At 37.5% G+C, this 113,347-nt stretch overlaps 3 protein-coding genes, 1 non-coding gene and 1 pseudogene across 14 annotated transcripts; 2 read left to right on the top strand and 3 right to left on the bottom strand.

Moving 5' to 3' along the window:
- Positions 1 to 5,895: 5,895 nt before the first annotated feature.
- GOLPH3L (golgi phosphoprotein 3 like) lies at positions 5,896 to 46,704 on the bottom strand. Of its 2 annotated transcripts, XM_032302195.1 has the most exons (6): positions 46,489 to 46,656; positions 45,906 to 46,042; positions 44,468 to 44,662; positions 21,417 to 21,548; positions 20,173 to 20,287; positions 5,896 to 6,560 (listed from the first exon to the last, which is right to left on the bottom strand). In XM_032302195.1, the coding sequence occupies exons 3-6, from the start codon at positions 44,648 to 44,650 to the stop codon at positions 6,133 to 6,135; spliced, it is 858 nt and encodes a 285-aa protein (XP_032158086.1). In that variant the 5' UTR covers positions 44,651 to 44,662; positions 45,906 to 46,042; positions 46,489 to 46,656; the 3' UTR covers positions 5,896 to 6,132. The 2 variants fall into 2 exon arrangements, with proteins under 2 accessions (XP_032158086.1, XP_032158085.1); XM_032302194.1 differs by lacking the exon at positions 45,906 to 46,042 and having other exon boundaries at positions 46,489 to 46,704.
- Positions 46,705 to 47,240: 536 nt separating this feature from the next.
- Positions 47,241 to 80,699, bottom strand: HORMAD1 (HORMA domain containing 1). Of its 10 annotated transcripts, XM_032302184.1 has the most exons (18): positions 80,679 to 80,699; positions 78,049 to 78,137; positions 65,714 to 65,776; positions 64,887 to 65,031; positions 61,922 to 61,985; positions 61,321 to 61,357; positions 60,650 to 60,728; positions 59,408 to 59,428; positions 59,123 to 59,149; positions 58,952 to 58,962; positions 57,738 to 57,805; positions 57,076 to 57,227; positions 55,167 to 55,426; positions 53,729 to 53,795; positions 53,569 to 53,645; positions 52,575 to 52,658; positions 50,436 to 50,507; positions 47,245 to 48,189 (listed from the first exon to the last, which is right to left on the bottom strand). In XM_032302184.1, the coding sequence occupies exons 3-18, from the start codon at positions 65,744 to 65,746 to the stop codon at positions 48,109 to 48,111; spliced, it is 1,278 nt and encodes a 425-aa protein (XP_032158075.1). In that variant the 5' UTR covers positions 65,747 to 65,776; positions 78,049 to 78,137; positions 80,679 to 80,699; the 3' UTR covers positions 47,245 to 48,108. The 10 variants fall into 10 exon arrangements, with proteins under 10 accessions (XP_032158079.1, XP_032158083.1, XP_032158075.1 ...); XM_032302186.1 differs by lacking the exons at positions 78,049 to 78,137; positions 80,679 to 80,699 and adding an exon at positions 67,111 to 67,610; XM_032302185.1 differs by lacking the exons at positions 78,049 to 78,137; positions 80,679 to 80,699 and adding an exon at positions 67,182 to 67,610 and having other exon boundaries at positions 47,246 to 48,189.
- Positions 65,445 to 65,630, top strand: LOC116568439. Its single transcript, XR_004276634.1, has one exon. It is a non-coding gene; the product is annotated as a U2 spliceosomal RNA (small nuclear RNA).
- A 1,532-nt stretch (positions 80,700 to 82,231) lies between the features above and the next one.
- CTSS (cathepsin S) lies at positions 82,232 to 103,313 on the bottom strand. The gene is made up of 8 exons (XM_032302040.1): positions 103,182 to 103,313; positions 102,132 to 102,255; positions 99,739 to 99,861; positions 98,525 to 98,674; positions 95,997 to 96,224; positions 94,808 to 94,973; positions 93,423 to 93,525; positions 82,232 to 82,495 (listed from the first exon to the last, which is right to left on the bottom strand). Exons 1-8 carry the CDS (start codon positions 103,214 to 103,216, stop codon positions 82,396 to 82,398), a joined length of 1,029 nt encoding a protein of 342 aa, XP_032157931.1. The 5' UTR covers positions 103,217 to 103,313; the 3' UTR covers positions 82,232 to 82,395.
- A 3,844-nt stretch (positions 103,314 to 107,157) lies between these two features.
- On the top strand, positions 107,158 to 108,303 carry LOC116567121 (annotated as a pseudogene).
- Positions 108,304 to 113,347: the final 5,044 nt, after the last annotated feature.

The raw sequence follows: 113,347 nt of genomic DNA on the forward strand, positions 1-113,347 counted from the left end.
TCTTGGCCTCCATCTGGAGTTTAAGAAAAGCTGAGGTGACAGAGCTGGGGAGAAATTTTTGTTTTTAATTTTAGACTAACTCAGAAATATTTTGAGGTATTATGACTAAATATCCAGAAATCTTTGAAGAAGTACTCAACATGTGAGTGGGAGGAATTTCAACATCTTTGAAATGCAAGAAAAATTTTGGCTTTGAATTTTTTCCCTCAAATCAGGAAAATGACGCACATCTACTGGGCCTACTTATGTGGCAAAAACATGTAGATTTGGTCAAGAAGTCCTTCTGAAGGGTAAAAAGCCCCTAGATTCCTGATTTCTAAAGTAAGTTCAGATAAAATATTTTATCTGAACTTACCTCTCTGACAGAGAGGTTCAAGTAGGTTGAAAAAACCCAAAGTAGTGGACAGATTATTGATATTCAGGGAAAAAAATCTACACAAAACATGTCTATTTGAAGAGCTCTTAGGGAATAGTTGATACCCCCCTTCCCAGTTGAATCTACTTTTTTTTTTTTTTTTAAGATTTTATTTATTTATTTGACAGAGAGAGACATGGAGAGAGAGGGAACAAGCAGGGGGAGTGGGAGAGGGAGAAGCAGGTTTCCTGCAGAGCAGGAAGCCCAATGTGGGGCTCGATCCCAGGACCCTTAGATCATGACCTGAGCCAAAGGCAGAGGTAAACCTGCGTCATCCAGGTGCCCCTACTTTTTAATAATTTGGAATGTAAAGGGAACTAATGACAGTAAGTTGGATTGCTAGAAATGGGAGATTTCTTTTTTTTTTTAAAGATTTTATTTATTTATTTGACAGAGAGAGATCACAAGTAGGCAGAGAGGCAGGCAGAGAGAGAGAGAGGGAAGCAGGCTCTCTGCTGAGCAGGGAGCCTGATGCGGGACTCGATCCCAGGACCCTGAGATCATGACCTGAGCCGAAGGCAGCGGCTTAACCCACTGAGCCACCCAGGCGCCCGAAATGGGAGATTTCTGCCAGGAGGTGATCTTGCTTTGTCTGACTTACATTCTGAGATAATTAATCTGCTTGCTGGGAGAGATGGCTCCCTTTCTCGCTTAATACACAGTTATGTCCATCTGTCTCTTTTTACTGGAACTCAATGAAGAGAAAAGGAAGACAAACCAAAGCCTGGGGAAAACTGGGCACAAAGGAACAGAGATTCATGTATACATGTAATAGATAACAGGAAAAAAAGTTCTACCTAATTTATTTCAGCATTAAAACAATTATTTTTATTATTGAGGGAGTAAAACATTTTTAGAAATCATATGAATATGTGTCTACAGGCATTTTAGTTATGTGGAAAAGCAGAAGAACAAATTTTTAATCTTTTTTTTTTTAAGATTTTATTTATTTATTTGACAGAGAGAGAGATCACAAGTAGGTGGAGAGGCAGGCAGAAAGAGAGAGAGGAGGAAGCAGGCTCCCTGCCAAGCAGAGAGCCCGATGCGGGGCTGGATCCCAGGACCCTGAGATTATGACCTGAGCTGAAGGTAGCGGCTTTAACCCACTGAGCCACCCAGGTGCCCCAAATTTTTAATCTTTTAATTAGCATCCTCTTCATAGTTTTTTTAAAAATTTGATGTCAGAAAAAAGGAGAAAGTAAAATATTTACCGTTATAAAAAACCACCCTTTAACCTAGAATTCTATATCCAGTGAAATTATCCTTCAAAACGGAAGGATAAATACCTTCTCAGACAAAAACTGAGAGAATTCATGTGCAGCAGATATGCCTTGTAGGAAATATATATATATATTTTTAAAGATTTTATTTATTTGACAGAGATCACAAGTAGGCAGAGAAGCAGGCAGAGAGAGAGGAGGAAGCAGGGTCCCTGCCAAGCAGAGAGCCCAATGCAGGGCTTGATCCCAGGACCCTGGGATCATGACCCAAGCCGAAGGCAGAAGCTTTAACCCACTGAGCCACCCAGGTGCCCCGCCTTGTAGGAAATATTAAAAGCAGTTAGAAGCAAAATGATAGGTCAGAAAGTCGGTTTTATAGAAAGAAAAGCACCAGGGAAGGAATAAATGAAGATAAACAAAAATATGTAATTTTCTAGTTTCAAAAAACTTTTAGTTTACAACTTAAATATATTCCCTTAGAATGGTATCTTTTAGAAATTTAAAGACATGTGAAAAGCACACATATCCACACATAAATTCCAGCACATGACAAATTATTTTGGACATACTGTTGTCCTGCCTCAAATAGTTCAGCTCTTCCTCCTCAACCTGAAAAGATTCAAGACCGAGTTTAAATGGAGGCAGGAGAGAGTAATGGTTAAAAGCATGTATTTGAATTTACACTCTGCATTGTGTCCTTAGGCAAGACTTATTACCTGAGTTTTCTTTAAAACAACCTTACAGGATTTTAGTGTTGTGAGGAATAAATAACATATAAAGTAGCACAGTACCTCACAAATGTGCAGTACATGAAAGCTACTATAAATTAATACAACTCCTCTAAGTCTATCCTAATGGTCCCAGGAAGAAGGTCACTTCTTTCTTTGTGCATCCAAATACTAAGATTTGGGGTGCCTGGGTGGCTCAGTTGGTTGGGTGTCTGCCTTTGGCTCCAGTTGTGATACCAGCGTCCTGGGATCAAGCCCCACACCGAACTTCTTCTCCCTCTACCTCTGCCTTCCTCTCCCCTTTCTTGTGCTCTCTGTCAAATAAAAAAGTCTTAAAAAACACAACAAGTATTAAGTTTCTATTTCTATTAGAGTGCTAATCAAAAAGTATTCTATTTGTCCACTTTAATGTGAGTTCTTGGAGATGAAATTGTGTCCTATACAACTTTTTATTGTCAACACCTAGCAAGTGCCAGTTATTGGCAATTTTAAAATCCAAATTTTAAGTACTCAGTATTTTGGGGATGAATGAATTACAGCAATAAAATATCAAGCAGTGGTCTCAGAATTTAACATGCAGCTTTTGGAGACTGTGTTTAAAATGCAGCTTCCTAAGCCCGTAACCTACCAGAGATGGATTTACTACAAACCTGCTAAATTTTAGCAAGGTAACCCTCACCCCAAGGTGATTGGTATAGTACTCTTTGCACCACATTTTGAAAAACATTACATAAAGGTAACAATGCTTTGCTTGAAATAAAATAAACAAGTATAAACAATTCTAGTAAATATATTTCTTATTGTCCCCTGTGCTGTAGACATTATATAGAAGGGAAGAACAATAAGCCAATTACAAGCACAATTATTATTATTATTTTAGGATTTTATTTATTTATTTGACAGAGAGAGATCACAAGTAGGCAGAGAGGCAGGCAGAGAGAGAGTGAGAGGAGAAAGCAGGCTCCCTGCCGAGCAGAGAGCCTGATGCAGGACTTGATTCCAGGACCCTGAGATCATGACCTGAGCTGAAGGTAGAAGCTTAACTCACTGAGCCACCCAGGCACCCCACAAGCACAATTAGCTTTTTGTAGATGCCACTTTTAGGCAACAGGCTTGAGCAATGGAAATTTGAGCAAGGCAGAATGGCCCACCATAACCCCCTGAATACAGACAGGCCCATCTCAGGTGAGCTACCTCAAAATATCCAAAGGCCCTAGCTAACCAATGGGCTACTTACAACCAGGCACAATTACCTAAAAAGGGAAAATTTCCTATATTCCCATATCCCCTCACCACCTCCCTTTAAATAGAGTACCCACAGTCTCTGCTTTGCTGTCCTGCCCACCACTCCCTTGCAGAGTATTCAGTAAGCTTCTATCTCCTTTGTTCTGCTTCAGGTGAAATCTTTTCACCACATGCACCCCCAGATTCCACCCTATCAGGCTGCCTCACATTTGGGGGCTCCATCTAATTGGGAGAGACACCATACTCTTAACTCTGTCACAGTGAGGTATGTTAGCTGTGTTGCCAATTTAAGACTTCCAGCTCTTAGGTTAGCTTAGGTGTCACTTGCAAGTAAAACATAATTCTTTTCTTCATGATAATAATGTTATAATTGGGTAAATTATTTTGATTGAGAAAAAGACACTATTCAGACTACAACATTAGCTGCTCTTCAGATTAGTCTTGATGTGCCCTGCCCCCCAGCTTATATGTTACAACTCTATTTGTGTATTCCTAATTTTCTACACAGGATGAAACAGGATGGTCTCCTGGTGTAAAGGGATAGTGTTATTGGCCTTGTGTGGAATGTTCTTATTTCCAATTAAAATGACTGAAGTAAAAAAAAAAAAATGAAGTAGTAAAACCAGAGAACCAATAATTGATATTTATTATACAGAAATGTGAAGGCCATATGCATTAAAGGAGAAGGTGTTTTGCAGTGAATACAGATTCAAACTGAAGACATCCTCATTGAGATACAATATAAAAATAAACACTGACCAAGAGTTGCAAGAAAGAACTCAATTCAACGTCTACTCCCCATCCCCCCAATCAAGCTGATACTTTCCACAGGAAAACCTGGTTTCAATTCGTGCTGAATTGTTCAAATGGAAAGGAAAACTAAGTCAGGTAGATACAATACATGGACTGCTTTTTGTATTTTCAGAGAACCACATGGAAACTCTACTCAGGCTCACATTTAGAATTCATTTCACACTAAAATTTGTATCTCTACTCACATAAGCAATACCTGAAGTGACAAACTTAATTGAGTTAATTGAGTTGGAGAATTCTGTGGGGCTAAACAAGTTTAGGGGAGATGAAAGTTACAATCATTCATTTAATAACTGAAGATCTGATATCAGGTCTGGGTTGGCTATATTAGCCCTCTGACAATGTTTCTATGTAATGGTCAAGAGGCATGATCCATTAAAAAATTTAGCTTAATAAATGCTTTCCAAACACTAGGACTTTGCATCCGCAAGCTTTTGACACCAAATTACACTTCCAATAGGATCTGTCTTCATCTTCTCTTTGCACTCACCACTGAATTGAAAAAACTGAAACTTTTTAGAGATTTGGGTAGATAGATGGTTGTGTTGAAACAAGACTAACAACTAGGAGGATAACTGTGGATTATATATGGACAAAAAATACTCCTAAAACGCTTAAATACAGACAGAATCTATCAATTTACAAAGTAAGTTGAAAATAGGGAACAAGAACATCTTGAATTTAGATGGAGTTTCTGGACTCAGGATGCTGCTATTCAGCAACTGAAATTAATAACTTCCTCAATTCAATCAGAGACTTGTAATCTGGAGGAATCAGGACAGTCATGTGCTAATGGGTGGAAATTCTCATGCTGCCTCCCTCCCTTGTAAATCATACTGCTGACTGAAGGACATGAGATACATGGACATGAGAGATACATTTTTTTTTTTTTATTCAGACTTTGTCCTAATGAATGAGGTGGTAGGGTAATGCTAAGAGAGAATATAGAATATATTTCTGATTCTAGGCTGTGAGAACAGGCAATCAAATTTGCAATATTCTCATTAGGTTAGAAAAGGAAAAATGAAAAAATCATTAGTGGGACATACAATCCCAGAGACCAGCTACCCCAAATATTAGCATTATTTCCACTGCCCCTTATTCAAAGAGACAGTTATTACAATAACTACATTACTTAATAGAGCCTGAGAGACAAAGGCTGTGAAAACATGTACTTAAGGTAGAAAACAGGGGAGTCTGGCTCAGTTGGTAGAGTATGTGACGCTTAATCTCAGGGTCATGAGTAAGCCCCACATTGGGCATGGAGTCTACTTTAAAAGAAAAAAAAAAGGACAGAAAACAAATTTTTTTTTTTTTTTTTAACAAACTTTAAAAGATTTAATAAATGGTTTGCTTTAGATCTCATTCACATTTTCTGACCGGAGAACTCCAAATCCCACTTAGATATTCCTGCTTATCCAAAAGCATACTGATGAAAGTAAACCAAGAAATGAGAGAAAATGATTATTGGATATATGTGGATTGACCTAGTTTATTCACCTCTGTAGTGGAAAAATAAGGAGAAATAAAGTATGTTTACAATAGCTAAAGTTTATGGAGAAGCACTGAAGCTGCTATCCCCAAATCACAAGTCTGATTCAAGAGAAGGAAAAAAGAAATGATGAAAAACATCTCATCACACAAAACTCAGTGTGGTGTCTCTGACAGTCACCAGCCAGCAGGGGAAAAAGAAGAAACCCATCCACTGGCTTTAGGATTTATTAAAGGCTGCCAGCACAGCCCATATCATCTCTGTGGCGCTGTGCTTTGTCCCCTCCACTTCAGGGTCCAGTTCTACTAGGTCCTTGGCTCGATTCATTGCCACATCATACTTGTCATCTGTCAGAGAGGAGAAGACATTCTCTAGCACATCAGAGGAGTGGGCTAGCACCAGGAGTGCTAGTGTTCGCTTGTCCATACGCTGAGGGTCATTTACCCACCGCTCTAGGACACTATCTTGAAGTTTTTTCACTAGTCGCTGTTTCTCTGTTGTATTGGTCACTGGATGAGTAGTCATGTCAAATAGGAGGAAATTCTGCTTCTCAGTGGTTAGAATACCCTTTTCTACTAGGTTCTTTGCAATTCGCTCTCTTACATTTCTCAGCTGGTACTGTAATTTGAAGGGGTTCCATGTCTCACCTTTGGGGAAAAAAAACAGAAGACTTGAACAACCCTATAAGCCAACTAGACCTATCAAGACATCTACAGAACATTCCATCCTAACAGCAGAATACATACCCTTCTCAAGTGCACATGGAACATCCTCCAAGATAGACCATATGTCAGGCCATAAAATCAACCTCAATAAACTTAAAAGAACTGAAAGCATCCAAAGAATACTATCCAACCAAAACAGATTAAATTAGAAATTAACAGACAAAAATTTGGGAAATTCAAAAATATGGTAATTAAACAACATATTCCTAAATAACCAATTGGTCAAAAAAGAAATCACAGGGAAATTTAAAAAATACTTTGATTTGCATGAAAATGAAAACACAACAGATCAAAATTATGGGCTGCAACTTAAAGCAGTGCCAATAGAGAAATTTATGACCCCAAATGATAAATTAGGGAGATGTCAGGGCACCTGGGTGGCTCAGTCGTTAAGCTTCTACTTTCGACGAGGGTCCTGAGATCAAGCCCTACATCGGGCTCCCTGCTCAGAGGGAAGCCTGCTTCTCTCTCCCCCTCCCCCTGCTGTGTTCCCTCTCTCACTGTGTTTCGTGTTTCTGTCAAATGAATAAATAAAATCTAAAAAAAAAAAAAAAAAAAAGACAGAAAGAAGAGGAGATGTCAAATCAATAACCTAACTTTCTACCTTAAAAAAGTAGAAAAAGAAGAGCATATTAAACATGAAAGAAGCAAAAGAAAGGAAATAATAAAGATTAGATAGGAGATAGAAACAATGAAAACAACAGAGGAAACCAATAAAATCAAAGTTCTTCATTGAAAAGATCAACAAATTGACAAACCTCGATGGACCAAGAAAAAAAGAGAGAAGACTCAAATTACTAAAATTAGGAATGAAAGAGGTAGCACCACCACTGACCTTAAAGAAATAAAAAAGGCAGTAAGAGGATACTATAAACAATAGTATGCCACAAATTAGATAACCTAGAAGAAATGGACAAATTCCTTGAAACACACAAATTACCTAAACTGACTCAAGAAGAGAAAATCTGAATATATCTGTAACAGTAAATAGATTGAATAAGTAATTTAAAACTCCCCCCAAAAAGTGTAGTTAAGATGGGTTATTGGTAATTTTATCAAATGTTTAAAGAATACTTATAAATAATTCTTCACAAACTCTTTCAAAAAAAACAGAAGAGAAAGGAACACTTCCTTAAGTGTTACTCTGATATCAAAACTAGACAAAGACATCACAAGAAAACTATAGATCAATATCCCTTATGAATATAGGTACAAAAATATTCCACAAAATACTAAAAAAAAAAAAAAAATCCAGCAACATGTAATAAACACCATGTAACAAAATTAGGCAGGACTTACCCAGAAATGCAAGGTTGTTTTAATATCCAAAAATTCAATTATGTAACACATCATATCAATAGAATGAAAAGCAAAAACCAAATGACCATCTCAATCAAGACACAAAAAGTATCTGACAAAATCTAACATGCATACATGATAAAAACACTCAACAAACTAGGAATAGGTAGACACTTCCTCAACCTGACAGAAGGCATTTACAAAGAACCCGCAACTAGTTTCATACTTAATGATGAAAAAGGCACTTAGCAGTGCCTGCTAAGATCAGGCACAAGACAAAAAATGCTATTTTCATCACTTCTATTTAGCACTGGAGATTCTAGCCAGGGCAATTAGGCAAGAAAAAGAAATAAAAGCATTCAGATCAGACAGGAAGAAGTTCAGCTATTTTTATTTTCAGATGACATGACCTCGTATACAAATCTTGTATACAGAAAAATCTAAGGAATCCACTTAAACTACTGCAACAAATACATTCAGAAAGGTTGCAGGATACAAGATTAATATACAAAAGTCAATAGAATTTCTATTCATTAGCAACAAATAATCTGAAAATAAAATTAAGAAAACAATTATATTTATAATAGCATCAAAAAGAACAGATATAGGAATATATTTAACAAAAGTAGTGTAAGACTTATACAATAAAAAATTACAAAATATCATTGAAAGAAATAAAGATTATCTAAATAAATGGAAAGACATCCCATGTTCATGGATTGGAAAACAATATTATTAAGGTACCAATACTCCCTCAAATTGATCTACAGATTCAATACAATTCCTATTAAAATCCTTCCTTGCTTTATTACAGAAATTGACAAGCTAATTCTATAATTCATATGGAAATGTGAAAGACCCAGCATAGCCAAAAAAATCTTGAAAAAGAAGAATAAAGTTGGAGGACTTGCACTTCCTGATTTCAAAACTACTATAAAACCAATATTAAAAAAAAAACCACAACAAAAAAACAAAACCTGCAATAATCAAGAGAGTGTGTTACTACATTAAGAATAGACATATAGATCAAAGATAGAATTTGAAAATAAACCCATACATTTATGGTCAAATAATTTTTGACAATGGTACCAAGATAAATCATAGGGAACAGAACAGTGTTAGGACAAACAGTGCCAGGACAACTGTATTTATATCTTCATGCAAAAGACTGAAGTTGGAGCTCTACCCCATAACATATACAATTAACTCAAAATAGACAATAGACCTAAATGAAATACATAAAGCTATAATTTCTTAGAAGAAAATGTGGGAATAAATTTTTTAAAAAGATTCTATTGGGGCGCCTGGGTGGCTCAGTGGGTTAAAGCCTCTGCCTTCGGCTCAGGTCATGATCCCAGGGTCCTGGGATCAAGCCCCGCATCGGGCTCTCTGCTCAGCAGGGAGCCTGCTTCCTCCTCTCTCTCTCTGCCTGCCTCTCTGCCTACTTGTCATCTCTGTCAAATAAATAAATAAAAAATCTTAAAAAAAAAAAGATTCTATTTATTTGAGAGAGAGAGAAAGAGCACGTGTGTGCAAGAGAGAATACATGAGTGGGAGGGGGAGGGGCAGAGGGAAAGGGAGAAGCACACTCCCTACTGAGCCGAAAGCCCAATGCAGGGCTCAATTCCCCATTCCCCAACCCCAGGATCATGACCTGAGCCAAAGGCAAATGCTTAAATGATTGAGCCACCCAGGCACCTCAGGAATAAATCTTCATGATGCTGGGTTAAGCAATCATTTCTTAGATATTACACAAGTAATAAAAGAAAAAAAGATTAATTGTAAAATATTAAAATTGAAAATTTTATGCTTTGAAAGACACTCTCAAGAAGTAAAAAACACAGAATGGAAGAAAAGTTTTGCAAATCCTGTGTATGATGAGATTTGTGTCTAGAATATATTTGAAAAGTACAACTCAATAGTAGAAATGGTAAACCTAATTAAAAAGTAGGTGGAGATGCCTGGGTGGGTTAAGGCCCCTGCCTTCAGCTTGGGTCACGATCCCAGGGTCTTGGGATCGAGCCCCGCATCGGGCCCTCTGCTCCGAGGAGGGCCTGCTTCCTCCTCTCTCTCTGCCTGCCTCCCTGCCTACTTGTGATCTCTCTCTCTGTCAAGTGAATAAATAAAATCTTTAAAAAGAAAAAAAAGTAGGTGAAGTATCTGAATAGACAATTCTCCAAAGAAGATATACAAATGACCATAAATACATAAAGATGGTCAGCATCATTAGTGTTAGGAAAATCCAAAAAAAAATCACAATGATATACTACTACTCTTTAGGATAGAGAAAATAAAAAAGGCAGAGAGTAACAAGTATTGATGAGAATGTGGAAGAATGAAAACTCATACATTGGTGTGGAAATATACAGTGGTGTAGCCACTTTGAAAAACTGGCCCCATCCCTGTCCTTAAGGTGTTTAAAATCTAGTATGGGGTGGGGCGCCTGGGTGGCTCAGTGTGTTAAGCTGCTGCCTTCGGCTCAGGTCGTGATCTCAGGGTCCTGGGATCGAGTCCCGCATCGATCTCTCTGCTCAGCAGGGAGCCTGCTTCCCTTCCTCTCTCTCTGCCTACTTATGATCTCTCTCTGTCAAATAAATAAATAAAATCTTTAAAAAAAAATCTAGTATGGGGTGATAGTGGGGAAACAAAAATAATATCTGAAGTGGGCCCTAATGACAAACTCAACTGGACATAGATGATAAGGTTATTTAAGTTGTTAATAATTGAGGTATGACATCAGAGATGATGAGAGTAGGAAGTGCCGACACTCACCTCTTCACCTAGACGATTATACTAGAACCTAGAATCTTTCTCTCTCTCTTTTTTTAAAATTAGGCTCCATGCCCAGGGTGGAGTCCGACACAGGGGTTGCACTCACAATCCTGAGATCAAGACCTGAGCTGAGATCAAGAGGGGATGCCTCACTGACTGAGCCACTCAGGAGCCCCTAGAATATATCCTTTTAATAACTATTTGGAACTCTGGAATCTATTTGAATGCTTATAGGTTCCAGGCCAAGGCTTGAGTGGCAAAATGTGGTTCATATTGGCCAATTTCAGCTATCAGCACAATAGTGGCTACTTAGCCCCTACCTCCCAGCCCCGTGAAAGGAACCAACAGGGAGAGCAATCTGGTTTTGGTGCAGCTTGCTGGAATCAGGGTGGGCAATAAGAACCTTGTCCCTGAAATATCAGGATCTGTGTTCTGATTATGGACTGTAGTTTCTCATGGCTGACATGAAATTAGAAGCTGGCTGCCACTGTTCAAATCCCTACCAGCAAAAGGGGCAGGGATTTAAAGGATATAAAAGATAAGCACTGTGGGGCTGTTTCAGTTTTTACATTAAAAAATGTATCCTCGCTCAGGATAAGATGTAACCTCACAAAAAACCCAAGCCTGAAGCTTTCTCCCCAGTCTGATCTACAGCACAAAGACACTGTGCAACAGCAAACACTGGGGAAAGGGGAGAATCTGATTTCCAAAATCACCACATTGTAAGAATCAAATGTTCCATTTTTAAGAAAAAACAAAACAAAACAAAACAACACACGAGGCATACAAAGAAAGAGGAAAGTATTACACATTCAAAGAAACAGAAGAAATGGACATAATATGTTCCTCAGAAAGTATAGATATCAAATTTACTAGACAAAGACTTGAAAACAACTGTCTTAAGATGTTAAAAGAGCTAAGAGAACACATGGATAAAGACAGGGAAACAACATATGAACAAAATGAGAATATTAATAAAGAGACAGAAATCAAGAAAAGGAACCAAAAAGAAAGTCTGGAGCTTAAATAATAGCTGAAATGGAAAATACATATATAGGGCTCAAAAGCAGAATTAAGTAGGTAGAAAAAGAATTAACAAACTCAAATGTAGGAAACTGAAATTATATAGTCTGGGGAACAGAAAGAAAACAAATGAGAAAAAGTAAACAGAACCTAAGGGACTTCCAGTACATCATCAAATGGACAAATATATGCATTGTGAGAATCCCAGGAGGAGAACAGAAAGGGGGCAGAAAGACTATCTGAAGAAATAATGGCTCAAAACATTCCAAATTTGGGGCGCCTGGGTGGCTCAGTGGGTTAAAGCCTCTGCCTTCGGCTCAGTTCATGATCCCAGGGTCCTGGGATTGAGCCCCACATTGGGCTCTCTGCTCAGCGGGAAGCCTGCTTCTACCTCTCTCTCTGCCTGCCTCTCTGCCTACTTGTGATCTCTGTCAAATGAATAAATAAAATCTTAAAAAAAAAAACAACATTCCAAATTTGACAAAGGACATGAATCTACAAATCAAAGAAGCTTAATGAACTCAATGTTAGATAAAGCATCCATACTGAGACATATTATAATCAATTATCAAAAGCCGAAGATAAAGAATCTTAAGAGCAGGAAGAGAGAAGTGAGTCATCATATACAAGGGATCCTTAGTAATATCAACAGATTTCTCATCAAAAAATTTGGAGGCCAGAAGGCAGTGGGCTGATATATTTAAAGATACAAAAGAAAAAAAACCCATCAAATGAGAATTCTATATTCAGGAAAACTGTACTTCAAAAATGAGGCAGAAATTAAGACTTTCTTACAGAACAAAAACCCAGGAAGTCTTTTACCACTAGACTTACCCTGCAAGAAATACTAAAAAGGAAGGGCTCGGTCTTGCTTTAGGCTCAGGTTGTAATCTCAGGATTGTGAGATCAAGCCCTACATCAGGTTCCATGCTCAGCATTGAATCTGCTTCTTTCCCTCTCCCCCTGTCCTTCCTCAGCTCAAGCCCGCACTCTAAGACAAATAAATAAATCTTAAAAAAAAAAAAAAAGAAAGAAAGAAATACTAAAAAGGAGTCCTGCAGGTTGAAATGAAGGGAAGCCAGACAGTAACTAGAAGCAATATGAAGAAATAAAGATCTCCGATAAAGGTAAATACATGTATAAATATAAAATGTGGTATTGGTTTGTACACTCCTTTTAATTTTCTATGCTTCTTTTTTTTTTTTTTTTAAGATTTATTTGAAAGAGAGAGTGCAAGTGAGTAAGCATGAGCAGGGGGAGGGGCAGAGGAAGAGGGAGAGAATCTCAAGCAGACTCCTTGCTTAGCATGGAACTGACTTGGGGCTTGGTCCCACAACCCCAAGATCAAGACCCAAGCTGAAATCAAGAGTCAGACACCCAACTAATTGAGCCACCCAGGCATCCCTATAAGCTTTAAAAGATAAATTCAGGGTGCCTGGGTGGCTCAGTGGGTTAAGCCTCTGCCTTCAGTTCAGGTCATGATCTTAGGGTCCTGGGATTAAGCCCCGAATCAGCCTCTCTGCTTGGCAGGGAGCCTGCTTCCTACTCTCTCTCTGCCTGCCTCTCTGTCTACTTGTGATCTCTCTCTCTGGCAAATAAATAAATTAATTAATTAAAAAAATAAAAGATAAGTACATTAAAAACACTTAATCTATGTTATTTGGCACACAGTGTATAAAGATATAATCTGTGAGATCAAAATATAAAGAGGGTGGGATAGAGCTTTATAGGCGCAGAATTTTTTTTTTAAAGCTTTTATTTATTTATTTGACTGAGAGAGAGGTCACAAGTAGGCACAGAGGCAGGCAGAGAGCGCAGGGGAATCAGGTTCTTGGCTGAGCAGAGAGCCCAAGGCAGGGCTTGATCCCAGGACACTGAGACCAGGACCTGAGCCGAAGGCGGAGGCTTTACCCACTGAGCCACCCAGCACCCCGGAGCAGAGTTTTTATGTTATTAAAGTTGGTATAAAATCAAATTAGGTTGTTAAAACTTTAGGATATTAAAGTCTACGGTAACAATAAAGAAAATACCTACATGAAAAAAAATGAGCGGGAATACAAATGTTTCACTACAAAAAATCGCCTAAACACAAAAGAAGATAGTAATACAGGAAATGAGAGACAAAAGTTATAGGTCATACAGCAAAGAAACAGCAAAACGCCAGAAGTATCTCTTTAGGAGTAATTATTTTTATTTAATTATTTTAAAAAGATTTTATTTATTATTTATTTGAGAGAGACTGAGCAAGAGAGAATGAGTGGGGGGAAGGGGCCAAGGGAAAGGAAGAAGCAGGCTCCCTGAGCCCAACATGGGGCTTGATCTCAGGACCCTGGGATCATGATCTGAGCTAAAGGCAGATACTTAACCAAATGAGCCACCCAGGCACCCCATGAGTAATTACTTTAAATGTAAACAGATTAAGCAATTCAACTACAAGACAAAGATTGGCAGAATGGGTTAAAAAACATCAACCAACTATATGTATCTATAAGAGACTCATCTTAGTCACATTATAGACCAAAACCCCTTATGAATATAGATGCAAAAATCCTTAATAAAATATTAGCAAATTGAAAACAACAGCATATTAAAAGGATTATTCACCATGAGCAAGTTAAATTCAACCCAGGAATGTAACATAAGAAAATCAAATGGGGAAAGGATTGGAATACTTTTTTCAAAGAAAATATAAAGATGGCCAACAGACACATGAAAAAGTGCTCAATATCACTAATCACCATGGATGTGCAAATCAATTCACAATGAAATATCACCTCACACCTGTTGGAGTGGCTATTACAAAAAAGACAAGAAATAACAAGTGTTAAAGAGGATGTGGAAAACAGACAGCATTTGTGCACTGTTGGTGAGAACGTAAATTGGTGCAGCCACTACAGAAAACAGTATGGAAGTTCCTAAAATGTTAAAAATAGAAATATCATGTGATCCAGCCATTCCACTTCTGGATATTTATTCAAAGAAAATGAAAATGCTAACTGGAAAAGATACATGCACTCTGATGTTAACTAAAGCATTATTTATAATAGCTGAGGCTATTGTATATGTCCATCAATAGATGAAAGGATAAAGAAAATGTGTGTGTATGTATGTACATATACATACACATATATGTATATATATACACACATACATATACATACATACACCACACACAATGAAATATTATTCAGTCATTAAAAAAAACTTGACATTTGCAATAACATGGATGGAACCTGAGGGCATTATGCTAAGTGAAATGAGTGAGACAGAGAAAGACAAATACTGTAATGATCTCACTTATAAACAGAATCTAAAAAACAAAAACCCAAATGGGGTACCTGGCTAACTCAGTCAGGGGAACATGTGACTCTTGATCTCAGGGCTGTAAGTCTAAGCTCCACAGTGAGTGTAAAGATTACTTAAAAGTAAAATCTTAAAAAATAAAACAAACCCAAAACACAAAACCAAAAGCTCACAGATACAGAGAACAGAGTGATGGTTGCCAGAAGCAAGGGATGGAGGGCAAAAATGGGTGAATGTAGTCAAAAGCTACAAACTTCCAGTTATAAAATAAATAATTCCTAGGGATGTAATACACAGCGCAGTGACTGTGGTTAATAACACTGTATTGTATATTTGAAAGTTGCTAAGAGAGATCTTAAAATTTCTCAACACAAGAAAAAAAATGTGTAACTATATGTGGTGATGGATGTTAAGTAGACATATTGTGATCACTTCACAATATACACCAATCCTGAATCCAGAATCAATGTGTTCTAAACCTTAAATGAATATAATGTTCTATGTCAGTTATACCTCAATAAAAAATAATCAAATAATGTTAGGAGTAATTAATATCACATTAATAGAGTGAAAGAAAAAAGCCATATAGTCATCTCATTTGACTCAGAAAAGACATTTGGGAAAAATGAAGACACTTTCAAAGAAAAAAAAAAAAAGAACATACTTTCATGATTAAAAACTCCCAGAAAACTAGGGATGAAAGGAAAATTTCTCAACATCATAAAGGATATTTATGAAAAATCCATAGCTACTGTCCCATTCAATAGTGAAACATTTGTCACATTCACATAGTGAAAAACAGTGAAAAGCTTTTCCTCAGAGGTCATGAACAACGTAAGGATGACGGCTTTCACCACTGCTAGTCAAACCTGAGCTATTAAGAAGGGAAAAAAGATGAAAGTCATCCAGATTGGGAAGGAAAATAAAACTATATTTGCACATGACATGATCCAAGCTGACCCTTGAACAACCTGGGAGTTAGAGGTTGGTCTAAAATCTGTGTGTAACTTTTAATTCCTTAAAAACTTAACTACTGAAGCACCTGGGTGGCTCAGTGGGTTAGGCCTCTGCCTTTGGCTTGGGTCATGATCTCAGGGTCCTGGGATCGAGCCCTGAGTCAGGCTCTCTGCTTAGCGCAGAGCCTGCTTCCCCCCGTCTCTCTCTCCCTGCCTCTCTGCCTGCTTGTGATCTCTGTCTGTCAAATAAATAAATAAAATCTTAAAAAAAATACCAAAGCAACTTAACTACTAATAGCCTAGACTGAAAGCCTTATTGATAACATAAACAGTCAATTAACACATATTTACATATGTATTAAATACTGTATTCTTATAATAAACTAAATTACAAAAAATGAAATACTAAGAAAATCTTAAGGAAAATACATTTAGAGTAATGTACTGTATTTATTGCAAAAAAAAATCCATGTATACATGGACCTGCATGGTTCAAACCCATGTTGTTCAAGAGTTAACTGTAAAGAAAATCCCAAAGAAAGCACAAAAATGCTACTAGAGCTAATAAACTAATTCAGCTAAGGTACAGGGGACAAGAAAAACACAGAAATATCAGTTGTTTCTACATACTGGTAAAGAACAAAGGAAATTAAGAAAGTAGTTCCAGGGCGCCTGGGTGGCTCAGTGGGTTAAGCTGCTGCCTTTGGCTCAGGTCATGATCTCAGGGTCCTGGGATCGAGTCCCGCATCGGGCTCTCTGCTCGGCAGGGAGCCTGCTTCCCTCTCTCTCTCTGTCTGCCTCTCCATCTACTTGTGATTTCTCTCTGTCAAATAAATAAATACAATCTTAAAAAAAAAAAAAAAAGAAAGTAGTTCCATTTATAATAGTGCCTAAAAGAATTAAATACTTAGGAATAAGGCTCACCAAGGAGGTGAAAGATTTATATGCTGAAAACTATAAAATATTGCTGAAAAACATTAAAGATGGAAAGACATCCCATTCTGATTGACAGGCAGACTTGACATTGTTAAGATATCAATATCACTCAAGGAGATCTACAGGTTCAACACAGTCCCTAATAAAATTCCAATAGCCTTTCCCACCAAAATGGAAAAGCCAATTCTCAAATTCACACAGTGAGTGAATTACGTGAGACCCAGGATAGCCAAAATAATCTTACTTTAATTTAATTTTATTAATTTTATTTCTTAAAAATAATTTATTTATTTATTTGACAGAGAGATCACAAGTAGGCAGAGAGGCAGGCAGAGAGAGGGGGGAGGCAGGCTCCCTGCTGCGCAGAAAGCCCGATGTGGGGCTTGGGGTTCATTCTTAGGACCCTGAGATCATGACCTGAGCCAAAGGCAGAGGCTTAAGCCACTGAGCCACCCAGGCTCCCCCAAAATAAACTTGAAAAAGAATAAAGTTGTGGGACTCATACTTCCCAACTTCAAAACTTACTATAAAGCTATAGTAAGTAAAACAGTATGGTATTGGCATAGGACAAACATAGATCAATGCAACAGAACAGACAGCCCAGAAATAAATCCTCACATCTATGACCAACTGATTTTCAACAAGGTTGCTAAGACTATTCAATGGGGAAAGGGCAGTCTTTTCATGGATATGAGGCCAAAAGAGTAGGCAACAAAAGAAAAAAATAGATAAACTGGATTTCATAAAAACTAAGAATTTTTATGCAACTAGGACTACTATCAAAGAAGTTGAAAAGACAACCTACAGAATAGGAGAAAATATTGGTAAATGACAGATCCGGTAAGGGATTAATATCCAGAAAATATAAGAACTTCTAAAACTCAACAATAATGACAATAACAGGGAGCCATCAGGGTGGCTCAGTTGGTTAAGTTGTCCGTCTTTGGCTTAGGACATGATTTTGGGGTCCTGAGGTTGAGTCCTGCATTGGGCTCCCTACTCAGTGGGGAGTCTGTTTTTCCCTCTCTCTGTGTGTTCCCTAATGTGCACACACTCTCTCTCTCAAATAAATAAATAAAATCTTTAAACAAAAACAGTAACAATAGAACCCAATTAAAAAAAATGGGCAGGGCGCCTGGGTGGCTCAGTGGGCTAAAGCCGCTGCCTTAGGCTCAGGGCTCGATCTCGGGCCTGGGATCGAGCTCCTCATTGGCTCTCCACTTGGCGGGGAGTCTGCTTCCCCCTCACTCTCCCTGCCTCTTTGCCTACTTGTGATCTCTGTCTGTCAAATAAATAAATAAAATCTTTAAAAAAAAAAAAAGGGCAAAGGACTTGAATAGACATTCTTCCAAAAAAGATATACAAATGGCCATTAACCTATGAAAAGATGCTTATCATTGGTCATTAGGGAAAAGGCTCATCATTGGTCATTAGGAAATGCAAATCAAACCAACAAAGAGATATCCCTTCATGCCTACTAGGGGAGCTACAATAAAAAACAAACTAAAACAAAAAATAGAGTAAGTGTTGATGACAATGTTGAAAAACTGGAACACCCATGTAAGGCTGGTAAAAGTGTAAAAGGGTATTTTCTCCATAGAAAATAGTTTTGTGGTTTCTCAAAACATAGAACTATCTTACTACCCAGAAATTCTACTCCTAGGTATGTATCTAAAAGAATGGAAAGCAGGGACTTGAATAGATATTTGTATATTAATGTTCATAGCAGCATTATCCACAATAGCTAAAAGGCAGAAACAACCCAAGGGTCCATCAACAGATGAATTAAAAAAAAAAAAGGCAGATTCAAACAATGGATTATTATTTGGCCATAAAAAGGAATGAGATTTTGATGTATATTACCACATGACCAGGTCGTGAAAACATTATTCTTAATGAAATAAGACACATATAAAAAGACAAATGTTGTATGATTCCACTTACCTGAGTTACCTAGTACAGGCAAATTCATAAAGACAACAAGTAAAAAAAGGATTGCCAGAGAATGGGGGGTGGGAAGAAAGAAGGATGTTTGGGATGATGAGAAAGCTTTGGGTATAAAGAGAGGTAATGGTTACATAAAACCTTGATTGTATTTAATGTCACTGAATTATACATATATTAATGGTTAAGACAATAAAGATTATGTTATGTGTACTTTACAATAAAGTTAATTATATACCCAAAAGAAATTAAAACACATCCATAAAAAACATGTCTGTGAATGTTCACAGCAGCATTATTCATAATAGCCTAAAAGCAGAAATAACCGCATGTCTATCAACTGATTAATCAATGAATAAATGTGGTACATCTATACAATGAAATATTATTTAGTGATAAAAAGGAATCAAAGTAAAACTGGGAAAGTTCTAATAAGATTGGTGGAGAGTATCAATGTCAATATCCAATGGGTCATATTTATACTACAGTTTCGTAAAAAGTTTTCACTGGGGGCTTTTGGGTAGAGTGTATAAGGGATCTCTCAATATTATTTCCTATAACTGTGTGTAAATCTACAAATACCTCAATAAAAATTTCAATTAAAAAAATTGTCACAGAAGGTGACACTGGCTGTGATCTCAAAGTGTCCTGCTTTCTCCTAAAATTTTATGCCACAGATCTACTTATTTATATTAAAGTTTTTGAACTTGCCCTTAGGAAAAAAAGAGGATGAAGTACTGGTACATGCTAAAACATGGATCAACCTTAAAACTATTATATCTTAAGCCAGTTATAAAAAAAAGTTGATACAAAAAATTTATATGAAATATCTAGAATAAGCAAATCTATAGAGACAAAATGTAGATTAGTGGTTGCCTAGAGCAGGACAGGAGGCTTGGGAAAAACTGCTAATAAACATGGGGTTTGTTTTTGGGGTGATGAAAATGTTCTAAATTTAGATTGTGATGATGGTTGCAAAATTGTGTGAATATACTAAAATCCATTTAATTGTGTACTTTCCATGGGTCAACTATATGGTATATGAATTATGTTATCAATAAAGATGTTAGAAATTTTTCTTGTGAAGAATACTGTTAGAGAGCTTATGGGGTGGGGTGGCAGAACTAAGATGAAACTTTGGAAAATTCTATGTATTGATTAACCATGCCTTTTCTGTCCCTCTTTAATACAGTTACGCAGTGAACCATATACTTCTTACCCAGCAGCTTGAATTCCTGTACTCCTTTTCTTGAACTAGTAGGATAAAGATTAAAAAGTGTGGGATTTTTTAACCATTTTACCTGTGAGTAGCTCTATCCACGTCTGGACGGTTTCTGTGGGTTCAGTTGCTTTGATGTGTTTGAGAGTTTCATCCAGCAAAACATCCCCTGTTGGGCTATCTGACTTTAGAAGTACCTTTAAAGGAAGAGTCAAGGGTCCCTGGTTCATTTACTTAATTCAAATGAAAATATTTCAGTGTGCCATATATAGATTATTGGTTAAGTGTTACAGGAAATGCAAAGCATTCAAGAAGTTTAAAATCCAGCATGGCATAATAGTAAGAGGACAAAAATAACATTTGAAGTGGACCCTAGGAACAAACTGGATATAAATGATCATGTAGAAAATATGCAATAATAACTCTCTGGGTCTGGAATACCAACTTTAAAAAAATATATTTTATTTATTTATTTGAGAGTGAGAAAGAAAATGAGCAGGGGGGAGGGGCAGAGGGACAGGAAGAAGCAGACTCCCTGGTGAGCAGGGAGCCTGATGCGGGGCTCCATCCCAGGTCCCCAGGATCATGACCTGAGTCAAAGGCAGATAACCAACTGAGCCACCCATGTGGCCAGAGCATGTGACTCTTGATCTCAGGGTTGTGAGTTCAAGCCCCACACTGGGGATAGAGCCTCCTGGTGATACCTAAAGAATGTCATTTTGGTAGAGTTCTGAGTATGACAGTGATGTTATGAGTGGAAAAAATAAGTAGTAAAAAATGGAAACAGGAGTAGAACTCATATGGTGGACTGGACTCGCTTATAAACGGAGGAGAAAAATCTAATGGTTATCTGAGCATGACTAGGGTTAAACAAAGACTCACCTGACCCATATGTTTGCCCTCCTCCTATATAAAACTCTATTTCATAATGTTATAGTTATAGAGGGAGTAATAACAGCATGCTAAAGTGATTTTTCTATATAAAAAAGATAAAACCATAACCTCCTTCTAATTTTGTAGATGATGGATATTTGAATTTATTCCTCTGCTATAGGTTAACTAAAACTGTTAGATAATGGCACAACTGTCAGTGATACTTATCTTGTCTCACTATTCAGATCTTCCCATTCCCCCCAGGGGTACCTGGGTGGCTCAGCTGGTTAAGCCTCTGACTCTTGGTATTAGCTCAGGTCTTGATCTCAGGGTCATGAATTCAAGGCCCTCAAAAACAAACAAACGAACAAACAAAACTTCCCATTCCTCCAAAATGGACCATTGGTACCTGCCCTTTCGTAAGTTAGGAGGATGTCCACAGAGGTGCTATACCTTTCTATCCAGTAGTCGCTTCTTACGCATTGTGGGGGGTTCCAGATAGATTCGACCCCGCATTGCCAGCTCTATCAGGATACCCCCTCGTAGGCCAGATGATATGCAGTCATTCCAGAAAGATGTGTAACCCTAGAAAAGGCAAAAGAGAAGACAATGTTCTGAAAGGGTATGGACTTGCAGCAAGCATCTTAAAGATGGTTCACCTTTTTTTTTGTTCAAAAGATTTTATTTGTTATTTGACAGAGAGAGCGTGAGATAGGGAACACAAGCAGGGGGAGAGGGAGAGGAAGAAGCAGGCTTCCCGCTGAGTAGAGAGCCTGATATGGGACTCAACCCCTAGTACCCTGGGATCATGACCTGAGCCAAAGGCAGATGCTTAACAACTGAGCAACCCAGGCACCCAATGGTTCACCTTTTTGTGATTCATTTCATGTCAGGTGACATGAACTCAAAGCATAGAATAAGAATGGAATCTCTCTTTAATCCCCTTAATCTAAACCCCCCAAATAAGGTTTTCTGTCTGACTTTTAGCTCTGTGTGAATTCCTGTGGTTCAGTTGTTAGTTGATAACTGGCAAGTCAAATTTTAATTTTTGAGAAGAATTTTGGCTTCTTGGAAAGCTATTTTATTGGGTGGTGTGGTAGAAATCCAGCTCTGCCACTGACTGGTTAAGTGCCTTGGTATGTTATTTAGCCATTTTCAAGTGCAATGTCCTCATCTGTAAAACAGGGACACTGATATCTTTCTAAGTTTGCTGTGAGGAATAAATTGGATGTTACATATAAGAAGGCATTTAGTAGAGTGCCTGGCATATAGTAGCCACTTAAATTACTAGTTTCCCTTCCCTGGAAGCTATACAAAGACATAGAAGAAATAACCACTGTCTTAAGGAACCAAAAAATCTAACTGGAAATACCATGCAAATGTGAGGAAAATTCTGTGATAATATAAATTTTAAATAAAAGCTCAATTGAAAAAGCAGCAGCAGAAGGCAAAAATTTGGTTTAGAGGATAGTTTTTCAAATTATAAATCACTTTTAGGCTAGTCAGAAACTTTTATGGGATTTGAACTGGGGTTTAAAGAATAGGCTGAATTTTTCAGAGAAGGGAAGGTTTTCTGGATGAAGATAAAGGAAATCATCCAAATTCTACTATTTTTCAAAAGGGCATTCTAAGTAAAAGTTTAAAGGAAAAAGACATCAAATATGTTTAGAGATCTACTCAAGGACATATCAAGTTGATTGGGGCCAAGCTGTGGAAAGCCTCGATGCTCTGAACTTTTACTAAAGGCAATATTGAATCCTGAAGGTTCTGAGCAAGGAGTTACAATTAACACAAGAAGAACTGTTAAAGAGTTAATAGACTAACTGTTCAACATTCCAGCCATTTTTAGGTGTAGCACTCCCTCTAATGGAAGAGAAGCTGGATGAGATGTTGGCAGGGAAGTTCTAGCATAGCTTTAAAGCATCACCTTTAATGGTTACTACATAAATCACTATTTTAAAAAGATTTTATTTACTTATTTACTTAATTTTTAATTTTTTAAAAAACAAGCTCCACGCTGAATGTGGACCTGGAACTCATGACCCCAAGATCAAGGGCCTCATGCTCCACCAACCATGCCAGTCAGGTGCTCCATAAATCACTATTAATAGTAGTAATATATAATATTTATTGGATACTTATTATACAGATTTGCGTTCAGCTTTTTTGTATGCACGATCTGATCACATCTTCACAACAACCATATAAGGGAAGTACTACTATCCACATTTTAAAGATGAGGAAACTAATGGAGGTTCTGTGACACGCCAGGGGTTACAAAGCTAAACAGTGGCAAAGAATTAAAAACATTTTTTTAATACCATTTTCCTCTTTATTGGTTTAGAAGTTATGCACTCTCTTCTCGTTAGCAAAGTTATCCTTGAAATTTTAACATGCATGACAACTTAAAATTAATACATCTAATTAGTTTTAAATGAATCAATATTTAACCAGTCTTCCATTTGACCAATATATATTTTTTTAAAGATTTTATTTATCTATTTGTCAGAGAGAGAGCGAGCGAGAGCGAGCACAGGCAGACAGAGTGGAAGGCAGAGTCAGAGGGAGAAGCAGGCTCCCTGCGGAGCAAGGAGCCCGATGTGGGACTCGATCCCAGGACGCTGGGATCATGACCTGAGCCGAAGGCAGCTGCTTAACCAACTGAGCCACCCAGGCGTCCCCCATTTGACCAATATTTTATCTTTTACCTCACGTTAGACATTATTATTAGCATTATCATTATATTATACAGGTAGCACTTGTTTAGATTTACGCAGATGCTTGTCAATATCTTTGCTCACCATTACTATCTGCATCTTAGACCTCCTCTCTGGTACCATTTTCCTTCTTCCTAAAGCAGAATTTCCTTAAGTGAAAGTCTGTTGGAGACAAATTATTTTATCCGAAAGGTCTTTACTTAACATTGTTTTTGTTTTTTAAGATTTTTTAATATTTTATTTATTTGAGAGAGAGAGAGAGAATGAGAGAGAGAGACTGAGCATGAGGAGGGGGTAGAGAGAAGCAGACTCGCACTGATCAGGGAGCCAGATACAGGACTTGATCCCGGGACTCTGGGTGGCCTGAGCCACCCAGGCACCTTCAACATTGTTTTCTAAAGCTAAGTTCCTTGGGGCGCCTGGGTGGCTCAGCCATTAAGTGTCTGCCTTCGGCTGGGATCGAGCCCTGCATCAAGCCCCACATCGATCCACGCATGGAGCTCAGTGGGAAGCCTGCTTGTCCCCATCCCACTCCCCCTGCATGTGTTCCCTCTCCCACTGTCTCTCTCTCTGTCAAATAAATAAATAAATAAATAAATAAATAAATAAATAAATACCTTTAAAAAAAGATAGTTTCTCATGTCAAAATGGATTAAAGATCTGAATAGAAAATAAAAAATAATAAATATGGTTTTTCTGGACATAACAATCCTGGCTGATAGTTTTCTCGTAGCACACTGAAGATATTAAGCCCTCCACTTCCAGCTTCCATTGTTGCAGGGAGAAATATATCATTCTTTTGATTGTGGTTGCTTGTAGATGATTTGTCTTTTTTCCATAGGTCCCTCACAATCTTCTCTCTTGGTGTTTTGTAATTTGATGATTGCGTGACTGTGTGTGAATTTACTTATCCTGCTTGGCATATGCTTCCTGCATTTGTAGGTCCATTTCTTACTCTTCAAAAATTCTCATTCTTTTTTTTTTAAAGATTTTATTTATTTATTTATTTATTTTTTATTTACTTGAGAGAGAGAGAGTGAGAAGGTGAGAGAGGAGAAGGTCAGAGAGAGAAGCAGACTCCTCATGGAGCTGGGAGTCCGATGCGGGACTCGATCCCGGGACTCCAGGATCATGACCTGAGCCGAAGGCAGTTGTCCAACCAACTGAGCCACCCAGGCGTCCCCAAAAATTCTCATTCTTAATTCTTAAAAATTTTAGCTCTCCTCCATTTCCTTTATTTTTCCCTTCTGGGACATCAGTCTTTCTGTCTTTTAATCTTTTATATTTTCCATTTCTTTTGTCTCTAAATTGCTTTCTGAAGAGTTCATATCTGGCTTCCAATTTACTCTCTCCATCTGTAACTAATATGCTAAACTAACCACAAGATTTTGATTACAACTTTGATTTTTTTCATTTCTAAAAGTTCTATGTAGTTATTTTTCACATTTGCTTGGTCATTTGTGATCATTTCTTTTTGTTGTTCATTTTGTGATTCTTTTATTTCTTTAAAAGGTCATATAGATATTGGGGTACCTGGGTGGCTCAGCGGGTTAAGCCTCTGCCTTTGGCTCAGGTCATGATCCCAGAGTCCTGGGATGGAGCCACGCATTGGGCTCTCTGCTCAGCAGGGAGCCTGCTTCCCCCTCTTTCTGTCTCTGCCTGCCTCTGCCTACTTGTGATCTCAGTCTGTCAAATAAATAAATAAAATCTTAAAAAAAAATAAAAGGTCATAGATATTTTATGTTGTCTGATCATTTTAATATGTGAGGTCCATGAATGACCTATTATTTGTGATTTCTGCTGAATCTTTGTCATGGGTATTTGATTCTTTGTATGTTTGATATTTGATTAAGTGGCCCATATTTGGGCACCTGGGTGGTTCAGTGGGTTAAAGCCTCTGCCTTCAGCTCAGGTCATGATCCCAGAGTCCTGGGATGGAGCCACGCATTGGGCTCTCTGCTCAGCAGGGAGCCTGCTTCCTCCCCTCTCTCTGCCTACCTCTCTGCCTACTTGTGATCTCTGTCTGTCAAATAAATAAATAAAATCTTAAAAAAAAAAAAAAAGAAGTGGCTCATATTAAATTTTTTTGTGACTCTCTGCGATCCTGAAGGCCTAAATTAAAGACACCTTCTTTCAGAGAGGAAGATCTGTATTTGCTTCTGCTGAGAGTCAGGCATGAGGGGATTGGGGGACTGCCACACAACTGGGGCCAGAATTTTATTTTTTTACAAGATTTTAAGTAATCTCTACATCCAACCTGGGGCTTGAACTCACAAGATCAAGAGTCTCATGTTTCAGTGAGCCACCTGGGTGCCCTCTACTGGGACCACATTTAAATCTAGCTTCCCCATTTTATCTCAACTCTGAGGTTTATTCCTGACTATCCAATTCCCAGATATCAGGACTGATTTGATAATTTGTCCTGGGGCAATCTGGATTTCATGTTTGTTTATTGCTCATCTCTACGATTTTAAGTTTGGTGTTTGTTTGGTGACCCTGAAAATTTCTTACTTTCCAAAGGCCCAATAGTACTTAGAAATTATGTTTATTCAAGACTCAATATCTGATCACTATACTGCCAGATACAGTGATCTTCTAATTCCAGTTTTCCCATTATAACCAGGATGATCTTTATGCTCAAATCTAATGATATAACTCCCTTCCACTCTACTTAAAAATCTTTCAAAACTCCTCCCAGTCAAGTCCAAATTCCTTAGTATAATGCTCAAGCCAAGAGGCTACTCACTGGTTTCTCCCTGGCCTCGTTCCCATAGAACACTATGCTCAGCTTTCCAGAACTATTTTTAAGTTTATTTTATTAGTAATCTCTAAACCCAATGTGAGGCTCAGACTCAAGACCCTGAGATCAAGAGCTGCATCCTCTCAGATTGAACCAGCCAGGGACCCCCAGAACTATCTTAAGTACTCTTTTTTTAAAAGATTTTATTTATTTATTTGACAGAGAGAGATCACAAGTAGACAGAGAGGCAGGCAGAGAGAGAGAGAGAGGGAAGCAGGCTTTCTGCTGAGCAGAGCGCCCGATGCGGGACTCGATCCCAGGACCCTGAGATCATGACCTGAGCCGAAGGCAGCGGCCCAACCCACTGAGCCACCCAGGCGCCCCTTAAGTACTCTTAATGTATCATTTTTGCCTACTGGCCTTTGTTCACATTGTTCTCTCTGTCCAAAAGAATCAGTACCCTTATGTCCCCAATTCTTCCCTGTTCTTAAGGATTGTGTACAGGGATCATATCTTCTATGTACCTTCTCTAACAACACCTTTCCTTCTAGTCCACCCTCCAGGTTAGGTTCCTCACCTGGGTGTGCCTATATATACTTCTCCTTTATTTCTTTTATCACACTGTAACCAATTGTCCTCAGTAGAGTATAAATTTCTTAAGGAAAGAGTATCTGACTAATACATAGTAATTCTCAAATTTTTTTTTAAAGAAAGATTTTATTTTATTTGACAGAGAGAGAGAGCATGAGAGGGGAGAGATCAGACTCCCCACCGAGCAAGGAGCCCGATGTGGGACTCGATCGAGGGACTCCAGGATCATGACCTGAGCCTAAGGCAGTCAGTCGCCTGACCAACTAAGACACCCAGGCACCCTCTCAATGTTTCTTGACAACATAAATTTATGATTGGAAATAAACATGTTGGGGTGCCTGTGGGTGACTCAGTTGTTAAGCATCTGCCTTCAGCTCAGGTCAAGATTCCAGGGTCCTGGAATCAACCCTTGCATAGGGCTCCCTGCTCAGTGGGAAGCCTGCTTCTCCCTCTCCCAATCCCTCTGCTTGTGTTCCCTCTCTCGCTGTGTCTCTTTGTGTCAAATAAATAAAATTAAAAAAAAAAAAAAAAGAAATTGCAAACCTGGCAAAAGCTCAGTTGGAACCATAAACATTCCTTAAACCTATCCACATTTCCTGTGGGCCTAATTTTAGATACAAACCTGGGATTAGTTCCTTCTACTATCTGCCTCATGCTACTTTGGAAGAGTCACGTTTATAACCCCTCTTTAAGGAGGGAGTAGGTTTTTTTTTTAAAGATTAATATTTGGTTTTATGCAACTTAGCTGCCTAATTAAGGTTAAACTATAACTTTTTTCAGGACATGTAATTTATTTAGGCTTAACTTTTATATAATCTTGGTAATTTTATAATTCTCAACAGGTGTGCAAACACCCATCAGCCAGTATTAAAGCAAATAGAGGAAACTAATTTGTTTGTTTTTTCATTTCTTCCTGACCATGTAGCTTCTGTTACAGTAACAGTGATGTCAGACTGTCAACAGAACTGTAAATGAGAAGCACTGTAAATAAAGAAACAATGGGTAGCAGCATGTAGAAACTATGTTTTTTAATATCATTCCCATCATAGCATCTTATGTAAAACTCCCCAGGAGTTTTTTTAAACTTTCTTTTTATTGAGTCATGCATCGTAATAGAAAAAAGCTTGAAAATATACATGTGGAGTTTTAAAAAATAATTATAATTCTAAGGTCCATATCCCTCTAAATAAATATATCCAGATATCCTGGTGAATTCTCAAATCATCTATAATAAAGATTCTGTGTTAAAGGGCCAATGGTTCAGTATGCAGAATGATCTAACACATGCATATTTTTTTTAAAAAGATTTTATTTACTTATTTATTTGACAGAGAGAGAGAGAGATCACAAGTAGGCAGAGAGGCAGGCAGAGAGAGAAGGAGGCGGGCTCCCTGCTGAGCAGAGAGCCTGATGCGGCACTCCATCCCAGGACCCTTAGATCATGATCTGAGTCGAAGGCAGTGGCTTAACCCACTGAGCCACCCAGGCGCCCTAACACATGCATATTAAAGTTCACCATTAAGTCATTAAATTTAGTTATCAAAGGCTATACACATAGGGAAAAGAGAAAGAGAAAAATTTTAGGATCTACTAAGACAGATGGAATTGCACATTGCTTCATGACCAACAGAGAATCCTGACGGCCTGCAGAATGAGATCTTTGAGTAGCGGACCTTGTTTTGTTTTAATTAGAAGTGTAATAAATGACTGTAAAAAAAAAAAGGAAAAAAATCACATTATAGAAATGTGTAAAATTACAGGGGCGCCTGGGTGGCTCAGTGGGTTAAAGCCTCTGCCTTCAGTTCAAGTCATGATCCCAGGGTCCTGGGATCGAGCCCTGCATTGGGCTCTCTGCTTGGCGGGGAGCCTGCTTCCCCCCTCTCTCTCTGCCTGCCTCTGTCTACTTGTGATCTCTATCAAATAAATAAATAAATAAATAAAATCTTTAAAAATAATGTACTGTTTTTCTTTGAAGTGCTCTACTGAAATATTAGCTTCCAAGGTTTGAATTAAATTCCTCTTTTATTTTATTTTATTTTTTAAAATATTTTATTTATTTATTTGACAGAGAGAGATCATAAGTAGGCAGAGAGGCAGGGAGAGAGAGAGAGAGGAGGAAGCAGGCTCCCTGCTGAGCAGAGAGCCTGATGCAGGACTCGATCCCAGGACCCTGAGATCATGACCTGAGCTGAAGGCAGCGGCTTAACCCACTGAGCCACCCAGGAGCCCTAAATTCCTCTTTTATAATGTGATTCCATCTAACTCCAATTAATATTTCTATGTCCACACAGCCAATAGAGACATTTCATAAAAGAGATTAAGCATTAAAAAGTCACTCTGCTTGACCATAATGGGTTATGAGGAGCTGTGACCTGGATGTTATTCCAGTTTAACGCATAATTTCGGCATGACTAAGGATGGGCTATTAACCTAAACAAATGAACAGAATTTCTCAATCAACTTCATGAAGGTTATATCCTTTCAGGCTTATTCATAAGGAGGTTGGATGAAATACACAAAGCTAGTCATAATGATCAGTTTATTAATTTTTTCATCTCCAGTTGAGTTTTTTCTTAAAGTAAAGCCACTATCAAAACTTCAGGGGGAAAAAAAACATGATAATGCCTTATCAGTGAAAAAGAAATTCAAAATAAAGGAAAGCAACTGGTAATCTTTGGATATTCCTACATTAGCTTTAAGTCTCATACTTGGCAACAAAAATATGCTTAGTTTTTTACTTTAAGAAATTTAAAAGTGATTATAGCATTAAAACCAGTAACTTACATGTCTGTCTTTCACCACAGTTTGCTACTTATGGGAAAAAGGACAGTGCTACACACTATCCAAAGAGAAAATACTTGAGAAAAGGGAGTAAAAATCTGAAAACACATATGTAGCTCTAAATCTATTTCCCCATAACTCTCAAATAACTTAAAATAGATTTAGAAACACTTTAAGGTAATTATGGCCTCAAACCTCAGAAGAGCAAAACTTAAGTAAACGCAGATTCACCTTGTTTTCAAACAGCTTTTTCTCCCTGATTAAAAAGTAGTATAGAGGTATTTTAGAAAATTTGGAAAGAAAGAAAATAATAAAAAATTAAAATGACTCACAAATTTCATCATCCTATTATCTTTTGGGTATATGTAAAACCAGAACTTTTCTTTATATATACAATACACATTTCTTCTCTCCTAACCACTCATTTTCCCATATGTTTCTTCTCCAACTTCAATTTTGGGGCTTTCCTTCAGAAAACAGCATTGTGTGAGTTATGAAACGACAGAATGTATACATTACAAGTTTTCATAAAACACTGGGGAATAGAAGTAGAACAAACTGAGAGTGGTGATTTCATCATCTTTCATAACAGGCAATCAATAAGATATTGTGTAAAATGGAATCATGTGGTTAAGAAAACGTCGTTTTTTAAACATTTTTGGCTTAACGTTCCCAACACACACGAAGTAGAGAGATTATGAACCTCTATATATCCATTATCTAGCTTCAACAGCTACCAATACAATCATCTTTCTTTTATAACTCTCTCTGCTCACCAGATTATTTCAGTACAAATCCAAGTTATTTTAACATATCATCTATAAAATATTATCATACTCTCCCCAAGGCAGGAAGACTTAAAAAAAACCTGTAATACTAATATCACACATAAAAATTAATAAGAATTTTTTAAAAATTAACAAGAATTCCTTAATTTTATCAAATATTCAGTAAGCCTTCAAATTCTACCAACTGTTTCATATATATTGAGAGAGATAGATAGCATCCTCTGGGGGAGAGAGGGGAAGGGAGAGAGAAACTCAAGCAGACTCTGCACTGAGCATGGAATCTGAAGCAGGGCTGGATCTCACAAACCTGAAATTATGATCTGAGCCAGAACCAAGGGTCAGCGACCTAACTGTGCCTGTATATATGTACATACATATAAATACATATTTACATATATACACACATACATATACATATATACATATATGTATATCTTTTTTAAGAGGGTGGGGAAGGGTAGAGGGAATGAGAGAATCTTTTTTTTTTTTTTTTTTAAAGATTTTATTTATTTATTTGACAGAGAGAAATCACAAGTAGACGGAGAGGCAGGCAGAGAGAGAGGAAGGGAAGCAGGCTCCCTGCTGAGCAGAGAGCCCGATGCGGAACTCGATCCCAGGACCCTGAGATCATGACCTGAGCCGAAGGCAGCGGCTAAACCCACTGAACCACCCAGGCGCCCAGGGAATGAGAGAATCTTAAGCAGACTCCATGCCCAGTATGGAGCACAACTTGGGGCTTGATCTTACAACTCTGAGATTATGACCTGAGCCAAAATTAAGAGTTGGATGCTTGCTGACTGAGCTACCCAGGTGTCCTGTTTTACCCTTATTTTGTAGAGATAATATTTTATAGAGATAATAGTAATTTAAAAAAGAAAGATTTTATTTATTTGAGAAGGAGAAAGAGAGAAAGCGCGAGGAGGAGCAGCAGAGAGAGGGAGAGGCAGGCTCTCTGCTGATGTAGGGCTCTCTCCCAGGTCCCTGGAATCATGACCTGAGCGGAAGGCAGACACTTAACACTGAGTCACCAAGGTGCCCCTAAGTGGTAGACTTTGAATCTGAATGTAGATATATCTGATTCTAAGTCCTGTGTTTTTAAACAATGCCTATCAGAAAATCAGAAAATATGGGACGCCTGGGTGGCTCAGTGGGTTAAGCCACTGCCTTCAGCTCAGGTCATGATCCCAGGGTCCTGGGATTGAGTCCCGCATCCGGGCTCCTTGCTCAGCAGGGAACCTGCTTCTCTCGCTGCCTCTGCCTGCCTCTCTGCCTGCTTGTGTGTACTTGCTTGCTCTCTCTCTCTCTGTCTCTGGCAAATAAATAAAAAAATTTAAAAAAAAATCAGAAAATACAGTAACTAAGCATATTGGGAGATAAATGCAAGAGAACTTAAAGAATGGGAAGGTTATTGTTTTGTGATGTTTCTTTTTATCACTGGATTTGTGATGGACTTTAAAAGGAAATGCTGAATTTATTTAAGATTTTAAAAAATTTTTAAAAAATATTTTTTTTATTTGAGAGAGAGAGAGACAGAGATAGCAAGAGAGAGCACAACCAGGGAGGAGAGGGAGAAGCAGGCTCCCCACTGAGCGGGGAGCCCAACGTGGGACTCAATCCCAGGACCCCAGGATCACGCCCCAAGGTGAAGGCAGTGATGAGCCTTCCCCAAATGAGCACCCCAAGATTTATTTATTTTAGAGAGACAGAGATGGAGAAAGAGTGTGAATGGGTTAAGGGACAAAGGGAGAAGAAGAATCTCAAGCAGACTCCCCGCTGAGCATGGGGCTGGATCCCAGGACCCAAGACCTGAGCCAAAATCAAAAGTCAGATGCTTAACCAACTGAGCCACCCAGGAGCCTGAGGAAATGCAGAATTTAAGTTAAAACAAACTATAGGGACAGTAACAAAAGACAAATGTGGGGATTCTGGGAAGATGAGAGAGCAGAAAGAAATCTTTGTCTCATGTTGTAATTATGCATCTCTCTGTGTGTATATATACATAGAAAGCAGTCTATAAGCATATATTAAAAGACTTCAATAGCAGTTATCTTTCAGTGGTGACATTATGGGTGAAAGATTTTTATTTTCTTTAAACATTTAATAAAAACTTGAGGTATACGGTGCCTGGGTGGCACCTGGGAGTCTGCTTTTCCCTCTGCCTGCCACTCCCCCTGCTTGTGCTCTCCTCTCTCTTTCTCTGTCAAATACATAAATAAAATTCTAAAAAATAAAATAAAATAAAAAATTGAGGTATAATTTATAGAGTGAAATGTACAGATGTTAAGTTCAGTTTGTTTTGACAAATGCATATAGCCACATATCTCATTCCCCATCACTAAGTTCTCTCATGTAGACTTCTGAATTTCTTTTTTTTTTTTTTAAAGATTTTATTTATTTATTTGACAGACAGAGATCACAAGTAGGCAGAGAGGCAGGCAGAGAGGAGGAAGCAGGCTCCCCGCAGAGCAGAGAGCCCAATGTGGGGCTCGATCCCAGGACCCTGAAATCATGACCTGAGCCAAAGGCAGCGTTTTAACCCACTGAGCCACCCAGGTGCCCCCGACTTCTGAATTTCTTAGTATAAACATATTTTGCTTTTTTGTTTCTAAAAAAATTTTTTTAAAGATTTTATTTATTTGACAGCAAGAGAGGGAACACAAGCTGGGGAAGTGAGGGAACACAAGCAGGGGGAATGGGAGAGGAAGAAGCAGGCCTCCTGTTGAGCAGGGAGCCTGATGTGGGGCTCGATCCTAGGACCCTGGGATCACGACCTGAGCCCCTCAGGTGCCCCTAAAAATAGTTTTGAGATTTTTAATTTTTTATTTGAGGGAGAGAGAGTGGGGGAAGGGGAAGGAGAAGGAGCAAAGGGAGAAGCAGACTCTCTGCTGAGCAGCGAGACCAGTGCAGGACTTGATCCCAGGACCCTGAGATCGTGACCCAAGTCTAAGGCAGATACTTAACAAACTGAGTCACCCAGGCAGCCCTATTTTGCTTTTAAAATAATAAAAATAAAGCTTTAAAAAAAATCTTAGACATATATATTTTTTAAAAAGTCAATAACAGCAACAAAGGGTGAGCACAATCTACCAATGAACACATGGAAGCCTGAAAACCATTGATTCAGGTTTTCTTTTCTTTTTTTTTTTTTTTTGGCCATTCCCACTTTAAACCTGGACAACTGCGAATAGGTGAGGACAAACATAGAAAGTAAAGAGTAACCTCCAAAAAATTTCCTCTTCCATGTTTTTTTTTCTCTTCCATGTTCTTATAGTACTTTTTGTACCTTTCTTGAGGAAATAAAAACATATCATCTTAATTACTTCTCTTTTTCCTTATTTTATTCAGTGTCTTGGACAAAGCAGGTGCTCAATAAATGTTGGCTGACTTGAACTGAAGGAAAAATCACATCATTATTTAGTTGAATGACACTTCCTGAGGATGAAATGAACTCCAGGTGCATATAAGTAAATAATTACAAAATAATCTCCAAAATCTTTCTATTTCCTCTAAAACCTTTCTAAATCATTATTATGGGGTGAACTGTATCTTCCCAGACTCCATATGTTGAAACCCTAACCCCTAATATCTCACAAGGTGACTGTATTTGGAGACAATGCCTTGAAACAGGTGATTAAGTCAAATAAAACTGATAAAGTAGGCCATAAACCAATCCAACTTGTGTCCTTATAGGAGGAAGAAATATAGACACAAGGACACTAGTGATACACGCACAGAAGAAAAACCACATAGGGACACAGTGAGAAGATAAGTAGAAAGGCCTTAGGAGAAACCAAATCTTGGACTTCAAGCAACCAGAACTGTGGGGGTAAAAGAGTTCTGTTGTTTCAACCACTCAGTCTGTGATATTTTGTTACAGCAGCCCTAGCAAACTTAATACAACATAATACTCCTGCTGAAAAACCTAGAAGAAATTTGTTTTTAAGTTTTAAAATTAAAGAAAAAAATATACTACCTACTCATTTATATCTTTTTAGTATAACAGTCTCCTCCTTCTGTAATGAAGATATACGACATGGGTTGTAATCTATGGCTGGCATTGTGAACTGAGGAGAAAAATATAAAATGCCTATTTAATTATACATTAAACTTTCTGAAGATATGGTTATAATAAATCAGATCAAATATTATTTATGACTTAAAAATTTTTTTTAAAAGGTTTATTTGTCAGAGAGAGCGAGGAGGAGGCAGATGGAAAAGTAGACTCCCTGCTGAGCAAAGAGCCCAATGCCAATCTCGATCCCAGGACCCTGGGATCATGACCTAAGTCAAAGGCAGACGCTTAACTGGCCATCCAGGTGTCCCATATTTACTGCTTCTTTTAACATTTTTCATTTTGCAAATTGGGTTCTATAAATTTCCTACTTGACTTATTGTTCCTTATGACCGGAATATCTTGTTTGATGGAAGAAAGAAAAGAGAAAAAAGTCTGTAAGACTTTCATATTTCCTCCTGAAATTGTGATGGGATGAAATATAAAGCAAAACCATATCATTCAGGGGCACCTGGGTGGCTCAGTGGGTTAAAGCCTCTGCCTTCAGCTCAGGTCATGATCTCATGGTCCTGAAATCAAGCCCCGCATTGGACTCTTTGCTGGGCAGGGAACCCGCTTATCCCCTTCTCTCTCTCTGCCTGCCTCTCTGCCTACTTGTGATCTCTGTCTGTCAAATGAATAAAAATCTTAAAAAATGAATAAAATCTTAAAAAAAAACCATATCATTCAGATTTGCTAATCAGTACTTTCCCTTATTTTGCCATTATTGATGTCAACTTAATACTTTTTATGGGATCCCAAAATCTTTAAGAGTGAGCTTTGCTAAAGAAACAAAACAAACAAACAAAAAAACACAAAACTGAGTAAGCTTTGCTGGAATATTAAACATTGAAATAAGAAAGCTGTAGATAAGACTTGTAAAAATAACTGTGCCAAATATTACTGCAGAATGTAATAATCTTTTATCTTACTAGGAGATATAAATTAAGCTCTATATGAAACTATCCCAGGAGATTAAATTCTTGGGTTTCCACTAAGCAATAGCAATCCTGAACAATTAATTCTCTTTTTTCAGCAAGAAATTAAAAAAAATATATGTCATACATGCTTTGGAAGCATGCCATTTTAAAAACTGTCCGAGTCAGTTTGAACATAAATTCCACCACTTAATGACCAATTAACCATCTAACTTTGCTTTCATAAAGAGAAGACGATATCTGCCTTGTAGAATCAGCAAGAGAAAGTAAAAAAGTACAGTATATTTTGAAAACTCTAAGTTACACAAACACAAAAAAAAACAAAGAAGGACATGAAAGACATGCAATGGCTTGCATCAAATTTATAGGTTCAATGGCTACAGCCGAAGGTCCAAATATAAGTGGTTTTTATTTTAATATCTATGCCAGGAATTTTGGAAGAGAACAGTGTGCAACTAGGGGTTGGGGGAAGGGAGAGGCAAACTCTCAATGAAATAGCTTAAACTATTATTTCCTACTGTTAAAATAGGACTTTGGTCTCCCAGTTTATTTCCTTTTGTACCCACAGTAAATCTGGGGGTTGTATGAATGGATATAATAAAACAGAAGTTCTTTTCTTTTTTTTTTTTTTAACAGCCTATGTTAATAAAAACCAGAAAACCTGACAAACAAGTCCTTCTGATACACTTGCCCTATTCACTATGGCAATAACCACTGACAAGGGATTTATTGTTCATTTTGTGCAATCAGGAAACTAAAAGACCAGGCAGTGACCTAAATGAGACTTTTAATCTTTTGATTTTAATAAAATGGATTAGGACTGAGCCACTTTTTAAGAGAAGTAGTTCTCTCCATTGATAGCCAGTCATTGACAAGTTGTATATGGACTTCTTGTTATGTTTTTTTTAAGTTTATTGACTAGTTCACCAGAATTTTACCAGCTTTAAAAAAGCTGGTCCTTCTAATCTCCCATTGCTAATAAATTATGAGTGAATTAAAACTGATGGATGATCATTAGTAGCTTGAAAAAGCTGAGTATTAACATATTTTATATTTATAATGTGTAAGTTTCATCCAGTCTGATTTATCATATTTCTTTTTTTTTTTTTAAGATTTTATTTATTTGACAGAGAGAGAGCACAAGTAGGTGGAGCAGCAGGCAGAGGGAGAGGGAGAAGCAGACTCCCCACTGAGCTAGGAGCCTGACAAGGGGTTCAATCCCAGGACCCCAGGATCATGACCTGAGCAGAAGGCAGACACTTAGCTGACTGAGCTACCCAGGTGCCCAATATCATTTTTCTGTATGTATGAACAGTGGCATTGTTTGAAAGAACAAGAATAGTCTTAGCAGCACCATTTATAATGGACTCCTAAATGTCTGTTAACCAGCAGATTGAATGAATAGTTGAATAGTGATATAACTGAAATTCTATATAGCATAATATAGAATTTTATTTTAAAATATAATTTTTAAATTATATGCAGCAACATAGGTGAATCTCAAACATCATATTGAACCAAAAAATACATAACAGTATCAACCCAATAACATACGGTTTAAAAAAAGGCAAAACTAAATATATTGTTTAGGAATATACATACATGTTAGAAGTGCTGGGAGGCGAGGCAGGATGTGGTTAGACATCCTGCACAAGACATCAGGGCACAAGAGGATGACCCCACAATGCTTGTAATGTTCTTTTAGTGGTGGTTACGTGTTTGCTTTAAAATTACTTATTAAATTGTACATATGTGTTTTATAAATTTTTCTATATATGCTGTATTTCACAATTTTTGAAAAGTTATACAATAAAATACATGACTGAATACTGAACGTCCAGCTAAGTTATGGTAGTTGAGTTTCAAAACATCTGAGTTAATTTAAAGAAGATGAGATGTTTTCAAATATCTGTGGTTATTCCAGGTACAAATCACTGAAATTATCAGAAACATTCAGCTGATTTTTTCCCCCTAGACTGTATTTCTTTTCACAAACTGACTTTTGCTTATATTCAGAATTCAGCGTAAGAGTTATCACTTCCCAGTATCTCTTTCCTCCCCTGTCCCACTAGCACTTTCCACCACTGATCTGGGTTAGGTATCTTTTCTTTGTTCCCTCAGCAGCCAGAACAGTCACACACACATCACATGTACTGCAATGGTCTGCTAACATTCCAGAAGCCCTTTCCAATCTCTCCAGCCACTCTCATCCCACTAGACTATAAATTATCTCAAAAGCAGGGACAATTGTCTTTGTTTTCTTTCAGTATCTATCACTTTATACATACAAGACATTCAGTAACTTTTTGGTGACCAAACAAATTAATGAAAATATATTTCCAAAATTCCAATGAGCAATACTTCTTGCCAATTTTGACTTAAGTGACATGAGAAATATGATTAAAACCTTTTTTTTTTTTTTAAAGACTTATTTATTTGACAGAGAGAGGGACAGCGAGAGAGGGAACACAAGCTGTGGTAGTGGGAGAGGGAGAAGCAGGCTTCCCGCCGAGCAGGGAGCCTGATGTGGGGGTTGATGCCAGGACCCCAGGATCATGACCCAAGCCGAAGGCAGACCCTTAACAGCTGAGCTGTCCAGGCACCCCTGATTAAAACCTTTTATGTCACAGCACATAAGGAGTCAATAAATGGGATTACTAGGAGAAAGCTTGGAAGGGAAGAGGGTTTAAAACACTATCCACAAACTAAAAAGATTACTGCCAAAAGTCAAAAGCATTAATAGGCTCATTCCTCTTACAAGTAACTTAATTTAATAATAAAGATTTCATAAAGGAGACGTTTTAAATATCCTAGCAATTTAATTAAAGTATTAATTGTCCATGAATCAATAATATCTATATCAAAACTCCTACCAAATGCAATAATGACAAATAAATGGGATCTTGATTTCAACAGAAAATAAATCTGTATTATTTTCTCAGGCTGGTGCTTAAGTTTAATTTTCTCAGTTGAGAGCAGTGTTACTGAACTGAGATTTTTTTTTTAAACTTTTATTTTGTTAAGCAGGCTCAATGTGGGGCTTGAACTCAAAATCTTGAGATCAAGAGTCTCATGCTGTACCAACTGAGCCAATCAGAGGCCCTTGATAACATCTAATTTTAAATGTACTTAAAAGGTTAGACTCTTCAACATACACTTAGATTTCTTAGTTATTTTCACAAGACAGTGAAGCTTAACACAGCTGACCCTTAAACAACAGTAGGCTATTTGTAACTAAGTTTTGGGAGAGCAAAAAGTTATAGATGGATTTTCAACTGTATGGGTATTAGGCACTCTTACCCCCCATGTTTTTAAGGGTCAACTTTTTTTTTTTTTTAAGATTTATTTATTTGAGAGAGAGAGAGTGTGGAACACATGGTGGGGAGGGGCAGAGGAAGAGAGCCTTAAGCAGACCCTTTGCTGAGCCTGGCACCCCAGGCAGGGCTTAATCTCATGACCCTGAGACCATAGCCCTGAGATCACAACTGGAGCCCAAACCAAGACTCAGACACTTAACTGAGCCACCCAGGCACCCCTGCCACAGAATGGTTTTAAAACACAGTTGACCCTTGGGGCACCTGGGTGGTGTAGTGGGGTAAGTGTCTAACTCTTGATTTTGTCTCAGGGTTGTGATATTAAGCCGTACTTCAGGCTTCAGGGTCTGGGCTCAGTGCAGAGTTTGATAGTCCCTCTCCCTCTGCTTCTCCCCCAGGCTCTTACACTCTGTCTTTCTTGCTCTCTCAAATAAATAATCTTTTTTTTTTTTTTTCAGATTTTATTTATTTTTCAGACACAGAGAGAGAGAGAGAGAACAAGCTGGGGGATCGGCAGGCAGAGGGAGACGGAGAAGCAGGTTCCCTGCTGAGCAAGAAGCCCATGTAGGACTCAATCCCAGGACCCTGGGATCATGACCTGAAGGCAGATGCTTAACCCACTGAGCCACCCAGGCCACCCCATGTTTTCAAAAATAGATATAATTTTAAGAACTGTAGTATTGGGCTCTAAACAAAGAATCTTATGGAAATCTTCAGCAGAAGTTAACTTTGGGACTTTGGGATGCAAAGTTTAACACTTAGGATTTTTTTGACATGTCATAAACCTTAAGTCATGTGAAAACAAGAAATTATATTACATATTAGAACATATATTCACAAAGAACATAGAGCAAAAATATCATTAAGTCCTTATTTTGGACATAAAAATGAAATGGGCTTTCCTATTTTCATTAGGCTGATCCCTTTACTTAAAGGAAGAATCTATAACTATTGAGAACAAATTGATCATTATGAAGGGAGGTGGATGGGAAGATGGATGAAATAGGTCAAAAGGACTAAAAGTACACTTACAGTCACGAGCACTGAGTAATGTGTAGAATTGTTCAATCACTACATTGTACACCTGAAACTAATATAATACTATATGTTAACTACACTGGAATTAAAATAAAAATAAATAAAGGAAAGAGTCTGAAATTCTCTGCCTGACACTCAAAATCTGCCACACTCTAGTCTGAATCTAGTTTGCCAATTTTGATTCTCATTTTTCTCCAAGAAAACACCTACTTCTTTTTTTTTTTTTTTTTAAAGATTTTATTATTTATTTATTTGACAGACAGAGATCACAAGCAGGCAGAGAGAGAGGAGGAAGCAGGCTCCCTGCTGAGCAGAGAGCCCGATGTGGGACTCGATCCCAGGACTCTGAGATCATGACCTGAGCCGAAGGCAGCGGCTTAACCCACTGAGCCACCCAGGCGCCCCAGAAAACACCTACTTCAATCACAGTGGTTAATGATCTCCCAAACTCATCAAGCTCATAATAATTTCAGGTTCCCTCATCCAGAATGTGTTTTCTTTACTCCATTTATGTTAATCTTACCTGTACTTAAAGGCCCAGCTTGGGGGAGCCTGGGTGGCTTAGTAGTTAAACATCTGCCTTCAGCTCAGGTCATGATGCCAGGGTCCTGGGATCGAGCCCCTTCATTGAGCCCCTTCATCGGGCTTCCCTGTTGAGCGGGAAGCCTGCTTCTCCGTTCAGCGGGAAGCCTGCTTCTCCCTCTCCCACTCCTCCTCTGCTTGTAGCTTGTATTCCCTCTCTCACTGTCTCTCTCTGTATCAAATAAATAAACAGAATCTTAAAAAAACAAAAAAACAACAAAAAAACGAGGGGCACCTGGGTGGCTCAGCGGGTTAAAGCCTCTGCCTTCGGCTCAGGCCATGGTCTCAGGGTCCTGGGATCAAGCCCCATATCCAGCTCTCTGCTCAGCAGGGAGCCTGCTTCCCTTCCTCTCTCTCCCAGCCTGCCTGTCTGCCTACTTGTGATCTCTGTCTGTCAAATAAATAAATAAATAAATAAATAAAATCTTAAAAAAAAAAAAAAGAAAAAAGAAAAAATGGCCCAGCTTGTTTTACTGCCTTCTATTCTTCCCCAGATTATTTCAACCCATTATGTTCTCTCTTCCTTCCAACCCTCTTGGCTCTTACTGTTCTAACATGGAAAAACTTGCTGGATATTTACTGTTGTTTACCTATTTAGAAGTCTTTTGAACTGTGAAATATAATGCATACACAGAAGAGTGCATGAAACAAAAGTGAAAAAAGTTCAATGATTAATGTCTCGGTAAATACACATGAAACTTTGCCCAAGTAGAGAAACAGAAAACTGTTAGTACCCAGAGAGCCCCCTCATGTTCTTTTCTAGTTACTAATATCCTCCTCCTATCTTACCCCCTACAAAAAGGTAACCACTATGCTAACAATTATAGTAATCCCTTTCTTGCTTTTCTTTGTAGTTTCAATCATCTAAATATGTAACCCCTAACACTACAGTTTTCTTGAATTTTATATACATGGAATCATATAGTATGTCTTTTTTGTCTGGCTTCTGTTACTGAATATTACATGAGAATCATACATGTTTTATAACAATGTTCATTTTCATTCTGTATAGAAAAAATGTTTATATTCATTTAGATAAATGGACAACTCATTTTTATCCATTCCACAGATGATGGACCTTTGGGTTACTTAACTTTTAGAAAGTATGTATGTTTTGTCTCCCCAGCTGGAATGCAAGTTTCATGAGGGCTGGGACCATACATAGTATCTCATAGTATTTTATATTTACTTTAGTATTTGCATAATGCTAAGCACATCACATTAATCACCCCAATCACACTAAATAATGATTAAATAAATCTATGAGTAGTTTAGGAGGTGGGAAGAAAATAATTAGTGCTGGAAATCAATTAGTGTTTTTTAAAAAGACTTTACTTATTTATTTGAAAGTGAGTGAGAAAGAGAGAGAGAGGAGAGAATGAGTGGGGGGAGGGGCAGAGGGCGAAGCAGACTTCCTGCTGAGCAGGGGGCCCAACACAAGGTGTGATCCTAAGACCTGGGATCATGACTTGAGCCAAAGGCAGAGGCTTAACTGACTGAACCACCCAATAGAGCCCCATCAGTTAATATTTTTAGAGAGAGTTATATAACTGGCATTTTGGAATAGCATACTGCTTTAATAAATCAGAAGGTTTGACCTCTCCTATTTATTTATACCTAAGAATTTATAATTTGTTGTTCTTCCTGAGACAACTGAAAGCTAAAAATTTAATTTATCAACTATTTTATTTATTTATTTATTTATTTATTTATTTATTTATTTTTTAAAGATTTTACCTATTTATTTGACAGAGATCACAAGCAGGCAGAGAGGCAGACCGAGAGAGTGAGAGGGAAGCCGGCTCACCGCTGAGCAGAGAGCCCGATGCGGGACTCGATCCCAGGACCCTGAGATCATGACCCGAGCTGAAGGCAGCGGCTCAACCCACTGAGCCACCCAGGCGCCCCTATCAACTGTTTTAAAAAATAAAATTAGAGGGACGCCTGGGTGGCTTAGTTGGTTGGGCAGCCGCCTTCGGCTCGGGTCATGATCCCAGCGTCTTGGGATCGAGTCCCACATCGGGCTCCTTGCTCAGCGGGGAGTCTGCTTCTCCCTCTGCCTCTGCCTGCCATTCTGTCTGCCTGTGTTCACGCTCTCTCTCTCTGACAAATAAATAAAAAAATCTTCACCAAAAAAAAAATAAAATAAAATTAGAACTCAAAAGGTAATTATTCAAAAGGCTAATTCTCTATTCATCTTTGTACAGTACCTCACCAGAGTTTGTTTATTTCTTGTTCTATTTCCTTATATTTATATTAACTATTATAAATTTAAAAGCACACAAAGAGAAGTCCAAAGTTAGAATCTCCACAAAACAGAAGCAAAAATTCTAGTATCTAAGGTTAGCAGGAAATTAATCATTCCTATTCAAAAGTAAAACAAACCAAATAGCTTTTTAGTTCTAATACGCTCTTCTACAGTCAGCAAACGCATCCTAGGTACTGTGTCAACATCTCAAAACAGTATTTATGCCGCCTAATCTTCAGATCTACTCTGATAGTCTCTTGGAGAGTCAGTTTTGCATTTTCATTTGCTTAATTTTCATAAAACTAGAGTTTCATCAACTTTCTCAGCAAACAGGAAAGTACACTTGCGGGCAAGATTTTCTGATATATGTGTCTTGGCCAAGTGCATATGTGCATGTCTCTAATATTAGTTTTAACAATACACAGGCTATAAGAAGTCTTGGAAGTTTTGTTCCAGTCTGTAATTTGATGTGATAAAAAAACAGAAAAGGGAAACATGGTATAGAGAATGTAAAGTCTAAGAAACAAGGATAATCCCAAATTGAGGAATCAATGCAGAAAAGAATAGATGGTACTAGATGTTTGTAGCCAATTCATTACTAGCTAAAGATAGTTATCAAAGCCAAATTTAGTCTTTTTTAATGTAAAGTAACATTTTAATTTGTTAAGTTTCAAAACGAAGGCCAATAAATGTACCTTTATTATCATTATCATTATATTACTAAAAGCTTTCTTGGAAAAGAAATAGTTGTTTAAAATACTAAGTTAAATTTCTTCATAATCTCTTCATGAGGGAAGAAAGTGAAATACAATAAAAAGTTAAATTACAAATAAAGGATAATATATTACAGTAGAAGAACTAGCAAATATGTGGTTATACTCTAAGATCAGCTTTCTCAAGACTAATTCTATTATGAAGTGTTCTATTAACAAGGGACAACTTAGAAAGAGAAATCTGCAATTAATTTAAAAACATTTTCTGAAATTAAAATATTTATCAGTTGTTGATATTTAATTTCTAAAGATCCACAGAATAGAATTTTTAAAAAGTTATTTCTACTGCATTACAAGTTAAACCTATTCCTGTTTATTTTTATAAAACAGCTAATCATACACATTTCTTGTCTTGTCATTTAAAAGATTTTCCTCCTCACAGCTCAAGACAATTTCAATGTGTGGGCCCTCTTGGTTTAATAGGAGGCCATTTCACCATCAATGTCATTTGGGAAACTACAAGTACAAAAATTTTGCATGTGTTCTACTCTCTCCTATCTTCTAAAATTTTGGAGGAATTTTGTAATTAAATTACCCTTTAAGTAATTATACTTCCGGATTTTCCCTCCAAATATCAGCTACCCTCCCAAACTCCCCCACCCACCTGATGGCTAGAGCACAATTCTAAGCATTAGAACTTAGCATTAATGAAAATATTCTGACATACTACTTCTTCTTTTTTTTTTTTTAATTTTATTTATTTGTCAGAGAGAGAGAGCACGGGAAGACAGAATGACAGGCAGAGGCAGAGGGAGAAACAGGCTCCCCACTGAGCAAGGAGCCCGATGTGGGACTCGATCCCAGGACACTAGGATCATGACCTGAGCCGAAGGCAGCTGCTTAACCAACTGAGCCACCCAGGCGTCCCCTGACATACTACTTCTTAAAAACATTCCAATATTCAAGAGTCTTTGGGAAAGACTAGTAAACCCAACTGTGTTACCTCTTTATCTTTTAGTCCCAGGAGCAATACTTCTTCCATAAGTGTGAGGCGAATATCCTTAGAGTCACCAGAATCTTCATTGTCTGGACTCCTGTCTTGATTAGTGTCTTCCTCACTTTCCACCTTCTTTTCAGAGTTCTTGCCTACTTCAGTGCGACGGGCCCGGTGAGTTAAAGTGGTCATTCTCACCTGTTTCTGGAAAGGGTGATGAAAAAATATCTGTAAGAAAACTTATGTAAACAGAACATATTGATATTCATACAGATCTACTACAAATGTATACAAATAAGAAATATATATAAACTTAAATAGAGAAAGGAGTAAAGACCAGAAAAATTAGGTGGGTAACACAATATGTTTTCCAAAGTACAATAGCTTGAAGGTAAAGAAGGCATTGACAGAAAATCAAATCAGTAATATTAAAGATTGGTACAAATGATTGATCGATCTTTCTTTGCTTCTAGAAATGATCATCTTTAACCCTGCTGATTTTATGTGCATAATCTATAATCCAGGAGTATATACACATCATTGTAACTGTATTTCATAAAATGGATTCTCCCCAAGTTAAATAATATGGGACAGCAAAAAATTGTGAGAATCCAGGCCCCAAAATCCATGTAATAATCTACATGTAACTTCTATAAACATTCAATGGCACATTATAAAAACAGAGAAATTAAAAAAATAAGAAAAACTAAATATATATATTCTCATATTTTCTTCCCATAACTCATCTCATGCATTCCTTTTGGAAACTGCATCTACAGAATAACACTCAGAAGATCATGTGTAGTAATTCCATATACACAGAAAACTTTCATCTCTGTCCCTAGCTAGCCATTTTGCAAATACTCAAATAGCTGCTGACAAAAAGTATCAGAAAGAGAATGTTAAAAGATTAATGATCTCTTTCTTAATTGCAAAAAAAAAAATAAATCAAAGCACATGCCCTCTTATACCATGTACTACAGATGTTTTTAAAAAAATCTAGTCAAGAGAAATGGCACTAAATCATGTATGATATAAAGTTAGCATACTTTATTTTAAAATAAATCTAAATGTCAGTTTTTGAAACGACAAATATTTTTAATCAGTAATTATTTAAAAGAATATCTTATTCATGTTCAAAAGAATGCATTCAAAAGCGTCTGTGACTGGATCCTGTTCGAGGGATATTTCCCGTTACATTACTCTCAGTTACATATTGTTAACACCCACTTTTCAAACAGGTCCCATGCTGCCATTTCTGCTCCTTTGTCCATGCTGGTGTTCTCTCCCCTTTCCTTTCCTCTTTATATTCTACCCATTCTTCAAAGGCCTATTGAAGATCCAGGTAAAACCTTAAGTGAATACCCTTCTCCATTACCCTTATGTCCCATGGCCAGAATTGGTCTCTCTCTCAGCTATACTTCCACAGAGCTTTATTTATACTTACATCCTTTAAAGTATTTATTATAGTCTTTCTTTTGGTATGGCTGTCTCTCAACTGTAAACTTCTTGAGGGCAGGGATATTGTCTTCTTGGGTTTTTATAGTCTCCATAGCAACTAGCACAATGTCTTTAACGTTGTAACTGCTCAATAAATATATACTGATTAAAATGAATACTCAGAAATGCATGTGAACATTTTAAAATAGAAATACAAGTAAAGTGACTTACAAATGATTCTTTGTACAAGGCCATATTTCAAATACAATTCTTGGTGGGAGGTGGGAAGAAGGGTGAAGGAGGAAAAAACCCCTGTGATATAAATGCTTAAGGGCATTAACCCTATCTAGCACTGTGAACAGAGTTTATTTGCTAACCCAATCCAAGAAACTTTAAGTCTTCAGAGAAAAAAAGGGCAGGAGGGGACTTTGAGGAACTAATACCCGCTGGGCATTTATTAGTTAAAAATCTTATTTGGGGAAAAAAAAATGACCAAAAACTAACTGAATAAAATCCTCCCTCTCCCCATAAAATAAAAAATCTGTAGGCTTTTTTTGTACATTAGGAAATGTATATTCTCCGTTGCTTACCTGACGTTACTCCTGGGTTACAGCCGGACACAAACAGCAGCCTGCGCTCTGTTTTAGGGGGACACCTGTTCCCCCACGTCCTAGTAGGTAAAAAAAACTTCTCAGCCACGCAGAGATTACAAACTTCCTGATCCTTCGATGCAGAGAAGGAATAACACATCAGCTTCCTCAGGATCCCTAGGCAACCTACCTTGGTGTTTCTTCATTGGACCAATCAGAAACCGCCAAGGTTGAGTCCAGCCAATCGGAGCTTACAAGGGGAGGCTCTCCTCGGGCTATTGTGTTGCGATCCCGACAAACACCACCAAAAGGAGGCAGGTTTGGGTCAACCTGACAGCTGGTCAATCCAATGAAGTAACCTTCGTAGAAGAGAGGAAAGGGAGCTGCGCTCCCCACGCCCATTAAACCGGCCAATCAAAGCGTTCAGTGAGCTAGCGCAAGCTACAGATCTACAAAGGTTTTTGTTGGTCAAATCTCTGTAGCAGGTGTGTTAACTGTACCAGCGTATACTAGGACAATTAGGGGAGATGTGCTAGGATCCAAAAAAGCTAAGGACAAATAAACACTTTAAAATTGGTTGTTTTCGAAAATTAGCTTGTCCTCAACTTTCCTGTTCCAGAAAAACCTGATCTGGGTCAGTTTGTGGACGTTTATTTGGTTTACATTAAACAGGTTAGGTACATTTCTACCATTACATACACACCAACTTTCTCTATTAGCGCTTCTCAATGGCAAACCTATGGGTAATCTATGTTTTATAATGCGGCTGCTAAAACTGCAAGAAGCAAACAGACCAAGTTTTAAGTCTTTCTTTTTTAAGGCAAAGGAAATGATCAAAGCTGAAACCAGGTCTCGGATTTCTCCCTAAACGCACCGTATCTTTCACACTACCACTCAAAGGTTCTGGGAAGTGTGCTCAACTCTTGTAAAGCAGTATTTACCAAAATGATCTCAAAATGAGTACCCAAACATTTTCTGCTAATTAAATAAAAATTAGAAGCCATGAAAGAGTCTAGATGCTGAAGAATATTTTATTTATGCTGCCCAAAATGTCAGACCTTAAAAATCAGTCCTCATTTTGCCTTGAAGTAAAAAAAAAAAAAAAAAAAAAGTTAAAAAAGATAACCAATTTTTAATGGTATGTTATATATTACCGTGTTAGTACACTCTATCAAAGCACCAAAGAACATTGTTTTAATGACACAGGGACAAATAACCAGTTAAGTGTTACAGTTTTAACATAAGTAAAAAGTAAATTCCTACCAAAATTTAATAACAAAATGAACATTATTCGTTTTTAAAACTGGCTCTATAGTGCATTAAAGGTTAATATATGTTTAAAGGAAGTATCTACCAAAATGGAAGATATGTCAATATTGAGTAGATAATGAGCAAAATCAATTATGACACTGGTGCTTTTGGTTTTATCCAAAAGTTCTCTTGCATTGTCTCAGATAAGATTAAGGATCACAATATGACAGCTAAAAATTTATTTTTGTACTAACTGCTTAACACAATCTTTAAATTTTCACATGGCAAACACACGTTAAAATAGTAATACATCGTCCAGTAGTTGAAATGTTGAGAACTTCACAAACATGCAGAAGAAAAAATTAATTTTTATATATGCTCCTTTGGTTCACTAAACTTTCTTCTTTTTGGTACTGACTCTTGACTGGAAGAATCAAAGTGATGAAGGACCTGTCAAAAGAAAACAACTACTAAGGATACTTTTCAGCTTACATGTCTTTACTTTCAGATTTTTTTCATGTCTCTGAGATTTGTTTGTTCCATCCTTCCCTTTCTTTTTAAAATTATACATAGTATGACTATTTCCTACTAAGATAGAATACCTGCATTCTTTAAAAAGTAGGGTAAATTTTATTACTGATGTATCTTCTGATGGCTGCTGTAGTATATACTTATAAAGTGTAAGGTCTTTATTCGGGTTGTTGGAGAAGTCAAAAACACAGATCTAACATTATGTCCTCAAAATATTAAAATATTATGGGGGGATAAGAAGGAAAAAAGATTTTAAAATGAGCTACAGATAATGAAACATGGCACCATGTAAGATTTAAATCATGTATTATTCTTTTTGTAACCCTGGTACTTAGCAGTGTCTGACTTAAACTTCCTTAAAGTATTCCTTTTTTTTTTTTAAAAGACTTTATTTATTTGACAGAGATCACAAGTAGGCAGAGAGGCAGGCAGAGAGAGAGAGAGGAGGAAGCTCGCTCCCTGCTGAGCAGAGAGCCCGATGTGGGACTCGATCCCAGAACCCTGAGATCATGACCTAAGCCGAAGGCAGAGGCTTTAACCCACTGAGCCACCCAGGCGCCCCATTTTTTTTTCTTTTTTAAGATTTTATTAATTTATTAGACAGAGAGGTACAGTGACAGAGGGAACACAAGCAGGGGGAGTGGGAGAAGGAGAAGCAGATTCCCCTGCCCAGCAGGGAGCCTGATGTGGGACTTGATCACAGAACCCTGGGATCATGTCCTGAGCTGAAGGCAGATGCTTAACAACCGAGCCACCCAGGTGTGCCCCTAAGAGTATTCCTGAGTAACTCAACTTTGATTTTTCTAAAAAAACCTCTCTAATGATACAAATTGGATGATTTTGCTAAAAAAAATCAAAGCTTAATACACTGGGAAGACTTAATATATTAATTAATGAAGAGTCAGGTTATTTCATTCCCTTCTTGAGTTATGTAAATTGAAAAAAATATTAACTATATTTTTGAGAATACCCCTTTAACGTTTTATTTTTTTATTTTTTATTTTTTTATTTTATTTATTTATTTATTTTTAAAGATTTTATTTATTTATTTGACAGAGAGAAATCACAAGTAGATGGAGAGACAGGCAGAGAGAGAGAGGGAAGCAGGCTCTCCGCTGAGCAGAGAGCCCGATGCGGGACTCGATCCCAGGACTCTGAGATCATGACCTGAGCCGAAGGCAGCGGCTTAACCCACTGAGCCACCCAGGCGCCCCAACGTTTGATTTTTTTAAAGCAGTCTTATTCAGTTGCCTAAATGTTAACCTACTAATAATACTAAAAATTCTAGTTGAAAAATATAAATATTTGGGGCACCAGGTGGCTCAGTCATTAGGCATCTGCCTTAAGCTCCAGTCATGATCCCAGGGTCCTAGGATCGAGTCCCGCATTGGGCTCTCTGCTCTTCCTCCTTCTCTCTGCCTGCTTGTGATCTCTGTCTGTCAAATAACCAAAAAATCTTAAAAAAGAAAAAAAGATTTTAAAAAATTAAAAAAAAAGAAAAAATTTTCTTTCTCTTCCTAAGGTACTAGGAGATGCTATTTTTTATGGAACAAGTTGATTTGGTAACTTATTTATACTTCACTTTTGCTCTCTCAGAAGTTGAGATCAAATTTGTGGCCCAATTTTAGCTCTACGTAAATAAAATGGCCCTGGACATACTGATTTTAATTTTTTTAATAAATTCTTCCAACTTCTTCAAATCATTCATAAATCAGTAAATATTTACATAGAAAAAAACTAATAAACCTCACACATCTTATTTTAAAATCACCTCATTTTTTTAGAAACAATTACATAAGAAAAAAAAGAAACAATTACATATAAACAAGATTTGGATATCAGTACTTTGAGGTAATATCCAGGGATATTATCACATTTATCATTTAAAATTTAATCAAGGGGTGCTTGGGTGGCTCAGTCCATTAAGCATTCCATCTCTTGACTTTGGCTCACGTCAGAGCTCAAGGTTGTGAAACTGAGTCAGGCTCTGTGCTGGGAATGGAGCCTGCTTTAGATTTTTTTCTCTCTCCCTCGTCTGATCCCTCTCCCTCTCTAAAAAAATACATTAAATATATATAAATAAATAAAAATAAAATTTAATCTATAGTAATGATGGTCTGATACTTGCCATTTTATTCAACCTGTATATTATCGTAAGGACTTACTGTTCTCCCAGGTTCAAGTTGACTTCTCTTCCGATTTTCTTTAGAAGATTTTACTGGTTGATTTCCATTAGCCTCCACAAAGACGGAATAATTACTAATTGGTTATTTCTCAAAGAACAACCAACACTTGATTTTTTTAAACTATAGGCAACTATATGCAGTTTTTAAAAAAGGGTTTCCTGAGATATAATTCAGATGCTATACAATTCATTTATTTAAAAGTTTACAGTTCAATAATTTTAAGTATCAGAGTTGTGCACCCATAATTGTAGTCCATTTTAGAACAATTTCATCACTCCAAAAAGAAACCTGAGGCTGGTTGATTTTCTTCCTTCATTCTCTTCTTTCTTTTAAAAATTATACCTAGTGTAATTATGTCCTACTAAGATAAGATACCTGGGTTCTTTGAATTTATTACTTCCTGATTCCTTCCTTCTCCCACTAGCTCTAAGACTTTCTCTCTCTCTATAGAAATCCCTATTCTGGACTTTCAGATAAGTAGGATCATATAATATGTAGACTTTTGTGACTGATTTCTTTCATTTAGCATGTTTTCAAGGTTTATCCATGTTGAAGCATACATTAGTACTTCATTCCTTCTGTGGCTGAATAATATTCCATGGTATAAATATACTACATTTGTTTATCCATTTGTTTATTGATGGATATTTAGGTTTCTTCCACATTTTAGCTATTGTTAATAATGCTATCTATGCAATTTTTAAAGTGAATATTGGATAATGACACATTATTAGCTGTCTATTACTATTCTCTAAAAGGAAATGCTTATTTTTTGATGTCGAAAATGTACTTTTCAGTAACTTTCTTAGTGTACATACTATTAAATATTTTCACTTCTTGCCATTTCCTAACAATCCTTCAGCCATGATTCTCAAAATCAGGAGTACTGTGGCAGAGAGTTCATATCCAAAAACATAGGCAATTTCAGAAATTAATTTACGTCCCCAAAGTATCTTAATGTCTTATTACAAGAAAATCCTTCCTAATAATTTTTTTTTTTAATTCTTGCTTTTGTCCCCATATCTTAGTAAAGGATACTCATCCTAAATAGAAGCTGCCTACAAGGCCATTTTGCTGCTAGCTGTACTAATTTTTGAAATTCTTTTATCTCTTGGTCTCATCGGCATCCTAGTTTGAATACTGCCTTCTACCAGTTCAAACTTCCTATTGAGAATGTAAGAAAAGGGGACCTCCCGGCTCAGTTGGATGACCACAGTTCAAGCCCCAATTGGGGACAGAGATTACTGAAAATAATAAATAAAAACTTGAAAAAAAAAAAAAAAAAAGACTGTGGGGTAAAAAAACACCGAAAAAAGGCACTATAATCAATAGTGTGCTGGTAAATGTTTAACTACCAGTTCTCTAGGAGTAACAAATCCTGTGTTGAGGTATTTGCTGACTTCCACGCTGTGAATATTCTCATCATGTCCAATTTCAAGCTACCAACATGATGTCACTGAATGAGGAGTTGAAAAGAAATGTCACTATACCACTGTTAGAGTGTGCTGTTTGTTTCCTAAATTTAGATATAATATTTTACGGAATGCTTTTTCTTCATCTTGGAAAGTTTGAGTAACTTAAAAGTCTAAAATAAAATGCAAATTTCCATTTAGCAAAAATAGAAAACTAACATAAACCAGTGGGTTTTTTGCTTAAAAACATGAGATTCATTTTATGCAAAATATGTACAAAACATTAATTTTTAATGTCTTTTTAACAAGACAATTTATTTACAAGACAAAACATGAGAATATTTTGGCATTCTAGGCAATCTCCTTGGAATCTGGATGATGGTGTCATTTCTCAAAGCCTTTCCTGAATTCTCCTCTTTTATGTACTTTGAGTAAAATTCACCATTCTTTCCTTTGTTCCATGTAGCCTATTCAAACTGCTATCATGGCCCCCTATCACTGACCTCCAATTACTAAACTTTGAGCTAAGAGCAGGAACTATGTGTTATTCCTGTTATATCTCCAGCACCTAGTAAAGTACCTGACACATAACAGGTACTTACCAAATATTCGTCCAATAAAGGAAGGGTTAAGAAGCAAAATAAATTCACATGTGGGAAAAAGTTATAAGGTTAGAGTGGAAAAAAAAATCTAAAGGTACACTTACCATTTTATTCTGAAAGATTTTTCCACTTCTTGTTTTGCTTTCAGACACATCAAGTTCAGATGTTTTACAGACTAACTGTTCAACCTAGAAAATAATAACACAAAATCACATAATAAAAACTTTCTAAAACATAATAATGGGGCTCCAAAATTCAGGAATTTAAAATCTAGGGTCTTATTATGTTAATGAAAACCATTAATTTTAAGTAGTTCTTACTGTCACAAAAAGTGCAAAGGCAAAGATAGTGAAACTGATACTGTATATAATTGATCATTCACTGAACTGAAAAAAATCCCAAATGATCATCAGGCACTACACTACTCTTCCAAGAGATAAGAACTTAAGCTCACTCCCACTGGAGAAAGGGGAAGTGCAGAGGAACATAGACAATAATCAGTCCCATTATTTTCAAGTTCTTTTTATCTAAATGTTATATCAAGATTTTATTGTCTATGGAAAACAAAATTAATCATGTCTGCTCCAGGCAACAAAAAGTATTATATACTCCATTTGTAAATACAAAAGGTGGTGGAATAATTACTTAAGATTCTCTGAAATTCTGAAATTTTATGAACAGTATTTAGGTTTAGTACTAAATAAATTGACCTTAATAATATACTTAAAACTTTTCAACATATACTTTTTAAAAAAAAAGATTTTACTTATTTATTTGACAGAGATAGCAAGAGAGGGAATACAGCAGGGGAACAGGAGAGGGAGAAACAGGCACCCCGCCGAGCAGGGAGCCCTACTAGGGCTCGATCCCAGGACCCTGGGACAAAGACCTGAGTATTAGGCAGACGACTAATGACTGAGCCATCCAGATGGCTCAGCATATACTTTTCAAATTTTGTTAAAAAGCATTCTTAAGACCTAATTTTCTTCTAAAAGACCTTGGATATAATAAGGAAACCTGAAAATTAACTGAATAAACATATAATATTCTTCTGGAAAAAAAAAAAGCTAAAAGTGAGTGGAATTACCAAATTTGTACCTGAGAATGAGAAATTGAAAGATCTAGACTTTCTTTAGACCTCATAATTTCATCTTCCTCACAAACTAAATTTGGTTCTGTTAAAAAAAAAAAAAAAGAGTTAAAATGGCATAAAATTGAATTGGAAGTGAATCAATCTACATTTTCATTAATTTCTTACCTCCAAGATCAGAAGATCCAGGGGTTTTTTTCTGCTCTTCCATTTTAGTCTCAAGGTCAAAATCATCCTACATAATTACATGAAGAAAAAAATGGACTCATTCCAAAAAGCAATTAAAACAACTGGGTAGAAATATTTATGAACAAATGTGTTTTACATGAAGGTTAAATATAACACACCACTACAACTGTCTTACACTTGGTAGAAATAAAATCCTAGAATTACCATAACAAGGTACCGTATTTATCCAGACAAAGTATAAACTACTACTTTACGTTGCAGGGTCATTTTAGGGACAAATATACAATTTTCTCAAAAAATACATAATGGTTCTAAGAACCCTTAGTTTTTACTATTGTTTGAGGGCAATGAATTAGACAAGTTCATACAACTACTACTTCTATATCTCCAGAATTTTTCTACAGATGTTATCACACACTTGAATAAAAAATGCCCCAACCCTCTTCAGGGAGTTAGTAAAGAATAAAATTTATCAGTCATAGTATGGTAGAAATAGTAACAAGTTTAATGTCTACTTTATAATTATTTTTCTCTTTGTGACATACATCAACAAGCTTTAAATATTTTAAGAATGCTACATAAATCCCAGCTATACTTGTTTATAAACCATCACTGGGATTTAGGTTTTGAGAAGACTTCTTTGACTAAACTGGCTGAAAACTGAATTTTCTATTTGTTAGGATGTGGCAGAGCCTGAATTAAAAAAGAAAACTCTCTACATAAGTACTGAGATTATAATTTAGAATAAAATGAGGTAACAGAACAACAACAAAGATTAGATTAAGAAACAACCATGTTAATGTGAAAGATTTCCTGGGATTGAGTAATTACAACTAAAAAAAGAGACTTTTTAAATATTTTTATTCATCCATTCATTTAGCCAATATTGAGAATGCACACTGTACACACGTATGTGGTAGGCACAGGAGGATTACAAAGAAGAAACACAGTTTTCCTGCCTTCTGGGAACTTCCTGTCTGCTTCAGGACAGTGACTTTGCAGGCCCCAAGAAAGTTCAAGCACAGGTATAAAATGAGCATCTAGTGGCGGTATTGGTAGAAAGGATTTCAACATTAGTTAGGCAATTGGAGTAGTTCAGTGGTTCAAATTATGCTCCAGACCAAAGAGTTTCCTCAGAGTTCACTACAAGGGTAGTTGAGGTGATGAGAGTCTGGGCCTCCAAGACCTTTCCCTGCTTCATTCAGAATAGTTGTGCTTTTAAACTTCTGAGAATAGTGTTTGCACCAAGGGAAAAATTTTTTAAATGAAAAGCTGATACCTTCTTTAAGGTCCCTACCAACCTTGAATTTATGATTATAATACAGTATTTATACAAATATCACTGAGAACTATTAGTCTTCAGAATTGAGTCAAACACTTGTTACTATTATACTTTATAACTTTAAAATGTACTGACACTTATATAATGCTCCTGTTCATCTTCTATATCATCTTTGTCCATGAGAATTTTTTGAAGTGGTGTTTTTAATTGTTTTGGTGATAATATAGCTGAATCAATATTTTCCATTCGTTCTTTTTCAGTAGTTACTTTTACTTTGAAGGTGTGAAAAGGTGTTGGGACTTCTCCCACATTTAAGTACATAGGCTCCCCTTCAAATATCACTCCTTCACAATCACCATCCTTAAAACCAGGAGGCTGGTAGTCTGGGGGTGTGACTGCGAAAAGTAAGTATAAGCTGTGATGTTCATGAAATTGAAGAGAACATAATAATAATAATAATAATAATAATAATATTAATAATAATAATAATGATATAATAAATACAGATTGAAAACATTTCAAATACTATAAAAGGCAACCTTTTTTTTCTTCACTTGACTGACTGTTGACCTTGAATAAGTTATCTATCATCCTTGATTTGGTTTTCTCATCTGTGAAATGGGGATAATAATAGTACCTACCCCATTGGGTAGGGTATTAAATGAGTTAGTGTGTTAAATCCTCAGACCAGAATTGGCACAATGTAAGTTGTCAATAAATGTTAGTTGTCATTATTGTTGTTGCTTTATGTTCTTCTAGAAGATACTACACATGTAAAATACATATTTCAGATATATGTATATCCTTAACAAAACACAAATAAGATCATACTCTTTGATACCTAGCTGGTTTTTTAAAAGATTTTATTTATTTGAGAGAGAGAGAGAGAGAGAGCGAGCGAGCATGTGTGTGGGTGTGCATGTGTGCCAGGGAGAGAGTTTGAGGATGGGGAGAAGCAGAGGAAGAGGGACAAGCTGACTGGTGCTGAGTGTGAAGCCCAAGTGGGGCTCTATCTCACAACTCTTGAGATCATGACTTGAGCCAAAATCAAGAGTCTGAGTTTTAACTGACTTACCCACCTAGGTGCCCTATACTTACCTAGCTGTTTTTAACCTTTCTTTTTAATCCATTTTTAATATTCCTTGGATAAATTAAGAGTGCATTCTTTTTAATAAGTTGCATGGTATCCTTATAAACATATAACATTGCATGTTTGTGTTAAGTATATTCCCAAGATACTTTTGATTTTCTGGATTAAAGTAAACATGCATCTAAAATTTTGATACTGCTAAATTGTCCTCTAAAATTGTTGCACCTATATACATTCTCTCAAGAATTATAAAAGTGCCTGCTTTCTCCCATACCCTTGTCAATAATTGGTTTACAAATTTTACTGCTCTGGTAAGTTGAAAAATGGCATCTCAATTGTTCCATTTCTTTAATTATGAGTGAGGCTGTACCTCACATGGATATGTTCATATCACTGGAAAAGTTTGTGCATATTCAGAAGTCTAATTTTCCAAATCTTTCTTTTTTAAAGATTTTATTTATTTATTGGATAGAGAGAGAGAGAGCACACAAATGGAATGGCACAGAGGGAAAGGGAGAAGCAGACTTCTCTCTCAGCAGAAAGCCCAATGTGGGGCTCAATCCCAGGACCCTGAGATCATGACCTGAGCCAAAGGCAGGATTAACTAAGTCGCCCAGGCGCCCCTGAATCTTTTTTTTTCAAATGCTGATATTAAATGAAATTTTTATAATTTCAAAAATTATATTACAGTTTGAGGTGCTTAAAATCATTTAGGATGGGGGTGCCTGCGTGGCTCAGTAGGTCATGATCTCTGGGTCCTGGGATCGAGTCCCACATTGGGCTCTCTGCCCGGCAGGGAGCCTGCTTCCCCTCTCTCTCTGCCTGTTTGTGATCTCTCTCTCTCTCTCTGTCAAATAAATAAATAAAAATCTTTTAAAAAATCATTTAGGATGGAAACTAATTGTTTCAATAATAAAACATATATGTAACAACAGAATGTATTATAAGTGGTACCTTCATCGTAGTAGAAAAGTTTCATGGTCAAACAAACATCATTAGGTAAAGGTCCCAGATTTTGCATTAGAATATAAATCTTGCGAATCAGGAGAATACTTGCTTTCTTGGTGTCAGCAGATGACATACTAGATTCACTGTTTTGGTTTTTACTGTAAGAGAATCACACATTAATTTCTTTTATGACACCCATGGCTTCTAATAACAACTTTACATCATACTATTTGAGATTCTTATTCCTATTATATCATTAAGTTTTTAAGTTGAAAGTCACCATAAAGTGTGTTTTAATGTCACTATTATTAAAATTCAATATCACTAATATTATTATTAATAATGTTATAAACTAATAATTTTATTTACATTAATATGAATTTTATATCAGATGTTTAAAGGAAATGAGTGAAGGACTTTAATTACATTTCTAATCACTCAAGCATACATAGCTTTCTTACTCTTTGGCTCTGTTTCACAATTAAAATAGTATATAATTAGCCACACAATCTCGGCTTGCAGCTGTTCAAAAGGAATTTTGTACAGCCACACCTCAATGGTTAATTGAGGATGTTTGAGAAGTTTCAGAATTAATCTTGAAGTTTAGCAATATAGTATTAATATAAGTAAGTGGTAATCTGTATTACAAAAGGGAAATGATAAAATACCTTATGAAGTCCATGACTGGTCCATTACTAGTGTACTTGAATTTAAATTGGTAACATTCTGAAATTGTCTTAAATAGAAAACATTACAGTTATGTATTTGATATACAGTGCTGGTGGCCAAGTAGCTAAATACAGCTGATGTATAACTCTTAACATTGATTTAATAGTTTTTTTATGCAATGTTAATCCTTAATGGTCAACTGAAACTTTCAAGTCCTAATAGTAAATTCCCATGATTTGGGATTTGGGGCTTCAGTCTCAAGAGAGATGTATATTCTCCCACTAATTGCAATGTATATTATATATCCCAGAGGGAAGGAACTCCTTAGGAGGCAGGTAAGAGGGGCAGTATTATCTCTTACTCAAGCAGAATGGCTTTAAGCACAGGACTTAAATCCTTGCTATATGTAACCAGAAGCAAGTTATTTAAGCCTTCTAGGTTTTAGTTTCCCCAGCTAATAATAGGGCCTGAAAATAGTACCTATGTCATTGGTGGTTGACAATTTTTAGCAAATAGGATAGTTTATATAAAGCCCTTAATAAAAGTGCCTGGCACACCAAACAATCATAAATATTAGTGAATCAGCAAGCTACTCTTGTAAGAAAAAATGTTGAACTATATAAAACATCTGAAACTAAAAGAATATTTTCTGAACAATTAGTTAGCTTCTGAACAATCAACTAATTCACAGCTCATGAGATTTTCTTTGTCACCATGGACACACATGCTTTCTTTACATATCAGTGCTCTCACAGGAAGGGGAATCAGCTCTCTCTCTCTAAAAACAATCTGCTTCTCCATGACTGAATGAATATATTGTAATAACGATAGTGCAATGTTTAAAGCACCAAGATCATGGGCTGGCCTTCATAGGTTCCAAATTCTTGTTCTGCCACTGTGACCTTAGCAAGAAACCTTGTATCTAGGTTTCCTTACCTATAAAGTGAAGATGATAATGGTAGCAATCCCTTCTTTAATTGTCAGATGAACAAGTGGATGTGACAGGATTGGATGAATATTCAAAGTTCAAGGATAAGTATCACATTTTTGTTAAACTCAATCTCTTTCATAATTTTATAAAAAGAATGTTACATAAAAGCACAAGTTAGGAGACTTAGGTTATTTCTAAGGGGTTTTGGATTTGTGGCCCAGGATCTCTCTGGTAGCAAGCATATTAATCTGTTTAAAAATAACAATACAAACCTTGTCTTACCTCAAAAAAGCCTTTATGAGGTTCAAATGTGAAAATACATGTAAGAGTGAATATCATTAAAAGCATAAGATAAAAATATTAAAAGGAAAAAAGCATAAGATATTATTATAATTTATGTTATTTTTAGATATTAGAGATATTATGTTTCTTTACTAACTTAAGCATACCTACCTGAGGGTCTTCTGGATTGGTGTATACCTATTTAAAAATAATTTACAATTGAGTTATATAAGTCTAAGTATTCAAGGAGAACTAAATTGGATATTTAGACTAAACTATTAAATGGATTCAGCAAAACAAAATATAAAATGACCCCCCAAAATATTAATTTGTTACTTTTTTCCAATAAATAGATCATGTGTTTGAATAAAGTGACACATCAATTGCTGGTTTTAGTGTTATTTAAATAAGCAAGGACAGTCTTTAAGAAAGAACATACAATTTAAAAATACTTACAGCTAGAACAACCATCCTTAGCTGAAATAAAAGAACAAAAATCTTACTTTTACTCTATGAAATATTTTTTCTTGATGGATCACAAGAATTGTCTTATTTCTTTTTTTTTTTTTTTTTTAAGATTTTATTTATTTATTTGACAGAGAGAAATCACAAGTAGGCAGAGAGGCAGGCAGAGAGAGAGAGGAGGAAGCAGGCTCCCTGCTGAGCAGAGAGCCCGATGTGGGACTCGATCCCAGGACCCTGAGATCATGACCTGAGCCGAAGGCAGCGGCTTAACCCACTGAGCCACCCAGGCGCCCCAAGAATTGTCTTATTTCAACATTTATTCCTAATAAGAAATAATCTTGCAGAAAATATGATGTATATAAAGCAAAACCTTGGATGTCCTTCCTTATTCCCCCAAATATCTATTTCTAGTTGACTTACTGAAGGTTGACATTCATGTCATTGACATAAGAAAATACATGCATTTCTGCCAGTTACAAGGAAAATATATATTGTGAAATAACATCAAACCCTTACAATGTAAGAACTGATCTTGAAAAGAGAAAAGCAGAGTTCAGGATTCTGCTTTTTTTTTTTTTTAAGATTTTATTTATTTATTTGACAGAGAGAGATCACAAGTAGGCAGAGAAGCAGGCAGAGAGAGAGGAGGAAGCAGGTTCCCTGCTGAGCAGAGAGCCCAAAGTGGGGCTCGATTCCAGGACCCTGGGATCATGACCTGAGCCAAAGGCAAAGGCTTTAGTCCCCTGAGCCACCCAGGCACCCCTGACGTTACATTTCTATTTGAAACTTTCAAATGTTTTTTATATGCACTTAAAATAAAATCCAAACTCCTTACCTATACACACTTCTGAATGCTCTGGCCCTGCCTATCTCCTCAGGCTCCTCTAAAACTATTCTCCCTCCCTTACTACTCATTGCATTCTATTCCCATTCACACTGTTCCTCTTTGTTCCTTGAACTCTCTCAACTCCCCCTTCAACTCTTTGTATTCGTGTTCTGTCAGGAATATTCTCTCCCAAAGTCAATGCCTGGCTGGTTTCTTCTCAATCAAGTTTCAGCTTAAATGTCATCTGATGAAGTTCTAGAACCTAGGTGAGTTTCGGTGGGCTGACAGCCTCGTGCTCCCTCATCATCACCTACTCAGGACCACCCTATTTAAAGTTACCCCACCTCTCCACCTGCGACACACTTTCCTTCAATATTTTATTGGCCTTTAACACAATTGGAAATTACCTGAATTACTTGTTTTATTGACTGTTTTCCCACTAGAGAAGGGATCCTCTTTGTCTCGTTGACCACCTGGAATATGTGTCTAGCACACAGCAGTCACTCAGTATTTAATTAGTATTAAATATTTAATGCTTTAATAAGGGAGGTTAGTGACCAGAAATAAAATTTTCTTTTTTACAATTTTGTTTCGAGCTTGACTTTTTTATATGTGCTGATATAAACATGCTAATACTCTACAGTAAACACTTTTTAATTGGAATTTCCTTATTTAGAATTTGTGACAATTTAACCTAGATTACACAGAAATTTATTTTTGAACTCTCACGAAGAAATAATTTATTAAATTATTAGTATAAACAAAATTGTAGGAGGCATGTGAAACTAATAAATGAATTATTTTAATTCATTAAGTTTTTATAAGTTAATATGCATTACTAAAACAAATACATGTCAACAATTAAAACAGGCTTGGCAAATTTGTTAAGTATTAACTCTATTAGTTTAAACTGAGTTAAATATTAGTCTTTAAAATGTTCAAATGTTCAAACTTTTGAGTAATTTGGACTGTCCTATGCACAAGTTAGTTTAAATTAAAGTTTTACTTTGCAGTAATTGCTGTTACATTTGTGGAGTATAAACTGTAGAAGAGAAAAGATAAGGAGATACTGACTTACGTATTTTTTTTGCAAAGCATCGTAGCATCCTAGCATCCTAAAAAATAACAAAGGATTCATAACAAAGCACTGAATGCACTTCCAGAAAAGAACTCTTTTAATTCTTTTAATAAGTTTTCCATGTTATCTCATTACTAACATAAATTTTCTTGTTATTCTTTTTTTTAATAAGATTTTTTTTCTTTTAAGCAATCTCTATACCCAGTGTGGGGCTCAAACTTACAACCCTGAGATCAATAGCCACATGTCCTAATGACTGAGCCAGCTGGTCTCCCTAAAGTTCCCTTCTTATTAACCATCTTAAAATAATAAAACAAAACAAATAGTGGCAGAAATATAAAATGTTGATAGAGGATGGTTTGGGATAGAAGGTAAAATATCTGACAGCTACTTGTGGGGAACACTAATAGGAAAATGAATTCTGTTCACATGGAGCATAGAATAAAGGAAAATTTTAAGGCAAAAATCCAAAAATGGTATCTAGTATTGAAAAGGGAATTACTAAAATTAGGTTAAACACTGAAAGGTATCCAAGGTATAAAAAAAGAATGTGATTTAAGAAAAAAAATAATTTAGTATCATTAGGTATTCTTTTACTTACCACTTCACTAACTGTGTAGATCCTGGACAGTTTTTATCTTCTCTCAGAATTTTGACACAAAGATCTAAACACCAAAATTATATAAATATAGAGTTGCTTAAGATTAGTAAATGACTAGAAATTTAACTGAAGATTATTTTCTTTACTGTGTATTAGAGGTATATTATATTATTAAATAGCAATGAACTTCCAGATGGTTGATATTAATATAATTTAAAAGAAGAAACGTTTTATGGAAACAAAGAATATTTTTTTCCTTATTATAAAATGACACCATAATGACTAGGATCATGTTAATGGGTAGAAAAAAAATTATTAAAAGTTATAAAATATTTAAAGTCAGATATAATGCTTTCACACCATCATTATCCAAGAGTCTTAGTATTTGCAGGTCCTTATCCCAATTAAATACTTGCAAAAGACCAAGAATTTAACTGGCAGAAGACCAAGAATTTAGCTACCAGAGATAGAGAACTTTCCTGCAGGAAAGCAACAGGTAATACAATGGAAAGTACTGAGATTTCTATCTCGGGTTCCTTATCTGAAAAATAGGGATAATGTCTAACTCATAGGCCTATAATATGAATTAACAAGATATAATACATAACATAGCACTTCACATATTGCCCAGCACATAGTTAGCACTCAGAATTAGGTATATACTATGACCTGGGTAATGAATGATTACTGTAGTATAAATAGACTATATTATTTTTACTTCCTTAAAATAACACAACACATACTAACTACCACTGTACAAAGCTATTAATAATAGTATACTTTTATCTACATATTTGTCATTATAAGAGTAATGTCAGATAAAATTAAACTTGAGAAATTGAGGAAAAAATATTATGATTAAGTGCATCCAAAGGTATTAAATATACTTTTAAAAGATTTATTTCAGTGAGAGAGAGAGTGAGTGTACAAGGGGGAGGGGCAGAGGGAGAGAAATTCAAGCTGACTCTGCTGATTGCTAAGCCCCTAGTGGGAACAATCTCACGACCATGATACCAGACCTGAACTGAAACTTGAGTTGGATGCTGAACCGACTGCACCACCCAGGCACCCCTTGAATATACTTTTTAAAAACCACTTAGTCCACACAAAAACTTGTACACGAATGTGACATTATTTATAATAGCCAAAAAAATTGGGTGCCTGGGTGGCTCAGTTGGTTCAGCGTCTGACTCTGATTTTCGCTCAGGTCATGATCTCAAGATTGTGAAATCGAGCTCCGTGTCTGGCTCCAAGCTCAGTGTGGAGTCTGCTTGAGATTATCTCCCTATGCCCCTCCCCGCTCCTGCTCATGGGTGCTCTCTCTCAAATTTAAAAAAAAAAAAGAAAGAAAGAAAAGAAAAGAAAAAAGAAAAATATAAATAGCCAAAAAGTGGAAACAACTGAAACAAAGGTTCTTCAACTGATGAATGAATAATTGAAATGTGGTATATCCACATAATGGAATATTATTCAGCAATAAGAGAATAAAGTACTAATTCACGTTGCCATAGCAATAACCTTAAAAACATTAGGTGAGAGAAGCTGATCACAAAGGACTACATATTGTATGATTCCTTTTACATGAAATATTCAAAATAGGCAAATCCATAGAGATAGAGAGCAGATTGGTGGATGTCTAAGACTGGGGAGGTAGGGGAACTGGAGAGCCATTTAGTTGGTTATGGAGTTACCTTATGGATTAATGAAATGTTCTAAAATTGACTGCGGTAATGATTGCACACCAATTTGAATACACTAAAAATCATTCAACTGTGCACTTTAAATGCATGAATTGTCAGGCATGTGAATCATATCTTAATAAAGCTATTATTAGAAAATCTCTAAGTAAAAATTAGTTTTATCTATTATTTTTTCTTATTTTATTTAAATTTGATTAACATAAATATTATTAGTTTCAGAGGTAGAGTTCAGTGATTAATCAGTCTCATATAATACCCAGTGCTCATTACAATACAGTGTGCTCTCCTCAATGTCCATCACCCAGTTACCCCACTCACCAACAACCTCAGCAACCCTCAGTTTGTTTCCTATTTAAGAGTCTTATGGTTTGTCTCCCTCTCTGATTTTGTCTTATTTTTTCCTCTCTTCCCCTTTGATCTCATTTTTTTTTAAAAAAAGATTTTGTTTATTTATTTGACAGAGATCACAAGTACGCAGAGAGGCAGGCAGAGACAGAGAGAGGTGGAAGCAGGCTCTCAGCTGAGGAGAGAGCCTGATACCGGGCTTGATCCCAGGACACTAGGATCATGACCTGAGCTAAAGGCAGAGGCCTTAACCCACTGAGCCACCCAGGCGCCCCTCATTTTGTTTATTAAATTCCACATGAATGAGTTCATATGATAATTGTCCTTTTCTGATTGACTTATTTCACTTCACATAATACCCTCTAGTTCCATCCATGTTGTTGCAAATGGCATGATTTCATTTTTTTTAAGATTTCATTTTTTGATGGCTGAGTACTTTCTACTGTGTGTGTGTGTGTATGTGTATGCACACATATACATACATACTCACACACCACATCTTTATCCATTTATCTGTCAAGGGACATTGGGGCTCTTTCCATAGTGGTTATTGAGGATATTTCTGCTATAAACACTGGGGTTCAGGTGCCCCTTCGGATCACTACATTTGTATCTTTGGGGTAGATACCTAGTAGTACAATTGCTGGGTCAAAAATATCACAGTTTTAAAGCAAGCCAAAATAAAAACACATTTAAAGAAAGAGTTTTGTGTATGCGTGGTTTTTTTTAAAACAGGCTCCCACACCTAGCAAGGACCCAACACAGGCTTGAACTCATGACCCTGAGATTGAGACCTGAGCTGAAATCAAGAGTCGGACACTTTAACCCACTGGGCCACCCAGGCACATCTAAAGAAAATTTTAAAAATAAACATTACATCTAAAAAAATTGAAATAAGCAAAATATAAACATGACATTACCATCTAGGTATCTTGTTCCATAAGCACATTCAGGAAATATTCCTCTCAAATATGTGATACAGGATACTGAAACTGCTAGGAGCCTCTTCACTAACACTAAAGACTGTTGCTCTGTTGATATCTTATTGGGAAACACCAGTGCACTCTAAATTCAAGGAAAATTTAAACATATCATTTAGATTTATTAAAAATAACATCTTCCAGAACTTTGAGTAGATCTAATTTTGCATAAGCATGATACTTTCCCAAAGAATTCTAACAATTAAAAAAAAAAAAATCCTAGCCGTAGTAGTTAGTAAACCCCAGAAAGTCAGAGTGGCTTTTAAGATGTGAGGGTAATTCCAGGGTTGCCGCTTAAAGGTAAAATGCAAAAAGTAGTTAAAAATCATGTCAAAAATCCTCCTGCAGCTGACTGCAAGCACATGATAGATAACACTTCTTTTCTCTTTAGTTGCCAACTAGGTTTGACACAGGTAACTATAACACAAGAACTGTGCAACGATGAGAATTTTATCTTTGTGAAGCATGTACATTCATTTCCTAGGAATGGACTGCTAAATCGCTTCTTGGCCTTTTGGCTAAGATCAAGTGTAGGAATGGACTGCTAAGAATGATAATTTCATCAAAGCAAGAGAATAGCATTTATTCACACCTTATCTAAATTGAATTTGAACCAATTATTTAATTCACTGCATCAAATATCTACTATAATTCTCCATTGACTCTATAAAGAGTTGATTCTAACTTTAGAATATAAAAATAATTGAGACTTCAATAAACAATAAAATTAGCTAAATTAGCATATATTAAAGTATACAAAATCATACCATGGAAGTTCTTTGCAATTGTGCAGTGGCCATCTTCGGATAAAGTTTTTTCTTTAATTCAACCTTATGATACAAATAAAAGCTTTAACTTCAGATCCTATTTTTATCCCTAACATTCTAGTTTATTACATGTAAAGTCAGACTTTTTTATGTGAATAATTTCATGTAAATAAATTTTACATAAACAAATCGATGTATTCAAGCATTGACTACATGGTTACAGTTAGGTAGGTATTAAGTAATGAAAACTGCCCTTGCCAAACTCTTTAAAGTAATCTTAAGTTTTTTGTTCTGGGTGTGTCTGTGAGGGTGTTGTGGATGAGATCAACATTTGAGTTGCAGGACTGAGCAAAGCAGATTGCCCTCCCTAGGGTTAACAGGCCTCACCCTGTCAACTGAAGATCTGAATGAAACACAAAACCTGAGTAAGAAGGAACGCCTCCTGCCTGTCTGCTATGCTGGGACATCTGTCTTTTCCTGCCTTTGGACTTAAATTGAAACTTTAACTCTTTCTTGGGTCTCCAGCTTGATAACTGCAGATCTTGGGCCTTTTAATTGTGTGACTAATTCATTATAATAAAGATCTTTCATATATGTATACCTAAAAAAACCCCCCAAAACAAAAACAAAACAAACAACGGTGGGGACGCCTGGCGACAGACCTGCTGTCTGTCTTCAACTCAGGCCCCGGTCAGGATCCTGAGGAGCCCCTCTCTCCTCTAGCTCCCTGCTCCCTTCTCCTTCCCCCTCCTCCCTTCTCTGCTCCCGCTCCCCGCTCTCCCTCCACTCTCCTGTGTGCTCTCTCCCGCGCTATTTCTCTCAAATGAATAATGATATCAAAAAAAGTCTTTAAAAAAAACCAAACAAACAAGAAAGAAAGAAAATGGAAAAAAAAATCCTGAATTTTTTGTTTTAAATTTGTAGTTTCAAAAGGACCGAATCTGGTAAAGATCCTTTACTGAACTTCAGCATGGCTCTCAGTATAACAACATAGTGTCCTACTCTGTGGAACAACCGCAAAAGAGGAACAGAAAATATTCCAGATTTTGGCTGATTCTGATTTCTCAATTACGACTGATGTTTTCACTAAGTTTCAGTTTTTTTGGTCCCCAGTTTCACTTTTCTTAAGCGGAAAATCCAACTGGAAGAGGTCCCAGAAGAGACAATTTACTGTTTTACCTGATCCTGACGAAACCTGGACGAGACGCCAGAGTTAACCTCGTCTCAAGAACCTCTGGTGAGGAGTAAGTAGGTCTACATTCCACCCCCCACCCCCATGTTTCACCATTAAGTCTTTAAGGAACTTAAAAGTAGTTGGGAGGTTTCAGAAAAAGATTAAAAAGCAAAAACCAAAAACAAACACGAAAGAAAACAAACAAACAAACAAGCAAACAAACATATACATTACGGAACGTCTGAGGACTGGCACCAGCGACCACGAAACCTGCACCACGCAGCACGCACGCACTCTGTGGGATGCGCAGGCGTCTTCCCTCAACCGTTGCCCTCACAGGCGCGGCAGCAGCGTTGTGACCTCCAGGCAGTTTCCCGCCAAGAGCCGCGCAAGGCGCTCTGGGAATCCCGAGAGGCTGAAGAGCCAGTCTCTGTCAGAGAAATGCCAGATTGCCAGTAGGCAAAGCTTAAGTAACGGCATGTGCCAAGCCTTTCCAAAATACTTAGCTTTACTAAGGTGACTAAAGTGTTCTCAACCGCCGTTTAGTTAACCCTGTTAATTTCTGATTGTTTTCTATGATTTTCTTACTGGATCTGCCACAAATGCATTCCATTCCCACCTTAGTCTCCTGTGTCTTCAGGAAACCAGGTACTCTGGCAGTCTCTACTTAGATATTTCTACTTTGCTGTCTGTGGGGACAGTGGAGAGCTTCGAGGGTAGTTAATATCTCATTTAGAAACAATAATAAAATCAGAGCTGGTCTGTAGTTGGAGATTGCTGAAGAGTACAAGCTGTTTACAAATTGTTTTATGTCCGAATAAGTTGTGTTAGCAGTGTAAACATAATTATTCATTAACTTCGATATGTCTGCATAACCAGTTAGAAAACAGCCGCCCCAGTAAGAAAAGATTTGCCCAGTGTCAATCAGGAGAACCTTTTTTTCAGTCAAAAATTGTGAAAATCCCCTGGTCTAATAATCATTTTGCTTTATAGTTCTCTCATGCCTGAAGTTCACAAGCTACTTTCAAAATTCACTTCTTCTTCTATCTTATTCCTACTTTCGTTCTTCTAAGACCTTTATCTTAGGAAGAAAACACAAGTATTTCTCCGATTTTTAGAGATGAGGAAACCGTTTCAGGTAAATTTGGTTTCCAAAACCAATTTCAGCCTTGCCAGAGGGGGAGCCATGACACCACAATAATGACACATTAGGTTTATGATTTGGTACTTTGTATTAAATTTACTTTTGAGTTATTAACAACTATAGAAAAAATGAAAAAGTAAATAGCTTATCTAGAATCACAGAATCAGAATAATGCTCTAGGGAATGAATAATTTATATTTTCTTAGGGTCTCTGACTGGACCTATGAATTTAACTAACAACAACAACAACAACAAAACAGATTAATAGGAGAAAACATACAAATTTTAATTATATCTTCTTTAATTGTATCTTTGCACCTTGGAGTCTTCAGAAGATAAGTTAAGACCCAAGGAAGCAGAGCTGAATGCTTATATACTGAGTTGGACAAAAAATAGTAAATTGTGAAAATATGACTAGGCGAAGGGCTCGGGTTGGAGCAGTTACATGAGTGAAGTAACTAGAAAGATAGGGGTTAGATTAACAAGGTTGGTTTGTATAGATTTATCTTGGCCTTGGTCTCCTGCCCTTGGTGATGAGAATTTCTCTTTCTTTCTGATATAGGGAGGGTATTTTTCACATGGGAATTTTATCTCCTGCTTTTAAGAAAAGGAAGGCGAATCAGAATGTCCTCTTCACAGCTGCTATTTTTCAAGTGCTTTTAACTCAAAATAGTCAGTATGCTAAACCAGCATTCTTTGGGTGCTGTGTTCTGAACTCCTTCAATACAATCAGTAACTACTGATTTAACTAACTGTATCACTGACTATATTTTGAGGATGAGAGTGGAGAAATGGGTGGTGTTGATGCAAGACGTCCAAAACATCGATTACCATAATAGTAAGTAGATACCATTAAAAAGAGCAATACTAGAAACCTGAAGGTAAATACTAAAAGAAACAGCTAAAAGTATTTAAAAGTATTACTGGTTTTAAAAATAATTGGTAAAGGGATGCCTGGGTGGCTTAGTCACTTAAGCATCTGTCTTTGGCTTAGGTCATGATCCCAGAGTCCTGGGATCTAGTCCTGTATCAGCCTCCTTGCTCAGCTTTTTCCTCTGCCTGCCTCTCCCTCTGCTTGTGTGTGAGTTCTCCCTCGCTCTCTCTCTCTCTTTCTCTCTCTGTGACATAAACTCTTTAAAAAAAAAATGTTGGTTAAGAGAATGGGAAGTTAAGCTTTTACAGATACTCACTATAAAACAAACAGTTCAGTTATGCATAGTGTTAATCACAGTACCATTCTGAATGGGCCTCTGAATTGTTGATAACAGCTATGAGGTACTTACTGTAGAGAATATAACATTTTTGCTGTCTAGATATTGACAAATTCTTGGTAATATAACACTGCCCAAATACACACATATATATACTGTGGATCAGTGTTTACACAATTTATCATTTGCTCTTTGAAATTGTTGAGGAGGAAAATCTTTTCCTGTATCTTTTTAGATTTTGTCCTTGGGGGCCTGCAATTTAAATGAAAGACAGACTAATTAGCAAGAGGGAAAAACAAATTTATGTATGTTTATATGCACAGGAGTTCACAAAGAAATGACTCAAGGATGTGGTTAGATTTTGGAGTTTATATGCCATCTTAATAGGGGATGGCAGAGGAGCAGAGGGAAAGTTATGAGAGAACATATGACTTACAGGAAAAATGAATGGGCCATTAGGAGAATAGGTGGGATATGTGATTTTTTTTTTAAGATTTTGTTTATTTATTTGACAGACAGAGATCACAAGTAGGTAGAGAGAGGAAGGGAAGCAGGCTCCCTGCTGAACAGAGAGCCCGATGCGGGCTCGATTCCAGGACCCTGGGATCATGACCTGAGCTGAAGGCAGAGGCTTTAACCCACTGAGCCACCCGGGCGTCCCAGGATATGTGATAGTTTATGATAATGTTTCTTTAGGTGATTTTTTTTTAAAGATTTTATTTATTTATTTGAGAGAGAGACAGTGAGAGAGAGCATGAGTGAGGAGAAGGTCAGAGAGAGAAGCAGACTCCCTGTGGAGCGGGAAGCTGGATGCGGGACTCGATCCCGGGACTCCAGGATCATGACCTGAGCCGAAGGCAGTCGTCCAACCAACTGAGCCACCCAGGCGTCCCAACTTTAGGTGATTTTTTATCCAGGTGCTGACTTGTGCTGACTTCTTGTCTTTGTAAAACTCTTTGGGAGGGGATTCAGGACAATTGAATTTTTTGGGGAGGCTTTGCTTTCAAGAAAAAGGAATGGAAAAAAGCCTCTTCCTATAGTCATTGATTTACAAATTTCTTCAGTTCAAAATAATCCTTATGATACTGGGGCATAGTCTGGACCCCTTCAAATTAATGATAAAAAAAAAGTAATATACATGCATATTTAAGTTACCTGTATATGCATAATAAATTCTAGAAAGATACTCATAACTCATCATAGTGGTTACTTCTGAGGAGGAAAGATCTAAGCCTTTAGGGGAAAGGAGACGGATAGAAATTTTTCAGTGTTTTATATAGTCAATCTTCATTATTCACAGCTTTCATAGAAGTGAATCTGTTCAGTAACTAAAATTAATTTGTAAACTCCAAATTAAAAAGCAATTCAAGGAAACCACAACAAAGTAAATCTATGGAATGGAGCTCTTCTACTGGACTACATGGAATCCCCCAATATCATGAGGACACACTAGAATTCTGGGCTAATAAGTCAACACATATCTGAGCAGAAAGAAAATGCCAGTAAGTAACTATTAGAGCAGTCATTTACGTGAGCCAGCTTGTTGTTCTGACAGCCCAGTTATAAAAAGTGACATATTTACAAGTTGCCAATCTGTCAAATAAATGGAGACAAAAAAAAAGCAATGCAATATAGCACTTTTAAAAATTCATTTGCAAACATGTGCAGAGTGGCAAAAAAATTTGCATCTCTCTACATACATATTCCCAGCTGCCAAAATTGAACAAGATGATGTTCAGCCTTCTTGTTTCAGCTCTCATATTGTAAACAAGTGTCCTTTTCGTGGTCTGTTTAGTACCATGTTTTTGCATTGGGTTTTTTTTTTTTTATGTTTTTGCATGGCTGTGCCTTTATTTTCCACTATAAAAAATAGGTTTCTTTTTTTTTTTCTTCAAGATTTTATTTATTTATTTGACAGACAGAGCATAAGCAGGGGGAGCAACAGAGGGAGAGGGAGAAGTACACTCTCTACTGCAGGGACCCCAACGTGGAGCTCGATCCCAGGATCCTGTGATCATGACATGAGCCCAAAGATCGTGACCCGAGCCAAAAGAAGACGCTGAACCAACTGAGTTACCCAGGCACCCCGCCTCTTTTTTTTTTTTTTTTTTTAATTTTACTGTCTAAAATGGATAGTGCTTAAGTGCTATCTTTGACTTCCTTCTTTTCCTATGAAGCATGTCATAAGGCCCTCATGTGAGAGGTGCTCTCCTTGTACCTAAAGGAAAGAAACAATCCTTATCTCCATAGACAAAGTGGTGCCAAGAGAAATCCAAATAAACAGGCCTTAGTAAGATTCCTGTAGCTTGGTCCCTTTAGCTTATACCCTTCTGTCCTGTCACATTTTTCCAGAACTTTTTTTTTTTTTTTAAGATTTTATTCATTTATTTGCCAGAGAGAGAGAGAAAAAATAAGCAGGGGGAGCAGCCGGCAGAGGGCTAAGCAGGCTCCCGGCCGAACAAGCAGTCTGATGTGGGACTTGATCCCAGGACCCTTCAATCATGACCTGAGCCAAAGGCAGATGCTTAACTGACTGAGCCACCCAGGCATCCCCAGGACTTTCCATTCTTCATCAAATGTAGTATAAAAACAGTTAAGTTTATTCCCTCTGGTCTTCATTTCCTTATGAAGGCTCCTGTGTCATGTAAAACTTACATTAAATATGTATGCTTTTCTATTGTTAATCTACCCTTTGTCAGTCCAATTTACATGGCTCCAGTGACAGAATCTAGGAGGGTAGTAGGAAAAAGATTTTTTTTTTTCCTCCCCTGCAATCCTTTTTGATTTATTTTTTTATTTTTATTTTATTTTTTTATAAACATATATTTTTATCCCCAGGGGTACAGGTCTGTAAATCGCCAGGTTTACACACTTCACAGCACTCACCATAGCACATACCCTCCCCAATGTCCATAACCCCACCCCCCTTCTCCCAACCCCCATCCCCCCAGCAACCCTCAGTTTGTTTTGTGAGATTAAGAGTCCCTTATGGTTTGTCTCCCTCTCAATCCCATCTTGTTTCATTTATTCTTCTCCTATCCCCTTAACCCCCCATGTTGCATCTCCACTTCTTCATATCAGGGAGATCATATGATAGTTGTCTTTCTCTGATTGACTTATTTCGCTAAGCATGATACCCTCTAGTTCCATCCACGTCGTCGCAAATGGCAAGATCTCATTTCTTGTGATGGCTGCATAGTATTCCATTGTGTATATATACCACATCTTCTTTATCCATTCATCTGTTGATGGACATCTAGGTTCTTTCCATAGTTTGGCTATTGTAGACATTGCTGCTATAAACATTCGGGTGCACGTGCCCCTTCGGATCACTACATTTGTATCTTTAGGGTAAATACCCATTAGTGCAATTGCTGGGTCATAGGGTAGTTCCATTTTCAACATTTTGAGGAACCTCCATGCTGTTTTCCAGAGTGGTTGCAGCAGCTTGCATTCCCACCAACAGTGTAGGAGGGTTCCCCTTTCTCCGCATCCTCGCCAGCATCTGTCATTTCCTGACTTGTTAATTTTAGCCATTCTGACTGGTGTGAGGTGATATCTCATTGTGGTTTTGATTTGTATTTCCCTGATGCCGAGTGATATGGAGCACTTTTTCATGTGTCTGTTGGCCGTCTGGATTTCTTCTTTGCAGAAATGTCTGTTCATGTCTTCTGCCCATTTCTTGATTGGATTATTTGTTCTTTGGGTGTTGAGTTTGCTAAATTCTTTATAGATTTTGGACACTAGCCCTTTATCTGATATGTCGTTTGCAAATATCTTCTCCCATTCTGTCAGTTGTCTTTTGGTTTTGTTAACTGTTTCCTTTGCTGTGCAAAAGCTTTTGATCTTGATAAAATCCCAATAGGTCATTTTTGCTCTTGCTTCCCTTGCCTTTGGTGATGTTCCTAGGAAGATGTTGCTGCGGCTGAGGTTGAAGAGGTTGCTGCCTGTGTTCTCCTCAAGGGTTTTGATGGATTCCTTTCTCACATTGAGGTCCTTCATCCATTTTGAGTCTATTTTCATGTGTGGTGTAAGGAAATGGTCCAATTTCATTTTTCTGCATGTGGTTGTCCAATTTTCCCAACACCATTTATTGAAGAGTCTGTCTTTTTTCCATTGGACATTCTTTCCTGCTTTGTCGAAGATTAGTTGACCATAGAGTTGAGGGTCTATTTCTGGGCTCTCTATTCTGTTCCATTGATCTATTTGTCTGTTTTTGTGCCAGTACCATGCTATCTTGATGATGACAGCTTTGTAATAGAGCTTGAAGTCCGGAATTGTGATGCCACCAACGTTGGCTTTCTTTTTCAATATTCGTTTGGATATTTGAGGTCTTTTCTGGTTCCATATAAATTTTAGGATTATTTGTTCCATTTCTTTGAAAAAAATGGATGGTATTTTGATAGGAATTGAATTAAATGTGTAGGTTGCTTTAGGTAGCATACACATTTTCACAATATTTATTCTTCCAATCCAGGAGCATGGAATATTTTTCCATTTCTTTGTGTCTTCCTCAATTTCTTTCATGAGTACTTTATAGTTTTCTGAGTATAGATTCTTAGCCTCTTTGATTAGGTTTATTCCTAGGTATCTTATAGTTTTGGGTGCAATTGTAAATGGGATTGACTCCTTAATTTCTCTTTCTTCTGTCTTGTTGTTGGTGTAGAGAAATGCAACTGATTTCTGTGCATTGATTTTATATCCTGACACTTTACTGAATTCCTGTACAAGTTCTAGCAGTTTTGGAGTGGAGTCTTTTGGGTTTTCCACATATAGTATCATATCATCTGCGAAGAGTGATAGTTTGACTTCTTTGCAGATTTGGATGCCTTTAATTTCCTTTTGTTGTCTGATTGCTGAGGCTAGGACTTTTAGTACTATGTTGAATAGCAGTGGTGATAATGGACATCCTTGTCGTGATCCTGACCTTAGCGGAAAAGCTTTCAGTTTTTCTCCATTGAGAATGATATTTGCAGTGGGTTTTTCATAGATGGCTTTGATAATATTGAGGTATGTGCCCTCTATCCCTACACTTTGAAGAGTTTTGATCAGGAAGGGATGCTGTACTTTGTCAAATGCTTTTTCAGCATCTATTGAGAGTATCATATGGTTCTTGTTCTTTCTTTTATTAATGTGTTGTATCACATTGATTGATTTGCGGATGTTGAACCAACCTTGTAGCCCTGGAAGAAATCCCACTTGGTCGTGGTGAATAATCCTTTTAATGTACTGTTGAATCCTATTGGCTAGTATTTTGGTGAGAATTTTCGCATCTGTGTTTATCAAGGATATTGGTCTGTAGTTCTCTTTTTTGATGGGATCCTTGTCTGGTTTGGGGATCAAGGTGATGCTGGCCTCATAAAATGAGTTTGGAAGTTTTCCTTCCATTTCTATTTTTTGGAACAGTTTCAGGAGAATAGGAATTAGTTCTTCTTTAAATGTTTGGTAGAATTCCCCCAGGAAGCCGTCTTGCCCTGGGCTTTTGTTTGTTTGGAGATTTTTGATGACTGTTTCAATCTCCTTACTGGTTATGGGTCTGTTCAGGTTTTCTGTTTCTTCCTGGTTCAGTTGTGGTAGTTTTTATGTCTCTAGGAATGCATCCATTTCTTCCAGATTGTCAAATTTGTTGGCGTAGAGTTGCTCATAGTATGTTCTTATAATTGTCTGTATTTCTTTGGTGTTAGTTGTGATCTCTCCTCTTTCATTCATGATTTTATTTATTTAGGTCCTTTCTCTTTTCTTTTTGATAAGTCTGGCTAGGGGTTTATCAATCTTATTCTTTCAAAGAACCAGCTCCTAGTTTCGTTGATTTGTTCTATTGTTTTTTTGGTTTCTATTTCATTGATTTCTGATCTGATCTTTATGATTTCTCTTCTCCTGCTGGGTTTAGGGTTTCTTTCTTGTTCTTTCTCCAGCTCCTTTAGGTGTAGGGTTAGCTTGTGTACCTGAGACCTTTCTTGTTTCTTGAGAAAGGCTTGTACCACTATATATTTTCCTCTCAGGACTGCCTTTGTTGTGTCCCACAGATTTTGAACCATTGTGTTTTCATTATCATTTGTTTCCATGAATTTTAAAAATTCTTCTTTAATTTCCTGGTTGACCCATTCATTCTTTAGAAGGATGCAGTTTAGTCTCCATGTGTTTGGGTTCTTCCCAAATTTCCTCTTGTGATTGAGTTCTAGCTTCAGAGCATTGTGGTCTGAAAATATGCAGGGAATGATCCCAATCTTTTGATACTGGTTGAGACCTGATTTAGGACCGAGGATGTGATCTATTCTGGAGAATGTTCCATGTGCATTAGAGAAGAATGTGTATTCTGTCGCTTTGGGATGAAATGTTCTGAATATATCTGTGATGTCCATCTGGTCCAGTGTGTCATTTAAGGCCTTTATTTCCTTGTTGATCTTTTGCTTGGATGATCTGTCCATTTCAGTGACCGGAGTGTTAACGTCCCCTACTATTATTGTATTATTGTTGATGTGTTTCTTTGTTTTTGTTATTAATTGGTTTATATAGTTGTCTGCTCCCATGTTAGGGGCATAGATATTTAAATTTGTTAGATCTTCTTGTTGGAAGATCCTTTGAGTATAATATAGTGTCCTTCCTCATCTCTTAGTATAGTCTTTGGCTTAAAATCTAATTGATCTGATATAAGGATTTCCACTCCTGCTTTCTTCTGATGTCCATTAGCATGGTAAATTGTTTTCCACCCCCTCACTTTAAATCTGGAGGTGTCTTTGGGTTTAAAATGAGTTTCTTGTAGGCGACATATAGATTTTTTTTTTTTTTTTTAATCCATTCTGATACCCTGTGTCTTTTGATTGGGGCATTTAGCCCATTAACATTCAGGGTAACTATTGAGAGATATGAATTTAGTGCCATTGTATTGCTTGTAAGGTGACTGTTACTGTATATTTTCTCTGTTCCTTTCTGATCTACTACTTTTAGGCTCTCTCTTTGCTTAGAAGACCCCTTTCAATATTTCCTGTAGAGCTGGTTTGGTGTTTGCAAATTCTTTCAGTTTTTGTTTGTTCTGGAAGCTTTTAATCTTTCCCTCTATTTTCAATGATAGCCTACCTGGATATAGTATTCTTGGCTGCATGTTTTTCTCATTTAGTGCTCTGAATATATCATGCCAGCTCTTTCTGGCCTGCCAGGTCTCTATGGATAAGTCTGCTGCCAATCTAAAATTTTTATCATTGTATGTTACAGACTTCTTTTCCTGGGCTGCTTTCAGGATTTTCTCTTTGTCACTAAGACTTGTAAATTTTATTATTAGGTGATGGGGTGTGGACCTATTCTTATTGATTTTGAGGGGGGTTCTCTGCATCTCCTGGATTTTGATGCTTGTTCCCTTTGCCATATTAGGGAAATTCTCTCCAATATACCTTCTGCTCCCTTCTCTCTTTCTTCTTCTTCTGGAATCCCAATTATTCTAATATTGTTTCATCTTATGGTGTCACTTATCTCTCGAATTCTCTCCTCGTGGTCCAGTAGCTGTTTGTCCCTCTTTTGCTCAGCTTCTTTATTCTCTATCATTTGTTCTTCTATATCGCTAATTCTTTCTTCTGCCTCATATATCCTAGCAGTGAGAACCTCCATTTTTTATTGCACCTCATTAATAGCTCTTTTTATTTTAACTTGGTTAGATTTTAGTTCTTTTATTTCTCCAGAAAGGGCTTTTATATCTCCCGAGAGGGTTTCTCTAATATCTTCCATGTCTTTTTTGAGCCCGGCTAGAACCTTGAGAATCGCCATTCTGAACTCTAGATCTGACATATTACCAATGTCTGTATTGATTAGGTCTCTAACCTTCAGTACTGCCTCTTGTTCTTTTTTTTGTGGTGAAATTTTCCGCCTTGTCATTTTGTCCAGGTAAGAGTATATGAAGGAGCAAGTAAAATACTAAAAGGGTGGCAAAGACCCCAGGAAAATATGCTTTAACCAAATCAGAAGAGATCCCAAATTGTGAGGGGGAATAAAGGGGATAAAAAGAGGTTCAGAAAGAAAGAAAAAAAAAAAAGAAACAATTAAAAAAAGAAAACGAATAAAGAAAAAATATAAAAAAGAATTATATATATATATATATATAGGATAAACTAGTTAAAAAACGTTAAAAAAGAAAAGGGTAAATGTTAAAAAAATTTAGCAGAAGAAGAGAAAAAAAAATTGAAAAAGAAAAAAAATATATAATTAACTGCAAGACTAAAGAATCATGGGGAGAAAGTCATGAGTTCCGTGCTTTGCTTTCTGAGAGCTCACTTCTCGGCTCTGTCTCTGTAGCCGGCTTCCCTGGTCTAATACCTGTGAGATCTGCGACACTCAGACACCCTCGATCCTTCTGTGACCGTGTGGGACCTGAGGCCATGCTGACCCCGCGTGGGGTTCACCCCGGTTTAGCCTCTGGAGTGATGTCCCTCAGTGGAATAGACTTTTATAAGTCCTGGTTTTGTGCTCTGTTGCTCCACTGCTTGCTGGGAGCCGGCCCCTCCCCCAGCAGTCTATCTTCCCATTGCTTTGGATTCACTTCACCGCCAGTCCTACCTTTCAGAAAGTGGTCGATTTTTTGTTTCTCTTTGATCTCCTGTTGGATTTGTAGGTGTTTGCAATCTTTAGATAAGCTATCTAGCTGATCTCCTCCTATCTGAAGTAGTCTCATCCTGCTACTTCCTCCTTTTTGATTTTTGAGCCATGTGAATATATTAGCTGTACTAAAAAAAAAAAAAATTAAACAAGCAAATAAAAAAAATTAAACAAGTAAATAATCTTAAGAGCTGAGATTAAATATTATAAAATTTTAGCTTACTCTTTTATTAAGGCAATCCCATACATTAATTATCTTTATCTCAATGAAGTAGAAATGAAGTGGAGCAAAATCCAGATCAAAGTATAGACCTAGGAGGGGTGGGAGAGGGAAGCAGGAAAAGAAACTTTTGAATAATAGTTTTTCTTAAATTTTAATAGACATTTTAAAACAGTTTCTACAAGTGTTAGATTTCTATTACTATGAAAGCACTATTAGGACATAGTTTTACTTCTAACTCTTACAATGTGCTGGTCATTCATTCGCATTTATCCATCACTCGTGTATTTTCTCCTTTCAATAAATAGTGACACACTACTTTCAGGCAGGCACTGTTTTATGTTCTAAGTAAAAATTGGTAAGTAAACAAGAGTCATGATTTCTGCTCTAGTTCAGCCGATGATCTAATGAAGAAGAGAGATGTTATACAAATAAGTATATAGATAGCATATATAGTTATAATTTGATATAAGGTTTGAAAGAAAAACACTGGATTCGATGATAGTCAAAGGAAAAGAAACAATTTACATGAGACGGTGGTACATGGAAGGCCTTTGTAAGGAAATGATATTTGAGTTACAACCACAAGGATGAGGGGAAATTATTGGAAGAGTGTGGCTGGAAAACTAGGTCCTCATATAAGAAGTGCTTCAAAAACTGGAGGAAGGCCAGTATGGATTAGCGCATCGTAAATGAGGAAAACTGACTCCAGATAAGATAGGAGAGCCAGAATATGCAGAATTTAATAGTCAATGTTAAGGAATTTTTGTTTTACTTTAGATGTAATGGGAGCTACTGAATGCTTGCAATTGGGAAAGATATTATCAAATTTATATTTGTGAATGAACACTTAAGGTCTTGGTTGGAGAACAAATTAAAGGTTGGGTAGGGGGGCAGGCATCAACAAAGAAACACTGATTTATCTTGAGTCATTTTCTTTTTTTCCTTAAATATTTATTTATTTGAGAGAGAGTGTGAGGGTAGGGGAGGGATGGAGGGAGAGACTCTTAAGCAGACTCTGTGCTGAGTGCCTGACGCAGACAATCTCATGACCCTGAGATAACAACCTAGAGATGACTACCTGAGTCAAAACGAAGTAGGACACCTAACCAGCTGTGCCATCCAAGTGTCCCAGAATAGTTATGTCCTTTAAGGATTGCTTTCATTTTTAAAGATGGATGTGTCTCTCTGGTAACTTAGAGTTAATCATCATCAAGATTCTCATCTAAGAACAGTAAGAAAAGAATAATTTTTTTTCAAGGAAATAGTTTCTGCCTTCATATTTTTCTTATATGTACATAGTGGCATTGTCCAGTGGACTCCTAGTTCTGCAATGTTTAAATCCTTGTTTACCTTTATTATGCAGTTAAAAGATTTGTCAACTTTTACTCTATAATGACTCCCAAATTTGCTTGTTTCTTTTTCTTTTTTCACAGCTGCTTAAATTGTCCAGGGTTTTATATCACCTCACATATGTACTTTCTATAGTACTTTCTAGCTAGTATCCTTTTTATTTTCTTCAAACCATTCCTGTTTAGAGGTTCCAGAATAAGTTTGTTCTTTTCTTTTTTGCTTTAAACTTTTAATTTTTTTTATAAACATATAATATATTTTTATCCCCAGGGGTACAGGTCTGTGAATCGCCAGGTTTACACACTTCACAGCACTCACCATAGCACATACCCTCCCCAATGTCCATAACCCCACCCTCCCCTTCTCCCAACCCCCCTCCCCCCAGCAACCCTCAGTTTGTTTTGTGAGATTAAGAGTCACTTATGGTTTGTCTCCCTCCCAATCCCATCTTGTTTCATTTATTCTTCTCCTACCCCCTTAACCCCCCATTAAACTTTTAATTTTTTAAAAAGCTGTTTATTTCTATAAGTTTGAAATTATTTATTGCTAAAAATTTCCCTTTGTGTTGGAAATAGAATAAAGATCTTTGTTTAATATTTCCCTACTCTGTTTATTTATTTCAAGGGTTCTTCCCCTAGGATCCAGAGTCCATGGATAGAATTCAGATAATTTGTATGGGAAAAAAATTATAGCTTTATTTTCATTAACCTCTAACTGAAAGTTATCATTTCCTTCAATTCAGAATATAGTCCATAAAACAATATTAGCAATACTTGTAATTTTATCACCAAAAGTCAGATATTTACATATATATATATATCATTATAGTTTTCCCAGATATCTGTCAAGTATCATTTATACTCATCACTATTTCAAATTTAAGATGGTTATTAATTCTCATTATAAAGAAGTATATGTATTGCTATGGCACAGATATATATTTTAACATTTTTAAAAAAGATTTTGTTTATTTGACAGAGAGGGAGAGAGGGAGCACAAGTAGGGGAGTGGCAAGCAGAGGGAGAGGGAGAAACAGGCTCCCCGCTGAGCAGGAACCCAGATTCCACACTTGATCCCAGGAGCCCAGGATCATAACCTGAGCTGAAGGCAGACACCTAACCAACTAAGCCACCCAAGCGCCCCTATATTTTAACATTTTAATAACTGTATTTCAATAAAGTTGGTTTTCTTTGCATTCCTATGTATTTTATTTTATGTATTTAAAAACATTATTTTGAGAATTTATAGGCTTCATCAGATTTACAAAAGTTAAAACTTACCTATGTTTTTGTTCCATTTATAGTGCTTAAAAAATTGTGGGCAAAATAAAGAATAATCAATTAAATATATTTTCTTAATAAATACTTTCATTTTTTTTTTTTTAAAAGTAAGCTGTATGCCCAACATGGGATTTGAGCTCACAATCCCGAGATCAAAATCCCATGCTCTATGAACTGAGCCAGCCAGTTACCCCTTGACTAAATACTTTTTGATTACAATGTCTCTCTACACTTTTGATGGTAGTCATATATTATGATCATGTTTTTATAGTTAGCAATTCTTGTTCTTTAAAATATTCTTTATGGGGTCACCTGGGTGGCTCAGTTGGTTGAGCATCTGACTCAGTTTCGGCTCAGGTCATAGGGTCGTGAGATTGAGCCCCTCCATACTCAGTGCAGAGTCTGCTTGGGATCCCTTCCTGATTCCTCTCCCCTCCCTTTTACTCCTCCCCCATTTCACGCACTTACCCTCTCTTGCAAATAGATAAATACATATTTTTTAAAAAATAAAATGTTCTTTATAGTGAAATTAAGTTCATTTTAAGATCAACTAATTACATCATCCCTCACATTTTCATGTAGTAGGCACGAACTGATTAAAATTTATGCATTTACTTTTTTAGAGGGGGAGGGGTGGAGGGAGAGGGAAAGAGAGAGAATCTTCAGCAGGCTCCATACCCAGCAGAGAGCCTGTTGTAGGTCTCCAACTCACAATCCCGAGATCACGACCTGAGTTGAAATCAGGAATGGGTCGTTTAACCAACTGAACCACCTAGACACGCCAGTAATGGAATATTTTAAAAGAGACGCAGTTTGGTTATTTTATTCAGGTTGACTTAATTATTTGCCCCCAAAATGTTCTGGCTAAATTGCTAAATGACTAGGTAAAAATAATTTGTATTAGTATATTAATTGTTGATCATTAAAATGATTCTTCCGAAGTGCTTGAAAACAGATTACGTCTTAAGTATTTGCCTATCTTAAAAAAATTATCTAATACTTTAATGTGCAAAGATACCATATCAGCCCTCAGGACATTAGTAACCCAGTAGTTTCCTCCATTATATTTGCCAAAGCCCTTCACCAGCATACTACAATTTACATCTTCATGATAGATTATAATAGTTACCTAAGGATAAGAAAGGAATGGTATGTGGTACGAATACAAAGTTGAAAAGAGATATTTATTAAGCATTTATATGCCATCATATTACAAAAACGATACCAGGGAACTAAAAAGACAAAGCATGTAAAATAAGACAGTGGCAAAACAAACATGACAGATTTCTTAGGTTGACCTATTTACGTACAGATAGTACATTATTATTTTTTAAGATTTTATTTATTTATTTGACAGAGATCACAAGTAGGCAGAGGCAGGTAGAGAGAGGAGGGGAAGCAGGCTCCCTGCTGAGCAGAGAGCCCTTATGTGGGGCTTGATCCCAGGACCCTGGCTGGGATCATGACCTGAGCTGAAGGCAGAGGCTTTAACCCACTGAGCCACCCAGGCGCACCCAGACAGTACATTATTAATTTGTGTAGCAAAAATTTTCCAGTATCTGCAAAGCAAAAAAATAAAGAGTCAAACTACATATTCTATTCGTACAGTAAATGTAAGTTGGTCATGACACACTTATTTCTACAGGTTACAGCAGGTAAAATTAAGTTAAGAGAAAGTGTTATATTTTACGGACTTGTTATAAAATGAAGAGATCCTCTAGATTTCTGGGTAAGAGGGATAACTAGCAATCCCACAGTGATTTCCACTGTTTCTTGCCATCCGAATATATCCTTGCTCACCAAAGTTGAGGCCCCAGCTTTAGAAAAAGAAATAACACAAAATTACAAATGAATATAATCAAATCACAATATCAACTTTTTATCTCCTAGATTGTTTTTTTCCTAAAGTGATTATATATGAAAAGCTATAAAACAAAATCAGAGCAAAATAATATAAAAATTTCCCCAGGGGTTTCAGGCAATTTTCAAAGGATAGTTTGGAAGGCTTTAGTGCTATATTGATGAATAGACTTAATACCTAAGGAAAACATTATAAACTCCACCCCAAAGCTTTAATCCTCCTACTTTGTAAATACACCTCCTGCAGGGAAAGGGTATTATGGTCCTTTCCAAGGCCCCATCGTTAAATGTTTTTGCAAAACAGGATCATAAATTATTATTTTCTTTCAAACTTAGATTCCTTTAGAGAATGTCAACTAAGAAGTATTTTTGAATGACTACTATGGAAAAGGCATAAGGTAGGAAATTCCAAAGTAAGAAATAAAAAGGGCCCCCCTCAAACAGCTTTTTGACCTTGAGGTGGAGCTGAGGTAAGACTTTCTCATAGGTAAAACTGTGAAAAAATGGAATATGCTATCTTAGGAGAAGGTGAGCTCACTGGCTCTGGAAGTGTTCAATCAGAGGTTTGCATAACTTGTTAGAGATGTTGCAGAGGGAATTTGTAGGTCAAAAAGCGGTCTCTCGCTTTTTGATTTCATGAACTTTGAGAATTAAAAAAATTTCACAAATTTATATACAGTTACCAATATTTTATAGGTATTTTATTTTTTTAAAGATTTTATTTCTTTATTTGACAGAGAGAGAGAGAGAAAGAGAAACAGAGAGTAGCAGAGGGAGAGGGAGAAGCAGGCTCCTCACTGAGCAGGGAGCCTGACGTGGGTCTCGAGTCCATGACCCTTAGATCATAACCTGAGCCAAAGAAAAACACTCAACTGACTGAGCCACCCAGGTGCCTTATTTTATAGTTATTTTAAAGATTTCATTTATTGATTGATTTTTAGAGAGAGACAGAGAGAGAGAGCAAGTGAGCAGGGAGAAAGGGAGAGGAAGAGAGAATCTCACACAGAACAATGCGGGATTGAATCCCATACCCTGATATTATGACCTGACCCAAAATCAAGAGTCAGAAGCTTAACTGACTAAGCCACCCAGGTGCTCCAAAGTTACCAATTTTTAAATTAGCAAGTACAGACATAAAAAAATGCTCTTTATATCACCATTGTATTGTAAAAGAAAGAATGGGTTTTGTTTTTTTTTTTAAGATGTTATTTATTTATTTGACAGAGAGAGAGAACGCAAGCAGGGGGAGTGGGAGAGGGAAAAGCAGGCTTCCTACTGAGCACAGAGCCCGATGTGGTCTTGATCCCAGGGTCCTGGGATCATAACCTGGGCGAAAGGCAGACGCTTAACGACTGAGCCACCCAGAGACCCAGAAAGGATGTTTCAACACCAAAACAAAACTTAAGAGGACATAGTATCTACTTTAAGGATAGTCCTTTGATCCAAATAAATTTGTATATTTATGAAGGATACATCAAAATATTCATATTTTCTCATTTTGTCACAGACTAGTGAAAAAACTGACAAGATTTTTGTAAGGTAAATATTTTCTTAAGTTTTTTTTATGATTCTGAGATTTTTGTAATTGTAGATATACAAATAATTATACTCTGAAACAAATTCATTAAGTTCTATAACTAGGATACAAATAAAAGCATGAGTTTGAGAAAGTGCCTACTGTGTTTATATTTGGAGAGCAGCAAAACATGTAGTTGAAAGGAAAATTACACATTTTTGGGGTAGAAGGGGACAAAGAGGATAGAAAGTTGGGTTGGGGCTATGTTGTGAAGAGCTTAGAACAATAGGCTATGGAACCCGTAATTTAATTCCATAGGCAAAGGGAAACAGCTGAAAATTTTTGCTCAGGACTCAAAGGAGAGGTAGATTGTGTCTTTGCATGCAGTGGAGAGACTAAGAAATGTGGCTTTATTGCAAGCAGACAGATGGCATTATTTAAAATGGCTATGCTCTGATAGGCCTTAACTGTTCCCTGTATCAGCCATTCAGTGGACACTTTGCAGGTCTTATTTTTCCCTCTTGTATCATTTAATGAAGTGGTCCCCACTTCTCTCCTGGCCTTAAGATAATACATGCCCTGATATTTCCCTTCTCTCTCTGCTCACTCCTTCTTAAAGTCTTTTATGGGCTTCTTTATTGTTTCCTTTCATTTATTACCACTTTGCTGATTAAAATACTTTAATTCCTCCCCAATATCTTTAAAATAAAATCCAAAATCCACTGTCACCTCTTATCAATAGATGGAGTATTCCTTTAGTATCCCAAAACAATTATGATAAATTCAGGTGAAACTATTATTAATATTAATAGCCACTTTTCATTGAGTACCTAGCTCTGTGCTAAGCACCCTAGCCTATACTACCTGACTTAATTATCACCCTGTGAGGAGGAAAATGGTCAAAGTGGTAAAATGGTTTGCTAAGATGGTTAATTATGAGGTCAGGGCACAAATCTAGGATTGTTTTACTTCAAAGCCTACTCTAATATTTATACTAGCCCTAACCCTACATTATTCCTGTGAGTGAGGTAGCATGAGAGATGAAATTCAGACCAGAACATCCAGGACTTTACATAATCGATATCTTCCTATATTTTGTTTTGTAATTATTTCACTGCCTTAAAAAAGTAGGTAAAAAATTAAAGAAAAACTGAGTTTGGACTTAAGTTCTGGCAATGAAATTTGAACTGAGTTGTAATTACTAGCAGTATGAACTCAGTCAGTGAGGTCCTATTCAGAATCTGGATAGCTCACTTTCCCCAGCTTCACAGAACAAGATCAACTATCCCAAACTTTGGAAAAATCCTAGACCTGGGCGCCTGGGTGGCTCAGTGGGCTAAAACCTCTGCCTTTGGCTCAGGTCATGATCCCAGGGTTCTGGGATCGAGCCCCGCATTGGGCTCTCTGCTCAGCGGGGAGCCTGCTTCCCCCTCTCTCTGACTGCCTCTCTGCTTACTTGTGATCTCTGTCAAATAAATAAATTTTAAAATTAAAAAAAAAAAAAGGAAATCCCAGACCTCTTTTGACTAAGTCCTGCTAACCTTCCCTTAAAGAATAACACTGATTTAAAAATCTCAAGCTCAATAAATACGAGGACAAATTCTTTCCTTCGGAACTGTGCAAAGTCAGCTCCAAATGTTGATTCTGGTCCTTACCAAGTTGTTTATTTTTACTGGTTCTATAGCTCTTTCATTCAAACTGTTTACCTGCAGGCAAGTTTCTTAACTCTGTCAGTACCAGGAGTCCTATTCTGTATTATGGAGATAAAATACGTATCCTTTAAAAATTCTGGTGAAGCTAGAATTTTCTTACTTACCAGAAGAACTTGCACAGTGTCTGTATGTAGTAAATAGTGAGTAGAGGTGGCTATGTTTGTTATTATCCAAGTATGAGTCCATTTGATTGGACTCAAGTAGAGTTCATCCCCTTTAAACAAAATACAGACTTTTTCTAGAGTAATCAACAGTCCAGCTTGCCTGGGACTATTCTGGTTTCAAAAAAAAAAGTCCTGTGGCCTGGGAAACCCATTAGTCTTTGACATGATGAGATGGTTGGCCACGCTACCTTCTCCCTGCATATTATAGACTACTAACTTGTAAGACATTCCTTCTAGAATGTATGCCAGTTTCCTTTGTGATAAACTGTAGTTCTGAGCTTCCTAGGCTATCCCAGATACTACTGTATGCATTAGGATTATGGAGGTAAATGAGATAGACAAAGTCTTTTCAAAGCCTACATAAAAAACATACAGTAAACAAGTAAATAATATGATAAAATATAAGTACTATGAAGAAAATTAAAGCAGAGTAAGGGGATATGGAATGTTGGGAATCAGGGCTACATTTTAGGAGTAGTAAGGGAATAATTCTCTGAGGAAACATTAGTGCAAAGACAGTAAGTGAAGGTGCAAATGATGCAAAGATCTGGAAAAAGAGCTGGAATAAACTTGATATATAAGAAATTACAAGTATCTCTTGAGAAAAGGTACTGAAAAAAAAGCTAGTGTTCTTGGAGCTGAGGGAGATGGGCAGATGTAGTGGGAAATGCCATTGGAGAGACAGGCTGAGGCCAAAAATTGTCATGGTTTTATAGGTCATGGATTTTATTCAGAGTGTGAAGGAAAGCCATTAGGGCATTTGGGGCAGGAGAGTAACATAACCTCCTTTATGCTTTAGAAAGATCATCCTGGCTACTATATAGAGGACTGACCGTAAGCAAACAAGAAGGGAAGTGACTACCAGTTAGGAGATTATTGCTATAGACCAAGAGATGGATGGTGACTTGAACTAGAGCAGTAACAGCAGAGATACTGAGAAGTGTTAAGGTTTGGGAAAATTTAATGATGATAGAAATGACAGAATTTGTTGATGGTTTAGGTGTGAGATAGCAAATGAAGAAAGGATGGTTCCAGTATTTTGACCTGGGGTAAATGCTGTTGGCATATACCAAGATGGGAAAAATTGGAGCAGTGGCAGGAAGTCAAAAGTTCTGTTTTGGATGTGTTAAGTTAAAGAGGCCTATGAATACTCCAGTGGAGAGGTCAAATAATGGGCTTTTGGTCACGGAGTCTGGAGCTCAGAAAGGAGGTTAGAGTTGAAGGTACAAAGCTGAGAGTCACCAGCTGTTTGTTGTTTAAAACCGACACTAAACGAGATCTTCAGAAGAGTATATAGAGAGAAATTGAGGCCTGGGGATTATAATATTTAAAAGGAAGAAAGAATAAGAGGAACTACAGAACTCAGGAGACTGAGAGGTAAAGTAGGAAGAAAACCAGGGTGGGGTATGATCCCCTGAAAGTCAAATAAAGTGTTTCGGAAAGCAGAGAGTAACCATACATCAAATGTTAAGAATGCAGGAAGATGAGACCTGAAAACTATTTAATGAGGCAAGATGGAGGTGATTGCTTATCTTGAAAAGATCGATTTCAGTGGAGTAGTGGGAATAAGTTATAAATTGAGTTATAAACCAAATGCACATTCTTAATCTCTCTGTAGAGAAATCGCTAAATATATGAAAGAAAAATCATTAGATTTTAACTTTTTCCTTTTTTCCTTTCCAGCCTTTGATTCCATGGAGAGAAGGCAGTACATATGAGTTTAATGTAGACCCCTATCATGTTTAATGATTAAAGAATATTAACTGTAAGAGTCAGGATCTCTTGAAAGATCAGACAGTAGCTTTCACTGAGGGAAAATAGAATATGTTCTTTTTTCCAACTTATATTTTCCTAACTTAATCCCATTTATGAATGAAAAGGAGGCATTTCAGTCTCCCATTCATCAGCTCCATTGACTTACTTCATTATCTAGAGGCCCATCTATTTTGCAACTACTTATATTAGAGAGTTCACCAGATATGGCTTAAAGGTGTTCTGGGTACTTTCCTAGTTTGGGGGGAGTGTGTGTGTGTGTGTGTGTGTGTGTGTGTGTGTGTGTGTTTAAGGTTCTCATGATCTAATGGCTAATGCCTTTAATTTTTTTCCCCCAGGCTAAAATTATTCTATGCCCAATAACTTTGGGCCTCCATTACTCATTGATCTGTAGATTAGATTAAACTCCTCCCCGACCTTTAAAAAAATAAAAAGCATAATTGACATACAATATCCTGTTAGTTTCAAGTGTGATTTTATAGCGATTTGGTATTTTTATACATTACAAATGATCCTCGTAAGTTTAGTTACCACCTGTTACCACACAAAGTTATTACAACATTATTGACTATATTCTCTATACTGTACATTATATCCCCATGACCTATTTATTTTATAACTGGAAGTTTATATCTCTTAATGCCTTTTACCTATTTTTCCCACCCACTCAAACCCTTCCTCTTCTGGTAACCAATAGTTTGTTTCATGTATCTAGGAGTCTGTTTCTGTTTTATTTATTTTTTAGATTCTAAATATAAGTGAAATCATATGGTATTTGTTTATTCAACTTATTTTGCTTAGCATTATGCTAGGTTCATACATGTCACAAATAGCAAGATTTCACTGTTTTTCTATGATGGAGTAAAATTCTGTTATATATCCCTTCTTCCTTATCCATTTATATATCGATGAACATTTAATGATTTTATTTATTTATTTGACAGAGGCACAGAATGAGTAGGATTTTTAGTGAGGGTTTTTTTTTTTTCATTTTAAAAGTAATAAGGTAATTTTTTAAAAACTTGGTATTTATTTTTTTCTTTTTCTTTTTTAAAGATTACTTATTTACTTATTTGATAGAGAAAGAGACAGCAGGAGAGGGAATATAAGCAGGGGGAGTGGGAGAGGGAAAAGCAGGCTTCCCGCTGAGCAGGGAACCTGATGTGGGGCTCAATGTGGGGGATGATGTGGGGCTCGATCCCAGGGCCCTGGGATCATGACATGAGCCGAAGGCATACTCTTAACGAGGGAACCACCCAGGTGCCCAAAAGTAATAAGGTACTTGTTAAAGACTTTTGCAAATACTTAAAGGTAGACGAAGATAACCATTATTAACATTTGGTATAATTCCTTCTGGTCTTTTAGTATAACATAAATCAGAGAAATTGGGCATACTGTCTTAAACTTAATATTTATTTTATGTTTATATGTATTCTCCATTTAAACATATATTCAAGTATTTTATTAGGTTATTAATAATAGTCTGAGTAAATATAGTTTCTAATACATGTGCTTGGTTTAATATTGTCCCTATTGTTAGACATTTTGGGTTTACTGGTTTTCACTATTAAAGAAGAAGAATGGGGGCACCTGGGTGGCTCAGTGGGTTAAAGCCTCTGCCTTCGGCTCAGGTCGTGGTCCCAGGGTCCTGGGATCGAGCCCCACATCAGGCTCTCTGCTCAGCAGGGAGCCTGCTTCCTCCCCCCTCTCTCTCTCTGCCTGCCTCTCCACCTACTTGTGATCTCTGCCTGTTAAATAAATAAATAAAATCTTAAAAAAAAAAAAAGCTTTAAAAGAAGAAGAATGAGTGCTATAATTTACATAAATTGGATATGAAGCTTTCCTCATATTTAAGATTATTTTCTTTTTTTTTTCTTAAGATTTTTATTTATTTGTCAGAGAGAGAGAGTACACACAAGCAGGGAGAGAGGCAGGCAGAGAGAAAGGAGGAAGCAGGCTCCCAGCTAAGCAAGGAGCCCGATGCGGGACTCGATCCCAGGACCCCAGGATCATGACCTGAGCGGAAGGTAGCAGATTAACCAACTGAGCCACTCAGGCATCCCTAAGATTATTTTCTTCATTTAGGTTGCAAGACGTGAGAAAAAACTGGACAGAGAATGTGAACATTTAAATAGGTTTTGATTCATATTATTGAATTGCTTTCAAGGAGGACTGTAACAATTTATTCTTCCACTGGAATGTATGAGAGTGCCCATTTCACTACAGACAGGTGGGATTTCTGTAGGCAGCAATGGGCTTTAAGGGCATTTCAGAAAGATGAAATAGCACAAGTAAAGAAATAGAAATAGCTATAAACTTAGGGAATGATGAGTAAGTAGTTCACTGTGGCCAGAGTGTAAATATGGGTGCATGAGAACCTAGGGAAAGAAAAGTCTAGAAAGCCATGTTGGAAACTGGATAATGGAGAATCTTGAGTGCCTGGCTAGGAATTTGGACTTCATTATGATGACAATGGTTAACTATTTAGAATTTTTGACTATGAGTTTACATAATCTACCTTTTAAGAAGGTACTTCCATAGCTAGGTGAGAATAGGATCTGAATTAGAGCAGGAATAGAAGGAAATATAAAATTTGATTCAGAGGCTGAATGGACAGGGCTATGGATTGAAGGAGAGAAAGGAGAGTCCAAGATGATACCAAAGCTTTGATAACCTGAAGATAGTGATGCATTACTCAAAATACAGAATTATTCTCCCTTCGGCTTATTCTAAAATACTTGTCAGGGGCAGACAGTGAAAGGGTTGTTTAGATGGAAGGAGAGAGAGAATATGAATTTAGACTTTTTGAGAGAGACAATGTGTTGTTGTGAGTAGCAGTAGGATAGGCAGGTAGGAAATTTGAATTTTTAAAAAGATTGTATTTATTTACTTGAGAGAGAGAGTGAGCAAGACAGACAGAACACAAGTGGGGAAAAACAGAGGGAAAGGGAGGAACAGATTCCCTGATGAGCAGGGAGCCTGATGCAGGGCTCCATCCCAGGACCCTGGGATCGTGACTCAAGCCGGTGGCAGAAAATTAACTGACTGAGCCACCCAGGTGTCCAGAAACTTGGATTAAAAAAAAAAGATTTATTTATTTATGAGAGAGAGAGAGCACACGTACATGGCAGGAGGGGCAGAGAGAGAGAATCTTCAAGCAGCCTCCCTGCTGAGCATGGGGGCAGTGAGGGCAGTTGGGGGCCCGAGGCTCCAATCTCATAACCCATGAGACCACAGCCTGAGCTGAAACCAAGAGTCAGTTGTTTAATCAACTGAGCCACCCAGGCTCCCCAGAAATTTGGATTTTTTAGCAAAGCTGTCAAGTTGGAAGTTGGACATGGAAGTCTGTTGGTTAGTAGAGAGATTGTTTTTAGAGACTATGAATTGGGTATCATCCACATAATGGCAACAGTTGAAACTCAAGTTGCAGATGAGTTTGCTTTAATATAGCTGGAGCTAGAGCATGAGGGACAGGTGGAAGAAAATAAGAAATGAGGCTAAAGCTGATATCGCAAAATGAGTCAGGATAGTGTCACGTGGTAGATGCCAAAGAAATAAATGTAGTACAGAGTTTATAAAGCAGAGAAACTGTTCACATTTCTGTGCCATTACATATCCTTTATAGGTGACTGGGCCATTTATTTTCCTCCTCTAGAACATGAGCAATTCCAGTCATCTGAAAACTTAATACAAGGAAGTAGTGCCTTCTCTGTGAAACTTTTAAGCAGTTAGGCATCTCCTCATCTATGGCCCATAGCCATTGAGACATATATCATTATACCATGATGTTTTGTATTTTATTGTTTTAAAAATATATCTAATTCCCCACTGAACTCTTATGTGAGCTCTTTTGGGACAGGATGATTTCTCGTTTATTTTCGTATTTCTAGGGCCTAGATAACGCCCATAGCATTGTAGATCTCTAATAAATTTTCATTGAATGAGTAGTGTAAGAAGGGGTTTGTCTTTTGGATTTAAACACTAAACGATATAAATGGTCTTCCAGAAGAGCAGTTTCAATAGAGAAGGGAAGTTAAAAAAAAAAAAAATAGAGAAGAGAAGTTAGAATACACATTGTAGGAAGTCAACAAGAAAAAAGATACAAGTGAAAATATTGCTTCATATCCCTGGTCCAGGCCCAAGCTGATCAGTGCTGTGACTAGGTTACAAGTGAACCAAGATGTTGTTTCCCCCAACTACTTCCCAATAAGCCATACAAATACTACCATATTCTATGTGTGCCATGTATTGTATTAGAGATACAAGGACAATACAGATCTTTACCCCAAAGGTGCATCCCGAATACAATTTAAATATAATGCATAAAGTACTCCAGTATGCATAAGACATTTTTAGAGCATAGAAAAAAGACATTTTACCCAGCTCAAGGATTTAGAGGGAAATTTCTGTTATAGAGAATGCCTTAGCTGGTTTTGAAGGAAAAGGAGAAATAAACCAAGTGAGGAGAAAGAATGTTCCTGGCAGAGGGAACAGCATAACCAAGGTATGAAGATATTAAAGATAAAATGCTATGTATGGGAACTCTGTGCATAGTTAAATGTAACTGGAATAAAAAGTGGGAGACAAGTGCCAGCAATTGAGCCTGGTCAGACAGGCAGAGACCACAACCACAGATGACTTGTCTTCCCCACTGGGCAACATTTTTTTTTCAAAGATTTTATTTATTCATTTGACAGAGAGATAGAGAGAGAGAGAGCACGCACAAGTAGGCAGAGCGGCAGGCAGAGGGAAAGGGAGAAGCAGGCCACTCGGTGAACAGGGAGCTGGATGCGGGGCTTGATCCCACGATCCTGGGATCATGACCAGAGCTGAAGGCAGCGGCTTAACCAACTGAGCCACCCAGATGCCCCCACTGGGGAACATTTATACCAAAGGGTACTCTGTAGAATAGTTATAACCCCAGTTTGTCATATTTGAGACACACCAGTCTGGAAGCAGCACAAAAGATGGATTTGAGAGTAAAGGAGACCACTTTGAAGGCTACAGGAGTAGTTCAGGCAAAAGATGTCTGAAGCAAAGCAATAATGGAAGAAATGGAGAGGGGACAGAGGCAAGGACAAATATTTGGGAAACTAGATTGACTTGCTGCTTGATTAGATCTTGAAGAGCCTACAATAAATCCATAGTATCTTGTTGGGTGACTGTGTTGTGTGTGGTTGCCGGTTAGTGAGTTAGGAAGTTCTGGAGAGGACAATATGGTAGAGAGGGAACTGAGTTCCTTGGACATATTGAGTTTGGAGAAGCTAAGATACATGGAAGTGGGTATGTCCAGATAAATAAGTCCGTATTTCAGGGCAGAGGACAGAGCTAGGGCTTAAGCTTTGGAAACTATCAGCATATAGGTTATAGCTAAAATCATAAGAAAAATGTAGGCTAAGAGGAGTAATGAGCAAAGGATGAAGCCCTGGAGGAAAGACCAACATTTGGGGGCTAAGCAGAAGAATAGATATTTATAAAGGAGAAGGAATGATCAGAGAAGTATTGTAGAAGATAAATCATGAAAACTGCTGAAGCCAGAACAGGAAGTGAAGAAATGGGAGCACTGAGTAATTAATTTTGAATGTCACTTTATAAGAAGCTATAAATGTTTATCATTGTTGTTATTATTATCATCATCATAATCACAGGAAAGCATTGGTGGAAGCTCCATCAAATTCCTTATTTTAATTAAATATACACTTAAGTGCAAATATATTACCTGTTTTTCACAAGCCAGTAGTCTCTTCCATTAAGGTTACCATAGCCAACCACTAACACACCATGATTCACATCCTGAGTACAGGATGGGTCATAGTAGACACCTGAGAATAAAATGTGGGTGGAGAAAAAGAGTGAACCATATGTGGCAGTGAAGGACATTTGAAAATGCTATTGCTTTTAGTAGACTGTTTTGCATATATAGGAAGCAAGTTGAATTATAATTTTAGGAACATATACTCTCATTAAACTAATTAGAGTTAATAATTCTTTGCCATCAATGCTCTATTTGTCAGTTTTCTTGCCAACTTTGGTATCAGTCCAATCACAGTTCCCTTGGAAATCTTTGATAAACAGCTACCTTTTTCTAATTATTTTTTAAAAGATTTTAGTTACTTATTTGAGAGAGAGAGACCACAAGTGAGTATGAGCAGGGGGAGGGACAGAGAGAGAGAGAGAATCCCATGCAGACTCTGCACTGAGTGTAAAACCTGACATGGTTCTCGATTCCACAACCCTGAGATCACGATCTGAGTTGAAATCAACAGTTGGATACTTAACCAACTGAGCCACCCAGGTGCCCCTTTTTCTAAAGATTTTAACTTATATCACATCAGTTACTGTATTTCTTTTTATATATTCCTAAATTGTTTATTCCATATATTTTTATCCTTTACGATATGAAATGATTTTTGGGTGAGTTTGTTTGCTGGTTTGTTTGTTTTAAATAAAACAGTAGAGTCGTTTGGTTTAGCACAATGCTCTAACATTGGCGGGTGCTCTCCTTGTATCCCACAGTGCTGTACCTACAGTGCACAGTGGCTCCAGGGGTTAGGAGCCCAGGCTCTGGAGTCAAATAGCATTGTTTCTAATCCTCACTGACCACTTCCAGACTGTATGACTTTATGCCAGTTAACGTGTGACTTGTTCATCTGTGAAATAGGGCTATTGTGAGGATTAAATAAGATAATTCATAGTACTCAGCATGAAGTATTGTAAATTTTGATGAGTATTACTTAACTAATTAGAACTGGATATAAAAAATATATATGAAAAAGGGGCGCCTGGGTGGCTCAGGGGGTTAAGCCTCTGCCTTCAGTTCATGTCATGGTCTCAGGGTCCTGGGATCAAGCCCCACATCAGGCTCTCTGCACAGCAGGAAGCCTGCTTCCCCTTCTCTCTACTTGCCTCTCTGCCTACTTGTGCTCTCTCTCTCTCTCTGTGTGTCAAATAAATAAATAAAATATTAAAAAAAATATATATATATGAAATGGAGGATTATGTTTAACCTAAACACTCAGAGATGGGGTGATGGGAAAGGATAATATTCTTTCTTATGGTGCAGGGGCAGCATATAACAAGAAGATAAAATATCTGAGTTTTTACCACTTTTATACAGGAAGAAAGAAGAGTGTTTCGCATCAATAGCAACAGACACAGGTCCTTTATTGGCCACAGCTTCTTTCAAGGCATCTTCACTGCCAAAGGGAAGTTCAGTATACTTTGAACATGTAGCAGCTCGATGTTTTGAGTCATACCTGCAGTTTCCATCCTGCAAAAAAAGGTTATAAATCAAATAAATAAGTATCCTTCAGCTTCTTTTATATCACCAACATCCAAAGTCTGGATTTCAAATGTTTTCTTTCCTCATTTAGTCCTTCAAATGTCTAAGGTTCCTTCCTCATTTAAAAGAAGAAAAAGCAAATCTCCCCAAAACCTTAACCCTTCCGTGTTTCACCAGTAACAGCGGAAATACATAACTATTATATTGTTTTAAATTGTGAACATCTTTATGCATGCAGAAGTTGCTGGATAATGTCCCTCAGGTTCTCAGGTGGATTGGGGAGGTATACTATGTAAAGGTCATAAAATCTATACTAGAACTTTAAAATCTTTTTGATGATATAATGCCTACAAGATGATCTGCAGTTTAAATGATGGTTTACAAAGACCATATAATCTGAAAAACACCTAGAGTGTATATTTTTATTTTAGTAGGAAAAGAGAAATTACAAATTCACTTTTGTTGTGCATATACATATGGTTTTTTAAATGCTTAATAGGACAAAGAACTTGAAAGAAATAAACCAAATTAATGGTGGTTAAGGTAGGAGGTTTTGGAGTGGTATTTTCTTTATCTTTCCTAAATTTTCTGTAATACAGATATATTAATTCATCTAACAAAACATGCAATGAACTTGTGAGGAGGAAGAAGAGAGCATTATTTAGCTTTTTAGTAGGTAGGAGAATGGTGTGACTGATGATCTGAGAATAAGGTTGAGCATGGGAGGCTGTAGGAAAAACAAGTTGAAATACCAGGCAGATGGACAGAAAGAATTCTAAGGCTTACTGAAAATCCATTTTTTTGTGAATTATACTTGCTTAAAACCAGTGTGCCACTGATGAATTAAGAAGACTACTGAAAAAGGAGTGAACTCTTAAAAATTTAAGAATTCCTGACCAGGATTTTCATACACTGCTTCTCAAGTGATTGGCTTGGTTGTGGGTTTAGCTCAGTTAGTCAAGGGATAGCATAAGGTCCCAGGGCAGCACAAAAAGTTTGCTTGTGACACACCATGGCTTTGTAGGGATAGGAAACTTCCGAATCGATGCCGTTGTTATCAATGATATACTGGAAAGCCTTTGTCATGAAGCCACCATTGCAGCCTTTATTTCCATATCTTTCAGTTGAGCAATCTACCAGGTTCTGTGCACTCAGAGACACCAGATTTCCTGTTTTCAGCTTCAGCTGTGCTTCCAGGGCCCCCACAGCACTGAACGCCCAACAAGCACCACAAGCACCCTACAACAGAGACAAGGGCACAGAGGTAATCATAGAAAGTCAGGAAGGAGGATTTCCATCCCACGAACTGTGTACCTCCCTATGTGTCAATTCTGTCGGTTGTTACAGGAACAGCTCTCCACTCTACAATTTCTTCATTTCTTAGACATGGACATGAAGACTATATATACTTGATTGTTCTCTGAGGAAGGTCCAATATTAATAGAGATTTGCAAATGGCTGAGCTCAGAGCATAATTGCCATAGTCAAGTTTATTAAGAAATGGTACCCCCTGAGCCTGCTCTAGATCCCAGCTATCTTCACCCTTAAGTAAGGTAGATAGTCATCTACAGTATAGTGATTTTGAGAGGAGCTAGGGATGATTCTCTTGACCTAAAATACCCTTTCTCCTACCAAATAAGGTTGAAAACACAAGGTTAAATTTTTTCAAACATTTTTAGCTTCATAATTTTTTGATCAAAGATAGTTTACAAGGAAGCATAAGCAAACAGAAAACACAAAGCTACTTTAGTTTAAAAAAAAGTCTAGAGCCCTATTATAATTGTTCTCTCTTACTTCTTCCTTCATTCTACCTGCTCTCTACCCAAAGGAAGCAAACTGAATTTGCTTTTGGTTAAAGCAAAATCACCCATTAAAATGCAATCATCCAGGGAAAGGAGCTCATTGGATTATTTATAGTTAACACCTAAACATGTACTTTATTGGATCGTCCCAAATTTTATTTAATTTCTTTATTTTTTTTTAAGTAGCCTCCAAGCCCAACATGGGGCTTTAACTCATGACCCTGAGATTTAGTGTTATGCTCTACTGACTGATTCAGCCAGAAGCCTCCAACTTTTATTTTAGATAAGCTCTAGTCAGAAACCTAAAACCAATTACAAGAAAAATATCTAGGAAGAAAAGAATAAGATATTAGCAGTACCATTTACTTCTTTTTACTTTTGGGGTGCCTGGGTGGCTCAGTCTATCTAGTGTCTGCCTTCAGCTCAGGTCATGATCCCAGGGTCCTGCGTCAAGCACCCTGCTCAGCGGGGGAGTCTGCTTCTCCCTCTCCCTTTACCCCTCCCATACTTGTTTTTTCTTTCAAATAAAAAAATAAATAAAATCTTTAAAAATACATGTTTACTTTCTTCTTTGGTTACCAGCTAGGGCAGCTGCTTAGAACACTTGGCTTCCTCTCCCTTACCCTGACCTCTAAGGTGATAGGTGTGTTTTACCCTTAGTTACCCCTAACTGATTTAGGATTTTTGCTGCTCCCTTTTTTTTTTAAAGTAGTCTCCATGGCCAGTGTAGAGCCTAACATGAGGCTTGAACTCATGACCCTGAGATCGAGACCTGAGCTGAGCTCGAGGGTCAGATGTTTAACTGACTGAGGCACCCAGGCATCCCTTAAAGTGAACTAAAGGAAATACAAAAACATAGGAACAAATTTATAAAAACCCATACTGTATTTCTTACTGTAACAGTGCCAGCCTAGTCATGAGTGAACTAGACTGGTACAATTTCAGCTCTAGGTTTTTCCTCTCCTTCAACCCTGAAATGGAGGGAGAGATTTCCTGATCGATATTCTCTCTCACACACAATACTGTTTCCCAAGCAATTGGCTTAGTAGAAGATCCAGTGCATGAGCGCTAGAAATCTGTCTTAAAGAAATATATTTGCTCAGTTTACAGTTTTGTCTAATAGAGTTCTAACCATTGGTATTCTAAGTCTAATAATCAACTAACATTTATGTAAGTATGGGCACCTGGGTGGCTCAGTGGGTTAGGCCTCTGCCTTTGGCTCAAGTCATGGTCTCAGGTCCTGGGATCAGACCCTGCATCAGGCTCTCTGCTTGGTGGGGAGCCTGCTTCCCCCTCTCCCTCTGCCTGCCTCTCTGCCTACTTGTGATCTCTCTCTGTCAAATAAATAAATAAAATATTAAAAAAAAAGATTTACATAAGTATGCTAACTTACTCTAAAAGATTGTGAGTAATCTTTAGACAATGCTTTCTATAATTAATTTAAAAAACCAAAAGAAATAGTACCCTGCAAGTTTCAAATGTTCCTCTAAAAAATTTGTTGAAGAAAGTGGTTATAGTAGGACTAAACAAGAACTAAACCTTGGAGAATACAAATAAAATATGATATGTGGTCGTTGTCCCCAAGGAGCTTACAATTTAATTGGGAAGATGAGAATAACAAAAATCATTAGAAATAAGATTAGGAAGATTCCACTGCCAAATTATGTAGCTAGACTAAGTATTGACAGAGGAGAGAGCTCTTCCTGGGGTACAGAAGCCTGGGATGATAATACTCACCTGGTATTTCACTTCAGTAACACACCCCTTCTCTCTCCAGTCCACAGAATCAGGCAATTTCTGATTAGAATTTGACTTGTAAGTGACATTTGCCTGCCATTGGCTGGGAACTCTCAGGGAACTCATCAAAGATGACACTTCTTCACTGGTCTGCAAGACAAATATATATATCTCCTTTCACTTATGACCTTCTTTTCAATATTCTAATAACCATAACTGTGAACGTTTTTAACAATTGAGAAAAACCAGTGGTAGTTGTGACCAACATAGGTACTGCTATCAGATAGGTGAACTATCTGGGTCTCTTTCACACTTTGTCTTAGCACCCATTTAGGCATTGGGAAGAAGAAGAAAGTGGTAAAAACTAAAAGTCACAGGGAGGCAGATTTTTGTTTTAAAGCAAGGCAGAATTTTATTCAAGGACTGTCTAAAAGACTGAACTGGGGCACCTGGGTGGCTCAGTGGGTTAAAGCCTCTGCCTTTGGCTCGGGTCATGATCTCAGGGTCCTGGAATCGAGCCCCGCATGAGGCTCTCTGTGCAGCGGGGAGCCTGCTTCCCCCTCTCTCTGCCTGCCTCTCTACCTACTTGTGATCTCTGTCTGTCAAATAAACAAAATCTTAAAAAAAAAAAAAAAAGTGGACTGAACTGGTTTTCCTTGTAGAAAGAATCACAAAGGAGATGCCGCATTTAAGTAGAAATTTAACCTACCTAGTGTATTCTCTTCCAAGAGGTACTACGATTCTTAATTTCGGCCTCAACAGTAAAGCTTTGTAGGTAGAAAAAAATTTAAAAATGAATGGGAGAGTATTTGTGATATTAAATACCCACACTCCCTCATTAAGAAAGCAGGTAGACTATATTGAGTTATCAGTCTAGACGTACAAAAGTATGGTAACTTACTCTAAAAGATTGTGAGTGATCTTTGGGCAGTGTTTTCTAGAATTAATTAAAAAAAAAAAGCAATACTAGCCTGTAAGTTTCAAATATACCTCTAAAAATTTTATTAAGGAAAGTGGTCACAGTAGGATGAAACAAGGAATCTGCAAATTCTTACATCCTTAAATTCTACTGTTTTCTAACTTTGCATATGTGTATACACACACACACACACACACACACACATTTCTTTGCTGTTTACCTTCGAATTGCCTTTGGGAAGATGGAAATCATACATACACAGAGATGAAAGTAGGATTATTTGTAATTTACTTACCATGTCTGCCAGATGGTTCATGCCTAGATCATATGAATGCATTCCCATTGAGTATTCCAGATTGTGAAGCATCACAGATTTTAGATTCTTTTCCCAGATAAGACGCCGTGCTACTTCCTCGTTCTAAAATGTAAGGAAAAAGAACATAGTCCCAGCCATTTCTTAAAAGATACTGTAGGTTCATAAAAAAAAAAAAAGATATTGTAGGTTCAGTTCCAGACCACTGCAGTAGAGCAAATATCACAGTAAAGTGAGTCAAATGAAGTTTTTGGTTTCTTCATGCATATAAAAGTCACATTTACACTCTATATAGTTTATTAAGTGTGCAAAAGGATTATGTTATTTGAGCTTTGAGATAAATTATCAAGGAAGAATACTAATCAAAAGTAATTTTCATTCCTTCCAAGGGACTGGAGTCATTAAAAAGAGAGAGAGTATTCATTTAACCAGATAGTGATGCTAACTGAACATCTTACTCTAGTTTAAACTTAGAGCCTTGTTTCTCAAGGCACTTGGATGAGGGTAAAATTCATCGCTACTAAGAAAACAACTCAGTGCACATCCTATTGAAAGTGTCATTTTTATACAAAATAATGTATCAAATAAATTAATACATAATTCTTGCTTACAGAGTCAAAATATACACACACATCTTCACACATATATCTTAGAGGATTTTTTAAAAAGATTTTATTTATTTGAGAGAGAGTGATAGAGTGCACAAGAGCAGGGTGGGGGCAGAGGGAGAAACAGATCCCTGGCAGAGCAGGGAGACCAATGTGAGGCTCCATCCAGGACCCCAGGATCATGACCTGAGCCAAAGGCAGATGCCCAATGGACTGAGCTACTTAGCCCCCCAGATATATATATATATATATATCTTAAAGATTTTATTTTTGGGGCGCCTGGGTGGCTCAGTGGGTTAAGCCGCTGCCTTCGGCTCAGGTCATGATCTCAGAGTCCTGGGATCGAGTCCCACATCGGGCTCTCTGCTCAGCAGAGAGCCTGCTTCCCTCTCTCTCTCTCTCTGGCTGCCTCTCCGTCTACTTGTAATTTCTCTCTGTCAAATTAATAAATAAAATCTTTAAAAAAAAAAAAAAGATTTTATTTTTAAGTAGTCTTCCATACCCAACGTGAGACTCCAACCCACAACCCCAAGATCAAGGGTTACATGCTCCACTGACTGAGCCAGCCAGCTGCCCCTCAAATATTTTTTTAAAGTCTCCACGCCCAACATGGAGCTTGAATTCAGGACCCTGAGATTAAGAGTCTCCTGCCTAAGCCAGCCAGGCACACCCAAATTCAGAAATATTATATAGATATAGGACTTAGTTATTTGAGGCCCTAGGGTTAAAGTCTTTAAAGAAAAGAAGATACTATTTATTTGACAGAGAATGAGCAGGGGAGAGGGGTAGGGGGGAGGGAGAAGCAGACTCCCTGTTGAGCAGGGAGTCCAACACGGGGCTCGATCCCAGGACCCCTTCCAGGACTCCAGGATCATGACCTGAGCCAAAGGCAGATGCTTAACTGACTGGGCCACCCAGGTCCTGGTTAAGGTCTAAAAAATCAATAAGTATATGGGGAGCCTGGGTGGCCGTTGGTTAAGTGTCTGCCTTTGGCTCAGGTTAGGATCCCACGGTCCTGGGATGGAAACCTACATCAGGCTCCCTTCTCAGCAGGGAGCCTGCTTCTCCCTTTCCTCTGCCTGCTGCTCCCCTGCTTATGCTCTCTCTCTCTCTCTCTCACTATCTCTCTCCGTGTCAAATAAATAAGCAAAATCTTTTTAAAAAAATCAATAAATATGCATTGAAATAAAAACAAAAGTACATCGTGGGAATTCAAAGTCAAAAAACAACATCTCGTAGTGCTTCTATGTGCTAGGGACTGAAATAGGTCTTTTTGTTCTCAAACATGTACCCTACCTCCCTTGACCTGGAACCTGCATTCTAGTTACAACTTTGCTTCCTGGCTTCTATGAATTCTCGGCTCACATGTCACCTTCGATGAGGGTACTTCCCTGAGCTTTTTGTTACATATCAAGAAAAATCACTCCCAACCCCTCACAGCCGTCTCCCAAAGCCCTCCAGCTCTAGGTCTCACTAGATCCCCCACGCTTTGCTTTGTTTTTTTCTACCGCACTTATCACCACCTACCACTATATTCTGCTTATTTATTTACTTAATTCCTGTCTCCCCTGCTATGATATGAGCTCCACGAAAACAGGAACTTTGCTCTGTTTCCTGCTAAATCTCTGGTACCAAGAATAGAATCTGGCAAGAAATGAGTGCGTAAGCATTTATTGAAATCACTGCTTGTACGAATATCATTTTGAGGGGGAGAAAGTACAGGATACTCGAGCAAAAGCAAATTGCTCAAGTGATGATCCCACCTACCTTTTCCTGGTATTGTCTACCATAGGTTTTCTTCCAGAGATTCCAGTGATGATCCAGAGTGGGATCATTCTGTACCTGAGCAACTGCATAGGAGCTCACCAGGAGTCCCCACACCAGCCATTTCCTTTGGTTAAAGGAAAGGTAACATAAGAAGAATAGTTATTAGCTGCATATATTGTGACCAAATTTTTACATTAAAAAAAATCACACTGTAAAGTCTGTCGAAAGGACAATACAAATCAGAACTAAACAGGAAACTTCCCGGGATTTATTGTCACAGGGAGATAGTCAGTAGATTTATGACTGGAATACCACTTCTAATACTTAGTAGCATTTTAAAAAGTGATTTTCAGAAATTTCCTGATACCTGGTATATCAAACTTTCATCCAAGGCAGGAGGGATTGGGTAGGGTGGGGAGGCAGGGACTTTACAGGATTTGCCAACAAATCTAACCAAGGGACATCATCGCCTACTATCTTCAAGAGGAGGGCAAACCTTTGAAAAATCAATTTAACTTCATAATTTTTGAATACTTGGGCTTTTCTTAACTGGTCTATTTAAATATCCACAACATTTAGAGGGAGTTGAAAGACAACTCCCATGTATTGCTTTCAAATCCTAGAGTCATTTTGTTTTTTTTTTAAACTAGTTTTCCCAATAATCAAAACACCTATTTCAAAGGAAGCACTTATGTACTTTTGAAAACACCACTTCTATGTTTAAAACAAAAAGATTTGAATAGTAATTCAGTGACTACCTCCCTCAAACTGGATTCTACTTCCTTTTCTGTTTCTTTTAAATTCAAAACAGCTTCAAATTATATTCCAAAGAAAGCTATGTTTCAGCCTCAGATTTAGATGTGCAAACAGACATTAACTTTTCAAAAATAGATTCTTTTTAGTCAAAGAAACAAGAGGCAAATTGAGTGGCATAATATTTTCGTTTACTTCCTGGAACCAATGGTTTAAAGCCTGGTAGGCACAGCACGCTAAAGGCACAAACGGAGGGTTTAAAGACCAAAGAGTAGAAAAAGACCGGAGAGTACGTACATGATAGAACTGGCAGGTGCTCCCATAGTAAGCATGCCTGAAGGCGAGCCCTCTCCAAAGGTTTGAAGGCAGCAAAGAGACCTCTGTTAAATTGACTTTAAAAAGATACTGGGCTTGTCACATGAGGTACCCGCAATGAGGAAGTGAACTTTCATTTCAGTTTCATTTAAAATCTAACCACATCAGCTATCTCTGGCCCTCACCCCTATAGTTTTAGAGTTAATGTGGGTACAGTAAGCCATCAAAAACCACCCCCAGGGGAGCCAATTAGTAGAACAAACTCAGCAAAATAGGAGAAGTTCCAGTTTACCTTTTAATCCCTCATCATTTGGATAATTCACTTTAAAACACCAACTTTCAGATGGAAAAATTTAGTTATGAAGACAATAGGATTAAGCTCCTGAAATCCGAGTTTCCTTCAGGCTTTCCTACAAATACCTGTAAACTTCTGTGATTACTGTTGTCTCATTCTTACTCAACTATTTCTTGATTCATAATTAAAATATATTTTTTAAAAATTATTTATTGGGCACCTGGGTGGCTCAGTTGTTTGGGTGACTGCCTTCGGCTCAGGTTGTGATCTTGGGGTCCTGGGATCGAGCCCCGCATCTGGCTCCTTGCTCAGTGGGGAGCCTGCTTCTCCCTCTTCCATTCCTCCTGGTTGTCTCTCTCTCTCTCTTTCTCTCTGACAAATAAAAAAATGGAATCTTTTAAAAATTGAATAACTAAGTAGATAATTCCTGTACACGGCAATACAAATGAATTTTGTCTAGTAGATTCTACTGAATAGAGAATGTAAATGGCTGTCACTTCAATTCTTATTTGAACCAGTTTTAATATCTTACTGATCCCATATCAATTGATGACTTGAATAAAATATTGATACATGTTTATTTTATATTTGCACAAGTCATATTCTCAAATTTTTGGAAGCTATACTTTAGAAATTAAATCCTGAAATAACTCCACATTAGTATATATAGTCCTCATTTATTTTTTATGGTCATTTAGCATCTTTTGAACAATCTTGTTATGTTTGGAGAATTCCCCACATTATAAATTTTTTTTAGGCTCTAAAACTGTGGAAAACAAATTCTGTTGTTATAAGCCACCTAGTTTAGGGTATTTTGTTACAGAAACCTGAACAGACTAAGGCATCTATCCTCACATATGAACCTCATACTTAAAGCAACTAGTTTTCTTCATGTTTCCAGAACATCTATGTTTATCATCCTCTGCACTTCATACTCACTTTATTATTATAACAGTCCCCAGCTAACATTTGCTGGATGCCAGTTATGCCAATGTATGCGCTATACTCTTCATGTAATGTTAGTCAATCTTCACAACACAATGAATTACGTACAATTACTGTCCTTGTTTTACCGAGGGGAAATTAAAGTGCTGAGAGGTCATAAAACTTGTCCGCTCTTAAGAGGACAGAACTGGTAGCTGACTTTGGAATGAACCCAGTTTTAAAAAGTAGTCCTTTTCCAACTTGATGCAGGGCTCAATCCCGGGACTCCAGGATCATGCCCTGAGCCAAAGGCAGACCTTAATTGACGAAGCCATCCAGGCGCCCCTAGAACAGAGTTTTAACTTTCAGCCTCTGTTGCAGTCAAGCTGGTCTTCTGGGCTTCCCACATTGTGTGGTCATTCGTGTCTTTCTGAAATTGCTCTTTCTATTCCTTGACCTCTCTGTCTTGCAAGACCTACTTCAAGTACTGCCTTCAAGGGAGCCTTCTCTAACTCACTCATCTTTCCTTTCTATATACTTTCATGACACTTACAAATCATACCACCCAGTTTGAACTTACTCTATACTTATTACATAAGGTAGTTTCATCTCCCCAGCTAACTTGAGAATACAGAATCCTATATTACTCATCTTTGTGCTGTTCTGCGGCTTAACACATGTTTAGGCCTTAACTAATCAGTATTTGTTGGCTTACTTTTCATAATTACAATCTTCTACATGTTTTGTTTCATTTCTGATTCATACTCATTTGGCAGTGGCTCCTAAGGCTTTTCTTTTCTCTTTCTCCTGAGGCTAACAGCCTCAGGTTTCTCTGCTGCTTTTGTTCTCCTGGTATATAAAAGTCTATAAAAAATATAGTATTTATTTATTATTTTTAAAAAGATTTTATTTATTTATTTGTCAGAGAGAGCACAAGCAAGGGGAGCAGCAGGCAGAGGGAGAAGTAGGCTTCCCGCTGAGCAGGGAGCCTGATGCAGGACTTAATCCCAGGACCATGGGATCATGACCTGAGCCAAAGGCAGGCACTTAACCAACTGAGCCACCCAGGCATCCCCCCAAAAATACAGTATTTGAATACATTGAGGGAACATGTTATTACATAGTCTACCCCATGTACACTAAATGTCTTTTATAAAATTAAAAATCATCCCGCAACACTCTACAACTGTAATTTGGGTCTTTCTATGGTAGCTTCCTTTGAAATGGGGCACTCTTGCTGTTGCAAATTTATTTAACTACAGATGGCCTGCAACTTAGAATTTTTCAACTTTATGATGGTGCAGAAGTGATACGTGTTCTTTAGAAACCTTACTTCAAATTTCGAATTTCAATCCTTTCCCAGGCTGGTGATATGTGGTATGATACTCCTTGGTTGATGCCAGCCAGCAGCGGGGAGATGCACCTGTGTGTCAGCCACACGGTCACGAGGCTAACAACCAATGTACTGACAACTATTCTGCACCCACACAACCATTTCGTTTCTCACTTCCAGTACAGTGTTCATTAGACATCCAACACTTTATTAGAAAACAGGCTTTGTGTTAGATGTTGTTACCCTGTTGTAGGCTGATGTGCGCATCCTGAGCATGTTTAAGGTAGGCAAGTCCAAGCTATCGTGTCCAGTAGGTTAAGCATATTAAACGCATTTTCAACTATAATATTTTCTTTTTTCTTTTTTTTTTTTTAAAGATTTTATTTATTCATTTGACACAGAGAGATCACAAGTAGGCAGAGAGGCAGGCAGAGAGAGAGAGAGAGGAGGAAGCAGGCTCCCCGCGGAGCAGAGAACCCGATGCGGGACTCGATCCCAGGACCCTGAGATCATGATCTGAGCCGAAGGCAGCGGCTTAACCCACTGAGCCACCCAGGCGCCCTCAACTATAATATTTTCAACTCATGATAGGTTTATGCGGATGTTTCCCCATCATGAGTTGAGGAAGACCTGTAGAGAGATTAAAACCAAACAAAAACCAAGAAAATCTGCAGCGGTATGATTCTAAATCTTAATCTAAATCTTAGAATGTTACCTCCCTTCTATCGCAGGTAATCATAGATGAAGAAACATCTGAATGATATGGGAAAGGGAAATGAAAGCAGAATAAGGAAGCTTAGTGCCTTCTCCAGGTTTGAAAATCACCCTCTTTTAGCCTCACACACCCTCAAAATTAGCTGCTTCATGTTTCTCTGAGGAACTGTCTTACTAAGGGCTCTGAATTTTAGGATGATACTGATGTTTTATTCGGTGCTCATTGGCCCGCAGGTGATTAACTTTGTGCTAGAAATTTAATAACAGAATTATTTCCATAGTTAAAATAGTTCGCTTATGAGGGGCCTGAGTGGCTCCGTTGGTTAAGTGCCTGCCTTTGGCTCAGGTCATGATCCCAGAGTCCCGGATCGAGCCTCACATTGGGCTCCCTGCTGAGCAGGGAGCCTGTGTCTCCCTCTGCCCCTCGCCCCACTCATGTTCTCTCTCAAGTAAATAAATAAAATCTTTTTTTTTTTTAAAAGCTCACTTATTACTGACCCTTCTGCCCAAGAAATAACCAATGAGATGAATAACTCTAATACAGTATAGGAGACTAGAAAATTAATTACCTTTACATTAAAATTATCCAGTTTACATGTCAAGGAATGAAAACAGGGCTTTCATCTCCTCTCCGTTTGACAGACAGCTGCATCTTTTGGGACGGTGCCAGTTGCATCCCTCCCAGAAGCACAATGTTGTAGGTCAGAGTAAACGGATTTGGCTGTATTTGGCACCTGGTCACCAGGGCTGCTTTTAACTCTGGCAAAGTGGATATTGTTGCCATTAATGACCGTTTCATTGACCTCAACCACATAGTCTACATGTTCTGGTATGAATCCATTCAACAGCACAGTTAAGGCTGAGGATGGAAAGCCTTTCTCCCATCTTCCAAGAGTGAGATCCACCACCATCAAATGGGGGTGATGTTTGTGCTGAGTATTTTGTAGAGTCCAATGGGGTCTGGAGAAGGCTGGGGCTTACTTGAAGGATGGGGCCAAGAGGGTCATTATCTCTACCCCTCCTGTTAATGCCTCCATATTTGTGATGGGTGTGAACCATGAAAATTATGACAACTCTCTCAAGATTGTCAGCAGTGCCTCCTGCACCACCAACTGCCTGGCCTCATCACTGGCCAAGGTCATCCATAACAACTCTGGCATTGTGGAAGGACTCGTGATCATAATTCATGCCATCCCTCCCACCCAGAAGACGGTGGAAGGCCCTATTGGAAGCTGTGCTATGATGGCCAAGGGCATCCCTGCTTCTACTGGTGCTGCCAAGGCTATAGGCAAGGTCATTCCTGAGCTGAATGAGAAACTCACTGGCATGGCCTTCTATGTCCCCACCCTTGACATGACAGTGACCTGCCGCCTGCAGAAAGCTGCCAAATACGATGACATCAATAAGGTGGTGAAACAAGCATTGGAAGGCCCCCTCAAGGGCATGGTGGGTTACACTGAGAACGAGGTTGTCTCCTGCAACTTTTTTTTAAAAAAGATTTTATTTATTTATCAGATAGAGATCACAAGTAGGCAGAGAGGCAGGCAGAGAGAAAGGGGGAAGCAGGCTCCCCGCTGAGCAGAGAGCCTGATGCAGGGCTCAATCCCAGGACCCTGGGATCATAATCTGAGCCGAAGGCAGAGGTTTTAACCCACTGAGCCACCCAGGTGCCCCTCTCCTGCAACTTTTAACAGTGATACCCACTCTTCCATCTTCGATGCTGGGGCTGGCATTGCCCTCAATGACCACTTTGCAAGCTCATTTCCTGGTATGACAATGAATTTGGCTACAGCAACCAGGTATTAGACCTTATGGCCCATATGGCCTCCAAGGAGTAAGAGCCCCCTGAACCACCAGTCCCAGTGACAGCAAGAGAGAAAGGCCCTCAGCAGATGGGAAGTCCCTGCCCCAACTCAACCCCCAATATGCTGAGAATCTCCTGAACTCTACACAATTTCCATCCCAGAACCCCTGAAGAAGGGAGGTTCTTGGAGAGCCCTACCCTGTCATGTGCCATCAATAAAGTATGCAGTACCCAACCAAACAATCAATCAATCAATAAAGGATTCTTGAATCATTGGGAAAAATAGAAGTGTTATAAATTAAAAATATGTTGGAGCACCTGGGTGGCTCAATCATTAAACGTCTGCCTTAGGCTCAGGTCATGATTCCAGGGTCCTGGGATAGAGCCCGCATCAGGCTCCCTGCTCAGCAGGAGAAACATCTGAATGATATGGGTTCCCTACTCAGCAGGAAGCCTGCTTCTCCCTCTCACACTCCCCCTGCCTATGTTCCCTCTCTCGCTGTCTCTCTCTGTCAAATAAATGAAAAAAATCTTAAAAAAAAAAAATCTATGAAATGCTTTAAAAAATTAAAAAATAAATAAAAAATATGCATTAATTCTAATACTTTATAGATGATCTGTTTGGTGCATTTTTTACTGAAAATATTTGATCCCAGTGGACATCCCCCATTATCCTGGGTACTTCTTTGCTTCTTTCTGTCACCTGGCAATGTTTGCTCTAAGGAGGAAGGTTAATTTTACCAAGAGATCTTTTTTTTTTTTTTAAGGTAATCTCTACATGCAACATGAGGCTCAAACCCACAATCCCAAGATCAAGAGTCTCTTGCTCCACTGACTAAGCCAACCAGATGCCCTGATTTTACCGAGATCAAAACGAGACACAACTAAAGAGCACTTGGGGTGCCAAAGATAAGATCCTCCCTCCGAGTGTATAATGGCTGTGACATACTTGATGTGTTAACAATCAATTGCAAAGTAAGTCACAATAATAATAATAATAATTTGTTAGTAGTAATAAAGTAGCACAATTTGCAAGCAATATATTTAAGAATTAGAGCAGATTCAGGTAGTGCATTTAAATATGTCTTCATAATTTGCATTTCAATATATGCATAAGTGCATTTCAATATGCCTTCTGGGAGAGGAAAGGGGAGAGTTTATAGGTAGCTACCAGAGACTGACATTATTTTGTGAATGTATCATGAAAATGTCATAGATGTGAACAGCATCTGTCTTCTCTGTAGTGGTGAAGAAAAGTTGAAAATACCTGAGCCAGGGCACCTGGGTGGCTCAGTCAGTTAAACTTCTGCTCTCAGCTCAGGTCACGATCCCGGAGTCCCCAGATGGAGCACTGCCATCAGGCTCCTTACTGAGTGGGGAGTTTGCTTTTCCCTCTGCCCCTCCCCCTGCTCGTGTTCTTGCACACTCTCTCTCAAATAAAGTCTTTAAAAAAAAAAAAGAAAGAAAGAAAAAGAAAAAAGAAAATACCCGAGCCAAAGGATTTCTGACAGTGTAAATTATTTTTGCCAATTAGCTTCCATTTTCACTTCTTGTGGCAATAGAAGGGGCTTTTAAAATGGGGACCATCCCCCAAAACACACACTCCTGGACTTCAGAAGCAACTTTACTCCTAGTTCCAGGGATGGGTGAATGTTAAGATTAGCCTGTCAAAGGCTGGGAAAAATTTCCCTCTGGCTGGGAAAAGTTTGTTTTTGTTTTTGGTTTTTTTTAGTTGTGGTAACTAGTAGAAGGAACTGAATCTTTTATGGAAACTATGTTGCCCAAGAAACCCAAGCCTAACAGTCTGTTGCTTGTCTAGGCTCCCAGCTTGTACCACCGCTGAAGTTGAGTAGTTTCCAGAAAGGGTATTTTCCCAATGCCCACCTCTGGCATAGCCGTGAAGAATAAGGACAAGCAAGATCATCTAGCAGGAAGAACCAGAGGTCATGGTGGAAAATAAGGAAGATCTTTATGGACAACAGACCTAGAGATTCCCAATTGGCTGGCCAAAAAACTCACTCTACCACCAGGCAGAATCTTCCACATTCCTGCCTAGCAGGATATAATATATGGTGTAGGGGTGCCTGGGTGGCTCAGTGGGTTAAACCCTCTGCCTTTGGCTCAGGTCATGATCCCAGGGTCCTGGGATCGAGCCCTGCATCAGGCTCTCTGCTCAGCAGGGAGCCTGCTTCCTCCTTTCTCTCTCTGCCTACTTGTGATCTCTGTCAAATAAATAAAATATTTAAAAATATATATATATGGTGTAGAACAATGATAGCTTTGTATTATTTTCCATCCATTCTCCCCTTTCCAGAGTTAGACTTTTCATTGTAGTTACCCTGTTCCTTCTTCATCATCATTTTTTAGATATATTAGATATTAGATAAGTTTTGGGTTGCCAAGCCTCAAGGGGGCATTTCCAAATTGATGAAGACTATATACATCAGCCAAAATATCCTGGTCTTATAGCTGAGCGCAATAACCAGATAAAGCTCTGGGTTTTCTCATTGGGGAGGGGATATTGGTAAGTACTGTTTTATATAGGCATGAACATTTAAAAGAAAATATCTATTAAGTAATCGCTAACCCCCAATGTCGGGCTTAAACTCTTGACCCTGAGATCAAGAGTTCTATGCTCATCTGACTGAGCCAGCCAGGTGTCCCTAGACATGAAAATTTTTTTAACAACCATTTACCCCTTACTTCCTTTTCAACAGAATTCTTATTTTGTTTAGAGAAATACTCTTCATAGGGCCATGGACTGAAACAAAGTTAGAGAGGTGGCCTAAGTCTAGATCATACTTGCAGCCACTTAAGAATTTTGTATTATATTCTAAATTCACTAAAATATAAGCTCTGTGAGGTCATGGATTTTTGTCGCTGCTGAATTCCCAGAACAGTGCCTAGCTTCTTAAATGAAAGTGTAGTGGGAGGGCTTTGCATAGGGCAGTGATGTGATCTATTATACATAGAGCAGACTATAGTGTGGGCTACAGTAAAACAGTATTACAATGGGAGTTGGGGGTTAGGGGGTCTACCACAGAAGCCCAGGCAAGAAATGATGGGGGCTTAACCTGGGAGGTCATGGTAGAGGTAAATGAGTGGCCAGATTCACGTATTTTGAAGATGGAGGGAAAGAATCTGCTAATATAGGCCATAAGAAAAGTAGAAAAGACAGGAATAACAACAAACAGTGATAGAGCTATGTTTAGTTCAAAATTATATGGCTGGATAATAAAAGTTTTCAGTAGTCACTAGAACTTCCCTGATTCTTTTTAAAAACATGATAAAATACACTTAAAATTTCTCATTTTAATGATTTTTAAGTCTACAATTTAGTGGCATTAAGAACATTCACAATGTTGTGTAACCATTACCACCATCTATTTCTAAAACTTTTTTAATAGATGATTTTTTAGAGTTCTAAATTCACAGTAAAATTAAGCTGAAAATGCAGAGAATTCCAAAATACTCTTTTTAAAAAAGATTCTATTTATTGAGAGAGAGACAAAGAAAACACAATCGGGAGGAGGGGCAGAGGAAGAGGGAGAGGGAGAAGCAGACTTCCTGCTGAGTGGGGAGCCCAATATGGGGCTTGATCCCAAGACCCCAAGATCATAACCTGAGCTGAAGTCAGATGCTTAACGGACTGAGCCACGCCGGCACCCCCCAATACATTCTTTGTCTCCTAAACCCACAACCTCCCCTACTTGGAACCCTTTCATCATTCCAAACAGAAATGTTGCACCCATTAAACAACATCTCACTATTCTACCCCCTCTCTATCCTCTCCAAATAGCTATAGCCCATTCTACTTTGTCTCTAAATTTTCTTATTTTAAATGCCTCATGTAAGTGGAGTAGTTAGTCCTTTTGTGTGTGGCTTATTTCACTTATGTTTTCAGTGTTCTTCCATGCCATAGTATGTATCAGTTATCGTGTTGTAGTATGTAGCATATATCATTTAATTCTTCTTGAAGGCTAAATAATACTCCACGTGGTATGTATATACATTTTCTTTATCCGTTCATCTGTTGCTGGAGACTTGGATTGTTTCTGCTCGTTGGCTACTGTGATTAATGCTGTGAAGAATATTGGTGCACAGATATCTGTTTGAGGCCCCGATTTCAATTCTTTTGGATATATATCTGGAGCGGAATTGCTAGATCATATGATAAATCTGTGTTTGAGAAACCATCATGCTGTTAAACAGCAGTTGCACCATTTTACGTTCCCATCAGCAATGTTTCAGAGTTTCAATTTATCAACATGCTTGCGACACTTAGTATTTTGTGTTTGGTAATGGCCATTCTGTTTTGTAATATCCATGTGAAATGACATCTCATGGTTTTTTTTTTTTTTTAATCTCATGGTTTTGATTTGCACTTCCCTAATGACTAGTGATGAGCACATTTTCATGTGTTTATCGATCATCTATCTTCTTTTGAGAAATGTCTAGTTAAGTCCTTTGCCTAGTTTTATACTGGGCTATTTTGTTGTTGAGTTGTAGGAATTCTTTATATATTCTGGACATTAATTCTTTATTAGACACCTGATTTGCAAAATTTTCTCCCATTCTGTGGGTTATCTTTCACTCTCTCAAGTGACAATTTGATGCACATTTTTTTTTTAAAGATTTTATTTATTTATTTGACAGATAGAGATCACAAGTAAGCAGAGAGGCAGGCCGAGAGAGAGAGGAGAAAGCAGGCTCCCCGCTGAGCAGAGAGCCCGATGTGGGGCTCGATCCCAGGACGCTGGGATCACGACCTGAGCCGAAGGCAGAGGCTTTAACCCACTGAGCCACCCAGGCGCCCCATGATGCACACTTTTTAATGTTGATGAAATCTATTTATCTGGGTTTTTTGTACCTGCAATTTTGCTGAGCTCATTTATTAGTTCTAATAGTTTTCCCGTTAATTCCTTAGAATTTTCTGTATGTACAATCTTGTCATCTGCAAGAGCATAGCATCTTTACCCTGCAAATCTGTACATAGAGTCAGTCTCAGGAAACCAAGCCTTTAGGCTTAGGTTTCACCCAGAAGTGAAAAACTAGGCTCCTGAAGTCCTTGGACAAAC

The sequence above is a fragment of the Mustela erminea genome, chromosome 10 (genome assembly GCF_009829155.1).
Source record: "Mustela erminea isolate mMusErm1 chromosome 10, mMusErm1.Pri, whole genome shotgun sequence".
NCBI lineage: Eukaryota > Metazoa > Chordata > Mammalia > Carnivora > Mustelidae > Mustela > Mustela erminea.

Coding starts and splice junctions, on each gene's coding strand:
- GOLPH3L (XM_032302194.1), bottom strand. CDS start 44,650: ATGACCACTTTAACTCACCGGGCCCGTCGCACTGAAGTAGGCAAGAAC. Junction 21,549..44,467: donor TGGGACTAAAAGATAAAGAG/GTAACACAGTTG, acceptor TGCCTTTTCTAG/GGTTACACATCTTTCTGGAA. Junction 6,561..20,172: donor GTGGATAGAGCTACTCACAG/GTAAAATGGTTA, acceptor TTTTCCCCAAAG/GTGAGACATGGAACCCCTTC.
- HORMAD1 (XM_032302184.1), bottom strand. CDS start 65,746: ATGGCCACTGCACAATTGCAAAGAACTTCCATG. Junction 55,427..57,075: donor ACTTTTCTACTACGATGAAG/GTACCACTTATA, acceptor TACTTTTCGCAG/TCACACCCCCAGACTACCAG. Junction 48,190..50,435: donor AACTTGAACCTGGGAGAACA/GTAAGTCCTTAC, acceptor TTCTTTTGACAG/GTCCTTCATCACTTTGATTC.
- CTSS (XM_032302040.1), bottom strand. CDS start 103,216: ATGCTTACTATGGGAGCACCTGCCAGTTCTATCAT. Junction 96,225..98,524: donor TTACTGAAGTGAAATACCAG/GTGAGTATTATC, acceptor TCTCTGTTGTAG/GGTGCTTGTGGTGCTTGTTG. Junction 94,974..95,996: donor CCTATCCCTACAAAGCCATG/GTGTGTCACAAG, acceptor CTTTTTTTGCAG/GATGGAAACTGCAGGTATGA.